A 144179-nucleotide genomic window follows, 5' to 3' on the forward strand; every position below is an offset into this window, starting at 1 on the left:
AAGTGCTACCTATCAATTTCTCTCTCCTGAAGGATTCAACGGTTTCCTCTGTGCAGTTTCCAGTCAGTCAGACCCCAGCTCGGACAAATATAGTTTTCAACCCCCTTTTACTGGCAATGAACCCATCAGTGGACTTAGCTCCCGCTCCTTACTGTTTGCGCATTTAACATGTTAAAAGTATGTGTCTTCAGTCCGTCTGGCTGGGCAGTTCTGGACAATCTAGTAGTGTTCTGCATCAACACTGCTATGGGTCACCATAAAATTAGCCTGACCAAAAGTATGTCTCGTTAGAAAAGTAAACAATTGTAATTGGTTGTAAATGAAGGAGAAAGGTTGACAGGAACTCCTGTGTTCTCCCCCGGGCCCCTTAAATTTAAAAATGTTGGTAGGAATAAGCAAATTAAAAATCAGGAAGGGTACATCATTTAGGGATTTTTTTAGATGTTTTTTTCCTAACGGTGTGATTATGTTTTTCCCACCAACTCAATGGCACAGAGTTTTGGGAAGGTGATGACATTGCTAAAACCGATTCCAACAAGAAGTCAAATCAAACACACTGTTAATATATTTTTTGGAGAGAAAACAAAGCCTATTTATTTCCAAAGGTTGTTCATTGTAACTGTTCATTAGATTTTGCAGAGCAGCCTCAAGCTGTTTCAAATTCGGCCTCCTACCACATTACAATAGCCTGACTGGACACATTTTACAAGTATTGGAGAACCACGGCGAGATCAACTCACATCCCACTGTTTGGCCTGATGTCCTCACACCATGGACTGAGCTTGCTGTTGAATTTATTTATTAAACATAGTAATGCATACAGAACCTGTAAAAGGCAGAGACTTACCTTATTGATAAGAAGCAGCCAGGCAAATTCTATTCTCACTCTTCCATTGGCTTGTTTTTCCCTTCACTCTGTTGTAACAGATCCTGCCCTGCAGTAACCCCTGTGTTTTCCCACTTCCCCATCACTTGACCTCCCCCGACCTGCCTGCACCTGTTCCCACTTCCATCAGCCCAACAGCATATATATATATATATATATATATATATGCTATATATATATATATATATATATATATATTGTCCCTCCTCCATTAAAGGCATTACTCAGTATTTGAATTCCAACTCACTTTTTGTCAGAATCAGTGACTATCTAATCACCGTCCGCTACTATGCGTACCGCCTGTTCGCTGAAAAAAGTGTTTATACACAGACTGCTCCGTATATGGATATGTTAACAAAGGGAGTTGGACTGAGTGATAGCAAGCAACATTTCTCTAGGCAGATTGTGGCATTAGTTACTAAATTATAGGAATATTTAACCTCAAATTGCTTTGAGCAGGGCACAATGTTCCTGTAATGTGTATTCAGGGATTGTCGAGGGATGTTAAGGAATGTAGAAACATAAGCTTTGTGCATTCATTGACCCAAACTTGTTTGTCAATTTCTGATTTGATGGGAGGTTAAGCTTTTAACATCTGTGTCAATATTAACTTCATATGTATTAAATTGCCTGTTCCTACTCCACACACACTATTGCCTCAACCCATGTACTTCTCTGGAAACTGTCTGTATCACCCCTTGCCCATTCACTGCATGCACAGACAACACACACACACACGCCCACCCACACACACACACACACACACACAGACACACTCCCCAACACACATTTGCATGCAGACAGGCAAAGAGGCAGGCAGGCCATTCCAAGGAACAGAGCTAAGTGCACGGTGCTGGGAAAGTCTAGTGGCCTGCATGCCAGTGGCATCCTGGTGAGAGAGCAGGAAAACATGCTGCTGTTTCAGAGGCTGCTGTTTGTCATCTTTTCCTAGGTAACCAGAGACTGCAGGAGATTAACCCAGTGGAAAATACTCGCAGAGATAATGATGGAAAAAGTCAACAAAGCAAAAATCTACAACTCAAGTGGAAACCCCGTTGTCAAGTCTTGATAATGTCATTTTTAGAATGAGCATTAGATTTAAAATAATGAGGAGATAGTAGGTCTGAGATAGCAAGAGGAAAAACGTACCAGAGAAAGAAAAAAGACTTTGAGTAGTGCCAACCTTCCATCTTCAAATCAGGTAATTATTGCTTATTGAAACTAAAGAAAGTTACACAATTAGACATGAAAATTAAATGGCATTTATTATGTTTTCAAACTATTTTTGTTGATTATGTCATAGTATGATAGATCACCCTGCATGGCCCGACAAATTGCAGTTGTACTGTGATTGTATCAACGTTCAAGAACTACTGAGGGTGCAACAAAACAATAAATACACCATTCTAATGATTCCTACAGCCTGTTACATTTGTGACTTGGCCCAAGTTTTTCCCGCCAAACACAATTTTGTGTAGTTCATTTTTTTGGGGGGGGTGCGGGGGGGCAATGTTAGCAGCACGGCTCTATGTATGACAATACTGTATGTGTCTGTCTTTCAGATTTGGTCCATGTCTCTGGTCCAGACTGAAATATCTTAACAATTTAGGTGGATTGACAAATAAATGTCCTTCACAAAATGCACTGTATGTAATGATTTTTATGATCCCCCGATCTATTATCTACAAGTTCAAAATGTCCAAGTGCCCAAAACTCAAAACCCAAAAATTTCATTACATCAGCCTATAGCTTATCATGAAATATCATCAAGCTAATGGGCAAAAATAATAATGATCATAGTAAATGTTATACCTGCAAAACGTTAGCACGTTAGCAATGTACTTGTGAGGATGAAAGCATTCTGAAATACTACCATTAGACTCAAAGCACCTCTGTGCCTAAGTACAGCCTCCCAGAACCTCTAGCATGGCTGTAGACTATTAGGGCTTTATTTCTGTGAAGGCGCAGAGCACGGAAGGCAGTGGTGCACTGGCCAACTGGCATTTCCCTGGGGTTGCGGTAATGCCAGTTCAGCAGTGTGCTGTAATCTTGGTGCCAGGAAGGAGCTGTTGACAGCTCTTTGACTTGTGTTCCATAATATTTATCTATGAAATTAAATAATATTTATTTATTTATTTAAAAAAGTTGAATTCCAATTCAGTGCCAGCAAGGCAGAATAAAGATTAATGGCTGATATTTACCAGCTCGGTATTCCTCCATGACAGTTTGTCAGGTAGCCTACTCTACTGATGTCATTCCCTTCACTCTGGTGATTCTCTTGCAACATTTAAACACAGTAAGTATGTGTTTCGTCTGCAGTCTCTATTTGGGGGGAGATTGCTGGTTAAATTATTTTTCACAGCACCTGAAAAATAACCACATCAACCTCAAATTCATGTGCAAATCAAACGTGTCTTCGAAATTCATTGTCTTCCAGCTCCTACTACAATGTAAATCAGCTGGTCAGTTGGAGACAAATACCTTCAAAACGGTCAGTCCAGTTAAAAATCTTAGATCATTTGGAGTCTCTTAATAACTTCCTCAAACCCATCTGTTCCTGCCAGTCCAGTCCCGATGTCTCCAGCCAAAACAACAGATAACCAGTGGCAGTGAGGGACAACTGTTCGCATCATCTACATTTTTATGAGTCTGTAGGTCGCCAGTGCCTCCTGGAGCTCAGCCTTCTTTAATACAATACAGGCAGAGGTGTGGCTGTGATGAGTAAATATGATGTGAGGGAAAATGTTGTGGTTACGTTATATACTGGTGTTCCCAGAAACAATGGGCTGTTATTTTTAAAACCCCAACCATTAACAGGATCCCATTTATGTAGCAATAACCAGATTAAGCAGGCAATTATTTAGAATTAGCTCCCAAATTTCCTCTAAGGGAAACTCTCTACACAAGATTCCCAAACCCTCAGGTGGGAAACGGCTATGTTTAAGGAGGAGAAAAGTAGTGAATGTCATTCATGTTGGTTGTTTTCAATGTGTATTGATTAGCATTTATTAGCTGCAAATAAACATTTAATAAATGGTTTATTGTACACCAGTATGTCGATGTAAGTAACTTCTTCATAAAGACACATTGTATACAATAACTTACTTTATTTTACTTTATTGTCATTCAGTATCTGAATTTATGCACCTGCATCCAAGACAGTAATATTATATAAGCGTTAATAAACACTTCAAATTTTCAACTCCATGATAGTGCATTAAAAACACTTAGGCTGTTGAATGTTTATATGCTGCTTATAAATGCTTATTATGGCTTTCCCTGGTCAAGCTCATTCTTACCTTGTTAAGAGTTGTGCTATTTCATCTTCTCGCCAAACAATTTACATCGAAGTAGTAAAACGACTGACAGTTTATCACAGCACAAAGAACTCCTAAAAAAATCCTATACATGCATAGTCATTCTAACTGCCCTTGGGAATTTCTGGTTTGGCTCTGGGAAGTATTCAATATTTTTCTAATGAAACAGAAATATTCCAAAATGATGTGTCGGATTAGAGGCCTGCAGCCAAAATCTACTTCCTCTTTCTGAATGGTATGTGTATTATATTTAAAGAGGTGTAACTGAGGTCAACAGGGGTCAGACCTTGAAGCTTATACACTGTAAGTACAGTAGTTGCACAGTAGGGCCATCTTTACTTTGGGCGCGTGCCACTGCAGATTGTGGCCGGTGAGTAAGAACTTTTTTGCCACGCGCTCGTTTAGGACAGTAAACACTAAAGCACAGACACACACATTCAGCGTTCCCCTCATGAAACGAATGAGACAAACAGGCTGCCGCTTCTGTCTGTTGACTTTCCCTGACCGTTACTTTCCCCCCACTGGCGGCAAAATAATTCAAGCACTGTAAAATACGTACCTGTAAATCAACTGTTTATTTGAGAGGCATTTTACCATATCTGACAGTTTCCCAGCAATGAATTGTCTGTAAGGACGTGCAGACGATCTTAAAAATGTAATACACTATAGACCTCTATCTTCTTGGACCTGCAACGCTACACTGCACCTGACTTTATGGACCTCATAAATAACGCTGTTTTTAACAAGAATCTGAATTCCTATTGGTGCATAGTCCACGGTCTAGTTCTCAGCAAAGCTTATAATGGCCAGGAGATGGAATATCACATTTCCTTTTCAAAACAATACATGTGTTGTCCCAGCAACATCCGCTTCAATCTCCTCGAATTACACAACGCTTTTTCTCTCCGTATCTGTATTTTGCCTGAGAGGCCAGACTTGATTCTGAAACCAGAAATATCTTCTTAGCTAATTAAATAGTGGCATGAATGTGAAATATATCTTAATTTGTACATTACTTCACTGACACGGTGCATGCCAGGGAATGTCAAGGTCAAGTGGAGACGGGAGAAACATTTAACTGAAGTCCATTCATCTGTATCTACAGTAGGCATGCAACATTTAGTGGGAAGCCACGGTTTAAGAGTGGGCGTGTTCTCAACTCGAAAATAACAGTAAACAGTAGTGAACAGTTATAGTTGCTTCTGTGGGAGTTTTCCTGGTAGCAGTTATGTCAGTGTGCTGCCGAATGACATAAATAGCCTCTATGTTTCTGGTTACAAAGGCCTGTGATTTGTGAATGAAGGAATGCTAATTAATTAATAGAAGTAATTCATTTCTTATCTAGTTTAAGGTTATATTGCCAGCAAATGTATGGCCTTTACATTGGCTATAGGGATCACATTATAACTCTAATAAATCTCACATCTGAATAAAATAAATGAATAAAAAAAGGTTTGTGCTCCGCTTTCCAGTGTTCAGTTTATAGCCGTGTAATGCTGGGTTGAAGAACAAACCCCCATTACTTTTTTAATGTGACCCATGGCTTGCTCTCAAAGTGACACTGCTCCGTCAGACCGGCATCTTAACATCTCCTGAGAAAGGGAGCCGCGTTTGAATGCGTCACTCCCGACACCACGCAGAAGAGTTTCCCCTAAATCATTTCAGAAAAACCTCACCAGAGAAAACAAGGAGACCACATCAGCTGCAGTGGAAGTCCAGGGATCCCTCTGCTGTTATTTCTTCTCTCAAGGTCACTTGTGACTCACTGCTTTTGACTTCAAACGCCGGGTATATGGTCTGGTGGAGCCCTCATCCGTTTTTTGTGCCCCCCCCCCTCTCTCTCTCTCTTTTTCACCCTGCTACCGCTTCCCATTTCGCTCTATTCAGGCTCTCCCAATATTTATCTCATGGGCCTTCATCAGATACACCACTGGATCATTCTCACTCTCCTTTCTTTCCCTATTCATTCTAATCTGCCGTCCCCCCTCGCTTCATGCGTCCAGATTTTCCCTAGGTATCTCTGCCCCAAATTGATCAGTTCAGTATCCTGTTGAGGCTTTTTCATCAGTTAGTAAAATAAAGAATTGTCCACTGTGATTTCCATCTGAGGGGCCCAGGCAGCAAAGAGATATAAAATATCCTGAAACAAGAACTCTGAGGTGGACCGCAGGAAGGCGGAGAGGAGAATATGAGAAGGTCAAGAACCTTAACATGGCAACATGCTTCTCCTCTGTCTGTGCAACAACACAGATTAAAGTGGTGTGGCCTGGGTTTCCGCAGAACCTTTTGTACTAAGGTTACTGTACCCCACTGACTTACAACAGAACAAAACTGACCATAAATCAAAAAAACGCACTCAAGTGTCTGAAGTTTATTCAAATGACGTCCGTTGCATGTCTAAACGCCGCTGTTTCATAGTTGCCACAGACCTCATCTAAAAAACCAAATTGCATCTTCAAATGGGCAACCACAACTTTCTCTTAGGGTAGTAGAATTTAAAAAAATGCAGTTTGGGATTGTGCATGCAGAATTAAATATTGTTCATCTTTAAAAAGAAAAAATAACTGGGTGGATTTAGGGTCTTTGTTAAATAGTGCCAGTGGATAGATGACAAGAAATGGGTAGAGACAGCTGCAATTGTTATGACTAATTGGGGGCATTTATGTATTTATGTATCAAATATACAAATGGAATTCAATGAGTAGCAGAAAATTAGCACATGATTATCACATTATCGACCACTTTTAGGTCTAAAATTATGCAAATGCACTACATCAGGGCTAAAGACTTCAGTGATCAAGCAGCACTGTATCTACTTTAGCCAGACATCTGTCTCAACAAGCCCTTGACAGTTGGTGAATGGCTACTAACATTATGCTTGGGGTACCTGAAAATGACTTGGTCCATTTTAATGACATGTGTCTGACAAACAAATTGTCAGACTATTCAATCCAAAACCATTTTTAGTTGGGTTAGGAAAAACTTCACGCACAAGACCTTAAAGCCACTGTAAAACCAAATCCAAGTGTAACCATTAACTGTAAAAGTTACTACCACAGGCATTTCAGGTATGTACAGTTCAACAAGGACCTAGTGAAAGTCATTGGTCTCGGCCGCACCATCACTTGGAGACACACGGAGGGCAAAACTATTTCAGATCCTAATATTTTACTTTGGCGTTGCTACCGTAATACAATCGCCCTAATAAAGTGCTTTGTATAATGTTAGTGAGTGATATTTTCTCCGCTGATAATTCTAGGGTCTTTGTGGTCCAGTCAAGAGGATGATTGTCCCGTTTTATCTGTTTCTCACTCTGAAGTTTACCCACAAATATGCTTCACTTGCACGCATGGATCAAAGCCTTTGTTGCAAAAGTTTAAAAAAGTTCCTTCACCTTTCGCTGTCTCAGGTCACCATCAACACAGCAGTTATCACTTCCCTTTTCTATTCATTCGTTTATGGAATCTGTTATGGAAATGAGTGGGCCTCGGATAGGTACGGTACGGGTTAAGGCACACACACACACACACAGAAGTAATAAGTGCATGCAAACACAAACTTGGCTAGCACGCAACGGGACAATACTACACATACATGTCCAGAGAGGTTACCATGGATCTGAACAATAACAGGCTAAGGCAGCGAGAGATCTGCTATCTGCCTGTAGTATGCAAACAACATGGCCAAAGCACTACGAATAACTAATCTCAACATCTTTGCGTTTTGAATTTGAATTTGGAGTTATTTAATTATTACTGTGGAGTCACTTGGCTGAGATCAGTTTTCTGCATGATGGGCCGATAGCCTTTCCCCATCAAACTCTCCCCAGAGGGCAGTTTATGATGTTATGATGTTTCACACAACATAGTGTGTGTATTTTTCATGCCTCAGGATCAGAAATACTTGCATGTGCAGTAGATATAGTATTCAAATATGTGTAAGTCAAGATTCATGTGATCAGTGTGGTTTTTCTTATATATTGAGTGGATATTCAAATGTATCAAAATGTTGGATTATATATATCACCAACAATGGGCATGTGGAAAGTCGGAGAGTAGCGATCATTTATTTATTTTTAAAATGTGGACGAGTGCGTCTGTGTGGAAAAGGCATGGCGTAGTAGCAGCTGGTTGACATCGTAACACCCACCTTTTCCTAGCCTGTTGGCAACAGGCATCACGGCCAACTGTTTGTTTTTATGAGAGTTTGATGCCCAACGTCCTTTTCCACCATTGTTGCGGTGTATCCCGACCTCTGAGCTGACATACAGTATGTGTGTGTGTGTGTGTGTGTTTTCTTCTGCGTATGATCCGTCATCCTGTGGTGAGCTGTGACCTCACCACCAAGACTTCCCTCACACGCTTTCGGAGACTCGTAGATGGGCCAATGTGTATTTTCTCTGATTACGTGGAGACCGTGTGCTTCTACGTCAGCGGGCTGTGACATTTTGTCCAGCCTCTGCATTGACCTGACAGTGAATAGCTACAAAAGGACAAACTTTAAAAAGCACATCTTTTTTAACTCAGGACATTGATTCAAGACCTCTGATGTCAAAAGGTCCTTAAAGTCACAGTGTGGGCGTGCACTTTTGGCCTTCCTACGTGAGTTGTTGGTACCCATTGTGCATTTTTGACCTCGACTATATGTGGGAGTTGTACTTTTGGTTGAAACCTTGATGTAACGGAGGAACTATTGTATTGTTCTACCGTACAGTCATTCTTTAAGGATCTTTTTGGAACACTTTGCTAACGATATTCAATAGACCACTGGAGAGAAAGAAAACCAACATTTCTCACTGGAAAATGTGACTTTATCATTATATACTTTATATCTATCATTGGACTTTAGAATATATAAACAAATAGCCTATGTTTTTAATTTCAGAAATGGACAAAGTTATTTTGATGGTGTTGTTTATACCCAGAGTGCACCATGGGTATAAACATTTCTGAAATTAATTATTATCTAATCTAGTTCTCTCAGTTAAAGGCATACTAAGCGATCTGCAGCGCACGCTTGGCGAACATTTGTATATGTTCATATAGTAACCGCGGCAATCCGTGACATGGCCACTGTTAGTATAAACATAAATGGCTTGCCCTGACCAAGGCTTTTTAGATCACCGTTAGCGAAGCCGGCGCTGTGTGTAAACGTCCAACTTTTTTTCAGCGTGAACACACAACGGACAGGTAGCGGATGATGAGGAGATATTAGCTGATTTTGACAACATTGCGTCTAGATTACCATCGCTTAGAATGCCTTTAAAGGTGGAGTCAGTGATTCTGGAGAATTCTTGCTGTGATTTTGACAAAAAATCATTTCACTCCACCTTTAATGTGACAATCCATTCACAACAATAAGAACTTTGAGTGTGTAAGTTCATTACTGACCTGGGGCAAAACAAGATCTTAACCTCAGAACCACTTATTAGCTTATTCAGGGGCTTTCAACTGCATGTCAGGCATGGTGATCAGCAGATGAGTTTGCTCAGCTGTCATGATCAGCTACACCATGGCCCTTCCATCATGTGATGACAGGTGGTTGTTTAAAGTTTAGGAAGAATTACTACTACTAGGTGAACCTTTTTTTCAGATAACAAGAGACTTTCTTTGCATCATTCACCTAAAGCACTTTAAGTTTTTTTGTGTCAGGAATGAGGTTGCTCAATCATTCTGAAATTAGTAATATGAATGATTTCTAGAGCTAATGTTTCACATAGTTTGTTGTATATGTGAATTAACCATATACAGCTATGGTTGGGGAAACTGAAGGAGGGCCGGGCCAGGTTAATTGTAACTTTGTAATTACTGGGTTCCTGCAACAACAACACAAATAGCATGTCTCTGTGTGAAATGTACCCAAAATAAATAAAGGGATAAATAAACAAATCCAGTGAAATTAAATTTGGGATGTGTTACAATAAATCATACATTAGAGGCCTTTGTTAAATGTTGTTGAAACTGTAAGGAGTTTATATACGCAAACCCCCATGAATACAGGGTATGGAAAATGTTCTAACATGTTGGCCGCACAGTCCTAAGACTAAATAAACTCCAGAATGCGAGTTCCTTGAAGCTGAGGGGGTAAACACTTTTAAGCGAGACAGCACTTTGGATTGATATTTAGATCTTTTGGTTCAGGTTCATAAAACTGTTTTCTCAGCACATAGGCTACATGTACAGTGTTGTCCATCCTCACTGAAACAACATTACCAAGTTGCACCGGCGGATTTTCAAATAATCATAAACGCTCTTCGCTAATGATTTTTGGCTGGTCCGAATATACAGCTGTCATTCACTGTGTTTGCATGCTGTCAAAGCAGGACTCCAAACATTTATCCTGGAAAATATTTCTTTATTCCCACCGATACTAAAGCTGGTTGCTTTGACACATTGGGTGTGTCATACACTGGTTACAAACCACTTCTTCACATAGTAGAATTTACACATATGGAAATAGTTAATTTTGAGTTTCTCTTCTTCTGTGTATTATTTTACAGTAGTCAGGAAAAGCTGAAGCTTATTGGCTTAATTTCGCTCTAAATAAGGAAAACTCCCATCACCATCAAAGAAAGGCCCTTTTGTAGTTTATGCTGAATTTATACTTGTCATAAGATTTGTATTACTATCCTGCTGTTGTCTACAATTTAGTCATTATTGTGCATGATTGAATTCATGAATGAATTAGCATCATCTGACATCATCGTCTACATTGGACGATGCTTAATTGACCCCACTTTGTGTCCATTATAATGGCGACGCCTCCCCAGAGGATGCAACAATTTATTTTTAGGACTGAATGAGAAAGAGAAACACAAAGATAGACAGAGAGAGGGTTGTGCACTGGATCTGGATAACGAGGTGGGTGGGCACATGCTCGCTCTCTCTCTCCCTCTCTCTCTCTCTCTCTCTCTCTCTCTCTCTCTCTCTCTCTCTCTCTCTCTCTCTCTCTCTCTCTCTCTCTCTCTCTCTCTCTCTCTGTACTGTATAAGTACCGATCTGTGATGGAGACCCCAACAGAACGCAGTCCACTTTTACGCAGAGGAGATGAACGCTCGGTTAGCAAGATCGAACCCGGCCATGAAACTGGTATTGGTGAGTAACCAGAGTCGTTTCTGCAGCTCTTCTCCGTGGTCCGCTTCCACGGTGTGATCCGCCGGAGCAAAGGGAACAATTCTTACTGAAGGAATAATATTTTTTGATAGTTATTTTATTATTTCTTTCGGCGGGATTATTGCGAGGCATGGATTATTATTGCGCTATATGCGTTTTCAAATATATGGATCAGATGGGTATGTGCACTCGCCTTGGTCAGAAAGTAATTTACTTATCATGTGTTATATGTTCCTTATACCCAGCATGCGTATGCGCAGGTATTGTGATGATGTTGAATTTATTACAGGTGCCAATAATTATTCTGTGTCCTTCGGGCACCTGAAATGTGTTTTGGTGGCAATTGATGTAAGCGTCGTTTCCAACTACCTTTATACAGTATACTCAACTGTATATACCTTCATTATGTTTAGCTCCAGTATTTATTCAGTATATTTGCATGGTATTTCCATTAGGAAAGGGAATTTTCATCTAACTGGGATGGATTTGCTGCTGTGAAAATATACCAGCAATGAACGGCAGACACACCTTTGTTAAGTTTGACATTATTATGAGGTAATGGTTGTAGTCAAAACAGTGCCAGACAACATAAACTTGTACAGGTAGTAGTTAGTGTGTGGTTCATACTGTGACTTGAAAACTGAAAATAGTGTTGTTGTTTTTTGGTAGTGGGTTATATCATGTTGTATGATGTGTATGGTGCACATTGTCAACATGTACCACTTCACTGTTTGTTTTAGGATTATATGATGATGATGATGATGATGATGATGATGATGATGATGATGATGATATATTTTTAGGATAGAAAACTATTCAACTATTCAGTTTGTGAAAATAGAATTAAACTATGTTTCTATAGGTTGTTTGCCTTTGATGAGTGTTGGAGCTCTTGTTTTTGCCCACCTTTTTGTTCACTGCTGTATATACTCACAACTCAAAAAATTGACCTATACAGACAAGATTGGCATCAATGACTGGAAGTTCACTTTGGATCACATTTTACATACAACGCGTTTGAAATAAGTGTAGCTTCACAGTCTCAGACTAGATACGTGGCTTGTTGCAAACAGATGGTTTTAAATGTATATGTCTGTTGTTACACCAATATCTTCTACAACACTTCTGAAAGGGTTTTTAATGCCTACAATCAGTTATTTTTCTTTGGTGCGTTTTGCATACTGCGTTGGTTGGGGCCTTTTGAAGGCTTTGCATATGTTCATTAACAGATGTGTACCAGGACAGAAACAGATCATACCCTGTGGCTACATAACACTGAAACCACTATCTGTGCTAATGGCATGTGTGAATGTATGTTTTATTTTGTGAAAAAGGGATCATTTTTTACGGAGTGCACGGCCCGTCAGTTATTTGTTTATAAAATGTGTTGCTTCAGTGGAATACAAATGAATGTGTGTGTGTGTGTGTGTGTGTGTGTGTGTGTGTGTGTGTGTGTGTGTGTGTGTGTGTGTGTTCTTTCTGCCACCATCCATGTGATGGTATCTTCCATACAGACTGTTTCCTCCTCCAGGACTCTGGAGTCTGAACTCCACAATTATTGTATTGACCAAAAATAGGCAAATAGTTCTTAGTTCTGAACATTTCTGATGTAGTGCTTTCAGGCATATTTTAAGCCAACAACTGAGTCAGCCATCCAACCACTCTGTCAGTCTCGATATTCATTATCACGTCAATAACTCAATCTGCACCCCTCTGATCTTCACCCGTCTGCCTGTTTACCAAACAGCCAGCCATTCCGCCTGTCTGTAATAATATGCTAAAGGGCAATTGTGTGTCCAAAACATTGTCATGGCTTAGATGTCCAGCAATAAAGAACACCTGTGTTCTTCCTGTTGTCCTGCATGCTCCTGAACCGTGTGGTTGTGTCGTGTTTGCTGAAAACACACAATTGTTGTGGTCTAATGGCGGTTGCAAAGAGGCGCGTTTCAGAATGTAAACAATGATTGTTGGTGAACGAGTGACGTTCTGGAGAGCACAATAATGCAACTGAGGAGTATTTCTATCTTATCTTTTCTGTTTATCTGTGTGGTCAGCAGGTAGTCAACCAGCCAGCCAATCAGAGAGCTAGCTTTAGCCTGCATGTCATCCATCCATCCATATTAACCAGCCCCTCATCCACATGTGGGAACATAGTGTACTGTATCTCTTTGTATCATCTATTATCTGTGCTCTCTTTATCTCTTCTAACTCATTCGCTGTTGTGGCCGTTGGCGTTACCTGAACCAACTTCCCTAAACCTAGCAGCAGGTTTTGTAATCACACAGGAGAAGTTGCAGAGAAGTCACTTGGCCAAAAGGGCACAACAGACATACAGTGGGTGTGTGTTTGAAGGTACAGGACTTACATGTTTTAAACAAACAAACACGAACGTTCATCCAGAAAGCAACGTTTACCCCCGAAAGTTGCTTCGGCACACCTTACTTCCCCTTTTTCCTTAACTGTAGTGCTAAAAGCAGAAGTGTCTGTGTGTGTGTGTGTGTGTGTGTGTGTGTGTGTGTGTGTGTGTGTGTGTGTGTGTGTGTGTGTGTGTGTGTGTGTGTGTGTGTGTGTGTGTGTGTGTGTGTGTGTGCTTGTGTGTGTTGTGATGAACTCATTGATCTAATGTGTGCGTGTAGGACTGAGGGATTATCGGACACAAAGAGCAGAGGGAGAGTAGACAAAAGAGATGCAGCTGAGATAGCAGTGTCACACACTGGGCTTCATCTATCTTTTTATCTGACTTCTGTGTGAGCCATATTTAAAACAGCAGGACATGATCCCATGCAAATGTAGTTAAAAGAATGAAAGTTTATCTGACGCAAGATATTTTAAGAACATGGGGAAAGTTAAATTTTTTTAAATGTATATATTTATCTATTTGTTTATATTAATAAATATAAAGCATAGTAGATTGTTAAAATTATGCATAGGATAAGATATAAGATGTTGATGATTATCGAGATAACATTGTGAATTCCAATCATTTTGGCCCGAATATTCGTGACATGAGATTTTCATATCGGATCAAGCCTACTGATACATTATTGTCTATCTAAGCAGCATTTTACTGTGGCAGTCGGTTGAGACATATGCCTCGTTTCCACCGAGTAGAGCGGGTCGGATCGGAGCGGCTCAGAGCGGGACAGCTCACTTTTAAGAATCTCGGTGTTGTTTCCACCGCCGACCCTACCCTTACTGGTAGGGCGGGGTTTAGGCTGGACTGCGATAGCCGACGCCAGAATGTGGGTCAAACTATCGGGCTGTGGGAACAACTGTGGTCAAGCCAGCGGTCTCTTGTTTTTGCTTGGTCAAACCAGCCGCTTCTTTATTTATTCCCCCCGTGTTGTGAGCACAGAGACGGCTCGGTGCAACTGATAGAGACAGTGAGCGAACAGCACTGGCTGCGGCAGCTACGTGACATCGTAGCAGTGGGACACAGTGTAGCCAACTGATTAATTTAATGACGAGGAAAAACACCACACAATAAACAGTGCCGCGCTCACATTTTCGCCAAAACTCTCTTCACTCTAGCCGAGGTGACTACAAACGGCGGAGATGATTCAAACCAGCCGCTTCTTTATGTATTCCCCCCGTGTTGTTGTGAGCGTGTATTTTACTACTATCTATGGCGTAAACACACAGAGACCGCTCGGCGCAACTCATAGAGACAGTGAGCGAACAGTGCTGGCTGCAGCAGCTACGTGACTATGGGACACAGTGTAACCAACTGATTAATTTATTGACGAGGAAAAACACCACACAATAAACAGAGCTGTGCTCACATTTTCGCCAAAACACAAGACTCTCTTCACTCTTGCCGAGATCTACACATGGCGGAAATGATTCTTTCGACCAATCAAATGACGGCAGTGTGTAGCTCCGCCTTCTCATGCATTTTCGGCCCGCTTTCAGGCCGCTAGTACCCCTACGGAGGAGTACTGAGATCGGGAGCGGCTCAGAGCGGTTAGGTGCGCTTAAACCGTACCCTACCCAACTTTTGGCAAATGAAAAGCCAAACTACCCGGACCGAACCGCTCCGACCCGACCCGCTCTACTCGGTGGAAACGAGGCAATAGTTTCCTTATACACAGTAGTAGGTAATTCAGTCCAGTTGGTCCCAACTGACGGGTTTGGCCCCCTCTCAGGGGAGGTCATAACTTCATTGATGGGGTAACAAAGATGGAGTATATAAAACAACACACATTGAATTCATTTGTTGGACTTTAATCTGTAGACTCTTCTTTTTTGTGAAATATTGCATAAAATTACCTCTTTAGGAATTGTATTCATTCATAGACAGCTGAAATGTTAGTAGAATGGGGATCATTGATTTATTAGCAATGCATCATATTTGATGGTGTTTTTTTATTTCATTAAAACATTTACATTTGTAAAGTAAATGGCAGATATATACGTGTCAGAAAATGTGCATAAAGTACAACATTTTCCTCTGAAATATAATGTAGTAGAAGTATAAATAAGCATAAAATATGCTGAAGTGCAGAGTCCACCACAGGCTGTATGTATGTGACACTGAACACTTTTCAGATTTTTTTTCAAATTAGTAATTGGTCTGAAATAAAAGTCTGTCCGCCTCCACTGATCGATATTAGTGCAGGACATAGTGATAATTTTTAGTACTGATAAATCTTCTCATGGTTAGCAGTTGTTTCAGAAGAATGAAGATAATTACCAGCTAAACCAGCAAGTATCACAATTGAGACATTCAATACATTTAGCTAAACAAAGCACTTGATCAACATTTGTTTCAGCTTCAATCAACATGACATTGATAATGTAAAAGTACAGTGGAATTGAAAACTGTTTTTACAGTACAGCAGACTGGGTTCAATGAATACAGCATTAAAATCTTGACAGATTTGCAAATGTTAAACATGTTTCCACAAAAGCCCTTCGTTCTTTTGGCATCAAAGTCTAAATTAGAAGCAGTCTTTGTTCATGAAGATGTGAACATTGCTTGCATTATTGAAAGTCAACATTGAATTTGATCAAAGATCATCTATTAATGTGAGATGATAGACGTCCTGTGATTTGGCATGTCTTTGTATGAGTTAAAGAAGACTACACAGACAGACGCACGCGTATGCACACATATGCACAAGGGCAGATACACACACACACACACACACACACACACACACACACACACTTCCAAGAGCCGGAATCCCCCCTCAGACCACCTGCGTTCTACAGTTAACTGAAGCCATGTGCCTGCTGGATAAGCTGGTGTAGTGTGGTTTTGGTCCCCTTTGTGCCATGGCTCTTCTCCTCATGCCATGATTTTAAAAACTGACCTCAGGCCGCCCAAACTGATTTTTTTGAATTTCAATACGCTCCAAGTTGATTCCAACTCTAAGCCTCTACCCTTTCTGTTCGAATTTGTTAGATACTGCGACTAATTTGTTCTGGAAGCATTTGGATATTTCTATTCCTAATCCCTAACAACACAAGGATGGTCCTTATTTACTGTTTTTAAATGTAGTTGTGATTATTAAATTAGATTTACTCGTTGTGTGCTTGCAGATATTTTCTTTTTCACTAACTCCTAAATTATTATTATTTGACATTAACTTGCCTTTGATATCAAAGTAAACGATTTAAAAATAACATCCCTCTACCAATCTGTCATTTTTTATTGCTCTGGAGCATTTGTTGTATCTTTGGTCCAATGCTTCTAGCGAGGAGCGTTTTGGCTCCAGTTAATATTTATTCATTTATTCAGTTGGTTTTTATTATTTTGTCAAATGAATATGCCCGATACTCGCCCCTTTATATGTTAATGTTGCTGTCTTTACAAGCTCATATGGAAAGCATGTGTGATCATTTGAAAGGCTATTTCTGTCAGGTGGACTCTGATGCTGCCGCTACAGGCCATCGCTCTTGCACTGCTCAAAGTGTAGTTCATCCAGTTCCAGCGGAGCACTCTGTCATCATCATGCCTCGCTATGGATTCACCAAACCAGTCATAGAGAAAAAAAACAAAAGCTCACAACAAGTCTTATAAACCCAGTCTTGACAAAGGTCTGGCATTATTTCAGGAATTATTTCACTGAATGTCAGAAATATTACATGTGCATAGTATCAACAATGGCGATAGACGGACACACAACAGAACCACTGTAACTCATTGCCAGGAAACAACGGACAGGATTTATGCCTCGCTTATGTTTTGGCCTGTTGGAGAAATCCTGCTCCATCTCCTTGATCCAGCATCTCTGCACTGTATTGACTGGAATAGACTTGTGCTGTTGTTTGTTGCATCTTAGAGGATAACATCTGTTAAAAGAGCACATGTTCTCTGTTAAGGAAACGGTTAAAGGTCGTCTTTGCTCTGCGTAAACACAAGGTTTTCTCTATACTCACTTCAAATGGCATTTACTGGATTAGATTACATAAGCAAACTCTGTCACATGAAGCCAATTTAAATAAATATATAGTTTTTTTTTTTTTATTTGAAACGTTTTTCATCCAGCGGAAGGTAGGGGCCTGCTTTTTCCAAAAAGCAGCTTGACGTACAGTTCTCTTCGCTTACAATCATTTTAAATGGCAGCTGCCCTGCCTTGTTCAAGGGTGTCTTGTTTAAGGAAATAAGAACATTATCATTACCTTCATACCTTCATCCATCCTTTCCTGTCAGCTGGATGTGCTCCATGGAGGATCTGCCTTTCTCTGAGCTTCACTCTGATGATGTTAACGGTATAATTATGGCTGTCAGTGGCCCCTAGCTGCTGTGTAATTTGGGTATCCAGTGGCCGTCCATGATGTCTTCAGATGGCAGCTTCTCAGGGAGATGAGAGGGGTGAAAAGTTCAATATCTCTTTTAGCCGCTGATAGACGGACTCCCAAAAACACCACAGGACATCTTCCCAATGAATTTCTCATAAAGTTGACAGTTTTTTTTCTTTTTCCTTAGTGGCAGAAAGCTACTGTACTGGCTGGTGTGGAAAACTGTGGTTCTGCCTGAAGTGGATCATAGCGGAATAAAAAAAAATAGCTTCTACTTCAGACATTGATCAAGTTTTTCATCTAAAACGTTACATATGTACGCCAAACAATCTTAGTTTCAAGAGGTAGTGAAGTGTAAGACGCTTGCGCAGTCTTGTATAAAATAAGTGTTACATATATGCAATTGTCTGTTGTCTGTGAAAGATCCAACACCTCAAGGCTTGGTGTACAAGTCAAATTAACTGATTGATTCCAGACTACACTGGTATTCAGCGTGAGCTCATATGCTTCACCAGTGATGATCTCCTTTTTTCTAGTATTGTAATATCATAAATTTGCTTTCCAATTTCATGCACCGTTAAACCTGTGAAAGAAATTGGGAAAGACGGGCGAAAGCACAGAATGTAAGCTGAACACATGATGTGTGATGATGTATGAGGGTGCATTGAACCACTGACAAACGTATTTCTTATTCTTTACGAAGGGATTCCTTTATACATCTGATCATGAAGATGGGATATTTTAAAGCAACATCTCTGATCATGCATGTGCTGTCTACTTACCGAACATTGCTGTGCTATAATTTTGCTGGCGTCTAGCCAAACTACTGTGCTGTATGAGGGATATGAAAAACAATACGGACCCGACCACTTCCAAATGTGCTTGCGGGCTTTCATGACTGCACCCAGTCAAGTACTGCCAGTAAACTCATCTTGACTTGAAACCAAAGATTAAAGTCCAAGAAGCGGTAACTGTACCCAGATTTGCAAACACCCAGATGACCCTCCGTCAGTCCCCTCGGCACACTCCACCCTTCTGATGTTTTTCAAATTGATTGGATGTGGTCTTACGGCCTAATAAGTGTGTGTATACACTTCTTAATTTGTAGAGCAAGACTATGATTATCGGTTTGATTCCCGCTGGGGCCACCCATGCTACAAACAAAACACATGCAGCCATAGTACCGCTCAGCAAGTCGCTGTGGATGAAAGCCTTCCACCAAATGTTGTGCTCGGAGGTCGATAGGTTTTTGCCGGGAAAACCACTGCGCTCGCCGCACTGTTTGAAGCCTTCTATTATGGTGTGTAAAAAACCCATTCATCTATTTTTACTATCTTTTTCAATGGCCTCAAATGCACAAGAAAAGAGAAATAGAAGGAGAAGAAGTTAACCGAAACAGTTTTCTGTGTAGTGCATACTGTACTTTCAGGTTGATAGCTCTTATAATCAGAAATTCAGCTCTGGGGGAAATAAAGAGACCACATTGGTATATCTACATAAATGAATGGAAATGCTCTAAATTACAATACTCTTGTTTGGAATGTAGGATATATCTTGTCAGTAGTCTATAGAATAAAAATTAAAATAAATGTCTCACTCATATACATATAAATAGTCAAACTAGAGACACTGATCTTTTTGAGCGGTCTCTTAATTTTTTTCCCAGAGCTGTACGTTAACAGTTTTATAAATGATTACTGTGCAAATACAGTAACACATATTCACAAAGAGATGAATGATCAATGTGGTTTGTAGCATACATTCAGTAACATGTGGCAGATGGAAAAGAAACAGTTGTAATGCACACCGTCTCTTTGACACAGAAACCCAAACATAAACACACATACATTTCTGATAAAAAGGTTTCTGTGGACAAATATTGTGTAATATAATAGTGATTGAGAGATGCAATAGCACACACGTTTTCATTTTGTTTCACACACGCATACGCATTGTATATTGTGTTACAAGTTTTAAAGTAAATGGTATATAAGTACAAATACACACACGCAGGAAGGAGAGCAACGCTGTGTTGTGGGTGAACTGTAGAATGAGTGGATGGGTGTTTTGTATTCTGGTGGTGAATGGGGAAAGCCCAGTAACCTCCAACAGTTCTCTTTATGAACAGCAGCCAGGAGAGGAGACCACAGAGCGTACAGACCAACACTGAGGGGGACTGTAATTGGACATGAAAACCGACAAACATGCACACACGCACACACACACACGCAGCAACGCACACACACACGCGCAGCAACGCACACACACACACGCGCGCAGCAACGCACACATTCCTGCATGTGTGCTCTCCTGTACGCACATGCATGGATGTTTTGTTTTTGTTCCTTCTATGAAATTCATTCACTTCTAAGGGTACGCACACAAACATGGTACAAGGCAGAAAACCACATACGAGCATACAAACACACACACACACACACACACACACACACACACACACACACACACACACACACACACACACACACACAATGTGAGGATGGCCTATTGTTAGTTTGTCCAGGCAGCGAGGATGTATCCCGGCCAACGGGAAAGTCCACAGAGCCAATGGCTGAGGGTTTTCAGGGTGGAAGGAGACAGATGTGTGACATCTGGTCCACATGTGTCTTCGAGCAGCTGCATGGCTGCATGTCATACATACTCACCGTCTGATATCTTCAAATTTTGTTCTGGCCAAAACCGTTCACTTTTCTGCTCAGGCGATGATACATTGATTTTGATGCAACAGTTACATTACATACTGTACGTCTCGGAGGCTCGCTAACAGCCAACCATCTTTACTGTTTGTCCATATGGATGGGTAACTTTCAGGATGGGGAAAAAGGATACATGGGTGTGGTGTGTTCTTGCTCCAGGGCAGTATTAAACTCCTGTAGATCAGGGTTGAATCACATCAGATGCTTTCCAGCTACAAGGCATCTTTATCTTGCAGAGCTGCTGACATAAGTAGGAGACTTCTGGTGAGTTCACAGAGCACACAGGGCTGCAAAGTTATTTCCCTATAATCCTGTGACACACACTTTGTTTTAATTTAATATGTGCAGAATACTGGCATGACTGAAACATCTGCATTCATTTAAACAATTGGGAAAACAGTTAAGTAAAGCTGTATACATTGCCAAACGTGCAATATAATACATATGATCTCTTCGTCAAGACTAACATTCAGGATAACATCTTGCTCACTCACAGCACTTATAGCATCATGATTTTGAGCAATACAAAGGGGGGCGACATAAAGCTGTTCTGTTGTTGTTCTTTGAATGGTTGTCCATGTGCAGTAATCCATATGCATGAAACTGCTGTTTCTCAAGCAAGTCCCTCAACATCCTTCTATAAAGCAAATGAAATCACTTCAGGACTGCGTGTCCGCCGTAATCTTCATCGTTACTGGCCTGACCTCTCTGTCAACCATCTCTTACTGGAAGCTTTGGGTTGGCGAGTGCTCCAAATTTTTAAAAAATATTTGAAACTTTAGCCAGAGAGGAGCTGCGCACGAGATGAGAGATTTTTTGTCACCGCTGTTGACTCAGTGCTGAAAGCCACTCTCTTTCTCCTCATGCAGCTCTTCACAGCTTCTCTTTCCTGGGCCTTCCAGCAGCAGGCCGTACCGGCAAAGTACCAGCACCGCGACCCTGTGACATCTGCCCTCCTACTGTGCGACCAGTGCCCTCCTGGCACAGCCGTCAAACAGCACTGCACCGCTGACACACCCACAGAGTGCCAGGCGTGTCCCGAGAGGCATTTTGCAGAAAACTGGCACTGGGGGGATACATGCCAATACTGCACCTCGGTATGTATGATGTTTGACTTTTAATTCTTTTTCATCAGGCGTGTTTCTGTTCTCTGTGCGTTAAGGATTCATTTCATTTTTTTGTTTGTAAGAAGCACCTTATATATGAGTCTACTCACACTTGAAGGTGGAGTCAGTTATTCTGGAGAATGTTTTTTTCAAAATAACTTTTTAGTCAAATTCAGTAACTATCTCCTCACGGGCATGATGTTAAGAAAGGGGCTCGGGCCGACCCACAGTAGTTAGCAACATGCCCGTCTACTGCGCTATGAATAAACACCAGATTTTTTTTCAGCACAGACAGTTCGGACAGGTAACGGTCATGAGGAGATATCCCCTGATTTTGACAAAAAGTGATTTTGACAAGACAACAAGTATTCTCCAGAATCGCTGACTCCACCTTTAGGCAAATCCAATAAATCGGAACTCATATCAAAGTCAGTAATTCTGCTAAACTTTTTATCCTCCGGTTTGTTCTTCCTTATGCCTTTTCCTTAGCCTGGCACCGCCCGCCTACCTACTTCCGCTCAATTTTCATTTCACTTCAGTAGTCAGTCTGGGGTTCATGGGTTCCTGCTCAGGCAGATTTCTGCCGGTCCAATCAGCGAACAAAGCCAGTGGCTGAGAACGTTGACGTCGAAGTCGCGCTCCAGTTTCAGTTGAAGTCAAACTTTATGCGATTGGTTGGCTGATCCAGAGTGGCACTGGGCAGATCCAATAGTTTTAAACTTCAACAGACACCCGCCTCCAAGTGTATGAACGTTTGTCAATAGAGCAGTTCCAGACCTTCTGTACAAATGAAAGGAAGTGCGAAGGTCTGGTAGGACCAGGCTACCTTTTCCTCAGATGCATGACTAAATTGACTATAATTTAGTGAGAAATGGGAATTTCAATGTGCTCATTGTAGAAAAGTGATCTCCCCCTACGGTTTAGATCCTCGGCCCACTCTTTGTATTGTTAACAGGTCCTAATATACTGTTTATATAATTTCTCAAGATACTATTTTGAACCTTTTGAAGCTTCCATAACACTCACCATGACCTGTTTTATGTTCCAAATCAGGACTGTAAATTACAAAACCCCGTTTTTTTGTGTTCAGGTGTGCAAAGAAAAGCAGCTAGTTCAGCAAGAGTGTAACAGCACTCACGACCAGCTGTGTGAGTGTGCTCCGGGTTTCCATCTAGTAGTGGAGTTCTGCATCATGCACAGTACCTGTCCACCTGGCCATGGAGTGACAGCTTTAGGTAAGACTGTGATTCTCATTAAAGCTATTTTTATTTTTATTCGTTATTATTATTATGTGATTCTACTGGCAGGCTGCATTTGTTGTAACATAAGACAAGACAGTGGGATATTTGTGTGGGATTTCTGACTATCAGGTCAGCATCTAAGTTAGATCTAAAATCAGAGATAGATGATTAAAAGTAGGGATCCATACAACAGAGAAAAGGAGGAATTCACTCAGCACACACCCATGAGAGAAAGCATTGGATGAGGTGATTCAATTAAGGCCTTTTTGCCAAATGTTATCACTCAAAAAAAAGGTGTGTGTGTGTGTGTGTGTGTGTGTGTGTGTGTGTGTGTGTGTTGTGTGTGGTGTGTGTGTATTCATAGGATACGCTGCATGTGCTACTGTGTGTGCAAAATGGTATACAGTGCAGTATTCTTCTCATGTCATGCTTTCAACTCCTCTCATCTCAAATCACTTTAGTTCCAGAAATTCTTGATTGGCATTTAAGGAGGGAACACTTATGCTGCCAAAACCTCTCTCTCTCTCTATCTCTCTATCTCTCTATCTATCTATCTATCTATCTATCTATCTATCTATCTATCTATCTATCTATCTATCTATCTATCTATCTATCTATCTATCTATCTATCTATCTATCTATCTATCTATCTATCTATCTATCTATCTATCTATCTATCTATCTATCTATCTATCTATCTATCTATCTATCTATCTATCTATCTATCTATCTATCTATCTATCTATCTATCTATCTATCTATCTATCTATCTATCTATCTATCTATCTATCTATCTATCTATCTATCTCTCTCTCTGACTTTGTCTTCCTTGGATTATGTGAACAAGATCTGTCCCAGGTGCAGCCGGCTCTTTTTCGCAGAACCAACTTTTTCTTTACAGTAACTAGACTTTCTCAGAAGAGGTCTCTCCCACTCTCTCTTGTAGAGTTGGTTTGAAGCTACAAAGGTCTTTGGTTATAAATACAGAAGAAGAGAAATATGTCATGGCCAATTTGTAATTTGATTTGGTTTTGGTCTGTCGTTTTAGCAGAGAAATTCTATTAGAGTATTATCAGGGATTGTGTGACTGTGTGTGTGTGTGTGTGTGTGTGTGTGTGTGTGTGTGTGTGTGTGTGTGTGTGTGCACGCGTGCTCTGTGTGCATGTGTGTGATCATGAAATACAAGTTTATGCATACTTTCCCTGCACCTCAACACCTGCTCCGGGTTGTGGCAGTGTTGCCTGTAACTGAAGGGTGTGACTATTATAAGCTTGCCAGTTTCAGACTGAACAGTCTGAGTCAGCTACACACCCGGTGTTATTGTAGCTTTGTTTCACTGCACGGATAAATCATGTCTTAACTATTTTTAGTGAGTGATTTAACTCTCTCTCTCTCTCTGATCATCCTTAACCAAAAGTTCTCCCAATTCAGCTCTTCTTCATGTTTCTCCGTATATATTTTTTAGTAATCAGACACTGGTAGCGACCAATTTTCACATGAAATCCTTGTAAATGATAGAAATGAAGAATTTCGAGAACACTGGGATATGATTTACTGAGAGGTTTTAATATTGAAACACAATGCTGAACATTTCTAAAGCAAAGAAAAGTGACAGAAATAGTCATTGTCACATTATGTTTAGCTGTTGATTTGTCAACTGAATCATTATGATTCCACTGAGGGACTTTTTCTGTCTTTGTAAGCATCATGTGTTTTTCATCTGTGCGTAATGAATGAGTCTTCGCACTTCCACAAAACACTGTATGTACGCAGGTTTTACTGTCAGTTGTGTTTATTTTAAGCAGTTTGATCAGAGTGAGGGAGGCTGGCCAATACATTTTTTTATTTTATGGGAGGTTTAAATTATTTGTATTACCTGAATACCTGCTTATAAGAGTACTTTGAGGGCTCCACCAGAAATAATAATACATTGTTGACATGCTCTGTCACTTGTTCTGCTAGACAAATGAAATTAATTCTAAAATGGTTAATCTTCTGGGAAAGCTAAAGTCATCCAAAACATGCAAGGTCATTTCCCTTGAATTCTCAGCTTTCTGTTTGCAGAAGTGAAATAAGGGTGACTAACCATCCAATCATCTCTGAATGTTAACTGTTGTGATAATGCTAATAGAGAATGACACTTCTATCTGCAAAGTGCTTTACGACTTCTTCCTCTCAATACATAATAGTATCTTAACCTTGCATGCCTGAAGCTCTGCTTTCTCTTATCATTTGCGGCTTGACCGGAACAAATTTACAGTTTTTCTCAGTCGCTTTGGTGCTTTTCTCACATCACTATTAACATTTGCACAGCAGTTAGTGCATTTCTCAAAACAATTAGTGCAAACTGCAAAACCTAGGATAACCTGCAAAAGTACGTCACTTGCTCGAAATGGATAGTCTATTCCTCAAAAGCAAGTATTCATGTTAATAAAACTGCCAGTGTCATCAAAATGAGAAGTCTTGACACCGTTCATTGTTTATGAACAAGATAGTCAAATGGCTTTGTCATGTTTTCATTATGACAGTTTATTCTCTCAGTGTTTTCCAATGCAAAAAAAAGGTCAGAACTCGGTGACACTACCTGAAAATGCTCAAGACAGCACTATACACTACTTGTACAGCCATTTGAAAACTACAGTAAAGTTACACATTGCTGTAGTTAGGGGAGTAAGTGAGTACAAGACACTGAATACGTAAAAAACACCCTTTTGGCAGAGCTGTGCACAAATGTGAACAATATAACAGGACATATTGTAACTGAACATATATAGGTAAATCATTCTGGCACATCCATACGTTCCTGTCTGTCTGGCCACATATTTTCATCTACATCACAACGGATATTATCCCTTGCAATGCAGCGAGGAAAGTCATTGGTTACAACTAATACTTCACACACCTCCTCGTGAGTGAAAGCTGAAGTCCACCTGAGAGCAATTATTCAATTTAGGAGACATTTCCAGGAAAAAAATATAAAGAAAGGTATAAAATTTGCTTGACAGAATTTGATAACTAGTTCAACAATTTTGTATGTAATGACTCAAGCAATGAAAGGAAGAATATTAGTTTTATTGGGAACGACTATTCAGCATCCATAAGTATAGTTCATTTTGACTGACATGACATAAGCAAATGACAATGATATAAAACAGCAGAGAATTGTATGAAGGCAACTGATACATGTCCAAAAGCATTTGCAATTTGTTCAGAGGAAGGAGAAATTGCTACTATGATGTGCTCAAATGACTAAATGTTGCGGAGGTTGAACTAATAGTTATGAGAATTTCCATTCTGATCTGAGAAAAGCACCAAAGCAACTGAGAAAAACTGTAAATATATTGCATGATATTAAGTTTCCTGTGTTGATACAGTGTAGGCTTACTGAGTCATTGTGTGAAAATACATTACCTAACTATTGCAAGAATGGGAAGGCAATTTGGATATTTAATCCAGTGTTAAGCTCGTAGATACTTACAGATGTGGGAAGTTGAGCACAAATCTATGCACATGTTCTCTATAGCAAATCTACTATCTACTGTATGTAGCAAATGCTTTCTTTTCTCTGAAGAATGAGAAACAATTGAACAATCGTTAAGATCATTCCTGTCTGTCCATGGACAAAGACTTTCTCTAAAACGGATCACAAATAGTTGGGTAATGTTTTGTCAATTGTTGCATGTACATCAGATGATTACATTCCCTTTGGAGAAGAGTCCAAGCCTTTTTCCTCATTATACGCTCACCAAACAGTCAGTTATTTGTCCATATACAACCGAGGGTGTCATTATCGCAATGGATATCTGACCTTATATCCATCACAGATTCCCTCCTTGGTGCGTCAGTAGCTATTGTGGGCAACTTAAAGAGAGGTTGATGCTGAAAGACATTCCAGTGAACAGAATCTGATATTTTCTTGTGGAACCGCAGTCGAAACTGGCTCTACACTTCACATGACTTCATCTTAGAACCTGGGACCACAATCCAGCCGCTGCACAGATGAAACACATTTTTCCATTGATTCCAGTTATTATCCGACCCCTGTAGCTCCGCTCAAAGATGAGACACAATTTTCCGTAAATTCCTCTAACATGGATGCACAATGGGACTTGAAAGCCTAATGAAGCTCTGCAGATATGAGACAGCATTTCAGGGGATTCCCCTTCTGAAGCTGAACGACTCATTATGTAATGCCTAGAACAATGGTTCCGTCTCCCAACAAAACACGCTTTATGTTTGCTGCTTGATCTACTGATTTGTCTGCTTTTCTTTATTTGGATTTTTTTTCTCTAAAAGACAAGATTTGGAGTCTTCGTAAGAACATAAGAAGGAGCCAAAGAATGAACGAATGAAACAATACAAGTAACGCTTCATTGTAAATGAGGATAGCTGGCAAATATTGTTATTCTCAGTATATCAATTCATCTCTTGATTTATCAATTATTCATTTGGTCTATAAAATGTTAAAAAAAAATTAAAGCTTGAATTGATGACAATAAATAAATTCTCCGAGGAATTTTGTATAATTTTAGCAAGAAAAACACACTATTCTTAAAATATTAAACAATAATCAAAATAGATGCTTTTTAATGTTTTTTACTATTCAACTAATTAATACAATGTACAGCTCTTCTCTGCTTTGAATGACATCTTAAGCTTTTTTTTCTATGATAGTAAAGTGCTGAAAATCCAATTTGCCACAGACAGAGGCAACGATGAGAAAAAAGATTGAGCGTATATAACCCACTGTACATGCTTTGTCATCCGGGGTGCAGGAAACATTAGCACTTTTTTGTATGCATATCAGTGGTTTCGTGTTTTCATGCTAAATGGTGAAACGATTTCAAGAAAGAACACACTTTGCCACGATAGCGGGAAACTAATCTAAAGGTTAAATCTGACCTAAGCACGGCACGTCCTCCCACACATTTTCACTTCTACGCTATAGCTGTATAGCCTACCAATTAAATGAGGATGTAATAACAAAACTAGTTCCACTACTGTGCCGCGTGTCATATCGTCATACGTGCTGCAGGTCATATACCCAAAGTTGTTTTAGTTTAATGTAATCATGGTCACTGCCAAATAATGTTATAAATGGTCTAAAATATGCCCTGTTGCTGGGTGACAGATTACATCAGTACATTAAACATCATTAATTAATCATTAGGGCACTGATGACAACTCCTGCAGTGATTATGAAACAATCACACAAACTAATAAGATTAATAAAAAACTAAAACGATAATTTTTTTAATTTTTACACTTGTATTCTGATACTTTAGTTCATATTTGACATGTGAATGAAGATCATAGTTTAACTGATGGTCTAGGAAGCATTTCAGCCATGTTGTTGCACTTCATTAGACATTACAACCATAAACCTTACTGAAACCAATTTTTCAGTAATATTTCCAGTCAATCAAGCTGAAAAATCAGCTGACAATTCACATTACATTGTGATTTAATTCACTTCCTGCCATGTTAAATAGTACCAAATATCATTTTCTACATCAACCAGGTGATGTGATGCTTTGTCCCATTAGAAACTACGCATGAGTCATTCCCAGAAAGACACAGTCATCTGTCGTCTTGATGACTTGTCACATGTTGTTCTGGTCGTGGTTCCTGGAATCACATCGTCTCGATGTCTGATCAGGTTTTGTGTAAGCTGCAGGTCCTGTTCATGCGCTGAAAGTTGGTTGAGATGTGTGCAAGACTGTGAGAAAAATCACTGTTTTATTTCCAACATTTTTAAAGCTGTAGAAATGTTCCCAAAAATCCTGATTTCATTCATAAAATTCATACATCGTCCTCTGTTTATCCCTTCCAGGTACACCGGTGAGCGACACCCAGTGTGAGAGTTGTCCCACTGGTCACTTCTCCAGCGGCGGCTCCTCCACAGAGCCCTGTCAGCCCCACAGAAACTGCTCAGATATGGGCTTGAAGACACTGAGATGGGGCACCTCCACTTCGGACAGCTTCTGTGGCACTCAGGACAAGACAGCAATACTGGATTGCTCTCAGCAACACACTCTGTGCCATACTGGTAAGGCCTGCACACTTTACAATGAGGGTTGAATCACTAATAGTTTTAGGACTTATGCAGGGTGGAATCAGAGTGTAGATTTTTGGGTCAATACAGAATCAATACACAGCAGCACACACACACACACACACACACACACACACACACACACACACACACACACACACACACACACACATGGGGTGATGCTTTGCAAACCTCAATTGTCAATGCTTTACAATCCGTCAGAATTGAATTATTTCAGACGTGGTCATTTTCATTCCTGAAGGCAGGGATTTTCCTCGGTCAGGTTCGTTGTCCAGATTTCATTCTTTTCTAAATCCTTGCGTGTCTGAAACAACTGAAACATGAGAGAAAAGCCAGAGCAAAGGGTTGAATGGGATGTTTACGGCACTACTGTCATAATGACCCACGATGGATCAATTACTCCTTGAACTGTCACATCCTCAGACTACAATAACAGAGGAAACTGAGTCACAAGACAATGAGACACAAGACAAGCTGGTAAAGTGTTCTAACTCAGGCAATGACAGATGATGACAATTAATTTGAGAAGGAGAAACCTCACATATGACACTTAATTCCCAGATCTTGAGAACCCACACTCATTGAAGAACACACACATGCAAATTTGCAGACTGTGGCACACTCATTCATACTGTACACCACACATAAAAGAGCTGTTTTCCCTCAGGGAGGGTGATGCTCTCCTCAAACATTCATTCACAAATTATCTGTCTGCAGACTACACAACCACAGATTGTCCGCAGCAGATCCTGGAACAGTTTAGCAGTTGTTTTTTTCTGAACAAAAAAAAAATGTGAAATTGAAAGCAGTTCAGATTCCCAAAGTTTCCTCATGATTCTGAGAAAAAACCACCAGGATGTCAATGCTAATTATAAGAAAGCTACGCTTACATCATCCAGACATTGGACAAGCAAGCTTAATATCCTCTTCACGTTAAACTCAATCTTACTACACCGACATTGATTTTTCTAAAAAAAAAATGTGTTTACTGGCGGACCTCATGTTCTGCAAGTCAATCATGAAACATTTTCACACAAACACAAATACAGAAACGATTTGTAATTGTGAATGAAACTTGCAATGTCATGTCGACAGTTTCACATCATCTTCAGCTCTGACTGTTCAGGGTATGAAGAATACTGTGTGTGGTGTGGTGTCAGGTTGGGATTGCCAGTAACGCGTGACGCTACATGTACTATAAGGTTTCCCTTCCGTAATGCGTCTACCTGATAAAGAAGGCGCAGCACACAAGTGGTAATAAGATATTGTGCCCGTATGTGTAGGCACAGTACGACTTAGCAGAAAAAGCACAGCACATTTCACAAACAGCTCACCTCAATCTGCTTCAGCTCAGCACTCAGCTCTGGCTGCTTCGCTACGGAGCAGCACAGATGGGCCCGGTGTGGTTTGGCCATTCATACTGATGTCACTGGCGGTTCTGTGCTGTCAATGGGGAACAGAAAGAGAGGAAATCCTTATTACGGCTGTGGTCAAATTACAAGCCAACGGTCTTAACACACACACATAAACAAGTATAAACAAATCCAGACATATTATGGACTGATGGACTGATGTGAACAAACCATGTTTTCAGAATCTAATCCAAGCATCACCTCTTTTCCATGTTTGAAAGCTCTATGAGAAATACTGTACATTTGTATAGATTTGATTATTGCACCATTTGTAACATTATTAGAAATACACATAACAGACCAAGTATGACTGTGGCATTGAAACTCCAGAGTGTTCATTCAACCAAGGAAAATCTTTATTTTACTTATACATTAAATTTTTTATTTGTAAGGGAGAGAATAAGTAATCTTTCCTTGGTTTAAGCTTCCCAGAACAACCAGTTTGTTTCAGCCCCCCCTCACCCCGCCCCTCGGAAGATCTGCCTTGACAATCGTTTCTAAGCCCGCTCTCCTTGTCCGTCTCTCTTGACTTTCTCTTACCAATCCCTTCCAGATGTGACGCTGTGTGAGGAGGCCGTGTTTCAGTCGCTGTCCTCGCTGCGACTGTCCTCTCTGCCCCTGGATCGGCTGTTGGAGAGTCTTCCCGGGCGGAGGGTGGATCGTAAGAGCCTGGAGAGGCTGAAGAAGGCCTGCTCTCCCCAGCAGCAGGTCCTACAGCTGCTGCGTCTGTGGCGGGAGCAGAACAAAGACCAGGACAAGCTGTACGGCATCATACAAGGTGCCGACAAAATCTGTACTTTTTTTTACTTTAAAGCTACAGCGTGTAACTTTTTTCATATGACTGAATGCTGGCTACATTCAAGCCATTGCAGAATTAGTTGACACAAAGAAGTTGAGTTAAGCCTATCAGCTCCACAAGACTGGCGGGAGCTCAGAACAATTCCCATGAAATGTTTCAGTTGTTGATTCTACTTCCAAGAAAAACAACCGGGGCGAACAGCAGAAGGTATAAAATCCATTCGCGACCACCGAAAGGCTTACTTCATGATGCGCTGACAGTGTTGTTGTTTTAATAACTCAGTTAATTATTCAGTGGGGCGACATAAGTTACGCACTATAGCTTTAAGACAATTCTTATTCAACTGCTACTTCTTTTGTATTAATGCTTGTGCTTATGTCCCGCAAGGTGTGAACCACTGTGAGAGGAAAGTGTCCCGCTGCCATGGCCTAAAGAACCTGACCCTAGACGACCTCCTGAAGGTCACCAACAGCCTCCCGGGGGTCAAAGTAAAACATGAGGACATCCGGGCCATGGTCTCCACCTGCATGCCCAGGCAGTACCTTCTGCAGCTTCTCCACCTCTGGAAGACAGCCAACTATGACCTGGACCTGGCCAAAGGTCTGTCTCACAGCCTGAGGGTGATGCGCAGCCAGGGGGCGCCGCGCAATCTGCTGAAAGCCCTCAAGAAGATCAGCCGCATCATAGGAACCACCTCTGTGCACAAGATGTACGAGAAGATGTTTGTTAGTATGCTTCAGGACGAGTCGTGTTTCAAGGCACTTAAGCCATTGAATGAATAGGGAATCGGGAAGATATGCCACCGAAAAGCATAAACAGACACTGATGCTTCGTCAGACAGTGGGTGCACAAACCTAAACACACTTAGTGAGCAGGGGGATACGTGTATGTGAAAAGTGTAACAGACATGGGTTCCATGATCCCGTCAGGTCTTTAAGATGTCACCAAATGATATCAAGCTATAGTGCCTCGAGGTATTTTGTCCCACTGTCACACTAAGTCAACATGTAAAGGTAAATTTGTCTCTGCCTTTTTGATTTAAGCCCCAAACCAAAATAATGATGTTATGACTGTATGAGGTAAAAAGGGCCACAGTGACAGTCTAACAGAAATACATTAAAGAAACTTTCACACATCTGTACACTCCGGGCAAACCTGAAACACAAAAAAAAGAAAAAAAAATGTTTCCTGGGAACTTTTTGACCTGAGTCTGTGAACATTTCTGAAATTATTTAAGATGTAAATAGCAGACTATTTTATGGAAGATAGCTAGCAGTTTTTGTGTTTTTATTGTTATGGCTTTCTCGCTGACTGAGAGGAAGGATTTGGTTTCATAATGAAATACATGTATTTTCTACAGTTTTCCTCTGTCTGTTGGTTTGTTCTGGACTGCTGGCAAGTAAAGCTCATTAGAATTTTCGAAAATTGTCAGCTTTATGAATGTACAAAGGAGTGCAATGTGTTTTTTTCCTATTTAAAAGATCATATGACTTTCTGAATATGTAAAGGCTTTTTTTTTTACTTTATCAGAAATACTGGATTCCAAATGCTGCAAGTTTATGAAGATCTGTGTTTTATATTTTGTTCTATCACTTTTATATTATTATTATTATTATGTATGATCTTTATTGTATATATGCCTAACAGGTCCTCTTTAAGCTCGTGTAAAACACTAATGCCAAATGATCTAATTAAAATCAGTTTGTAAAAATGCAATGTTTCTTCATAAATGAAAAACTGGCACAAATATAAGATTAATGGTTTAGTCATTATGTATTGGTGGACTGTTACTACATTTATTAACTACTTAACTTAAGTATAAGTTGATCTGGATCCGAGGATACGCCACAACATGTCGTGTATCATTTTATAATATACGTAGATGCAGATGTTGATCTAAATCTTGATATGCAGTAAGTTTCTGAAACATAGACTGACAAACTGTTCATCAGACAGTGATCTAAATACCCAAGAAACTATGACTCTCGATAACTTATTCAAGTTTGTATTTTATGACTATAAGAAACCACTTTTTTGCAGTGCTTTACTACTTTCGAATGCCTATTAATTGCATACAATGCCGTAAGAGGAAGTAGAGGCTATTATCTCTATTTCCGGTTATCAAGAAGAAAACTGAAATTAATTCTAATAAACTTCTAACGGGGCACCACCCAGTTAAAGTGAGAAAGTGATAGCCAATTAGTTTAAATCAGTCTCATAAATGTACTAACTTTTCATTTGGAAGACTGATTCATCATTCAATTAATCCCTATAACCAAATCACCATAGTAGGTCAAATAAAGTTCTACAAGGAAGAGGTTGGCAAGATTCACTTTGTACAACATGAAGGAAACCAACATAATTGAACTAAAAACTTAATTTATCAATGATTAAGAGAAGGAACCATACATTATTAATGAAAATGTGTGGGCAAAGAGGGGATTGTTCTGGGTTAACCAGTCTCGGACAATTGTGGGGTGTTAAAGATAAAACCAAAGCAGATACAATATGTCAGCTAAAGCATTATATCAGAGGAGGGAGTGACTGAAAATCAATTGGAGGTCAGCATGCACTGGTCCCTCGTTTTTTCATATAAGGTGTCCATTTTTTATTTTTCCTCCCTGCCCCTTAAAGAGTCTGTGCATGCCACTCCATCAGATAGTCTGCCTAGAATCAGAGAGGAGGAGGAAGGCACAAATGAATAAGGAGCTAGTAGTAGCAATATTTTTTGAAGCGGAAAAATCTTGTGATTTATTGTGGATAGAGGAATTGAAAATGAAAAAAATTATGAATACCAGGTACATTTTGAAAGGGCGGAGGAACTTATGTATGGATCCTCTTTAAAGGTGAGAGAGGGAAGAACTTTTTTTGGCAATCTATTTGGTGGGTCAACAAAGGGAAGTATCATAGGTCCTTTGTTGTTTTCATTACTGATTGACAATGTCTATTTTGAGCAGACAACTGTATTTATACAGGAAGGAGATAAAAAGGAAATACTAATTTGGAATTTTAGATAGTGATTTGATTCTAATTGATAGAATTGTAAATAAGTGTAAAAAGGTTTTAAATGTGACAAGATGTTTGGGACCAGAGTGGGGAGCTGACAGCTATAATTATAGGCTTCATAAGATCAGTTCTTGATTAAGAGTATGTGGCATGTTGTTCAGCATCTAACACTTTGTTGGGAAAATTGGATGTAATACAGACGCGCAGCACCACACCACTCCTATACTGTAAACAATGTGCATTCCTGCACATTGATGAGGTATCCAGCCTCCTGTCTGGATTGATGAGTGTCTTTCTGAGCCATTTCACCTCACAGTGGCACAACTTTTCCACAAGTCAATGTGTCTTCTATTCAGAGAAAAAACATATGGATCCCACCAGGGTAATGAGCAGAAGCACAGTTATTTAGGTTGGATTAAAGTGCGCCTTTGTATATGTTAAAACCTTGAACTATAGTCTAGAGATTTAGCTATGAATTGAAAAAGCTTTTGGTTACAATTCAACAGACAAGAGGTTAATGGAAGGTTCTACAATATTCCATCCCCATATGTTAGATCCAATAAATAAATACAAATCTAAGGAGGATAAAAGAGTATGCTCAAAAGCCAACTTTATGTCAGGATTCGATTTTAGTGCTGGCAAAGCTTAAACTCCTCCTCAGGGGGAGCTTAACATCTTGGATCATCAACATTGTCTTCTGGCTCTGAAATGTCTTCTTCCACATCACTTATTTCCAAACAACAGAGTGTCTGAGCCTGGGTGGTGAGTCGCATATGACTTGAGTTTAACCTACCACACATGTAGCACTTCACATCAGTATTATCTTTACATCTCCTGTACCTATCCCTGCAGTCAGCAGCAGCACCTTAGAAAACATCAAACACCAAATGTTTGAAGAAAAATGTACCCATATAGGGCTATTTCAACTTCAGCAATGACAGGAATGTATTTCTGGCACCAAATTCCCAAAACTGCCAATGCCATTGGCAGATGGCTCCAAAAGCTTGATCGGATTCTTGTTTACTTGAAATATTCTTTGACTAGACATTTCTTTATTGAAAATAATAATTATCTTCATTTTCTTACAGTATTTTATTTAGGAAAAGTGCTAGTCCAGTTGCGTAGCATTAAGACACAACATAAGACTGTTGAGAGAAGCCTTATTTTCATAGATGGGTTAAAGGGAAACCAGAATCAGCAAGCGCATTTCACATTACATCATTGTATCCAAGTTTTACAGGAAAAATAACGACCATTAAAGAAAACGTCACAAAATATAAAGTACAATGGAATTATGTGTGTTTTTCTTTAACATAAACTGACCCACTGTGTGTACGTTGTGTATTATACTCATTCATATTCTTTAATAACACACTCTATCATAATGGTAGTATCACATTCTGTTGAAATGGAGGAGATGAGTGTCACGCATACTGTATATGCGTTTGACTCATATCCGTAGTATTAATTAATCACAATTTGCTTTATCAGCACATTATCAAACTGTACAAACCGTTCGGTGACTCATCACTAACCCGCTGACACATTTTCAAAGGAAAAACTTGACCTATTGGCAGATATAGTATGCTGTTATTACTTAACCTTTGTAAAATGATGATGACTTGCATGCTTATGCAAATGACAGAAAAGAGCAGTTCCAAATACATTTTAGAGTTAACTCTGAAATTAATCCATTTCAATGTTTTAAAACCTCTAAATCATGAGCTCTCGTATATTACTGTAGCATGGTTGGTTTATTTAAATACAGTATGTGTTCATTTAATGTAGCTGAATCACAATTAAACAAAAGTTGTAAATGTTTTTAATTTGTAAAAGCTTAAAGGCATGGAGATATTACTTTGACATTTGAATTTAGTGGCAATACAGAGCTATATTTACTTTGACATTTACGACCTCACATTATTCAAATATCCTGATACTGTGGATATATCTTATATCATAAAATGTATTTATTTATTTTAAATGGTTTGAGATTTCATGGTTGCTCATAAAGTGTTAAAATCTCTTGTATTTTTTATGTAAACCTTTGGAATAAACAATAAGTTTGAAGATTATTTTTTTTAAACACAGTTTTTGTTATTACATGTTAAATTAAGAAGAAATATTTAAGATTATACACCATTTATAAGCACAACAATCAATTTCAAGCAAATGTGTGGCTTTGAGCAACTTATCGTCTTTGTACAATAAAACACTTCTCAGGAGGGGAAACAAGGCCAAAAACGTTGGGTGGGCTTGTGTCCTCTGAAGTCGGTCACCAAAAAAATAAGAATCTTGACTATATTGCTCTCAGGCTTTTATTGGGTTAAAAAAAATAACTTGATGCAGTGTCTAAAATTCCTTTTAACTCTATAGGTGGAAATAGATTGACCTTCAATGGAGCTATTACAATGCAGTATTTACAACCAGTCAACCACACAAACGCCCCCGCAGAAGTACAGTTCCCTGAACACTATAAATGAACCGGATTCCTCTGTCAAACCGTCTTCAAAAGAAGCGTCAACGTTAACATCAGCATGGTGAGTTTTATGAGTAAAAAAATGTTTTGGATGATAGTTGTAATGATTGGTGATGCTTGAGAAGATGTTTGATCAAAATAATATGTAAATTAGTCCAATTACAATGCAAATATTATATATATATTTAACGGTACTACTGGACTATAATAATAATAATTATATTAATTAAAACATTTAAAATACAAACAATATATACATATATATCAAAAATAAACTCATCTTAAAAAAATACTACAATGATCTGCTGAGTTGAAGGATATCATGACTTTGGTCGTCAACAGTATCCCTCAATTAGCACTGTGTCATGCTGTTATTTATTAGTGTATAGTCTTATTATATCCTTTTAGTAAAGAGGAACCCCAGCAGCCTGCAGGTGGTAGAAGTCCTAGTCTATTCATAGGCTACAACTATAGCCTGTCCAATAAGCTTCAGTAAAGGCAAATAGTAGAGTAACAATACTTACAAACAGCCATCATGCTCCTCTCCTCAGCTCCTCTTACCGGTCCTTTTCCTGCTCTCTGGCGTCCATCGCTGTGTCTCTGCGGTGGATTCTGCCCCCACCTATGAGCGCCAAGACCCGTCCACCGGGGAGACTCTCGCCTGTGAGAAGTGTAAGCCCGGCATGCACCTGGTGGCGCACTGCACCGCCACCGAGACAACGCAGTGTGCGCCGTGCAGAGAAGATCACTACACCGAGTTTTATAACTACCTGCACAGGTGTCTGTACTGCAGCAACTTGTGCTTCGGTGACCTGGAGGTGGAGGCGGAGTGCACAGCGGTCAGCAACCGGGTGTGTCGGTGCAAAGAGGGCTTCTTCATGACAGACGACTTTTGCATCAGACACGAAGTGTGCAGGCCCGGACACGGTGTTCACACGAAAGGTATGCGTATGCCAACCTATGCAGGTGGTTTACTTGGATATTTTTGGCATCGGTTTTCTTCCATCACAGATTTAGATACCAAATAGACGATGTTATATCTTAAAATTTTAGTTTGAAAAAAAAATTCTCACTAAGAAAATTCTATATTATTTAGATTTCGTATGATTTATTTAAATTGTTCAGGTTGACACTTTCGCACATCTACATTAAATTAAACACAACTGTTATTGTTGTTTAAAACATGGAATACTATGATACATTAACACATGATTCAATCAGTCAATGTGTTAAATCAGCTCTATTGGATTTGAATAGAAATGGATGGAAACTGCTGAAATAGCGCACTATCACCTGGGCTCTGCAAGCCACAGCGCCGGTATTTTCAAACACTGTAATGACCCCATAGTTATTGTCGTTTTCTTAAGGTACGTCCCAGAGTAACACTGTTTGTGAAAAGTGTTCCAATGGCTCCTTCTCCGGCTCGTCTTCTGCGCTGGAGCCGTGCGTAAATCACCAGACGTGCGCAAACGGACAGATTGAGCTGCTCCCCGGGTCAATATTCCACGATACAGTGTGTGGATCCTGCGAAGATTTTTCCAATGGAGGTTTGAAACCTACTTGTACTTTAACGTTGTGCAATTTACGATTGGATGACAAAGTTTGTATTTCAAAGTCACATTGTACAACTTTCTTTCTCAGGTGAGGCGTTCAGGAGCTTCCTTACTGGGTTGGTCAGTAATCACAGGATGCGTCTGCCAAAAATGAAGAAGTTTGTCTCCAGGTCAGCCTATACACTCTTTTTTCACATCTCATTTCAACTACACCCTGCACCTCTTAATTAAATCAATGAATAGATGTATGCTAAAAGTCCATCATCTCCCCCCAACAGGTACGTTAATAAGTCAGGTGAGGGAAGCCGTATTAGCCGCATGGCTGCTGCCCCCAGACAGAGAGGTCCTCTCCTGGATCAAATCAGAGCGTGGCTGGCCCAGGCTCCAGAGGAGGAGCTGAAAAGACTTCCACAGATGCTGAAGGCTACAAAGCTCCACTCAATGGAAGAGAAACTCGTGAAAAGGCTCCTTGAGATTAAGCAGCAGAACCCAACCTGCAGTTTACTACTTTGATGTAGAGACTGACAGATTCCATGGTCCATACAGCACTGAATAACATATACCTCTTTCTTATGTGTCATTGTGCCTACTTGAGAACAAGTGTTTTCTTTTTATTATTGTTTTTTTAAACATATTTTACATTATATGTTTGTTTACTTTTTTATTGCAACTGCACAGTGGCATGGTGACATATGACCTGGATTATGTCATTGCCAAAATGTAGCCTGTTGATCTGGATAGTGAATGAAGGATGTGATGATCAAGATACTTATAAACTGCATACGAATTGCCTTCATTGTTGTTAGTACATCTTAAACCTCATTGTTGTTTGCACATCCTCATAAGTGACCAACGTAGGAGAAACTTAGCTAGTTCATGTGAAATATAATAATATCTAGTTTCATCGCTTAAGTGCATTACATTTTAAAATGGTTATTCAAAGGTAAGCTAAACTTGAATACATGCTATCATAGAAATGTATAACGTTCTGTCAAACCGTGTGAGTTTGTATCTGTCACGTGCTGCAGCTAAATAAAGTGCATGTGGTGATCTAAAGAGGTTGTAACGATTCAAAGCCAGTAAACCCCCTGTGGCTGCCTGTAGAAAAATCAATCCAGGCTGTGATTTAACCAAATAGCCACAAGGTGTCGCCGTCTCCCTTCTTTGACTCTTTGGTCACAGGAGACCTACATATTTTACTAGTGCAATTTTATTCATTTTTATATATAGATATTTTCACGTAATTTAAGGACAAAACCATTGAGCCTTTCTTCCAAAACGGGGTCTATGATGTTATATATATATTATTATTGTAGCCTAATAATAATATTATTATTATTTCTGGTTAGGCATATGGTTCGGTGTAAAGGTCTGACTTAACATCACAATCACACTGATTCCAAACATTATGCGTTTTAAAATAGTCTCAGACTCTTGGAAGTCTTCATTCAAACACTAGCTTTTTTACAATCATATTAATCCCATACATTATATATATATATATATATATATATATATATATATATATATATATATATATATATATATATATATATATATATATATATATATATATATATGCAACATGCTCGTTATATTCCCACCGAGATTTAGAGCGTATTTAAATTTGCAGTCCTGATTTTTTACAGTGACCTTTTTATAGACTACTTATAAGAGGCCTATGATAATCTCCTATGTTATGGCTTTATTATCCATTGGGGATAGTGTATGCCCAGTAGGTAGCCTAATGTAGGCCTATTAAGCTTGGGACAGCCCCTTCCTGAACTGCAGTACCATCATTGGATTGGGACCCTGTGGGATTCCTACGAGGACCGCTAGAGGTCCCCGGTTCCCAGCTTGGGAACCACTAGTGCAGCCTTCTCATTAATATCGGGCTGACACCACCACCAACGCCCTCCTCTTGCCACGCCACGCCGCCCCGGCATAGGATCGGCTCCCAGGCTGTCGCATCACCGAGCGGGGAGGGGCCCCGGTTCCCACTGTTGGCTGCTACTGTATTACCGACAGCTTTACGATAGGCCAGCGGACGGAGAGGATGTGCGTGAGCGCTGCCTGGATCTTTTCATCTTCCCTGAAGCGCACAATCTGCTGGGTTCCAACATGATTCTAAGGAAACTCTAGCGGTGTTTTTTTTCTATGCTTTCATGCAACATCTGAAGCCCCGCGCTGTTTGACTCGGAAATATATGCGCTAAGAGAAACGTGGATCCTACATTGTCCGGGCACCGCGAGAAGAGGAGAGGAGCATGTAACCGGGAGAAACGCACCGGCGGCGGCGTTAGCACCACCTGACACCTCTCTCTTTCTATCCGGCGCTCCTTGTTTCCTCGTTATTTGAGGCTTTTCGATGCGTTGACTGAACACTTGTCATTGTTTTGGATATTACCGGACAGCAAAAATGAGCGAAGAAGTGTCAGAGGTTCCCAAAGAGCTCCTGGGTAAGAACACACCACTCCACTGTAGCCCATGTGTCCAGACTGGATGGAACAATCACTGATACCGCCTCTGATCGTACCCCTAATTCAAAGCGTGCATGTGCTCTTCAAAGTCCTTTATTGACCTCTTTAAACTAATACAATGAAATGTAGCCTATCAGACACAGGCTGTAGCCTATACAGCCATGCATATTGTGAATGAGACACAATAGTAATGCTATGATCCCTCCCACAGTGTTGATAGTAGACCCATCCCTACAGCTGTATTGTGAAATTATCGTTGTGTTAAATTGTGTTCTCTTCCAAATAACATAGTAGCATTACTATAATTCATTCCTATGATGAAACAGTCAAATACCATACTTGACTTTACAGTATAAACAGGCTGGTTATAATTTCTCAGTGAGACTGTAAATGCTGCAGTACACATGGAGAATTGCTACTGTTGATCCAGTTGCCAGTACTATTATTTTAATATGCCAGCCCTGAAGCCCGTATTTGGAAGTTTAGCAAAATAGTTTAAGTATGAGTGGCAATGCAGCATGTCAATCCTGCATGTTTATTTCCCCCACTGGAACCTTGTTCCACTCTCCCCATGAGTTTTAATATATAGCTGGTTTAGCCTCAATCTGTCTGTCCTATAGGCATGCAGTCTTCCATGTTCCTTATTTCTTATTGTACTGATTTGTGGACATACCTTGAAGTCCTGTGGTCGGTTTGGTTCAAGCTCGGGGTCTCTTTGTTTGGCAAAGTAGCTAGGTTTTTGACACCTCAGTGCAATGTGGGACAAGCAAAAGTGCTTGTGGACACACATGAGCCCACAATGTTGTTTTTACTCCGCCCCATTTGAAGAGATTCAACAGTGTATTCTGTAGATGTGGCTTAAAGGAAAACTACCAGGTCATCATGTAGTCACTCGGTCAGGCGTGTGCATTCATTCACTGAGTCACAGATTTATTTTTGTTCTGCCAGTCCGCTGCTCAGAAAGATAGAGACAGGACACTAAAGTATGCTCGCCTTTTTCAGTTTGATGTGGGGATTTCAGCCCCTTACTGTCAGTATGTAGCCATATTAATCTGTTAACATCAACTAAACTACTACTGTTTCTCTTGAAGTATTATTTATGGCTGCACCTTTCCATTTATATGGGATGTATCTTTCATCATGTTATACACATTTCCAAAAAATAATAATAATGGATAGGATTTATATAGCGCTTTATTCCCTTAGGACCCAAAGCGCTTACAGGGTTCCAAGTTCCATTCATTCACACACAGTCATACCGGTGGAGGTAAACTACAATAGTAGCCACAGCTGCCCTGGGGCAGACTGACGGAAGCGTGGCTGCCATTCCGCGCTAACAGCCCCTCCGACCACCACCTCAAACATACAGCAGTCATACACATTCACGCCAGGCAAGGTGGGTGAAGTGTCTTGCTCAGGGAAACAACAACCATGACACAGGTGGCCATGCGGGGATCGAACCGCCAACCCTTGGATCATTGGCCAACCCGCTCTACCAACTGAGCCACGGTCGCCCCAAAGAAAGATATCTGCCTAATATTTCTGTCATTGGACATGTTGGGATCCCTTGTACATGCAATCTGCAAGCTTGTAGTCAAATTCCCTTTTTGTCGAAATCAGTGAATATCTCCTCCTAACGATACCTGTCCGTGCTGTGTGTGCGCTGAAAAAAAAAATCCAGTGTTAACCCACAGCCAAGGCTCTGTAAAATGGTTTACATACCCTTTGTTTACATGCCTGTTTACAGAGCCTAGTCTGTGTATTAACACCAGATTTATTTTCAGTGCACATCATACAGGTATCGTGAGGAGATATTCACTGATTTTGACAACAAGCGTTCTTTAAGTTTTCCTAACGCAATTCAAACAAAAGAATTAGCCTTCCAGATTTCTCAATGTCAAACTTCCATTCAATCTTAGATTAACAGGATCTCTACCACTTCACTCTCCTTGATAAGGATCTGATTCCTGCTAACTCATTTGCCCAACATTGAGCGCCCAACAATTGATGCAAGGAATTTGTTTTGTCATGATCCCGTGTCTTGATGAGTGCATATTAAGTAGCCATTGTATGGAACAGCCACTGGTGAGGGTGATTCATCATCATCATTATGCCTCAGATAGACACAGCATAGACAACATATGGCTTTTCACAAGTCACTGATACTATTACATTGTGCTCTTGCCACTATATATTGAAACAAATTATTGTATCATCTGCCTGGTCATGCAGTAAACAGTCAGCACAAGATTAGCTGAGGATGCCAAAACTAAAGAAAAATCACATGTTTGTGCGGCATGTACTCGAACACTTTATCCAATGAGATGAAATAGGAGAGAAAAAGGCGCAAACCTTTTGAACGATGTCTCAAATGATGTCTGGGAAATATTTAATTTGAGGGGATAAGGGAAGTAAAACTAACTACCAATCAATCACAGTCCAACAGGCAGCTGAAGTGCTATCTTCATCGGTGTAAAAAACAACAGGTCTTATCGGGGTCATCGTCAAAACACCAATCTGGATTGGCTGAGGCTCAATTAATGGGAGAGTGACATTATTGGCTTGTGAATTGTTAGTTTGAGCATTTACAAGGCCATAGGTCTCCCGTTTCCCCACCTTCCACACAAGTCCCTGCTGATGTTCATCCTAGTGTGACCAAGTCACCCTGTCACAGTTTAAATAAATGAACAGAAAAATTTAATAAGCAGAATAAGAGTGATAAATGAGTCTGTCAGGAGCTTTTTCTGTCCCAACTGCCCAGACTCATTAAAAACTTAATATGATTAACTTCGTGGAGAAACTCCTTCCAGACATCAATGGGTTGTTGGGTGTCTGAGGCTTTTGTTGTTGCCAGGTTGGCCGATGTGCCACTTTCTATTTAGCCTAATTTATAAGTTTCACTTTGATCTGATGATGGTTTGAGGAAAAGGGGCCTGTAGGCGAGGATGTGTGTGTGTGCCAGCGAGGACAGATGTACACACACACACACACAGTATCCCTCTCTGTCTCAGACCATATCACAAGCTGTGTGGTGGGTGAATGAGGAGCGTGGAGAGGCGGCTGACCCAGTTCTGCTCTGGGAGCCAGTTCCCTGGCAGCTGGGAACACTACTGAGTGTGAACAATCAATCTGAACACTGGAAAACTGAACCCTCAGCATATTAATGGTAGATTATTTTCAGTATTTCTTAATTGTTTGATTATTTTTTAATTTATTGTCTTAATTCATAGAAAGAAAGTCTTTAATATCCTTGTTTTTCAACCAACCATCGCTGCAAAATTATTAATGCATTGAATTTCCGATTATGAAAAACAAGGGGAGAAAAAAAGGGGAATTCTTACTTTGAATAAGGTTGAACCGAGAAATATTTGGCAATTTTAGTCAGGCTGAAAATCTGTTTTTCAGTCGGCCACTTTAAACTAGGCTTAATAATAACAGCTATATAATTGAAATGTTGACATTAATGGACATTGGTAATCCCATGTCCTTTGTTCTTTTTCATTTGCATCAGCACTTGTGCTAAAGATTGAAATGCTTGGAACTGTTAGATGGATCTAACAGTTCCAAACAAATTTAGGCTACTGTATTTATGTCCAGCTCAAGATGAATCAAATAATATTTGATTTCTCTCATGCCACCATCAGGTCAAACCTTTCAATAATTTAGTTTATGACCAAATACCTGCATGCTAATGCAATAAGCTTAGATAGTGAACGTGGTATACATTGTAGGGCCTACTTGCTAAACATATGCAAGTTATCATTGTTGTTGTGAGCATATGAGCATGCTAAGGTTAGGATTTAGTTTGAAGTTCCCACAAGTGCAGCCATGGCTCTGTCGACACTTAAATAGATTTAGATTTACTGGCAAGATATTTTCCAAATATTTGTGTGTGAGTCTCCTTTTCTTCTGTCCTGTTTTGTGTGCAGAGAGTGTGAGGGATGCAGTGGGGAGAAAGGTGAAGCTGTCGCTGAGGAAAAGAGTCAAACTGGAGATCAAAGGAGACAAGACGGAGAACAGAGTGTTGGTGAGTCAACTCGTGCCGCTTTCAAGTTACTTCTTCATTACTGGGTAGTACAATCTTTGTCCGTCTTCTTTATACCACGTGTTTGTCTCTGCTTTTGAAATCTACACATTTCGTTGGATAACGTCAAAATCTCCCTGCCTTTTTCTCTTTCATCCTAAGCACTTGAAAGACATTCCTAATTTCAACCTGTACTGTGAGCTTTTGCTTCATTGCATTGTTGCTAATTTAATCGAAGAAAATGACAGTAACTGAAAATCTGGGTAACTGGGATTTTTCTCTGGCTCTGAATTTTGTGTGTGTGTGTGTGTGTGTGTGTGTGTGTGTGTGTGTGTGTGTGTGTGTGTGTGTGTGTGTGTGTGTGTGTGTTACTGTCCCTGTCCCTGCCCCAATAATGTAATCCATTCATCCAGTCACACCTCCGACTCTGAATCCACATCTCGTTGTGTCTATTGGCCAGGTGGAAAAGGCAGCTCAGACCATTAACCGCTGACAGCGGGGCAGTAATTGTCAACTGAACGCTAAATAATTAATTCCTGGTAGATCATTAAAAATGCATATTGGCTGTTCCTGGGCATCAATTTGATAAGAAGCCATAAGATAGTAATGAACAGAACAGTTCCATCAGTAAGTCAGGGTCCGAGCAGGGTTCATAAGGTTTTTCCTGGTTCTTTTAGGATGCTCTCACTTGCTGTGAAGGATTCAGCGCAGTGTTTAATACGTGTGGCCTCGGGTGGAGCCTTTTATTCGTACAACTCTCAGCGGAGAGTGAAGTGCTTTTAGTTATACGGCTCTGAGTGGGATAGACAAAAGAAAAGTCTTTAAAAGCTTTGTGAACACGCCTGCACACGGCCAATTCATCTGCATTTTGGATGTGATATTGTGTGACATTAACAAGAATGAACAAGAAGCCAGACCCATGGGTGTGTTTAACTTTAACAATATCAGGACAATTGTATTTACTGTAGAAACTTTGATTTGTATCACCTCATAAGCAGAGAGAGAGGTGAGAGAAAGAAAAAATATTAGTTTCCCCTTCACATTTACCATACACGCTAAATGATCTGGGAGCACGCTGAGGTGAGCCGCAGCAGGAGAAAGTCTATGTAAGAAAATTGGACTCGTCAGTAAATGTAATGTAATCGTTAACCAGAGACACTTAATTTCTTCTAAAAGCTCTATGTGAGGATTTTACCAGGGAAATATCAATGTCTAGTATATTTACCAGTGTTGTAGTTTCCCCCACAATTCAACAAGGTATTAATCGTGTTGCACTACAGGATGTACTTCTGGGCATTCTGCCCATATGAAAGTGCTAAAAATTGTAGTGGAAATGCCTTTGAGAGGGAAGTCTGTGAAAAATTTGAGAATTAACCAAATGGATCTGTCACGTCCTTGAATTTTCACTTACAGTATGCATGTGTTACACAGGCCTGTGTTTCCTGTTCTCAAGTGCAAATGCAAGGCAGAAAAAACACTTTAGTTGCTTCATGTCACCAAAAGTAAAAAATAAATCTAATAAATCTAATCCCCGGGCGCTGCTATCACTAAGAAACAAATTAATGTCTGTCAAAAACGTTAGCGTCCTTAACATAACTTTTTAATTTACCTAACTTTAACTCAATTTAACTTTTTATAAAATGTATTTTTGTTGTGCTTGGTTTGGGTCAAACCCTATTGACGTGGTTATGACAACAATGTGATCACGTGGGAGGCTGGAGACAGAGGCTAGTAGTGAGCACACACAGTACCACCAAACAATGCAAAGAAGTGGGAGTTAGTACTGGGAAGTGAGGAATTCCAGTGGAGTGGTTCTGGTATTTCATCCAGACGCAGAGCATGAGAATGACTCGGTGAGTTTGCATCGACGCTCTGCTTGAGCACACTGAACAAATAAAGCACTGTTTGTTGTTCTGCAGAAAAACCCAGTTTGAGAAACCGATTATGCAGGAAATGGCTCACAGGGAACACAAACACATCGCAGACTGGTAGCCCTATGAGCAGTATCTAATGTTAGACATTGTTTTGAGATCAGATGTTGTAATAAAATAAATGTTGGTTCTGTAAAGTGAAAAACAAAGTCTCAAGTTAAAGGTCAGAGGGCCGCTCTGTTGATTTAACACACGAGGATCACTTTACTGTGAAAACAGTTGTATAATCTCTCCAGTGGCTCTGGGTGAGCTTTTCGTTTTTCTGGAGTTTGACTCAAAACGGACTTAAAGTCAGGATATCTCCGCCTCTGCTTCAAAGCTGTGTGTCGAAAGTCCTTATTTTCACACACTATAAACTTTAACCATGTGACACATTAAATCCTCCACACTGCAATTCATACATTTTTCAACATGTATATGATCATTCATAAAAAAGCATGTCATCAAAATGGTTCTTAACCTTATCTGCACTTTCACAGATGGGTTAACTGCTCAAGAACATGCTTTATACAGATTATATTTGTACACCTTTTAAGATTTGAGATTCACTTTATTTTCCTTTCAATTGACTTGGCTATGCCTCTTTACACTAATTAAAAAATAACTTTAACAAAGTTTGACAATGAGTCAGATGGTGTTATACAGTAAGTCTGTGCTTGTACATGTTTGACAAGGGCAAAATGTGTCAAATCTGTATTAACAAATGATATGAGCATATGCAGCACTGCTGCCGTCTGTTAAAGAGTAATCAAGTTCATCTGGGTGGCTAAGATATGAAGAGACAAAGTTAATGGACTGACTAATGCTGCTGCCTGCACCCTCGGGTGTGACATAGTTTGATTTCTTCAGACAATGTTACTCTATTCACACAGCAGTGATGTTCATACCAAAACAATCACTGTTTCCTCTCAACTTGTTTAGGATGTTTTATCAAGTTACACCTACAAAATATTATATTTGAGATTTTAAACCATTATAAATTATAATTTAGCACCTGTATACTATTATTATTACCCATGTGTATTAGTGGCCTGATGCATGTAATGCATGAGCTGTATGTTCTAGTGTGGTACTTCCAACAGACCACCTCAAATGTCAAACACACAACCCATCAATCTCCCACTGTGATTTACAATCCAGATTTTATGTTTTTTCTATTGACACTGATTGAACCTTCCGTTGACATGAAGTAGAGAGTTTGATTTACTTTATACCATGCAGGGAATCTGCCTACAGCACAGATAATAAGGGTAGGCTACCAATATGGTTATTTCCACTATCAATTTGCTTGTCTCTGAAATACACACAAAGCCCTCCCCCCTTTTCCCCCACCAAGCTGGGCTCAGACTGAGAGTGGAGCACTACTGCCCGAGGCCTCTCTTAAGCACACTAAAGCCTGATAGATACAGTCATCTCCCTCCTTTGAAGACACTGGGATGAAGGAGGTAGAGATAATAACATCAGTCCATCAAACACACCCCGGGAAAGGGCAGAGGAGGGTGGACGGGAGACGGAAAGAGAGGAGAAAAAAGGGCAATGACATGTACTGTAAGGGATGGAGGGAATCAAGAAGAAAAAAACTGTGGACTATAACTCTGAAAGTTTGACAGGCAGAAATCACCAGGGAGACAGTGTGAAGCTGGAAAAAATGGAGACAACCCAGTAAACATTGCACAGAGCTATAGTTTGGCATTGTTTTAAGAGATAAAGTATTTTTGATATAATACAAATTCTATGGATCTACATTTTTTACTTTGATGCTTGGCTTTGCTGATTTGATGGCAGTGACGATCAGTTGGGTCATCAGCCATGATGATGGTCCAGAATGAAATATCTCGTCAACTACTGAATGGATTGCTCAGAGGATGAATCTCAATGATTTAATCATCCCTTGACTTGACGTTTTGAGTGAAATGTTTGACAACTTTTGGAGTTGGATTGTAGCTATTGTAGAATGTGCGAATTTATGCTGCTATGTTTCACTCTTGTTGTCTAAATGTTACTCGTGTAGCGTTACTTCTCTGGCTACTTCTTTGGCTTCTTTGGATCTTTTGGCTACCATTCTAAAGAATTACACTACATGGGTTGGCATAGTGTCCAACCTTCTCATGATCCCTTAGTGTGCAAAGGAAGTTCATGTGTTTGTGTATGTGCACTATCCAGAGACTGTCACCAATGGTTAACTGCTTTATTGCATCTCATTGTTTGCTTTGTATGTGGGACTGGCACTAACACAGCACAGATGACACAGTGTAAAACAAAGCTGCTGCTACTCATATAAGACATGATCTCAATCCGCAGGTTTTTAAGGACAGCATGGACCACACATATTAACCCTCCTAATTTCACATACTTGACTCTTGAAGACTATTATACCATGTCGGTTGAAAAAAAAATCTGCTGTGTCAATCAAAATTTGTTACATATTTTTCCAGTGTGGATTTTTCCAAACTGTGCTTACCCTTGGGTATATTTCCCTGTCAGATCCCTCAAACTTGCAGCGTGTCCTCACATGACCCTGCCAATTAAAGCCTCGAAGACTATTCTAAAAAAAGTTTTACTTCAGCGATATGCCAACAGAAAGTTTAGCCATTTCTGAGTCCGTCATGGACGGAAACCAGGCTGTTGTGAAATAACAAGCCACTGAGGCATTTGCATAAATATTGTGTGTTTGGGAAAAAAGTTTGAGAACCGCATGCTAACGCCTATGAACAGGCCGAGGCTTAAAATATAGTACGAATCTTTTTGCTTGATATCCTTCTCTCCTTTTTCTGCTGTACCTCGTGGTTTGTCATTAGGGACAGTGAGAAAAAAAGGAAGTGACCCAGTTCTGTACTCCCTGATGATCACCTGTGATGTCTACCCATGGGAACCAGCAGTAGTAGTATCTTGTGTTAGTGTTGGTACTAAAATCTCTTTCTTGAAGGCTGCAGAGCAAATATCTGTCACATTTTAAATTCCCTTTGATAATATACTCTGGTGGCCAGTCTTTGCTTCAGGCTGTTGGAATTGTTTCATCATGTGGCTACTTCCTTTACAGAAATAACTGAAAAGATTATAACATAAATCTGAATAAGTTGCTATTTTTACATTTACAAGTATTGTTAGCTCTGGTTGGTTGGTTGGTTGCTAAATATGTTCCTGTTATTACAGAATGAGAGAAAAATATTATTAAAGTTAAGGGTGTTATATAAGATATTATTGTGCAATATTTTTAAATAGGAAAATTGCAAAGTGCACCTTTCTGTGAAGAACAATCATTTTGGCATGCTGATGAGACATACTCTTTTTGTCTTTTCTTTCTTTTTCTCAACAAGAGATTCAGTGGTTGTATGTAATGTGAGATTCATGGTCAAAGCAGTCTGACTAAATCCACAGTGACCTCACAGGATACCTCTCTGCCCATTTAAATCTATTTTTAGTTTTTGCTTTTATTTTTGAGGTTGGGAATCATTTTGTATATACAGTACATTATGCATTTGAATATCTTGCTCAGTTGAGTGAACATGAACATAGAAATACTATTCTTTGTTCTTTAACTGAGGTTCAGCCTGAGTTCAAACGATAATAATGCTGTTTGGCACATGGTCATTGAGTCTATTAAATAGTTAACTCTGCTTCAAAGTCCTCTGTGTTTTCAGCCATCATGCTGTGGTGATTATTAACATAATTGAGGTGGACATTCAGAGCTAACCAGGCGGAACCAAAGTGTCTAACCCGTCACCGTTTCCTGTGTTTTGTCAGAACATTTTGCGATTCACGCAATCACACTCACAATTGCAATTTTCTAGCAATGTTTTCAATTCGATTCTGAGGATTAACTTAACTTGATTGTAGATCAAAAAACAAGATACAAAATGTGCCAAAATGATTCATCTGGTTCAAGTGCACAAAGTGTTATGTTCAGGGATGCATTAGTTTTCCGACCAACGGTCCAAAACACTTGTTGTTAAATTAATCAACTAATTGTTGCAGTCCTACTTTTTATATTGAAAATGGACAAAATTGCCTCTCAAAACAAACAATCCAATATGCAGCATTTTGTTTTGGCGTGTTTTGATGGTATTTTTGGATCACTCGTTAATTAACCCAGTTTTTCTTTCAAATGCAATCATGCCTATGATCAATTTAGAGTTATCAATCCCCTTTACTTGCAACTTGTGAGGGGAAATGTAAAAACAGCAGCAATACAGAAAGGTCCCAGCTGGCCCTGGTGAGGATTAAATTCACCTTGATGCTGCTCGACATGGTTCGTTAACTCACACAGATCAAAATACGGATATATTAAAACATTTAAACAACAGTCAGAGATAATCTCATTTGATACACTTCTCAAACAGAGCAATGTATAGAATGAATTAACCCTTAAAAGCACTTCACTGTGAGTCGCTGGTTTGCTGTGTCATCCCGTGACCAATTCAGCTAAAGCTGTCTTTCAGAACAGACTGAATGCAGATGCTAATTAAGGTTAGTCAGGGAGTTTAATTTTAGCATCCACACCATGCTACCAGATGTTAAAATTTCTGGCTCTCTCTGAGTGGATTGGTTTCTGTAAAGTGGTAGGACGTACTCAGCTGAATGAGCCGGTTAATAAGGAGGAAATGCTTGTGTGTGTTTGTGTGTTTAAGTGAGTGTTCGTGTGTGTTAAGTCCAACTCTACCTTGTGGACAAGGACCACATGTCCCAGGATTGTCTCTCAGCACTTTGCACACCGAAATGGAAAACATCAATCCACTTTACACTTGTTTAAAAATGTAAGAAATGTTGGGGAAGGAATTTAAATTATATTAAATTTAAGTAAATTAAGTACTATATCACTGAAAGTGTAACTTTCAAAATAAAAGTCTCAGCGAAATCCACATAGGATTTTACAAAAACTTTTGCCTTGTCATTGTGTAGTGCAACAATATTAGTACATTAGTACTCAACAGAGTTTATTTTTATTTCTGTTGTGTATTCATTTGAAATGCTGACGCAGCTTACATTGGTGTGTATGAATCACATGAATGGATCACATTTTCAGGATACAGTTGAACATGCTCATTATGTCCTATAGTCTGTTTCCTCACTGTCACACTTTAAATGCTGAGTATCTATAATCGACCTCCCTCCATGTTGTATTACGCTCCATCAAGCTGAATATTTTTTTTATATAGCAAGGCTTAGCATGTTTGCATCCCACAATGCCCTACAAACGCCTCCCTGGGGGGATATTAACTGGCCACACAGCCTGGCATTATGCAAGCCCCTCCCACAGTCATTCATCTTCGTTATCTCATAGGTCAGGGTCATTGTCACTCAGTCAGTCTGAGTATTATAATTGTCTCTGCTTGAGGGTCATTGGATTGGTTGACTTTGGTTTTATCTTTCATATACAGTAACTGATTTACAAAATGTCTGGTTTCAAGCGGGATGGAATTTGTTCATAGTTTGAGTTTTATAATAACATACAATGCATATTTTTTGCAACGTCTGCTGGACTGGCCTCATCGGCCCTGTCTCTTGTGAGTCCTGTTTGGTCTTAATGTAAAGAGTTGGCCTGGTTGCCTAGTGTGTACAGTGTCAGCCTGCTCTCATTGAATGTCATTGAATTGGGTTAGTACTTTTGTAGGTCACAGCAACTGTCTGCATTGATTGGATGATAATGACATTTGTGCACAATGTCATAGTTAACAGCAACAAAAACAAGTGGGTCTAATCAATGTGATGTTTTCTGCCAAAACACTGAAGCCTGAGTGACAGTATGTCTCTTCCACAGAGGCTTGCCTATCAGGTTGGCGCCTGTATGATGGGAATTTGTCTTTAGACCAATATTTTAACCTTGGGGATTATTCAGAGAGTGTCTTTTTAAACCAGATCGATACAGATTAGAGGAGGGTGGATGCAGCTCTTGTTGCAATATGCTTTAATATCGCAATGTAGCATCGGAAATACCCTCCCTGGTCAGTGTGCTGTGTTGTCCTTGTGCGCAGTCATGTGTGCTAATGTTTCCATGTGAGGGTGTACTCATCATGAGAATGGATTTTGACGGATCAGCAGAATAATGGAACAGCGATATTGGGGTTTTATGACCCTCCCGCTATTAAATATAATATTTCCTCAACACTGTTCGGCTGAAATAGGTGTAACATTTATTTATTTTAAATATAGCTTTGATGATTGTTACAGTACTAAGATATGTTGCTCTCTATCCCTAAAATGGTCTGTTTTTCCTGTCAAACGATGACGATCCAACCAATTAAAGTTACTTTCCCAATTCTCGGGTTTTCTGATTCCTCTCTAGTTTTTTTTAATTATGGTCCTCACAGAAAGCCCAGTATTAGTTCCAAATATTATCTCCATCCTCTTTTTTTGATTATTTTTTTCATGTGATTCTAATCAGGATCAAGATCTAAACCACTCAAACTGTTTTTAACATTAAGTGTGTATGTGTGCACGTGTGTGTCTCTGTTGAATGCTGCCTGCCTGATGTTATCTACATACTCCAGAGGGAAACCATGGGTAATGCCAACTCCAGCCCAGAATGAAATCCCCCCTTCCTCCCTCCTCCCCTCTCCCCGATCTGCCTTTGTCTCTGCCATTCCCTTCTTCTTCTCTTTCTCTCTCTAGCTTTCTCTCCGTTATACTCGTGAATGTCTCTCTCTCCCTGACAAAGCACTGTACTCCAGTTAGAGGAGGATTTCCACAAAAAATAACAATGGCTCCACCTCTGTTCTCTTATTTTTTTGCTCTGCTTTATTACTGTCTTGCGCTTTCGTCCCTGTGGTCGGCAGCGATATCATATTTATCCAGAAACCTTGGCTCAACATCACATAGTCACACACCCATGCACACCAGCACAATAACACACACAAACACACACACAGGCATACACAGTCCCCTCCCCATTGTGTCTGGCTGGCATGCTGATGAATGAACCCTTGTGATTATTCTTATCTCAGTTACCTAAACACACACAGGGTTCTTTGAGGATGCCCTGCAGGCTGACATACATTGTACCATGCGGGAGCAAGCTAACTATTGGCACCAATTTGGGGTTCAGTATATTGCCTATGGAACACTTTGACATTTGGCAGGAGGCGGGGATAGAACCGCCAACCTTGCGATCAGTGGACGACCACTCACTCTACCTGCTAAACTCCTGAAATATAATCTTGAGCTGAAAGGACAATCATTTAATCCTTCTGCTTGCCTCTGAACCCTTGTTCAGCCTTAGCTTCATTGTGTACTAAGACTTGGTTGCCTGGTATAGGGTTGTTAGAGAGGCAGCATGCAGAGATAACAGTCCCTACAGTAAATTACTGTTATTGATTGTACTCTAATAAAAAAATAAAATTGTTGTCACTCTGAAGACGAATTGTCAGCCGCATGAAGGCACATTTTATTGTCTGGAAAGTCTCTCCATCTATTTCAATTATCAAGCTCATACTTTGTGCGTGTCATTTATTATTGAACACAGTGCATATTCCCTGACACTTGGTATTCTGCTGAACAAAACGGTGGCAATTAAATAAAGAAAATGGACCGCAATGGGAAATGTAACATACACATTCATCCCTAAGCATCGCCGCAGCTGTGGTCTGACGAGACCAGCCAATCAAATCTGTTCAGGAACTACCACAGTGTGCCGCCTTTTGTCCCCGGCAGCATGTTCATCTCCTCAGCAGTGAAACACATAATGATGAGTAGGGCGGTGATAAAAAGAAAATTTATGTATCTCTCCGTATGCTGCTAGTGCAGTTTGGGGGATATTCACACCGCAAAGAATGATTTTTGCTTCAGAATGGCAGATCCATAATTTGAAGTGGCATGTATCCTGACAAAGGGATTAAATGCTTTTCTATCTGGGGACTCTTCCCTAAAAAATATTATTATACCGTTAAGTGTTTGTGCTGCCCAAGGAATAAATTATATTTTCCAAATGTTTTTTTATATTGTGTTTTTGTGGTTGTTTGTAATTATGCTATACAGTATACCTTTCTTTAAGTATTTGAGGTCTTGTTTGAGGCTGCAGAAAAAGACCAGGCTGTGTGTATCATGTTAGCTGTTCTACCACTGAACACTGCTGTACTATGAAAGTGTACTACATATACACACGTTTTGCGGTGGTTTTGGTGCAGTTTGAGTGAGACCTCAGAAATGTGCAGGATTGGACCTCAGCTGCAACTTCGGCAGCTTGTCTTGGCAGCGGCTAATCAATGTATTGGGAAACAATTGACTTTCCTGTTTTGGTTTAGAGGGGTAAGGAAGGAAGCCTTTTTTTGCTAGAACCAGATAAAGTTCAAGTTGGCTGTAGAGCTGGTCCCACCACAGTGATCTCTCCCCAGTGTCCGCTTGACTGAGATTGTCTCTCCGTTTTCTCACTTTATCATCACAGATAGATAAGTAGTTATCTTTGGCTTTTGGAGCAAATTCCCACTGCAGGCAAACATAGCAGGCAAACAAAATAGTGTGCTTCCTCTGTTGCTGAGGGGTTTAACAGTTTTAAATTGTGTTCAGGGTCATTCTCAGGATGTTTGGACATATCGATGCTTGAGGTCAAGTTATGAGACTGCTGGAGGTTATAAAACTGTCCGAATATAAATGTATTGATTCAGGAGTTGTGATATCGTCAACAAAAAAAAACCAAGAGACCACCTTACATACCTGCTACTGTATACATAAACTTTAAACGTTCAGTACAAGGTTTCTTAGGAACTGTCACTACTTCTATCGCTGCATTGCTGTAGAGGTCTCCTCTCAGCTGGAAATGGACCCCAGAAAACTCGGACTTGTCTCGGACTTGGCCATTGGTCTCGATCGAGTCCAGCAATTTGTTCTTTTTTTTTGTACAGTAACTTCCTCCTTTAAAAATAAAAACATTGAAGTGCGCTTGATCAGAAAACGGGTAATGTTTTTGGTTTAACCCTCCTGGAGCTCAAACTTGTCGTATATATGACCTATGTATACAACTCTTCGGATGCTGGCATCCAATTTGAGATAAGGAAAATGGAGAGCGCAAGAATGTAGGTGAAGAGGAAAAAACATGAAGTTCTTTTCTTCTCAAGTCTCACGAATGCAGTTTTTCCTGGTGGGAAATTGGCATCATGGTAATTTTTTTTTTACCATTTGGAATCATCTGTAATATTATAGTGTAACTTTAAGTAGGCTATGATATTAGGCAGTGAGAGGATGGGGCTGAAAGAGTACAAGGACATAAAGATATCAGGGAAGAAAAGAGTGGGAGGGTAAAGCAGGGAAGTGCAGAATGAGAGGATGAAAGAAATGCTCTGGAATTGTATCTATTGAGCTGATTCCAGCGTATTGAAAGCTAACATGGGGTCATCCCAGCAGCATTAGTTCAACAGGGATGAAACGGCTTTGAAACGCTCTCCTTCATTACATTTCCTTGCCCTTTTATTGGGTTTCATTCTGGGGTCTCTTTCAGCAAAACGGCTTTTAGAATCTATTATGTCATTTCAATATGTTTTCCCCTTTTCTTTTCTTCACTCCGTCTCACTCTCTGTCTCTAACGATGTCCTCTGAACTTAGTGGCTGATATCTCTCTCTCTCCTTCCCTCTCTTTCTCTTGTTCTGTTTATATCTCTCTTTTCATACATTGCCCTTAAAATACTCTCTGTGCTGCGTTGACATTTTCGCAGCCGGGACCTCATGACTCATTATTAATGTTGCACACAGACATATGTGCACATGCAGGACATAAGTTATGCAATAAAGAGTCTGTGTCAGCAGCGGTGTGGGATAAATGTAATAGTGCCATTTCTCTTCATTTTTATGAACATGGGATAGAGCCAGGCTACATGTTTCCATTATTTATGCTAAGCTAAGCTAACCAACTGCTGGCTGCAGCGTCATATTCGACTGACTGACAGATATTAGAGTAGTTGTATAAACATTCTCGTCTGAAAATCTGCAAGAAAAGCAAACGAGTATGCTGTATACGTATCCCATATTATAAAATTATTTATTCAAGGACGGAGTAAAGACGTTTAAGAAAGTTGCAAGTACACGATATGATGGAACAAGTACCGGACTTATCTGGCAACAAACTTGTTAATAATGGTTACATTTCCACTAAGATGAATCAAGCATTCCCTAGACACTTGAGACATTTTCAGATCTAATTTTGATTGTTTGTTTTTTGGGCCACCAGAGTTTTCAAACTGAACAAAACTACAGTAATGGATGGGAAATAATGTGATGGATGCAATCGAGTGGGAATGCACCCCAAGACATGATGGGTGAATGAAATCATTTTTGTTGGGGGGTAGATTTCCTGTGGCTGAGCTCTGCCACAGCTGAATGACTGCAGATGAAACACTGCTTTGTGTTGCCTGGGATCTTACAGAGATCCAGCATAACTGTAAGCCAGCGTGAGTGTCGTTTAGGAGGGGGGGGGGGGGGGTGAAACTCATTGACATTCTTAAGCAAGACTTGGCACTGTAGCGTGATACTTTCATGTGTGAGGGGAGTGTGTGGGTGTATTTGTGTTGTGGATATGTATTTGTGTATGTTTGTGTGTGTGTGTGTGTGGGGGGGGGGGGGGGGGGGGGTATGGGCTAGTTACCATATAGTAACACATTGTGTGTGTGAATTTTCACATGTTGGGTTGGGTCATTAGGAGGGGGAAGGTGGGGTTGACAGTTTGACAGATAAAAAAATATATTTAGGAATGGTAATACTGTGAATGGAAACACACACACACACACACACACACACACACACACACACACACACACACTTTACCGATCAGTGCGTCTGTTGCTGACCCTATAATAGGATTTGAGACCGTCGACTTTTTCTCATGGTGTGTGTGGTGCAGAAATTGTAAATGGTGAGGTATATTTTTTTAAATATATATATATTTATAATTGATTTGTAATGTATAAAATAAATAACAGAAAATTGTAGCATTGTGTGTGTGTTTGCTTGTGGGTGAGAGAGAGTACTAGCAGATGCTCTTGGGTCTTGTAGACATGCTCCAATGCTGCTGCCATCTGGTTGGCTGAGTGGAGCGGAAGGCGGGATGGTGGTCGCTGTGAAATCATTGGCTCGTGGGAAGGCTCAAGGCTTTAAGTCCACTAAAGACAGAGAAAGAGGGAGGAGGGCAGTTTAGAGAGAGGAGGGGTCATATAACATGAGAGGGTTAAGGCCTCGTCCACTCAAAAGGGCAGATGGGCAGTCATGCATTGACGGGAGGAGGGTGGGAGGATAGAAAACTAAAGAGGAAATCCAAGAGGCTGTGGCAACATGAATCAGAGTGGGTTTCAAACGGTTTGAACACGTTATAATGTGCACTGAATTCATTTTGGCAGGGAGTCATAAAAGTGTCCTATTGTCCTTTAATAGATTGTTCTAATGATTTACCCTCTGTAGTAAGACTGAATAGCTGAACAGCAGATCAAGCCTCAGTGGTCAGAACAAGCAAGGTCTTGGTCACTACTGGGGGCCACTGCAGCTGTAGCTATTCCTACTGGTGTGCATCATTCATTTTATTAAACCTGGTGTTTTTTATTTGTCATGAACTCCAACCATTTAAAAAAATAAAAATTTTTAAAAATCTGTGCAGAATAGGTCAAGAGATTGTGACTTTTAGTCTCTAGTATGGGTGCTCCAATAATTGCGCAAATCTTAAAAATAGCTTTCTTGCCTAGTATGACTAGGTTCTATGATGCTGCGTGTTACAAAATCCCAGAAGTGACTTGGCCAGACCTATCACATTTCTCCTTCGCCAACATATCTGCACAAGCACTTTATGCAAAGGAGGGCTATGCTGAGAGAGAGAGAGAGAGAGAGAGAGAGAGAGAGAGAGAGAGAGAGAGGTGAGTAGTGCTCTTTAGAAGAGGTTATCTTTGGCCACGCTGGCCTGCCTGTCACCATCCATCACATCAAAACACACAGAGACCGAGCCTGTGGAGCTGAGCCACAGCGGGCTGGAACACACTGTCATCCTTTTTAACCCTGCATCTTATCCCACTGTTCCTAATGTCTTCTTTCATAAGATAGTCACACAGTCTATTGATCTTTATCAATGTGTTCTTTCTTCACTTCTTTCAGTGCTTTCTTTCCCTCCGTGCTTTTACATTCCAGTCATTGTTTACCTGGGACTTGTTAGTAATGCTGTTCTCTCTCTCTTTCTTTATCTCTTTCTCCTTTGAACTAATTTTATTTTCTAAACTTTTATTTTTTTAAACTCTCTGGATTAGTCTCTGCTCTGATCGGTCCTTCTCCATCTTCTTTTTCAACTCTATCCTTGTGTTAAGTAGATTCCAACTACACTGATGGAGGGACTTACTGTATGCCTTTTTCTTACCAACCAGGGTGTTAAGACTTTGGGTGCTTGTGTGCCTTGTTGTTTTATAGGTCATCCTTGCTTGTGTTGTGATATTATTTGACATAGCAATCCAGTGTTTCGGAACATAAAGGTAAAAGCAGCACTCGGCCATTTGTTGTCAGTGCGGCTAAAGTAAAACCCTCGGGTGTCTGTGTTACAAATTGAGCTTTCAAAAGGGGAATTAATGTGTAGAAGATGTTGAACCGAGTTAGTTTTAAAGGTCACTTTTTTTTTATTGTGTTGATATCTGTTCCTGTGTTGGATTGTTTTATGGTGCACTAATATAATCCTCGTTGGTACATCGAAATAGTCACCAAATAATTAGATGTTTGTAAGGTTAATGTGCAACCTTGTAATATAAAGAACAAAACAGACTCCTTGTTTAGATTGCTCAAGCTATGCAGCACCGATGATGCCTTTTTCTGTGCACATTATCCCCTGCAGTATACAGGTATATCGTATTCTGTTTCAGCCATCTCAAACCAGCCGTTCCTTTCCAAGCTGGTCCTCTGGACAGGAATGTCAAGTTTATGCATTCCAGTTATTCCATCTCAAGCCTTGACGTCTCTTTCGAAGAGCAGCAACAGAGGCAAGCTTGCTCCACATGCATGTGCTAATAAACAGTGACAGTTGGGGGTCCAGTTTGCTCACCACGCAGCGATGTCATGAAAAGAAATCACACAAAAAACAGACTGAAAAGAACAGATCTAGGATGACCTCACTCAGACAGGGGGCAGTTCAATAAAAAATGAAGGCAGATATCATTGACAGTGTAAATGTCACCGTCTGTGTGTATGTGTGTTGTCAAGTAGAGGGGAATCTTTCTCCTCATTGACATTCTTCACTTTTTCCTCTGTATTCACACAACGTTTCATGGTCACGAGCAGGGGCGTAGCACCAAATTCTGGGCCCCTATACAAAAAGTCCTGATGGGCCCCCTGAAAAGCGGTCTTACAATACACATGTCTCTCTGAGCCAGACAACTCCACAATATTTCATCTGATGAATGACCAAATCATTACTTTTACCGGTGTTTCCCCCATAATATGTCTTAGTCAAGGTGGTCACAGGCCAGGGTCACAGGAGGCGCGGCGCAAATTTTGGGGGTATTTTGCTCAAAGATGCCAATGCGCACTATAGAAATAAACAACTGTTTATTTGAATACAGATGTGCAATTTTGTTTGCTATGTGCAAGTATAATTTTACAGACAGTACAAAACACAATTAAAGAAAACTTCTACTGTTTTTGTGCAATACTATGCAGACACACTAAATACAAATAATAGACCATACACTTGTGTAGGCACATCAAGTGCAAATTAAACTTTTTAAAGTTCCTTTATGGATGGGGGGCTGTGATTATTGTGGACAATAGGCCTACTGTGATGCGATAGCCTATAATTAATTAATGGTTATTATTAGCCTACTTGCTTGATTTCTTTTTAAATACAGGTTGTTTTGGAACATGTCTTTCCCAATTTAAAACATAAAAAGAAAGCAGCATTGAAAATTCAGAAAATCAATCTTGTTGGCCTACACTAGCATGCTGTTCTACAAATAACTCAATAGTTGAAATAATAAATACAATGTGTTTTCCCCTTAAAATGTCGAAATGCATTTCAAAGGCAGTAACAGTGTGGCACTTCTTTAAACTTACTGAAACTTGCAGGGGCCATCACTCTCATGTATTCATCAGACTTTTCTTTGCGCTGTCTGAGCTGATAGATAGGTTGTGTTGCCACAGTGATGTGGAGTCTTAAACTGTCCTAGCTTTGCCAGCACTTATTTCTGTACAGCTAAATATCCCCATAGAAACATCGCTGCGTTTATTTTCGCCACCAGTTCAATTCAATGTTGGCTTGCTCCTGCTTACTCTCCCGCATACATGGCTTAGTCATGCGCAGGCCCCTGATCTCCTTGCAAGGGTCAGGGGCCTATCACGAGCCAGTCAATTATTTCTTTTTTTGGAATGGCATTGTTCAGGGCCTTCAAAGATCGGGGCCACACATTTAGCTTGTTTAAAAAAAAAAAAAAAAAAAAAAAAATGTTATTGGCCCCCCTCTGCCTTGGGCCCCCCCACGACTGTATACCTTGTCTACCCAGTCCGTCGGCCCTGGTCACGAGTCTTTTGATCTTGATGAGTCAACAGGCGAGCACTTGGTGTTCTTTGTAATTTCCCTGGACTGGTTGTTCAGACTGTATTTTATTTACAGCTGCTCACTCATTATTCTCTGTGTTCTCTCTCAGGTCCTGGCGACTCACAGAGCCTACCTCTTGACGGCACGCATTCCCGCCAAGGTAAGCAAATCACTGGAATTCAAGATTATTTTCCAGGAACTACAATAAAAAAACACTTTAATTGGGTTTTGGATAGAAAATGTTGTGAGATAATTTGCTTTGAGGTCAGCTGTCTGATTCCATCACAATTGACATGTTCAGGCAATACTTCCGAACAGTTTGGGGAACACAATCTTTGAAAGACACCACATTAGATTTTTCTCAACATTTTTTGAATGTCACACTGAAAACATGAAAAACATGTAAGATCCTATTGTTTAGCTGCTACAAGGTGTCACTGAGTACAAGCACCATACATTTTTGGACCCTCTCCTAGACATTTCCCCCAAAGTAGCACCTCTGCTCTCCTGTTTGTGGGAATGTCTGTATTAAGATATAAAGAGCCAATTAAGGTTGTGTGTGTGTGTGTGTGTGTGTGTGTGTGTGTGTGTGTGTGTGTGTGTGTGTGTGTGTGTGTGTGTGTGTGTGTGTGTGTGTGTGTGTGTGTGTGTGTGTGTGTGTGTGTGTGTGTGTGTGTGTGTGTGTGTGTGTGTGTGTGTGTGTGTGTGTGTGTGTGTGTGTGTGTGTGTGTGTGTGTGTGTGTGTGTGTGTGTGTGTGTGTGTGTGTGTGTGTGTGTGTGTGTGTGTGTGTGTGTGTGTGTGTGTGTGTGTGTGTGTGTGTGTGCGTGCGATGTTACAACTATACAGCTGGTTGACATACCTGTTTTTTCCCTTCTTAACATGGAACAGCGATGCCATAATGCGGTGCAGTCAGATGGTAACAGTTAGCACCATCACCAGCAATAAAACATCTGTCATCATCTTTACCAGTATCATTGTCACCACGACCTCATAAAAGCAGCAGTGCAGTTAATACAATGCAGATGTTCACTAAAACGTCCAGCAGCACCAGTTCTACAAGAATAACTGTCTCTTCTTGTATGAAGAAGATGATCTCACGAGTATAAATAAAGATTGAATGAAGATATACTGCACAGAGAATTAACCTCAAGTCCAATATAAATCCCAGTGTGGTTGGTGCACAACTCACTCTGCATTAACATTTTCAAAGTAAATCTTTGTACTTTCAAACTGCAGTTAATAAAACAGTCTCACCCCATTTACCATTTCGTAGCTTGATTAGAGCTTCTGTTTATATTGCATACAGATATTTCCGAGTTGCCATGGGGGGGGGGGGAATCTGAGGATTTAGAGGTTTAGTTTCAGAACTAAGTTCATTCTTGTCCTTGAAAACAGCTGTTGACAAAACAATCTCACCTCAAGGCCCATTTAGTAGTTGTGCTGGAGCTTTCAATCATATCGCATTATCATCATCTGCAGATGCAACTTTATAGCAGCAACTTTTTGTGTCGAATCTGGTCTGCGGTTCCACACTGGGCTACCACCTTGCACTAATACCATGCAGGTTTATTTGACTTAAATCTGTGGTAACTATTCAGTTCCACCATCTGCCTAGTAGGAAAGAGTAGCACTTCACAGTATTCACTCCAAGTCGGGAGATAACATGAGTATTTCCTGGATGTGGTACATGATATGAGGTAAACAGTTTCCTTTAAAGTAGCTGTATGCTTTTCAGTCAATACGATGCCTCCAGGGACAGTTTAGGGGATTGATCATTGACTTGAAAACTGATTTATTGGCTTACTGGGGGTAGAAGAGCCCTTAAAAAATATTTAAGAGCTGACCCCTGTCTCAAATGATGTCATATGTTTTCCAGTGTTTTCGAGCCGCAGGTTCCGGATCTGTTTATTTAGCTGGCTCTGGGTCTGTTTTCCATCTGTGTGCTCTCATCCGACCTGGGGGGATTAGGCACCTGCTTTATGAAGAACTAAACCTCCCTCGAAAGCCCTCCTCCCCTCTACTGTGTCCTGTGTGTCTCTACTCTGTCCTTTTCTAATCCTTGTTTTCTTAACTCTCTTTGCTCCTCTCTGTTTTCATCCCTGTTTTTTGAAAGTTGCTCATGTCAGAGTCATTTTCTGAGGGTTCATTTTGGGAATTTGATTTTGTGGGAGCAAGGCATCTATTATTTTAGACATGAGTTGATGAGTCATGAAGTGGATCTGTCTGTCCGTCTGTTTCTGTCTGTTGCAGAATACCTCTATCCCCTTCTCCTAGATAACAGCCACAGATCACCTTTGCTCTCCTCTCCCTCTTTCCTTTTAAGCCATTCGTTCACAGCTTTCTCATCCTCTTTCCCTTTTTCAGCAATCCAGATTACCTCCTTCTCTCTTCATCCCTGTCTCTACCACCACTTTCCCCTCTATCTATCCGTCTTGGGGCTGCCCCACTCTTCACTGTACCAAAGGTCAGCAGCGACAACCTGCATTGTCTTGAAACCTTAAACATCTTTGTGGTATGGTCTTCCAAGGAGCTAGCTGCGACTTAAAAATCTCTCACACATTATCAGTTTGCCTGTTCAGTCACTTCAGTGTCAGAAAATAGTGGAGAATGCCCACCACAAATCCCCAGAGCCAACATTTTTTATTTCAAATGGCTTGTTCCATGCATGATCCAAATATCCTAAAACCTATAGATTTTAATTTACAATGATAACATCACATATGAGAGGCTGGAACTAGCATATCATTTAAATGTTTTTGTTTTAGGTGATGAGTTGGTTATTACAATCATTGTTGCTTCCTTTATCCATTAATGGAATAGTATTAAGTCAATAGATCTCTCAATCTTTAAAAAATAATAATAATATGCCTTCTGCTTACTTTATTGAAACTCTCTATATATCTTGAGGATCTCTTTGTTGAGCAGTAGTGCATGCTGGTGGTTTCTTGCTGAATACATACTGTGACGCTCACCAACATGTCTAAAAAGAGCTGACACTTACAGTATTTCTCCTTGCATTGATTTTTTTGAACGTTAAATCAATATTACAGTGTAGACATGTCAACTGCAAATCAAGATTTGCCTTTGCTCACTGATCCAGCATATGAGCTATTGACTCTTTCCATCCTCTGTATCCGTTTTTCTAGTTTACTGCTCAAATCTGTTTACATTCATAAAAACGGTGCTGGTGGGAGTTTAATAATGCTTCTGGTCATCTGAATGTATTGTTTGATCGATCAGATGGTACATGCATTGCAGTGTAGAATCCCACAGATGCATCTGCAACACACAATAGAACAATCAGTAGCTTAGTAGGTGGGGATTTTGTCAGTAATGCTTTTCAGAGGGGGAGCTCAAGGCCTTAGTATTAAAGTAACAGTATTTTGCAGTAGTAGTAAACCCTCAATTTAATATGTTCGGTTGTAGCTGAAAGTGTTTTTTTTTTGTGTGTGTCTCTCAGGTTGATGGTTTGGCTCTTCTTGAGAAGCTGCAGGGCCTTACAGTATTTCAGCTTATCTCTCTCACACACACAAACACACACACACACACACACACACACTCACACTCACAAACACACTTTGATTCATTGCTTTTCCCTTCTACTCTTTTTTTTCTGTAGTGCATTGGTTCTATCCACATACAGTGTAAACTCATTCTTTATTCCCTCTTTAGTCCCTGCTTTAGGTCAGACTGTATAAGAGTTTATGTTAGAGAAGATTACACTGTGCATACCTTTCATAACTAGGAAACCCAGACATGACGTGATGTGATCAAGTGTCTGTCTTACGATCTTAACTGTCTCACTAACAGACGCACATCATCCCAAACCCTAAATTTACTATTGTATCTTGCTGTAACCCCATTACAGTGTTCACAATTAAAACCAATCCCTGCAGGCTAAGTCAAAGAAAAAGAGGAGAAGAGTGGTTAAAGTGACAGACGGACAGTGAACGAATGAATGAACGATGCAATTACTCAGGCATTTGGCTCCTCCCCACACCTCCCAGCATGACGTCTTGCCATTGGCTAGGGCTCATATTCCTCACACATTATTGGTCAGCCCTCAATTCACTGGCTGGCTGCATGAAATTAACTGATTTACCTCATTCAGGCTATGTTTGGACAGTCTATACTGCACATGGGAATATACCTCAAATAGTTGCAATACACGTAGGCCCTAAAGCCAACTGTAGAATGATGAAGCCTAACACATGAACTTGTTCTCTACCAGTCTGTCTGTCAGACCTAGGGGTTTGCACATTGAGTTTCCCATCATACCTGGGGGAGTGTGTGATTAGACCATGACCATGTACCAATTAGTAAGACAAAGGTACTACTAAACTGTATTATAATTATCAGCCCAATAGGCCTATTCTCTACTAAAGGACAAATTGTTATGCAATTATATTGTTCCACATTGAACAAAAAAGAAACAACTCTATAGCACCAATTGGAATGCAATGAAATGTACTGTATAATTAACTCTTACATATTTCAAAACATGGGAACATTTAGCCAGTTTTCATTCTTGAGGGTACTCCAACCCTTAGTTTTCATTGCAAGGTGGTGGTCAACTTTTCCTTTCTGTTAAAAATGTCTAGGTTGTCTCGCATTAAAACAACATCTTAGTTTGTTCTGCAATTGCCTTGCTAACAGCTAATTGTGTCTTTTTCTTGCTTTATCCGAGGGACGATTAACTGGGCTTTTTTTGCTTCTAACCTCATAGTCCTTTTGAATAATAATCAGGCTAGTCCACAGAGTTACATGATTTAAAGGAAATGAGGATGTGTGAGTGTGTTTAGATTGAATCAGAAGTAGAGAAATTGTTATTGTTGAGTTATTTCTAGCTTGTCGACTGAACATGAGTGAGTAACCGCAGGCCTTGCTGAAGTAAACACACAAACCCGCTGCATACTGTAGTCAGACAGCAGACAGACAGTCTACTTATCCCCTTTCTCCTCTCATCTCTGAGCCAAGCCTCAGGAACACAGAACCCACCTGGAATAGTCTGGCCTCGCTTCCTGGCCTGCCCTCGGGCATCGTAGCCAATGTGTTTGCGTTTGAGAGCGAAGAGGAAAGAGAGATGGAGAAACTACGTGCTTCGTATAAAATAGTAGGCATTTGTATTCGCAGGTCCCCCCCCCCCTCCTCTCTCACACAAACGGATACTTGTCCTTTTTAGGTATGGAAAGGCTTCTTTGTCCTGAAATGCTCTTTTGAAACAGAATTACATTGGAATGCAGGTCTTCTCTGGTTGTCTTTGGCCTGACATGTTTTGAAAAGCCTGTATTTTGTATGTGCAAGGAGGAATGAGAAGGCAGCCTTTTTTTAGATATGTTTACCATTTTTCTGTCAAAGCTGAAATCGACTATTTCTCAATTCATACTATTTAGGAAGCAAATTGTAAACACTGAAAAGGTAAAATTAAATGCTCAAGAGGTCTTTTGTCTCCTACATGTGTAACTAGAGCCAATTTAGAACAAAGGCAGCCTTGCCGATGAGCAAAAAATGAACAGTACATCCTAGAGGGGTTGCCTTTTTAGATTAATTCAGTTGGTAGAGATTACATTGGGGGATTAGTAGGATAAAAGAGCTGATTTGGTTCAACAGCTAAGTGACTGTACATCTGCTTTGAAATAGCATGTGCATTTGTGGATGAGTGATGACGTAGTCTGCACAGGATCTGAGAAAGAAAAAAAATGACTGCGTCCCGGCTCCCTACCTATTAATTATGGAACAGACATATGTTTACATTTCTCCCACAGTCTGTACTGGATACACATTTATTCATATAGGCCTACTCAGAGTGTGGTAACATAGTTTATGTTCCGCAATAAACAGTTGTTCAGATAATTCTCTATATCCCTTTAATTCTCCCTCCTCTGTCCTTCAGGAATGTTCGAGGCCATGTCTATGTATTACACTGCCAGTATTTTAATGGTGATTTCTGTCGTCTTTTCATTTAGGTGGAACACTGCTTTAATTATCTGGAGATCCAGGGGATTGCTTGTAACAAGCCTACACAGGTACAGAAGCTAGTAACAACATTAACACTGTGTCAAGCACACTCGGATAGCATAAAATGCTTAAGGCATGCTAAAAGTTGGAAGTATGGAGCTAAAGCCAGGACTTGATGAGCTTAGTTTAGCATTAGGGCTAAACATGGGGTAATGGCCAGCCTCCCTCCATCCAAAGTCTCTGTTCAGGATTGACACACCTGCACTTTCTTTTCTCATTTGAAATTTCATTTTGCTGTCAGTGAAGCAGTGACATTTGCTTTGTGGTAACTGCCAGCTTATTATTTACAATGACAGAACAGCCATGAACAAAACCAGGACGCTTAACAAGTATTGCTGGCTGTTCGTCAGTCAGCTGGATCTACCTACAAATTATGATAATCCGTCACTAACCACACTGTTCCTGCAGCGAAAAACCTCTGTCCCACTCATCTCAAGAGATGTCAGTCCTCTTAAATCTCCTTGCTGATGGTCTCCCATGTTTAATAAGTATCAGTTAGGATTATGTAAATGTTGGCCTATAGAGGAAGCGTGTATCACTGTACGTCAGCATTTGCATAATTGCGGTAAAATGATTAGCCAGTCTTGGTAAATGTCATTTATCTTTACTTTCATGTACATGTCGTCGGTTGATATAGATGGATTTGTTTCTTATTTTCAATTAAATCACAGATGGGCGGATTCAGTGGATGGATAAATAGTGTAATAAGAAATGGAAAGGAACCTAGAAAACTGAGCTATATGGACATATAATGCATTCATGGTGTATCCTTTCACTGCCAATACGTTGTTCTTATGCAGCAGATTTTATTTATCAGGAACAGATTGACTCAGTGGAAGGAATGGATTAAATAAATAATTTGTTTATTTATATTAGCGTTACACTGGTTGAGGTGAAACCATGCATGGCAGTGTGGATCACTAATGGTTGAGGTTTGCCTTTAGCTGTCCATAGAGTACGAGCGTGGCTCATTCTCTCTGAAGCTGCTCTCTACGGAGGAGGTCAACGATGTGGTCGCACACATAGGAAACTGTCTGCAGAGGATATGTCCCGGTCTACCACCGAGGTGAGTTCCTCTGTATGCGTGTGTGTGATACTGTGTGACGATATGTTTGTGCATAACATGTGTCATGTTGACATAATGGAATCAACCCTGATAATGATGTCTAATAATAATAATGATAATTTAGGCCTGGAGTGACTTGACAATGCCATGTTATAATTGTCAAAGTAATTGTGATTTACAATATTATCTTGATAATCATCAACAAATTAGTAAAGCTCTAAAAGATACTGGAATCACTTCACCCTACATTTTGATAAGAAACTAAATTGTATTCCATTACAGATAGGACATATGATTTTAAGTAAAATCTATCAAACAGTCTTTAAAGGTAAAACTTTCTTATGGGGATACATCTGTCAAGCCGAGTCTTAGATATAACTGGAGAGATGCTGACCCTAATATTTTACTCTGTCTGTATTAACTGAATTATTTTCTTAAGAAATAAAGACTTCCAGAGTTTAACTTGGTGCAAAAGAATGCTACTGTTGACCTGATCACTTTCTCATTTAATATGTTGGGTTGAGAACAGGAAGCATGAATATAAATGCAGAAATGATTGCAGATGTAAAACCATAAACGTTTATAATCTCATTTTATAAACAGCGCACAGTCTTTGACCTGACAGACAGACAGACAGACAGACAGACAGACAGACAGAGAGGTTGATTTAGTATTGTAGTGCTTCAGTCCATCTCATACTGTGCTGGTTTTGGTTTTGAACTGTGTTGCTTAGTTAAATTAAGGAGCTCAGCAACTTCCTGCTTGAAAACCTTCAATTTGACAAGTAAAAGCAGTAAGAAAGTAGACTGGAGGTGGTTGTTAAGCTTAATTACACTATTTGGTAAATGTAGAAACGGGATGACTGAATTTTGTTTTTTTCTTCTCAGTAAAGTGATGAAGAAGCTGTGCATGGAGCCTCCTGACCGGCTGACGTCTCTGCAGACACTGTGGGAGAACAACAAGCCTGCTGAACCCGGACCCTGTGGTAAGAAACTGTGACCCTACAATAATTACTGTGTGCCTCATTCAAGACATTTAAATGTCAGGTCAATTAAAGTAATATTTTGAATACATTAGTTTGTTAGTAATTCATACCTGCATTCCACTCTTTAGTAAGATAGACGGACACAGTCTTATTTTGTTGGTCGTGTTCACTTTTTATCTCTCTGCCTAGGTGGGTTTTCGCAGATTTACAGGTGTGTTTGTGACTGGTTGGGGCTTCCCCACAGAGAAGAGGTGCAGTGGGTCAGTATTATTTACATTACTTTGTGTGATTCTCAACATCTTTTCTTCAGGCTTTTCTCGCTCTTGTCCAAAAAAGAATGACTCATTCTCTGTGCAATTGCCTGTTTTTATGAGACTCATCAAGGGCTAGCAGATGTAGATAGCAGAGTTGTTGTTTATGTATTTATTTTGTTTCCTTTCCAGGATGTGGACACAATTTATTTGACACAGGATACCAGAGAACTCAACCTGCAGGACTTTAGCCATCTCGAGAACAGGTGAGTCTGCAGTCTGAAAGTTAACAGAGATAAAAAAAAACACAACCATAGCGCAGAAACATAAGGTGGAAAATGTTGCACACAGATGTGGCCTTGTGTCTGAAAACATTTACTGGGATAAGAGATAACTCAAAAGATAAGAGAGGTGTTGAAGTTGTAACATGATTTATTATTTCAATGTTAAATTTGCTCAACCACTAACTTGGGTGGTGCTGATACAGCAGCCTAAAATATATAGCTGCAGCTATGACCTGTTTTTCCTTCCCTGTCTGCTCTTCCTCAGGGATCTGGTGGCTATAATAGCTGTCCTGGAGTTTAACCAGTGGTTCAACAAGCTCTCCACCAAGGACTACAAACTAGTAAGTACCCATTTGACCTATACTCAAAATCTTCCTCTCATATTGGCATTAGTCATGCCTTTTTTTAAGATAATTTTTTGGGGATTTTTGCTTTATTAGACAGATTGGGGAGACAGTGTTGAAATGGGGCAAAGAGGAGAGGACATGCAAATAACTGACCCGGGAAGGATTTGAACCCGGGTTCGCTGCGGGACCTTGGCCCGGGTGGGGACGCCCTACCAACTGAGCTGGGCGCCACCCGGCATTAGTCATGTCCGTTCAGTTTTGGAAACTCAAAAAAACAATTATTATTTGATGGTTTGTTTCTAGCTAGCCATTAAGGACCATGAACAGTGATGAACGACCTGTAAACACCTTACACTAATGGTGTTACGCTTTGCAAAAAATAGCATCCAAAAAAGGAGTTGGTGTGGGCCATTTTCTGGTCTCAAGCTCTTTCCAGTTACACTAGAATAATTGACGATGAGATGATCAGTTAAGAGTATTAGTTCAGGTAGGCCTACTACAAGTCATGCGGTGTAATTCTTTTTTTTTGTGAAATATAGAGTTGCAGATTCAATCCCATTTCAGCACTGATAGTGTGGACAATTACTATCTCTCCGTGTCGGCCTTCCTCAGCTTGTTCTCTATTCCTCTCCTTTTCGTGAAGGTCCTGCTTCTGACTTCCTCACTTTACTACTACTGAAGTGGTCTAGGGGTTTCTGCTTTTTTAATTGCAAAAATTGTTCATGGTTTTATTTTCCCATGCAATTTTAAAAAGTAGGTTGTTGACTGTGACACTCACAGTCAGTCCATCTGTCATACAGTAGGCTATCTCCAGTGACAGCCGATCACAGACACCATCTGGTTTTGGCCAAATGGAGAATTATTGTGCTAACAAGACAAAGACTCTTAGAGATATGCTAGCGGTGTTGTGAGCATGGACTTTAGACACAGCAGGGCATTGAGCTGAATGCTAATGTCAGCACGCTTACAAGCTCCCAATGACAATGCTAGCATGCTTGTGTTTAGAAAGTAGCTTTGCCTACTGCCTAGGCCAGGGGTGTCAAACTCATTTTGGTTCGAGGGCCACATACAGCCTCTCTGATCTCAAGTGGGCCGGACCAGTAAAATAATGGCAACATAACGTACATATGTCAACTCCAAATCTCTAGCTTTGTTTTTCAGTAATATGCTTTATCACTCAGCCTACATTTGTAACCTACATTATCATGGATCACAAGGGATCTCTGTACCCCCCAGGAAATGTCTTAGTAAAGGTTGCTGCTGGCCATGGGAATAGGAGGTGCGGCGCGAAGCGCCGCAGCAAAAATTTTGGGGGTATTTTGCTCAAAGATGCCAATATACGCACTAATGAAATAAACAACTGTTTATTTGAATACACAAATACAACAGGCACTGACCTTACAGTTGTCCAATTTTGTTTACTATATGTACAGGGACACATTTTGTGCAAACATGCAGACAGTACAAAATACAATTAAATAAAAGGGCAACTTCTACTGTTTTGATTTATTTTTAAATACAGAAGTTATTTGTTGTTTTGGAATTCGTTTGTCCCAATTTAAAACATAAAAATAAAGCAGCATGGAAAATTAGGAAATAAATCTTGTAGGCCTACACTAGTATGCTCCTGCTCGTTTCGCGTGTGCAGAGCCGCGGACACATCGCGCTTGCTAGTACATTAATTGTTCAGCACTAAAAATATATATATATATATTTTTTTTTGGTTTTTACTTTGCCATAAAGCACTGGAGGAAACATTAATAGCGGTGAAGCAAGATTGCCATTTACCATTTCCCACGTTGCTAAAATGTGCTTTTTAAAATTTTGGCTGCCCCCTAGCGGCTGGAGTGAGCATTTTGGTTATTTCTTTAAAAATTCATATCTCCTCACAGGAATGGGCTAGAGACTTACTTTTTTTTTTGAAATGCTCATAAATGTGTGCTCTACAAGTCGCGGGCCGGATTAAATCATCTCGCGGGCCGGATCCGGCCCGCGGGCCGTATGTTTGACACCACTGGCCTAGGCTTTTGCTCAGTGCTCACCTGGTTTGTCACCCGAGTTTAGCGTATTAGCATGCTAACATTTTCTCATTAGAACTAAACACAACATAGGTCTACAGTTTAGGCTGATAAGAATGTCATTAGTTTTGCTGTTTTTTTATTAAGTTATTAAATTAAGTTTTGTGCCTGGACTGCTAGCATAGCATGGCTATATGTTGTTTTGATAGTTGAATGAGAGGGCTACTGCAGCACAACTTTGTAAAGTTGGTGCTGTATTGTTTGTTTATATGTTTTTTTTTGTAACTGTTAGGGCATTTAATTATGTGTGCAGCGGCTTGAGTCCAAGACAAATGTACTTAAGGGGCTGATAAATATCGTATTGTATCATATCACTTGGCATACGATAGGCCTACTACACTACCAAATCTGATGAAAAGCAGAAGTTTGAATGTGTCGTGGCAGTTAATAAATGGTCTGCAGTTAAAGGTCAACATCTAAAAGGCCACAGTTGTTGTAACGCTGGTCGAGTTTTTGGGAACCTCGGTTGGATGATGAAACGTGTTACAAGTTGGTGAAAAGGCTGCTCACATTATTTGAGGGGGCTCCAGAATTTAAGTAGTTTGTGCTTGCCATCCTCCCTGTTTTTTTCTTTATTCTCCTATACGATTGTACTATCAACAAGTTCAACACATATCTTCTATCTGTCTGGTCCACAACATTACGTGTCCCTGACTCTACCATTGCCTAACTATGTGTGTTGCTGTTTGTTTCTCCATGCACATCATTTTCCCCTCTGTGTTTCCTCCATCTTTCTCTCCTGTCTGTTGACTGAGGATCAGTCCACTGTTCTCGTGTGATAAGACTGTTAATCCTAACCAGACAAAGGGGGCTCAATGTCTCGGGCTGTTGGACCCCTGCAGCACTCCATTACTAACTCTCCGTCTCAAGGCTTCGCTCAGTCTCATCAATTATCAGACGCAGCTTCCTCAGTCCGACCAATTATCTCACGCCTCCGTCACAGACTATTCCTTTTGTATTGAGTTTTAAAATCCTCTCCCTCACCCTGCCATGTGCATGGTTATGCTCAAATGCTCACACGGGCACATGGGCACCTTGTGTCTAACGTGTGTCCCTTCCATCCCAGATTACTGGGTATTATAATGGACCCCCAAGGCTTTTGGGTTGGTCAGGTTTAAGCAATGTTTTATAGTCTATTTCATTTCTGTTCTTTGATTCGAGAGGGGGCGGGGGGTTTAGCCATAGATACCACTTCTTGTGTTTTAGACAGTGGTTATGTTTAATCTACTGGGTGTTTATAAGGAAACTTTAGTATTTTTCCCCCTTTCCCTTCTCTGGGTGTATGTTTATCCAGTGATAACGAAGAGAGTGCGGTGCAAGGATGTGCTCTGGCGCGTGATTATTGAATAGTTTTTGATCCCGTGCCAATGGAAATGATAACATGTTAGAAAAAGAATAAGAGGTGGACGGAGTGCCCAACAGAGAAAGTGATTGTGGCAAAACAGAGCAGCGAGACTGAAGCTTGAAGGCCAGTGGAGAGGTCAGTGGACAGAGAGTGTGTGGGAGCCATGCCAGATCAAATGAATTAGGAAATGAGTCAGAAGGTTTCAGGAAAGACAGACCAGATTAAAAGAATGGAAGCCAGTGGAACTAGACATTTCCAGCACGGGAAACTAGTTTGAGCACCAGGTCAGCTGACTTTCCTGCCAAAATCTATTGACATGCAAAGGTTCAACTCAAGGGCATCAATGCCCTTGAGTCTGAACTATTGTATTTGTGCAATTGTGAATATGAATATGTATTACAAAAATTACTTTGGATCATAAAGCGAAACGAAAAACAAACAGTGAGTGAGGGGGAGACGGGAAGTGAAGTGCTAAAGCTGCAGGCTTAAATGACAGCCAAACAGATAAAGAATCTCAGTGTAGTGGACTGGATAGTACAACTTGCACACTAACAAACAAAGACACACACACACACACACACACACACACACACACACACACACACACACACACACACACACACACACACACACACACACACACACACACACACACACACACACACACACACACACACACACACACACACACACACACACACACACACACACACACACACACACACACACACACAAAGCCGGCTATCAAAGCGAGGGATTATGCTGCTCATCCTCAGTTCAATCAGGCTGTTTGTCTTGTGGTCTAATCAAGATGCTGAGCTGAACATTAGAAAGCAGGAGAAGAAGAGGAGGGGACAGCAGTGATAAGTGTACCTTCCTTCTGATTACCCCATGATAACGGTGTGTGTGTGTGTGTGTGTGTGTGTTTGTGTGTGTGTGTGTGATACTTCAGCAGGACATAGGGTCAGAATATCACAGCATGACAAGGCTCTTATTTAATGAGCGTTAAATGGTACAGTGTCGCTGCGCTGTCCCCAACAGATTAATTGTGACTCTTGCGGAAAATACAGACTCCCTTTTGTGTGCTCGCCCTGTCTCACTCTTCGCTACGCTCGGACCCGCTCCTTTCTCCCCTCTCTTTCTCCATTTCATCCCTCACTACCCTCGCATCTCCTCCTTTCTGTATTATGTGTCACCTCTCGCTGCCCTCCATCATTCTTATTCCTCATCTGTAATACCCAGAGTTTCACAGAGTAAACACGTTAACAACAGTCCCCTTTCTTCTATCTCCCGTTGTGTCTTTCTCTCTCTATCATCCTTCTCTCCCTTTTCCTCCCCCTGTCTCTCTCTCCCACTCACTGTAGATAATGGTGCGGGACAATGCCACCAGTGTTTTGGCCACAGTTGTGGCTGTTGGCTGAGAAAAACAGGAATGTCAATAACCAAGAATAACAATAAAACAGTTGTTTAGTAAAGTTGTATTTGTATGATGGGAAATAATGTTGTTATGATTCAGTGCAGATAATTGGTGTAGAAAAATTGGAATTAATGTAGTAAGGGTTAACAGGATGTGTGTGCGCATGTGCGTGAGTACATGTTGGAGTGTGACGCAGCACACAGTGAACTGGGTCAGTGAACATCTAGGTAGGGCATGGAAGTCCAACTGTTGAATTTTTAATTTCACCTAAATATGAGTGCTTTTGCTCCCTCAACTCTCTTCTAAAGTGTCTAAAGTCTGCTCTCCCCAGATGTTCCTTGTCACGCACAAATGGTCTTTAAGCGAAAGAGACAACATTTGCTTGTTTGCTTGGTGTTTTCTTTATTTTTTTCCTTTTTTTTAATGTTCTGCAGTGCAGCGTTAATTAGCATGAATGAGGAGTTGGTTTCACCGCATTATGCGCAAGAGCCCTTGCGGGAAACATGAATCCCAAAAGTAAATGTCTGTGTTACTACTATGACCTTGAATGTTTCACTCCAAGCTTGGCTGTTCTAGATAAAAGTGCGTTACAGGCCTCGGAGCCGGTTCAGTTCATTTCAGTATATTGTTTTGCATTTGTTGTGAATTTGATTAACAGATCAGCGAGCTAAGAGCCCCTTGTGCTGCTTTGAGTGTGTGAGACTCATAACATAAAATATCTCTTTCTCACCTTTCATCAACTCACTCTATTATTTAATACTGCACTAACACTAATATATTTACAGAAGGTATTGTCTTTATTCATGTTTGAGAAATGCTACATGCAAGATCATGTGTAGCAAATATTTTTATTTACATGTGTTGTGTCCGTGTCTTCAGTCTGCAGATGTGTGCGAGCAGATTCTTCGGGTAGTGTCTCGCTCCAGTCGATTGGAGGAGTTGGTTCTGGACAACGCAGGACTCAAAACGTGAGAATATGGAAATAACTAAAAGGGCAAGGTCAATGAACATGTAATAACATGCGCTACTGAGCACGGGAAAAGGGGTATATAATGTATCTGTAGTGTTAGAAAAGGATTCAAGTGCAATCACTTGAGTAATCTCAGCTTGAACTAGACCCTGCTCTGTGTTTAAAACTTGGGGTGTGGAATTTAATGATACAGAGGCTACCTTGCACTATTACCAATTTTAATATTTTTTTATATATTCGGTCAAAATATCATCAGAAGTCCGCTTTCTTTATGAAAATGATAAATCACAGTAGGCTACTTTAAAACACAATGTCAAACAAAGCATGTGGCAGACCTTTGGAATTAGTGGGATTTGATACCCTTTCACTGATTATGATATTAATTGAATAAATTAATTGAGTATCAGAGCAAAATCAAACAGTTTAATGTGACTGCAGACCACACTGGATTGCTTCCTTTACAATAAAAGGGAGAAAATCCTTTTTTGCTACATTAATAAAGGGAAAGTCTTTGTGACAGCAGACACTGTGAAGTGTCATAGCAGGTTGAACACAGTTTTTTACTAATAACATAAATTATAATTTGATTTTATTATGTTATTCTTTTACAACTGTGCTTTACCTACTGTGACATGTCAAAATGTCTTCTGTGAATAAAAAAGGTCTTTTCACTCTTCATGGCAAGAAAAGCATATTGAAGTGGCCAAAGCTTTTTGAAAGGTAGCACACGTATAGTCCATTGGTCATAGCACACATAATGGATAACCCTACTTTCACCCTCTACAGTGATTTTGCCCAGAAGCTAGCCTCTGCCCTGGCCCATAACACCAGCTCAGGACTCACCACCATCAATCTTGCCAACAACCCACTGGAGGACAGAGGTATAAATATAAATCTATTCTAATCCAGCCCTAATGTGCTCATCTCTGCTCTGTTACACTCTTCAACTGTTCTCAGTCGGCCGTGAAAGGTATCTCTCCCACCAAAGTGAAATATGGAATTCATTGAACATTAAATTATCATGTAGCAGAGAGATTCCGCTTTCCAACTCTAAAAGTGTTCAACAGTCATTTATTGTATACTACATACTGTATATCGCTGCCTGTCAGGGTTGTAGAGTATTTTAATGTTATGGGGAGTGACACAAGTTTAATATTTTAATACATCTATCTTCAGACCTATCCAAGATACATTCCACCGAAAAAATACAAAGATTTCTGAGGCTTACCAATCTTGTGACTTTTTTGTTTCCATGTAAAATGTATGACAATTATGTGTTAAATGTTCTCTTATCATTGACCATTTCTGCTCCCCCATCTCTCTTGCTGCAGGCATCTCCTCCCTCGGTGGCCAGTTTGCCAAACTCCGAATGGGGCTCAAGCATTTAAACTTCTCCAAGACCTCACTCTCACCCAAAGGTATGTACTGTTTCCTCTTTTCTTTTGTTATACATTTCCTAAAACAAGTGAATGATGGACAATAACCTTTGCTATTTTGAAATGGAGCATGGTTGATATGATTTAAAGTAAAAAAATCATAAATAATGTGTTGGTTAGCGATTAGCTATAGTTTTAATTCACCTATGATCAGATGCAACGGACATCTTCCACTTATCTGATCTCCTCTACCGCTGGGATGCTAATGACACTTAATTATTTTACTGTTAACACTGTGAGGGAGAGAATGCAAAAGACGTATGTGCAATGTGTGAGTGTGCAAAGATAATCTCTCCCCAACATGTTGTTATAATTTGCATAAATACTGCTCACCGCACCACTTTTCCTTGAGCCTGTATAGAGCCTTTACCTCTTGGCTTGATGGTTTGAAAACCTTCTGCAGTAATAGCCTTTAATGAAATGCAATGAAGGGGCCAACTGTGCAGAAACTTTAAATTTCTTGAATGAATGTGGCCCCCTGGTGTCAATCACTTGCTGGTAAAATGTCTTCTTGGTCCACGAACAAGAGTCAACGCTCTCCGGCATGAAGGAGCAGTCTTTTGGGACCCACTGTACACATGCTCTGCTCTCAGGCAATCAATAAAGAGCTATCATATTTCACAATGTAGGGTGAGGGAGAGGGCTGCGCTGCTTAAACTGTGCCCTGCTTGTTGTCTAGCTACAGACCCAATCCATTTCAAAGCCCCAAAAGACCTGACGCTTTGAGCAAAAGTCAAGCTGTTTCAGCATTGATTTTGTTTGAAGCTTGGAATTCATAAGTCACATCATCCCTGTTATTTCTCTTTGTTTCTTTGTTTTTTCCTATTTAAGCCTCCTTTACGCCTCCATCTTCTCCGTCTAGCTCTGTAAAATCAGTCACTTGACAGGCACAGCTTGGGTTTACTGAAAGACAGAGTCAGGTCTTTATGAAAGTGCTAGTTCAGCCATGTGATAGTTTTGACACGGGTCAGTGGTTGCACACAGTTTGTCAATGTCACGCACACACAGTAATAGAAATGCATGCAAAGGCACCATACACGCACAATTTTTATATATTTTCTTATGACATTAATAAAAAAAGAGTGCTTCACCCTTCAATTTTGCATGACCGACACAAGTGTAGCATTACATTCACACAACCCTGAGAAGGCATACACTTTTCACTTTCCATGCATTCACTCTACATTCTGATTCTGTCCTGTCTTCTCCCATTGCTCATTTCCTCCTTCAATATGCTGTCAAAACATCAAGTGGATATATGAGGGTTGTGACAATGCTGACACTGCGTGTGTGTGTGTGTGTGTGTGTGTCTTAGGGGTGAACAGCCTTTGCCAGTCACTGAGTGCCAATCCGTCCATTCCCAGCAGCCTAGTCCATCTGGACCTCTCAGGGAATGTCCTCCGAGGAGACGACATGCAGGTACACACTCCCACACACACACACACACTCTTTCACACACACACACACTCTTTCACACACACACACACACACACACACACACACACACACACACACACACACACACACACACACACACAAACACACGGTTTCAAAGCCGTCGTAGAGCTAGTGTCAATCTCACTTCACTGATTGTAACTGTTCGGTGCATCAGTTGTGTTCCTTTCCAGGTCGTTAGAAATCAGTAAGCATGTGACTGAAGGAGTGCATCCACTTGGTACATTTGACATCTGTTCAGAGCACAGATACAGATATGTTTGGGGGACTTTACTGTGGGGGTTACGTCATAATTTAGTTAAAAAGACACAATCACAGTCCCCCATTACTACCATGAACTGTATTTGTAGTCGGGCAAAAAAGCATGTGCAACAATGGACAACAAAGTGCTGCAGTGACAGAAAAAACAAGATTGTTTTTAAGGAAGAATCTGACATTTTGGAAAATATGCTCATTCCTTCTCTTGACAAGATTTAGATGGTAAGATGGATACCACTCTCTCATGTATGTACAGTTCATTCAATAATATACATATACATAACTACAGGATGTGGTTAGATAGATTACCCTAACAACACATGCAAAAACATATCCTCCAGAAAATCGGTCGCTATGTTGAAAAGTGCCTAATCTCCTCCTTTGTATAACAATGTGTAATGTTTCGCCCTACTTTTAGCATTTCTACAACTTCCTCGGTCAACCCAACAGCCTGGTAACCCTTGACCTCTCCAACACTGACTGCTCATTGGACCAGGTGAGTCACTGATATGACATCATCCTGCCTGTTGCTCATAGAAAAAAAACAAGTAGGTAAATCAAAAGGTAATTGGACCATACAATCATATTGGATACACAATTCTTGTTAACAAAACAGGTCCTGCAAAATCAAACAGTTACTTTCTATAGACTATAGCGACATTAGACTTGTACCTCCTATTTCTGTCATGTAACATGGAGCGCCGGCCGTTGATATATTTGTTGCAGGGAATGTAATCCAATTTTATACACCCACTCAATCTGTGTGGCCGTCATGCTGCTTGTCAAGTGCTCTGAATACAGTATGTGATGTATTGATGTGGGTCCGAGAGCCAAATACGGCTTATTGATCGGTCTGAGATGTAGCCAGCTGCCAGTCTGTCACTGAAAGATATTGATTAGCTCTTAAATCATATTTTGCCTGTCTCACGTCACGTATAGATTGGCTACTTTCACGCACTTCCAAACATAAACACAACGTTTTCTTCTCTCTTTCGCTGTCTGTGAAAGTAACACACATTGACACCAAGGGTAGGATAAGAGTTAGGATTGGGATGTGCAAAGAAGAACATCATTTTGGATTCAAAACTCAAGCATTGTCTCAATTATAGTTTCAAAAACAAAAAAATGATTGACACAGTTTACGCAGCTCTGATGTTAAATTGACATATTCTGTGTTTTTATTCCAGGTGTGCTCAGCTCTGCTGCGAGGCTCAATCCAGCACCTCTCTGTTCTTAACGTGTCAAAGAGTGTCTTCCCTCATAGGTAAGAAACCGGTTGCACTACCAGTTTGTTACCTGAACTGCTAGCTCATTTCTAAACTGCAAAATTGTTTATTTTTATTTTAACCAAGAAAAAGTACCTTTGTTTGCTCACAATCAGTGTCAAGTTTGATCAAGTTTAAAAATAAGCATTATTTATGTATTTTAACACGTATTTTTGCCTTGAATAGGCACAAGATAAAATTAAATAATCATAAAAAGTAAAAATAAATCTGTCTGCATGTTTGTGTGTGACACCTGCTGGTGGAAAAGTGTCTTTACAGATAACGTACAGGAGTGTAAGTTGAGTTTGCAAATGTGCAACCACAATTGGGTCGGTTTAAATTGAGGGTCCCTTTGTGCATGTGTGTGGGCAGATTTAGTGTGTAACAGATGGGTGGTGGTGGGTGGAGTTTTGTTCCCATTATTATCTCTCTTTCCAGTGTGTCTCTTGGGAGTTGATCACTTCATCAAGGGAGGAGAGGAGCAGAGGATGGGAAGGGGAGAAGGAGATGGAGAAGGAAGGGATGATTAGTGGATTAGGGCTATACCTGGGACTTTGAGCAACTCTCCTTTGTGAATTATTATTTTTTTAAATGGATCACAGGGTTCTAGGACATGCAAAGAGTACTAAAAGCTTAACGTTGACGTCAATCCCAGTTCGGTGCTTAGATCAAAAGAGCTTTTAAAAAATCTGAGAAGTTGGTAACATTTTACATGATTGATGTATCTCTCTGGCATTGTTTCATTTCCTGTTCTCCCTTTTTTAGGAAAGGCAAAGAGGTGCCTCCGTCATTTAAGCACTTCTTCAGCAGTGCTATGTCTCTCAGCTCCATCAACGTATCAGGAACCAAGCTTCCGCCAGAGGCCCTCAAGTGAGAGAACCGTTCATCCACACTTAATCTTTCTCTGTGACTGACTATGCATGTTTTTTATCATCTTCTTTTATTACCAGTGTCCCCATTTAAAGCAAAATAAACTTTTACTGCCAGCCTATATATCACAGTGAGGAACTCTTTCTGCACTAATCAGACTACCACAGTTTAATCTTTTTTACTAAAAGTATAATGGGTGTCATTTTAAGTTTGGAGGTTGATAGTGGCATATAATAAATGCTCACAAATATAGACAATTTTAAGAAAAAGGAACAATTTATAACCTACCTTGGGACACCTTGGATTTGACAAATTGTCTACTTAGTTGTATGGTTACCTGATTCTTCTTTCCCTTTAAACCTTGAAAATGATTGACCTCTATGTGTCTTTAATTCTATATCTTAAAAGTGTGTGTAATAATGTTTTCCTTTTTTAGGGCTCTCCTGCTTGGCCTGGCCAGTAACATCAATCTGAAGGACGTGTCCCTAGACCTCAGCTGCTGTGAGGTAAGAGCCACAGAGACACAATAACTTCCTCTCGTTAATGGTTTTATTTAAGTCACAATATCTTTAACACTTTGTGTTTTTTTTTACTCGGCTCGTGAGTTTCGTTCCCTCAGAGCTGCACTTTTTGTCTTTTCATAGTTATGCAGGATGCATATTAAGGATGTGAGGGGGACTCGTGGGATAAGGGGAGCATCTAAATGCATACTCAAAATTCAGATTGGAGCGTTTCCAGTTGTGCATTGTGGTGATTTCAGTGTAGGTGTGTGCCAGGCGTGTCAGACGAGGAGAATTATTGGGAACTGTTTCATATTTTGTACTATATCTTGTGAATATTTACTCAATAAAAACACTTGCAAAGTCAAGTCTTAATGTAACAACTCTAACCCAGCACTGTAACCCACCACAGTTACCCTGATGGTGACACAGGTAAATTGGGGTAGCACAGTTAAAGCAAAACGCCTCCAAATACAGTGAAAGCTAACTTGAGTTATCAAAAGGCTACAACCGGTGGATTTTTAGGAGGGCATTGTTTTCTTTAGTTTTTTTATTTATTACTTGTATTCTTCCTTTTATTAGTATTTGTATAAGTGCCCCTGTCAGCTAAAGTTTGGTGGGTGTGGTTTTTATGAGTTTGGCGATACCACTGGTCCAATGCAATCAGCCTTTTTTAGGATCCACTCCAAACCCATTTGACATGGCAGTGACACTATTAGGAGGCTGTATAATGGAATACTTGGCAGGCAGCAGCTTGGGGTGGAGGGAGAGAGATGAACGGGGGTGGGGGTGTACGAGGGCTTCAGTTTCCGTTTATAATTGTTTCATCAAAACTCACACACACACACACACACACACACACACACACACACACACACACACACACACACACACACCTCGCCTTCATCTCTTCCCCCTGCAGAAAAAGGCAGTTTGCTGCAAATTCAATGGGATAGCTAAAGATAACTCATGAATACAAATTACACAGGAAATCCAATTCCAGAGTGCCATAGAAATCTTCCGAAACCGAAGCTGCGAGGGGAAACGAGGCGTTCCGTACGTTTTTGAAGTCTTAATGAACCGTTTGGTGGAGGGAGGCAGCCCAAAACTGTGCCATGAGTGGGCTGGCTGACGGTGTGCAAAGTAGGCAGGATATGACTCTGTGTGGATTGGGTTTTTGTGCCGATGTGTGTCTCATTGGCGCGTGTGTGTGGGTTTGAATAGAACAATATTCATTTAAGCATCTGTGTTTTTTTGTTGCTGGTAATTGTTGGCATGGCTCTGACATGCTGTTCTCTCCCCCTAATGCTTCTGTAAGCTTGGCCATTGTGTAAGTACCAATGTGCTCTTAATACTTAACATCTCATCCCTCCTCATTTGTATTTGCATGTCTGTTCTGGCAGATGCTTTTGTTTTTTTTCTGCTGCTCCTATTCTTCCCTGGGTTTCTTAATTCTGTCAACATTTCACTTTAAATGAAACTAGTTGTTCTGGATGATCTGTGTTGTTTAAGCCATGTTCTATTAGGAAGCTGGTCATTTAAATGAGCAAGTTGCTTTTCAAAAGTATATCCTCCATGTGTCCATCATAAGTTGTCTTTATGGCACAGCACAGCACCCTATGTGTGTGGAGCTGGATTTTCAAAATGTTTGGCGTCCTGTCTTTCCCAGTTGCGGTCAGGAGGATCTCAGATCCTTGAAGGCTGTATCGCCGAGATCCCAAACATCTCCAGCCTGGACATCTCTGACAATGGTGAGATGGCAGCTTCCATGCTTATTGTCCCATATATTTACTAAACTGTTCAACCCTATAACCTCATGATAAGTAAGTCCTTGGCACTTGGCACACAACTTACAAAATCAGTTCAGATCCCATCCAACCTTATTATGCTTTCTTACCTATTTCTGTACCTCCAGGCCTGGACTCGGACCTGTCCACTCTGCTGGTGTGGTTGGCCAAGAACCGTTCCATTAGACACCTGTCTCTGGGCAAGAACTTCAACAACATCAAGTCCAAGTAAGAATACAGCACGGGAGGAGGGGTCGCACAGCTGACGTCTACAGTTTAGGGTTGCCTGGGTTGGGTTGGGTTTGGTTGTGGAATTGGTCTGTTGTGGATGGGTATGGGTTTGGTTTTACACATGCTTCATTGCACTTATGCCTCTGATGTCCAGAGATAAACCAAGTGTTCAAGATTTTCTCCATTGCAATTGTCTTTTAAATTCTGTGTATTTTCTTCAGTCCTTCTTCATGTCTTTTTCTTGCTAGAAACCTTGCTCCGGTGTTGGACGGCCTGGTCCATATGATTCAGGAAGAGGAGTCGGTGAGTGTTTTTAATTTCCTCCTCTGTCTGGCTTTTTGTGTTGGAGGGGGGAAGGGGGGGGGGGGGCAGGCGGGGAGGACAGCAAATCACTGACTCTCCTCCAGCTGCTTCACAACCGACCTCTGACCTCTCCATCAGATGGTGGTGTGAATGTTATTACCCCATGATCAACGATGTATCCATTTCAACTGAAACCATGTGGTAATGAGAGCTGTAGTCAAACAGTTATTTCACTGGTATAGGTCCTCTAGATCAAGCACTATACCTTTGTATTACCTTACGGACTGGCACTGCTGTCTGCTGCCTGCTGATGATCGCCATCTCTAGTGAGAATTGATCGCTTAGCCTCTTCCCTCACTTCCTCCCATGTCTGCAGGTGAAATTATTCAGGTATTACAAGATGCAGGGGTTAAGAATAATGTTCTTCAGAAAATCTCCGGTGAAATAAAGAGATTTAAACCAGCTTCTAGCTATCATCACCTCTCCTTCCCTATCTCTCTATCCATCGCACTCATTTTATCTCTCTCTCCATTACTGGAGCTGGAACACATTTTCCCCCGGTGCCTGCCCTTTGATTGATGGTCGTATTGAGCTCCTCCATGCTGGATTGGTTTTGTGGAGCTTGGTGTGTGTTCCTGGGGGGGAGGGGGGGTGCACGCGTAGTTATCTGCCTGAGGAGATAGCATATGCATATAAGGTGCTTATCTGGATGTGCAGGAGGGATACAAAAAGAGATGAAAAAGGAGGTAGTAACTTAATGGATGGTTATTGCAAAGTGATAGAAAGCAGTTAAAGGTGCTAGGTCAAAGGATGCTCAGTAGGTGTGTGTGTGGATACTGGATAGTTAGGAAATAAAGAAAAAAATAGTTTGTCAACTAAAGAAGCTGTGGTGCATGGATTTGTTTTAGACCCAGTGGAGGCTAAGCTAGTTGCCTGGAAACCTTAAGGGAAGGAATAATTTGTAATTTTTACGCTTTTGATTTAAAAAAAAAAGAAGATAAACAGAGGATCATTGAGCATAGGAGATGCTGAGAGGCTGGTTACATTACCGCTGGATATAGCCAAACTGTTCCCATCGGTTTATTTATTTTTAAATGCTTAGTTAAGCAAACTGGCTGCTGTATAAAGCTTCATAAACACACTGCACAGACTCACTCACTCAATTTAAAAAAAAGTTACTTCGTAGCACAAAACAAAACATCCGATACATTCAACCGTACATTTCTGGAGAGAAATTAAACAGGAATTTGAAGAAATATCCTACATTGCTCAGCCTGTAATTTCACTAGTATGTGCTCAATAATAAAAATAAAAATTATTCCCATCTGCCAAGATGTTCCAGACTGTAATGGTGAGTTGCCATGTTATAATGCTGGACACACACACTGATTGCAGGATAAATGAGTCTCATCAGAATATTAAACACGGATCATCCTTTTATGGACGTACATGAAATTGATTAATTTGTCTCTGGTCATTTTTCTTTGCGTGTCTTGGGTTACAATTTCTCATTCCCTTGGTTTTATTAAACAGGACGTGTGGGCATATCTAGAGCCATTATCCATAATTTTAGTGATTAATAAAAAGTGAGAATATAAGCTGCTGTAGCTGCTTAAAATCATTTCAGCCATGTGGGACATAGATACACATACAGTTGTTGCCCATGTTGACTTCCCTTCGTCTGCATTTATTGCTACAAACAGATGGTATTGGTGTACTGGTTTAAGTGTTCGTAGGATGTTTTTGGCCCAGATATACATTTTTTCTTTCTGGTTCAGCTGTTAGAAAATGTGATCGGGATATTGTTTTTCGCTTCACATCTCTGGTGAAGAGCTAGGGTACCATAGCTACTGGTTCATAAACGTGTAGCTATTTAAATTAGCATGTTAAATGCCTGCTCTGTGCCCCACAGGAGCACATGCAGGCAGTAAATAATTCTCTCTTTATCTTCAGACAAGACATAAAAAAGTAATTATCTGCCTTTATAACCATGTTGATGTGATTCCTCCACACACTCATAACTACACGTACATTTCTTCCCAACATTATCTCTCTTTGTTACACTCCGTCAAAGACAAAAGCTTCATAAGGGAGGAACATACTTGTTAGTGTCATAACTCACACACCATGTGTCACTCTGTTGCATCCCCTTTTCTTACAGACACACTGGGTGTGATTTTTGCTTTTCTGGTGCTCTTGTATGCATATTGTGTACTGTTAGAGCATTACATTCTCTGCTTAATCCATATGGAGGCGAGAGTCTCCTACTCAGAATCATATTCAGATTTAGCATGTTCGCCAGATATTAGTACATTTCAAAGGGTAACTATATACTGTAAGTACTAAGTGATTGAAAAATGTAAAAATGCAGTTTAAATGTTACTGCATCAATAATAATTACCCAGTAGTAGAATAATCTTACATTGACCAAGCCCATTTTGGCTAAACTGTGTGGAATTATTCTGTATATTGAATATCAAATTACTTTATGGTGAAAAATAAAACAAGCAATAACATGTAATCACAGTGTAATTTTTTTTAAATAAATAATTTAAGATGTGTCAGAATGTATTACATTTACAATTAATGTAAATTATATATAAAAAAGTTAATTAATCATTAATTTTTTTATTTTATTAAATCATTTAGACCAAAAAATTAGCAACTCTAGAATAAGGATCAACATGCCCCTTCTTTTCCTCCTAACACAATCAGTTTTGATCTATGTTTATCCTCAGCATGTGTAGTGTAGAGTCTGCAGTGTAGACTGTGACCAGGAGTCTCCAGCTGTGTAAATGGCATGCATCATAGAGCAGCTCAACTCTGATGAACAGACGGCCGCTGTTGGACATTTGTAAACCCTTTGTGTCAATCTAACATCACAAAGAATTCCACTTGATCTGCTGCTGACGTATTTTAAATTCTGCCCCCCTGCAGTTTTTCAATGATAATACTTCTGACATTTTGGAGAAGTCTCCTGCCGGTCGACTTGATCCTCTGATAAATGTGTAATTGAAGTTTTGCCCTTTTTGAGGCACCAGCCTCTGCAGGAACATGGAGTTATAAGTACTGCTGGATCTGCAAAAGGATGAAGTTAGAGGATGACAGCCCACTTGGAAAATGCTTACGACCAGTGTATCTGAAACCAGCAGCTATGCTTAGCTCTAAAGACTTTTGTAATTGCGCCAAAGTTGCTGTGAGCTCGGACTGTCACGCCCGACCAACTGCATGCTCACACTTTCTCTTGTGCCGTAGGTCAGAGTAGAAGGAAAATAAAAAGAAGACTAAGGGAAACCAAGGATGATAAATTTTGAGAGAAAAACAAGTTGTCTAAATGGATTTGAATGCTCTCGTTGACATACACTTACAATAGCCTCTTTTAAATGTGACAGTGATATACAACAAACGACCAAGAATACTCCTTTCAAAACAGTTGCTGACGCCAAAACTGAATGAACAAGAAGAACCGGTGGTGCAGCTCATTAATCCAGTCTCTATTGGACAAACCTGCGTGTGGCCGATGAAAACCGAACACTGTCCTGCTTTCTTATAACAGAAAAAGCATACATAGTAGGATTGTAATTCACTCCTTAAAGTTCCCATTATATAAACCTTCTCTCAACACTTTTTTCTCCACTTCCCTCCCTCCCTCTCTCCCTCCCTCCTTCCAGCCCCTGACCTCTCTGTCTCTAGCAGACTCCAGATTAAAGACTGATCTGACCATCGTGCTAAACGCCCTGGGCAGCAACTCCTCTCTGACCAGGCTGGACATTGGTGGAAACGCCATGGGGGATATGGGAGCCAAGATGCTGGCCAAGGCCCTACAGATTAACTCCAAACTCAGGTGAGTCCATACGTCCAGGGGTCAATATATGAACAACAATCAAATTCAAATATACAATAAAAAGCGTAATTCATCAAAATAAAATATAATAGAACCAGTTTAAATTAAATTGATGACACTTTTGTTATCTTGTCTAACACTTGATAACGCAATGAATAAGCATTCAAACATTAAATAAATCGTTTATAAAACCTAAATTAGATTATGAGGTAAAATAATCTAGAAATGTAACTTTCACTATGGATACATATTGTATAGTTGCTTTGTGTTGTATGGTGAATTAGCTTACCAGCATATGGAAAAAACTCTTTGAAGAAGAAAATTCTAAGATGTTAAATTAAAAGGAAAACTATATATTTAAAGTAAGTGATTTGGTCCTTTTAGCTAACTTCCTGTCAGTGACTGCAGTTAGCAGTCCCCTCCCTCATCCCTGCATCACCACCAGATGAACATGCAGTTGTCTTCATCAGATAGTGCCACAATGGAGAGCAGCGAGTCATCGTTCACGGGCACAGAGACCCGCCTCTTTATAGCGCTCTGTCTCCTGATTGGAAAAAACGAGCGGGATACTAGAAATTTTATCTGGCAATTACTGCAAAGCTGAATAACTGGGAGACCTTTGTTATCAACTGCGCATACTATTTAAGTGATTGCTGTATGAATATAGAGTGATTTAACACATATATTCAATACAACACAAAAATAAGGCTTACCTCTCCTTTAACAACACAGTTCCACATTGCCTCTTGGTTTGTCAGTACATGGCAGCTAAAATCTTGATCTTTCTGTAAGAATTATTGCTCCATGTGTCACATTGTGTTTCTCTGCAGGACTGTGATGTGGGATAGGAACAACACCAGCCCTCAGGGTCTACAGGATGTGGCTGCCGCTCTGGAGAAGTAAGTAGCTTTGTCTCTATCTGTTTAGACTGTGTGTGTGTGTGTGTGTGTGTGTGTGTGTGTGTGTGTGTGTGTGTGTGTGTGTGTGTGTGTGTGTGTGTGTGTGTGTGTGTGTGTGTGTGTGTGTGTGTGTGTGTGTGTGTGTGTGTGTGTGTGTGTGTGTGTGTGCACTGCTTAAGTGGTGGATGTGTGTTTAGCTGCTGCAGCACGTATGTCATTTGGCTCTGTACTGCAGCAGGAGGAAACCTTGAGGTGTGTTCATACAGGCAGAGAAGGATAGAGGAAGACACATTAAGAACCAAGTAACATTGTCATAAGAATAGATGCCGAGCAAGGGACATTGAAGAGATTAATAGAGACAAACAGTGCAAGTTGAGACAGAATAAATCAGACTTTAGTATGTGGATCTGAATGTTCAATATTTGGTGTGAGCAGGAAATGACATGTGCATCTCACTTAGTCTGCTCCCGGGACACATCTGTACATCCACTTCTCTCATCTTCCCTCTCTGTTTATCATATTCTCCCGAGCAGCACATCTACCCAAATCCCCTCTGAGTGTCTGAATTGCATTATTGAGATCACTATTTTTCTTCATTTTCCTTTCTCCTCTATTCTGTTCAGCAGTGCAGTTGGTGTGTGTCTGTGTGTACTTGTGTACATGTGTACTTTTGTTCCCTTCGGGCAATTTCCTCAAGTCTTCTTTTTTTTTGTCAAAGAAGATTTCATAATGCTTGATGTTACATTAACTCAGAGACCAGTATGCAATAATAGTGAAAGCAGTGTAAATAAGCATGTGTGTAGAATATGATGTGACAGGAAAACATTTTTTACGGTTGTAGGGAACAGGGTTCATATAATATTCCTCAAGCTGAAATGATTAGTCGACTAAATTGATTAATAGAACGACAACAGATTAACTATTCTTCACGTCTATCTATGTAACAGTAAACTGATTAGCTTTGGATAACTATTCATTGGACAAAAAAAAAGGATTTCCTTGGGGAATTTTTTTGTTGTTGTTTAAGGTTATTTATTTATTTATATATATATATATATATATATATATATATATATATACACACACACACACACACACACACACACACACACACACACACACATACATACTTTTAATATATAAATACGTACAGTATATAAATGAAAGAAACGCACACATCAGACCCTGTAGCTGTCCTTTTTCTTATTCTGTCTCAAAATGTCTATAATCTCTTCTCACTCTGAAACAGCATTTATGTAGTGGTTGCAATTCTAAAGGAAGCTTGTTTAAAGGTGTTGATGAAGTGGAGAGAGTCGGTAGGATTGGAACTCTGAAGATTGGTTCACAGCAGGTCTGTGGGTTCAGAAGAAAAGGGAAAGAGAGCAGCCGGTTCATACTGAAGTCAAACCTTCATTAGTAGTGGCATCGTGTTGCCTGTGTGGTGCCTTGCTCTGTGTGTGTTCGATTCAAAGCCAGGCATGTCTGAGTAAAGATTAATCAGTTTGCCTTTTGAGGTTTGAAAACCACCATCATCTGGCTCATCCTATTGCGGTTATTTTGCATTCATTTTCATCTCTCTGGTTCTTCCGCTTTATAATCTATTGCGTTTTCATTTTCTTTTCTAATTATGCTTGGTTTCTCCTTTCATTCCTTCCTCTCCTCCATCATGAATATTAATACTGTGTGGTGACCTCCATTTCCAGATCACTAACCTCTGTAATGCTGGCAGTTCATTGCTCTGTAATAGACCAATGTGAGAGGCGACATCTAAAACTGTCTCTCAACACACATGCACGCACGCACCCACATGCCTACACACACACACACACACACACACACACACACACACACACACACACACACACACACACACACACACACCCAAACACAACGCATAATGGGTTCATTAAGGTGCTTTTCCTCAAAATTTTATTTTTTTCACACCCACAGCTAACAATATAGAAAGTTATTGAACATTACATATAATTAATGTTTTGGCCATTTTCCAATGAGAATATGCAGTTATCAACTTCTTTAATAAAAAAAAATGAATCTATCAATACATAACACAAGTTAGGGCATTTCACTCTGTTGTCACTATTTTAATGCAGTAAGTAACTTTACAAATCGGTGAATTGTGCATCATATTGCATTATACTATACTGTATGTGTGTGTTCAGATACATCACTTTCCTTAAAATGATCGAAAGAATGTGATTTTCCATATGTCTGTATGTCCCTGTGCACATCGTTGTCTCTTTCCCTTCCTCCATAAGGAACTGTATGTAATAATGCCCTGTGGCTGTGTGTCCATTAGGAACTTCACCATTCGTTTCATGCCCATCCCCATCATCGATGCCTCTCAGGCTCTGAAGGCCAGCCCTGAAAAAACAGAGGACGCCTTGTTAAAGGTATTATAAGATATCTAATTTTGTTCCTTCAGCATCCAGCTGTTTCTTCTATTATTTTGTGTAGAAATCTATGCTGTGTGCAACTACTGCAGGGGAACACGGGACAAAATTATCAACTTTTATTTACATCCTTATCACTTTGCTTTATCACAGTGATTTTGTGTTTGCCTCTCCCAAGATTGAGAATTACCTGTACAGGAACCACGAAACCAGAAAATACCTGCAGGAACAGGCCTATCGGCTGCAGCAGGGCATTGTGACCACGACAACGCAACAGGTAGGAATACAAACACAAACACACACACGCACACACACACACACACACACACTGAATATTACATTTGTATGCGCTATAATATATATGTGTTCGACCAAACTTAATCAATCATTGTTTATATAGTAGATAGAACTGTTTTTGAACTGATATACTATTTAGAGTGAATGTACTGTATATCCATATATGCTTATTTTAGTCAGAAAAAACTATATACATGTCAATCTTTTTACATTTCAAACTCTCACGTCTTGTCTTTTGTCTTCCAGATGATTGACAGGATTTGTGTGAAGGTGCAGGACCATCTGAACTCTCTGAGGAACTCTGAGACAGACGCCATCTTGGAGGACGTCAGGTCAGCAGAGAACCTCATCAAAGACGCCAGGAACTCTAAAACGGTGAGGAGAGACGCATGAGCCTTACTGGTGCACATAAATTAAAGGTTATCATGCAAGCTCATTTGGACATCCATTTCTTGTAGTTTCCTACATCCTCCTATGTTAAATTTGTTCTCTGTGCCCCCCCCCCCAGCTGCTGCCTAACCTCTACCACCTAGGATCAGCTGCCAGAGAGGAGGTGAACAGCTCAGCATCGGGACCCATCCAGGAGAAACTGGAGTCTATGGCTGGGGAGGTGACTACTGTCATGGACCAACAACTGCAGGTAGAATCATAATGCACTTCAATCTAATATTAACAAGAAAGCTGAAGGAAAATAAATGCTCATTTTACATGATTCATAATTTTAGTAATATGGTAATAATAATATTTATTTATAGAGCACTTTTCAAAATCTCAACTACAAAGTTCTTCAAAAAAAGAAGTTACTACGTAATTAAAAAATATTAAAAGACTATTACATTTTCACATTAAAAAAGGTCAAACAATTTTTCAGAACTAGCTATAAGATTTCTTTAATATAAATAGATAAAGAAACATTTGTAAAAGTGATTTAAAAGCATAAATATCAGAGCAAATTAGCTTTTGACATCAAAGATGCCAACAAGCTAAAGAAAGAATATTTGATTTATTACCACATTCAGTGTGTGACTGTCATATGTTATTAATGTAGGTGTTAACCAAGATGTTCACTCACTTGGACGGCCAGGAGTTGCTTTAATCAAACCCCATCATCATATATACATCAACACACATCCACGTTCATCCCTCCTTTTTCTCCTCTCCCTCCAGACTCTGTTGGAGTCCATGGTGGCTGCAGCTGAGTCTCTGTGTCCGCATGTGATGAAGAGGAGTAATCTAGGTCCAGAGCTGATGAAGACCAGCTCATCTAAAATGGTGGTACCAAGAAGCTTTGTGACCAAAACCCTGCTGGAGCAGTCTGGGGTGGACATTATCAATAAGATGAGGTGTGTGGATTGAGTACTAGTGTAGGTATGTAAAGCCCCTATCTCACTGGGCTGCGACTGTTTGCGACAAGTTGGAGATTGGAAATTGTAACAAAATATGCCAATTTGCGACAATTTTCACTTGCAGTCTCACTGAGTTGCTACTTACGACACGTTTGCGAATGTCCTTGCCGGGAGGTCGCATTTATGTCTCACGAACGTCTGGCGAGTGTCGCACGAACGGAATGTCAGTCTCATTTTTGTCTCAAAGCAGTCGCAATTTAGTTTCATATGTCGCCAAACACTCGCCAAACACTCGCAAAGTTGTCTCGTTTGCGAATGCAGTCTCCAACTTGTCGCAAACAGTCGCAGCCCAGTGAGATAGGGGCTTTACTAAGGGGTTTGTACGCCAATCTTTCTGTGGTTATATGTTTAGGTCTAGTGTGTACAGTCTTGCTTTGCCACCTGACTCTCCCTCTCTCTCTCTCTTTCTCCCTCTGTGTCAGTGAGGTGAAGCTGAGTCTAGCGTCCTTCCTGTCCGATCGAATTGTTGATGAGATTTTGGAGTCTCTTTCGGCTTCCCAACACACTCTGGTAAGATTAAAGTTAACAGAAAATTTCAACCGATTAATTCACAGTGGTTGTTCATTTAAGCCCTCCAAATTGATCCAACTTGTTTTTGTGAAAGGTGGGGTCAGCGATTCTGGAGAATGTTGCATGTCTTCCCCTCTCTGCCCCATTTCACCTCTGTCTCTACAAAACTGTCAATAAAACAGGAAAACTGCCAAAAAATATCTTTAAAAAAAAACAATGAATATCTCGTCACGATCTGCTACATGTCCATACTGCGTGTGCACTGAAAGGATATCCAGTTTTAATACGAAGCTTCTTCAAGCAGGCATGTAGCTAGCTACGGTGGGCCCCCTTTGTTAACATACCCTTTGTTTACTTACCAGTTTACAGAGCCTAGGCAGTTTATTAATAACATATTTTATTTTCGAGAAGCACGGATAGGTAGCTGATTGTGAGGAGATATTCACTGATTTTGACCACAAGCATTCTGCAGAATCGCTGACTCAACCTTTAAATCAATTATCATTTAACCTAAACCACTATTGATCCTTTTTTTCGATTCTGCCCTTTCTTTGTCTACCTTTCCCTCTCCGTCCTGTGCTCCCAGGCAGACCATCTAGTGCGGCGCGGTCGTCCCCTGGTGCAGCAGGGGTCTGTGGATCTAGACGTGCCCGAGGAGAAGATTCCAAAACGGGCGTCGACCGAGATACTAGAGGCCGAAAGGCTGGAGGATCTAGAGACATGCATGGTAGGTTTTTTTGGTGGATAATAGATCTATGTCTGGTAGCTCAGTAGGTTAGCTTGAGCTGTCCAAGCTTCAGCTTCAAAACAAGTCGTCTTAACAGAGAAATAAATCCAGTTAGACACTCAGTTTATAGTTAAACCAATGCATTCAAATCTTAGATATATTTATTGAAAATATTACAATATAACATTTGGTTGTATTTCACAAATACAAGCTATTACACCTGGCTTAATATAACCCTTTTTTTATTTTTTTTTTAAAGTACACTAGAGACAATCGAGTATTGAATTTAAGTAATAATTCAAAGAACAGTCCTGATGTTCAATAGGCTGAACATTTAGCAAAATGCTTAAAGTAGCATGTTTTGTTGGCTGTTTGTTTTCACAAAAAACATTGTCCGATTTTAAGGAATCTGTGATGAAAGAATAGCAATTTGTAATTGTTCAATGCCTCATTGAACATTGTCATGATTCATGTGTAGGAGTGACAGTGTGTAGATTATGTAGATCTCTTGAGGGAAAGCACCAATTAGACTGTCTTGTGATGCAGAGTGACTGCAGGCTTCATGTTGGTTTGTCTCGTCCTCTCTGTGCTTCTGGTTTCTTCCCCCTTTTCCATCTTATATCCCTCTCTGTTCTGTTGACCTCTACTTTCTCCTGTTCTACATACACAGGACACCTTCTTTAGAGTTCATTACTGTCCCATCTATCTCTTTCATTTGTGTCTTCACTTACTGTGTGTTGTCTTTCTTCCTCTTCAATCTTCTTCTCCTTCCTTTGTTCTTCCTTCTCTTCTTCTATCTGCTCCATGGAGACTCTGTGCTGCACCAGTGTAAGTTATTCTGTACTGTCTCTCTACACTCTTCTCTCGGTTCCACTTTATTTTCATCTCAACGTTCTATCCCTTTCTTGCCTCTGCTCTCTGCGTCTGCCGCCTGCTCGCTTTTTCTATTGCACAAAGACACCTGTATTTGCATATTTTGCTAACAGTGTTTTATATGAAAAGATTGTGTAGAAAAAAATGCAGTGTGTGCATAAAAGAATGCAGATGTTTATCACTTTGTCAATCACGCACCAAATTATATGCTAGTCATTGAAAATGTAGTTTTTCTTCATGCATCCTGCTACATTACACCATAGACTACATTGCACTAGCCTGGCGCGACCAGCCTGATCTCGCAAGCTTCACATTTGTTTCTCTCCCTCAGATTAGTCTGAACTTTCTCTAATCTCTGTGGGGAGGAGTCCTGTCAAAAATTGACCGGGCCAATTCAGGACATGTGTTCAGACCTAACCTTCGTTCTTTAGCGGAAGCCAGCCCCTGATTGGTTCATGTAGTCATCAATCTAACCTTCTGAGACCAGCCGTCAACAACTACATGTACCAATCAGGGGTTGCCTTCCACGGACGGAAGGAAACCCAGACCGATCTGTGGGAGAGAAACAAGTGTGAAGCCTGCGAGATTAGACTGGTCTGACAACATTGCACCGCTTCTTCACTTAATGCAATATTTGTGTCGTCACCACATTGCAATTTCGCACACATGTTTAGGTGCTTGTGAGTTTCCTATCCACCAGTGTATGCAGGGAAATAAGATGCCCAAATGATCTCACTTTACCTTAAAGCTGCAGTTGAGAGTTTCAGCCGTTGGGATCCCAACGGCTGTTTTCCCAACGCTCTACCTGCTGTAGCTCCTCCCTCTGAACGACAGCTATGCGCGTTCATGTGAATTCAGTTACATTGACAGGAGACAAACACCATGTCCGATTCCGAGGTGATTAAACATTAGTAATGATAACTACATACGTACATATTGAGCATACATTTTAATCACAGACAGACCATGTATGTTAGCTTAAAATCATTGTAAGTGTGCTGGTAGGCCTAACAAAAGTAGCTGTAACAGCCAGGCAAGATAGCAAACTAATTGTAACAGAGCGGAGAGGTGTGTGTGTATCTCCTACTATCTATGCTCCTGCTCTGACCGCAGCTGGGAGGGGCTGCTCGGGGCTGCTGCGCGAGGAGCGGGCTGCGTGTCAGTGCTCCCGCTGCTCGTTGAGAAGAGGTGATACTTGCTTTGGCGAGAAAAGTCACCAATAACACCAGAAAAAAAGCTAGATTTGTCGCTTGTCGCTGTTTTGAAAAAAAAAGTCGCCAGGGGTGCTGAAAAGTCACTAAATATAGCGACAAAATCGCTTTGAGTTGGCAACACTGAGCACAGGACGAGGGCTATATAGGGCCAGCGGACGTCCTGCTGCTAGCGGCAGGCAGCCTAGGGGCAGAGGAAGGGGACGAGGTCGGAGAGGTCTTGATGTGATAGGGCAAGAAGACATGGCCGGTGTACTTTTTTTCGAGCTCTCTCCGTCTCCCTTTCAGCAGTTAACTTTTCAACTTTCGTCTTTCCTCGTTTTTTTGCTGTCTTAGCGGTGTTAGTTGTTGGTATCCTGGGAATGGTAAATTGAGGGTTCGTTTGTGAAGACATTGCTACTCGCTGTCCGCCGTAGTAGCCTAGTACCAAACAGTAGGCTAGTGTCAGACTGCTAGGGTCGTGAACGCTCACGCAACTGACGCATCAACGTCGTTGCCAAGGTCCCACAGCCAATAAGAACGGAGAATCTGACCTCACTCTGATTGGTCAAAATTAACATGAGCGGTGGCAATTTTGGGGGGCAGCACACAGAGGCAGGGGGGAGCAAAGTGATAAAAAAATATTTTCAGACCACTTCACCTACATATAGCTGAATGGCTATTATGACAGTTTTGGGAAAACCAATACAATTAATTATGATAAGACTGTTTTGATTCAATAGGGCTATGCTTGGTGTTTGCTGACTATGAACAGGGAAGTGCATAGCAAAAGTGTAATAAAAAGTAAACTGTGGACAGAATCCCCAATAGTAAACTAGAATCCCATTGCCCCAGAGTAAGCTTGTTGCAGATGAATTGTTAGATTTTTGATGATATCATCCTAATTCAAGTTGAACCAGTCTTAAAACAATGTAGTAGAAATTACGAGTTTGATATTTTGTCAAAAATTATCTTGAATGTGATCCTATGATCTGCTCGTCTCTCAGATGACTCCTAAATCCAAGAGGAAGAGCATCCACAGCAGAATGCTTCGGCCAGTGTCTCGTGCCTTCGGTAAGCACTTTATAACGTCTTTTGTGTTCATATTTTTATGAAACTGAGCCGCATCACAACTTACTTGATGGGTTAGTGTGCCAGGTTTGAATCATTCTGTATTTGGTGTTCTATAAAATAATTTGTCAATATGGATGATAGATAATAGTTCACTACTCATTTACTGTCAATTTAATTTTACAAACCTCCGAATGACCTTCCAACCTATTTACAGAGATGGAGTTTGACCTAGACAAGGCCCTGGAGGACGTTCCTGTTCATGTAGAGGAAACTTCATCTAGAACTCCACCTACTCCATCTCAGAGCCAGACCAAACTGGACCAACGTCAGCCAGGCTCTATGGTAGAGCTGCCTTCTGAGGAGGAAAAGAAGCTGCAGCACTTCACCAAACTGAGACCCCGCAGGAACAAGAAAAAACATTCTAGCAAAATACCTGTGAGTAAACTACATTTATTTATTTATTTATTTATTTATTTATTTATTTATTTATTTATTTATTTATTTATTTATTTATTTATTTATTTATTTATTTATTTATTTATTTATTTATTTATTTATTATTACCTGTGACTTACATGCAAGTGGACAAGAACCTTCCTCTTATTCGCTTTCGAGATAGGAAATTACCTAAAAGATTTCCATCATGCATGAAGTGGAGGATACAGTATATACCACATACGGCTGGAAATGGTTTCAGATTATTCAACTTCCTTTCAGCAACTCAACAGTGCTCCGTCTCAGGATGGGGAGCAGAACGGCCTCATGGGAAGGGTGGATGAGGGTGTGGACGAGTTTTTCTCTACAAAAGTCACCAAGATGGATTCAAAGTAGGGATTTCTTCTCATTAAGGGCTGTTTTTCGTTTCCCTTTTAAGTTTCATATACAGTATGTTTGTCATGTTAAGTTTTTTCTCCTTCTGTCTCTTTGTCTCCCGTTTTGTCTCCTCTTAGACGTTCCCAGGATGGTGAGAAGAAGAAGAGTAAAGGAGGATTCCTCAACCTCATCAAACGTTCCACCAAATCTGATAAATCGGACAAATCGGAAAAGTCTGAGAAAAACCAGGCGACCCCAGCAGCCACGGGTACATCTTCAGCCTCTGTAGCATCGATGCCAGCTTCCACTCTCCCTGAGGAGCCCTCCTCGCCAAAAACTGCAGTAAAGAGCCCAGCAACTGAGCCAAAGTCCAGGTATAGAGGAACAAAAACGCTATTATTTATTTTGTTATCCATCTTTAAACCTAAGTCAATGGACCCTCGGATTGACTGTTGATTCCTATATGTGCAGAGACGCGTCGAGCCGTTCGCAGCCCACTGACTACAGCAGCAGCTCGGACCGGTCGGAGGAGTTGAGGACCCCAGACTCCATGGATGAGCCCTGGGAGAGTTCAGACGGCAGGGGCAGTCCTCAAGGGGGACGCAGGTACCAGGGCCTCCAGATGATGGGAGGAGGCCTACTGGCAGAGATGAAGGCCAAGCAGGAGAGGAGAGCATACAAGGTGAGCTGGTGGTGTGTTTGAAAAAAAAGATAAGCACCGTGGTTAAGAGGAAGAAATTAAAGGATATATGAGACAAATTGTGGCAAAAGACTGGTGCCTGATTTTAAGCCTGGACCTTGAAGACTCTCACATCAAATGCAGTATTTTATGCACCAGCAACATTTGAGTTGGGTCGTAATTCACAAGTCTTTTTTCCAATGTCAAAATAAGATGGCCAACATAAAATCAGGCCATATAGTTTTACAGTATGGCAGTCAGAAATAGAGAGGTGCTTGTCTGAATAAGGTAACAGTTGGTTTTGTCTGAAGACTTTTTTGTTTCCATTTTAACCTGCAATTTTCATTTTATTTGCTTCGTTTATTTGCTTCTAAATGTTTTTAAATCGAGTTTTCATTTTTTGTTATTTTCTTCTTTTATTCGCTTTTAAATGTTTTATAATGTTTTTTATGTATTCTAATCTTGCCCCTGTAAAGCACTTTGAGTGGCCTTGTGTCTGAATTGTGCTATATAAATTGCCTTGCCGTGTGTGTGTGTGTGTGTGTGTGTGTGTGTGTGTGTGTGTGTGTGTGTGTGTGTGTGTGTGTGTGTGTGTGTGTGTGTGTGTGTGTGTGTGTGTGTGTGTGTGTGTGTGTGTGTGTGTGTGTGTGTGTGTGTGTGTGTGTGTGTGTGTGTGTGTGTGTGTGTGTGTGTGTGTGTGTGTGTGTGTGTGTGTGTGTGTGTGTGGTTCCTCTATAACTGATCCTTTAATGAGGACGCTATCAGTGTAACTGTTTTAAGGCAGTGACTTACTGTTGGTCTAATTGCCTCTATCTATCTATCTATCTATCTATCTACATTTACAAGGCAAATAGAGTGTAATAGTTGTAGGGAGGGGACTGCTAACTGCACTCACTATCAGGAAATTAGCTAAAAGAACCATTTCGCTTACTTAAAGGCCTACTTCACCGGTTTGAATATGAAGGTGTATTGAATTCTGAGATCCTATATATAAATGTGCAAAAAAAATTAAAATCGGTTCATCCTAGCCTGAGAAAAGGCAGAAAGAGTGTTTTTTTAACCCTATATTTCTCTTTCTCGTGACATCACAGAAAGAGAAATATAGGGTTAAAAAAAAACGTACTTTGTAAATATTACTGTGATGTCTTTTACTGTGACACCACCGGATGTAGTAGGACATCTGGGTATTTTTTCAGCATGCTGCATCTGACATCATGTACTGGGACAAACTAAATCTGTTTCTACCAGACTAAATAGCAGGGAAGGATGGGGACTGGAACACACACAAACACACTCACACACACACACACACACACACACACACACACTGCTGCATATTCAACCACTGGAGCTGCAGCGTCACAGAGGAAACAGAAAAATGTCATCTGTAACCTTACCTACAGTTAAAGTTGAAAAGTTAGTTAAGTTAAAGTTGTGTGTGTGTGTGTGTGTGTGTGTGTGTGTGTGTGTGTGTGTGTGTGTGTGTGTGTGTGTGTGTGTGTGTGTGTGTGTGTGTGTGTGTGTGTGTGTGTGTGTGTGTGTGTGTGTGTGTGTGTGTGTGTGTGTGTGTGTGTGTGTGTGTGTGTGTGTGTGTGTGTGTGTGTGTGTGTGTGTGTGTGTGTGTGTGTGTGTGTGTGTGTGTGTGTGTGTGTGTGTGTGTGTGTGTGTACACTAAGAGGTTTATGGTGTTTGCAGCATTAGGGTTTTTTCTGCCCTTGTATCAATGGCGCTAGGGCTTCCCTGGCCATCTGGCTGGATTCCGTGTGTGCGTGTTTGTGCGCATGTATGTTGATGCAGGTAAAATGGAATGAGCTATTCAAGAGGCAGGTCAATAATACACAGCTTGGGTGTGGCCTATATCCTTAGCATTTTACAACACAAAGGCGCCCCCTTGTGTTCAAATGTAGCTTGGCAGCGTTATAAGGACAGTCGGTAGAAAAGCACTGCACTTTCAAATCACAGTTAAAATAAAAGCTTGACATTACCAATATACTGCATATAAAATGTACTAAAATGTGTTGAATATACTAAACTCAAAAAGGTTGTGTTATATTTAGTATACCGTTTGTGCATACAAGGTTTCATGTCATAAAACTCGGCTCTCAAGCCTATCATTTTGTCCTTGTGTTTTCTACAGTCTTCCAGCCCCGACAGGCCTGAAGGCAATTCAACAGGTAAGCAGTTTCATCTTTTGAGATAAACATGGAAAGTGTTAACAATCTTTCGAAGGCAGCAGGTGTTTCACAGCCTACAACTGCAGGGAGAGAAGTTTGGTTATGAATTGCTGCTGTGGCTGTTAATTTCTTATGGTCTGGGTTCTTACCCACACAGTACATGACAAATAATTGAGTGCATTATTATTTAATTTTTTTGCAAGTGTCAGCAGCAAAGCCACAGCCCACCGTTTCAGAGAGCAGGGCTCCCAGTGGCTCCATTAATAAATCCGACCCTCCGAGCGGTTCTCCAGAGAAGAGCCCTCCTCGTGGTGAGCCCAAGCCTGACAAGGTCCCTCGTGTCAGGGCTACGTCCTCTTCCAGCTCCTCTGGAGGAACCATCAGTCCCAAACCCCCGGTGCCACAGGGAGCTAAGCCAGCCCTGGCTGCTAGACCAACCATCGCACTGAAACCCAGGACTGCCAGCACCAGCAGCAAGAGCATAGGTAGGTACAGTCAGGGCACTCACCTCATGTATTGGATTTTAGATTATACAGTTAGAAATTCTAAAAAAAAAAATAATAATAATTCTCTGCAATTCGTGCTGATAGATAGACACCGAATGTAGAATGCTGTACACCATATGTAAGATTGTTGATATTTCTTTATTAGTATTCGTCTCCTGATCATTTTCCTGACAGATGAGAGCTCAGATTCCCAGAGCAGTGGCAGAGTGTCGCCTAAGGTCTCAACCCTCCCTCCCTCGCTGAAGAGGAGGCTGTCAGACAAAGACAAAGAGGGCCCGTCCGGTCTGGAGTCGGGAGGCTCTGCCAACAAAACCACTCAGGACGGTAGGTCACTAAATGTATCCACTGATTAGAAAAAGTGCTTTAAACTTTGCTGTTGCCCTTTCTCTTTTTCACCCAAAACCCTTGGCAGCTGCAGATCTCTGCAACAAAGACTGGTGGACGTTTGATGTCACTGTCAGGATCTCACACAGTGTTGGTTTCCCCCTTGTGGTCTCATATATTGTTTGTTGTTTCCACGGAGCAGAGGATGACTGAAGTCTTTGTACAATATGACAGACAGACTGATAGATTCAGGTCACAACTCTCACTGAAGTGCCACTGCCTTTCATTTGTTATCTAATATGCAACAGACAGACAGGCAGCTACGCCATTTCTCTCTCTCTCTCTCTCTCTCTCTCTCTCTCTCTTTCTCTCTCTGTGTATATATTTGTATATGTATGTATACATATATATACACATATATATATAATCACTCTCTGTCTTTGCTCCCTTCTCTCTGATGTTTTTATTTATTTTTTCTCGTGTGTCCACTCTTTTGGTCCTGCTTTTATTATTGTGTTTTATTTGACAGTATACAGTTTTTCAGGGCCCCCTTTCAGTTGCTTTTCGGAGGTTCACCAATCAGGTTACTTGCTCTCATGCTAAATTATTTTGAAACCATTGAAAGAAATTGTGTTGTTTTATTTGGTTCTTTGTTCTGTCGATCTTCAATATCCTCTTCCTTTTTCTGCTGTCAGTATATTCTCACAAGCTCTGTGCCTTTTTAGAGGGATACCTGGTTTTGGATCACCTTTTTTACCTTGAGGAGCATCTTTATTGCACATGAATTAATATATTGATAAATATTGATCCTGTAAGAATAAACTCCAAAATCACATATCACAACAAGTGTCAGGTGCAAATGTATGCAGAGTAACCATCTTTGGTTCATCTGCTTATTCATTCAGTCATTTTGACTTTCTCTCCCTCTGGTTTCAGTGAGGGCGGGGCCTGTTTCGGACCCTGTTCAGCGACCGGGCCTTCTCTGTACCAACTCCGAGGATCATGGCTCCCTCAAAACTAAGGACAAATCTCAAAACCCCAACAAGGACAAGGCAGCGCGCAAGAAGTCCACAGACTCTGCAGAGGAGGCGGACAAAGACTTAATTTTAATATGAGTTTGACTAATTTACTGCAAACGCCTCCTTTTTGACAAGCCTCAAGTGTTCTCCATTCGAAAAAGCAACTAAGGAGAACAATAATCCATATGTTTTCATCAGAGGTTTTACTTGTAGGTCCAGTCTGACCGAAAGTGGTATCAGGTAATACACAGTTTCAAAGTTAATATGGTTGTCTATGATTAAAAAAAAATCATTGATATTACAGTTTGGGGGATATCCTAATTAGATTTTTCTATCACATCACGTCACCAAGTAAACCAAACCTAAGAGCTTCCTACTCACAAACGGCCGTCTCTCCGTTTTTTCTTCCTACTTTCTGCTGTCAAGTGAAAATGTCATGTCTCTAAAGGAATAAACTTGAATTTAAGTATGAATTTGTAAACAAAATATTTAAAAATAGAGACATTTATTTCACAGAACAGCAGAAAGTGTGCGAAAGAGTGTGAGAGAGACTGAGCGTGTACATCTAAAATCTTTCTTTCAATAACAATCTAACGTCCTGTTGCTCTTTGTCGCCGTAGCCTGTTTCCCAGGGACCAACAATAATACCAGGATCACTGTACTCTACTTGAAACATAAAACCAGACCAGGACCCAATGACATTTTTTTGGCTCAATATATTTGTATAGATGTTTTCTTTGTGCTATTTTCAGCACGTTCAAGTTACTTTGCTCTGGACTTTCAGAGGTGACTGAATCCATTATGCAATTAATCTTTTTATTTTCAGGACAATACAGGTTTAGCTGAGAGTCTCAGCCCACCATAAAACAGAAAAAAACACCTTTAATGTAGCTTGCCTTACAGATAAATGACTTGGAGTTGGAGTTGGACCGTATGGACCGTATGAAGTGTTGCTTTGGGAGGACTCCCTATCATCACTGATAACCAATCTATAAGGCTTCAGCACTGTTAACTAACACTGTTCTCTGTGTTCAGACAATATGTTTAAAAAAATCATTTAACTTCTGATACCTTTAAGCAGCAGACTGTCCATGGGGGAAAAAGGTGTGTTTCATTTAAGTGCAATACAGAATGCCATCATAAATATTATGTATTTCCAAATACAAAAAACTTGAAACAAACAGGTTAATTTCTAGCTGACACTCCTCGGAACAAATGAGACTGTTGCACTTTAAATAAACTGTGTTATCCCAGTGTTGGTCTCAGTCATAACCACTCTGAATTGCTCTTGAAGGCCGATGCAGCCTCGGTACTGATTGCAGATGCTTCAAAGAAAGGCAAAACACTTTTCAAGACACAAATGTTATAGATAATCTTTTAACATTGGAGCCGCTGTCTTTGCTTCCCATCTAAGTATCTATTTTGATCCAGATTTTTACACAATCTTTGTATACAAGTGGAACATTGAGATAACTCCAGCCTTCAAACACTCAGCATCTCCTACATACTTGACATTCAGGGCTTTTAAATTCAGCTCACTTTCACTTTTCAAAGACAAGAAATGTCTTTGAAATTCAACATACTGCAATCATTGTTGCAGAAGAATAAATGAAAATGCATTGCATGATGTGAAAGTGAACTGGAGGTAGCTATATTTTGGCCCTGAATGCTAAACAACTACATCAACACTCTTTTCTCTTTTAAGGGCAATAAATGCACTTTTCACACTGCTACACAGTTAGCTAATTTGTTTTCCATATCATTCCTTTTAATATTTGATAAAGAAAAGTTTAAGAGCAACTCAAACCTCTATCTACAATATGCAGCATACTGATTGATGATGATTTTCTACTTTTTTTTCTATTTAAAATAAATATGGATATGAATGCCCATTTTTTCAAGGAAAATAAACCCACATTTAATGCATACTGTATACAACAATTAATATGGTGCTACATTATGAACAGTGCTCACACTGTGTATTAGATAAACCCTTTTACAACCAACCTTGCAATCGTACAACCACAGGAATCATTAACATCCTAAATGACAGTGAACCCAGCATTATACCCCATAAACATGCGTATGTGCGAATACACCAGTATTTTGTCATATCAACATTAACCACTGTGAAATGACTTTAACTTTTGAATGTCTAGTTTTTGTTTGCCAAGCTGTGCTCCGACATGCATTTACATGTTTTGTTTGGGTGCTGTTTGAAAGGGGCAAAACTTGTATTTGAATGCACTTTTAAAGAGTCCAATTCAAGTCGGGCCAAAGGTCTTACTGTTGCACCTTTTCCTAGGGTGTCTATCGATGTCTTTTTGTAGCATTATGGTAAGAGGTCGCTTCTTGGTCACTAAAATTGCTTAATAACACTCTCTGCTGTGTATAGTATAATCTGTCTGATGTCAACAACTGCTTTGAATTTACAATCTCAGTCCCAATATTCAAACTTCACTTTTTGGTGAAATCATTCCAGGACACTAAAAAAACAACACTAAACAATACTTTTCAATATTTTTGAAGTAAACTGATGGGCTGTGTGCTTTATTCTGTTTACATTTAAGCCAATTTCCAGACACAGAAATGACACTGTACGGACCCCGTCTTCTTGTTTTGCTTTTCTGTGTGGGATTTCAAAAGCAGCTGGCTGTGTCTCTGTCGAGACTGATGAGTTCAAGTAAATCCTGAACATCTGTGCGTCCCCTTCTTTTCTGTTGGTCAAGGAGAGTGAAGTGAAAAAATAACCAGTAGCATTGAGTTTAGACTCCTGAGTCGACATGTGTGTGTGACTGCATGACGTGGATGTGAATTCTACTGTATGTATATATATGTGCTTTCGTTAGGAGTGTGTGTGTGTGTATATATGTATGTGTGATATACGCACACTGTGACATATTCACACGCCTACGTGAACACAGCAAATCCTCTATTGTTTTGGTACTAAGTACACTACTATACTAGGGGTTTGTTTGTAACTTATTTGGAATAAAAACAGAGCCTGTGATGTCTTGATTATTTTGCTGTTTTTCCACATGTACATTGTGTTCATAAATGTAGAAAATGTATTATTTGTCTGTATTAATTTGTTAAAACGTGTAATCAATTAAATGTTACTTTCATCATGATTCAAAAAAGAACAAAAAAAAGAAATGATGCAAAATAATGACTTTTCCCTGAACTGAGGGGGAGAAAGCATGAATACAAATGACTTGTTTTCTGGTTATCAGTCTTGATAAATTATTTGTTCCATTTTGTCATGGATCAATACATTTCACTAAGTCGTTCTGCTGGTGTTGGACATTTTCTTCATGCTAATATTAATATTGATTAAAATAATTTCACAGGCTTTAAAATGCCTCCTTTCTTTCTTTGTAAGACCATTGCATCAGTATTCCATGGAGCAGGACTAAGCAAAGCCTTATCTTATTTCGATAAGTCAGGCCTAATTAAGTAAGAGTTAAATCCTAGCCTTGCTAAATTATGCTTCTGAACTAGCGAGGTCCGGGGCAGGCTAAAAGTCAAGCTTAGTTAAACTGTGTCAAAGAATGTCACGAAGGCAGAAACTGACTGCCAAACGACAGTTCCAACATGGTTAAATGATGTGCTCTCATCACGTTATGAAAATTTTTAAAAATAATTTCTCACCTTAGGCTTACATTGTCTGATAATTTAATTAATCTGTAAAATATCATTTAGGCTATATAGCACTTAAGTTACACATCAAATACAACTCCAAGTGCTGTCAACAAGCATGAGTGATATTAGTAGGCTAAGTAATGGACTGTCACAAGTAGGCTTGCGCAGAGCCAACAATAGGGGCAAATTGTACTTCAACTCTTTGTAAAATGTATTGCTTTTGACGTGAGGTTTATTCAGCGTGCTTCGGCATTTTGCGTTAACAACATGGCTGACAACTTTATAGACAACTTCCTTTGTTAACAAGCAGAGTCAGTATAGAGTAACAGCGCCCTCTATTGGTGAAATTACTATATAACAACAAAATGTTTTAGATGGAATACCCCCCTGCTTTGCAGTTTAACAAGACAACCACCAGATGGCCAATACAATGCTACAGTGTGCTGTGTGTCTCTCTCTTTCTCTCTCTCTCTCTCTCTCTCTCTCTCTCTCTCTCTCTCTCTCTCTCTCTCTCTCTAATTTTTGTACACACACACACACACACACACACACACACACACACACACAGAAGAGGTGTGGTCTTCACAGAATCAAAAAAGACCATATGTCAACCAAGCAGGCACAGAACTGTACAGGGCAACTCAGTTAAACATTTCAGTTCTCATATTTCTTATTTGTTAAAGTTGACAACTGAGTTTGTCTTATCTTCTCTGACATGGACACTTCTTTAGATAAACTGGATGCAGCAGGTTTCCTGGAAATCTGGCAACACTTTGATGCAGATGGTAAGGATGGTTAATTTTTTCCCTATGTTACTATACTTTATCATTGATAGTCTGCTGTTACAAGACATTAGAGAGAGAGAAAGACAGACCTTCTTTGTGGTGACAAATGTGTCCTCTTGTAGGAAGTATTTTGAGTATTAATGCGGAATATTCTTCTCATTGCAAAATAACTGTTTACTATGTTTGTGTCTGAAGACAGCAACGTTCCTATGTAAAAAAAATTAATTTGTTCTGAAAATGATAAGCCATTCATTAATTCTCACATTTTGAAATTTGACCACAAATTAATACTTGCTTTGCTGGATTTTCAACCGAACAACTTGTTTTTGTTTTCTGACAGATAATGGCTACATTGAGGGCAAAGAGCTTGATGAGTTTTTCCGTCACATGCTGAAGAAACTGCGTCCACAGGTTAGTCGGTTTTTGTTTGATAAAATGCTGAACCTGAATTTGAGGTTTGGCATTCAATACTAATCCGTTTTTCATGTGGAAGCTAATTATATTACGTAAGACACAATTTGTCAAAATTACTCTTGAATCAGCTTCTGGGAAAATAACATCTCACCTTGCAGACTTTGCAGCACTTGAGATCTCTGCTGTGTGGGCAGCTGGGTGGGGTGTGGTGACTGTAAGGATGTTAGACCCAACTAAATTAAAGAGCTCTGGTCACTGTCAATGGAAGAGGTCTTTCCCTGAACAGTTATAATGTACAGGTCCTTCTCATATAATTAGCATATTGTGATAAAGTTGATTATTTTCCATAATGTAATGATAATAATTGAACTTTCATATATTTTAGATTCATTGCACACCAACTGAAATATTTCAGGTCTTTTGTTGTTTTAATACTGATGATTTTGGCATACAGCTCATGAAAACCCCAAATTCCTATCTCAAAAAATTAGCATATCATGAAAAGGTACTCTAAACAAGCTCTTAACCTAATCATCTGAATCAACTAATTAACTCTAAACACCTGCAAAAGATTCCTGAGGCTTTTAAAAACTCCCAGCCTGGTTCATTACTCAAAACCGCAATCATGGGTAAGACTGCTGACCTGACTGCTGTCCAGAAGGCCATCATTGACACCCTCAAGCAAGAGGGTAAGACACAGAAAGAAATAGGCTGTTCCCAGAGTGCTGTATCAAGGCACCTCAGTGGGAAGTCTGTGGGAAGGAAAAAGTGTGGCAGAAAACGCTGCACAACCAGAAGAGGTGACCGGACCCTGAGGAGGATTGTGGAGAAGGGCCGATTCCAGACCTTGGGGGACCTGCGGAAGCAGTGGACTGAGTCTGGAGTAGAAACATCCAGAGCCACCGTGCACAGGCGTGTGCCGCATTCCCCATGTGCCGCATTCCCCAGGTCAAGCCACTTTTGAACCAGAAACAGCGGCAGAAGCGCCTGACCTGGGCTACAGAGAAGCAGCACTGGACTGTTGCTCAGTGGTCCAAAGTACTTTTTTCGGATGAAAGCAAATTTTGCATGTCATTCGGAAATCAAGGTGCCAGAGTCTGGGGGAAGACTGGGGAGAAGGAAATGCCAAAATGCCTGAAGTCCAGTGTCAAGTACCCACAGTCAGTGATGGTCTGGGGTGCCATGTCAGCTGCTGGTGTTGGTCCACTGTGTTTTATCAAAGGCAGGGTCAATGCAGCTAGCTATCAGGAGATTTTGGAGCACGTCATGCTTCCATCTGCTGAAAAGCTTTATGGAGATGAAGATTTCATTTTTCAACAAGACCTGGCACCTGCTCACAGTGTCAAAACCACTGGTAAATGGTTTACTGACCATGGTATTACTGTGCTCAATTGGCCTGCCAACTCTCCTGACCTGAACCCCATAGAGAATCTGTGGGATATTGTGAAGAGGAAGTTGAGAGACACCAGACCCAACACTGTGGATGAGCTTAAGGCCGCTATTGAAGCATCCTGGGCCTCCATAACACCTCAGCAGTGCCACAGGCTGATTGCCTCCATGCCACGCCGCATTGAAGCAGTCATTTCTGCGAAAGGATTCCCGACCAAGTATTGAGTGCATAACTGAACATAATTATTTGAAGGTTGACTTTTTTTGTATTAAAAACACTTTTCTTTTATTGGTCGGATGAAATATGCTAATTTTTTGAGATAGGTATTTTTGGTTTTTCTTTACTTTTTTGCCAAAATCATCAATATTAAAACAATAAAAGGCTTGAACTACTTCAGTTGTGTGTAATGAATCTAAAATATATGAAAGTCTAATGTTTATCAGTACATTACAGAAAATATTGAACTTTATCACAATATGCTAATTATATGAGAAGGACCTGTATATGTGAGGACACAGAAGATTTCAGCCCTGTGAGGGCACAAAATCTTTCACCTCCATGAGATGGGTGACTGATTCTCTCACTGCAATCAGGTGTGTGTGGCACTGATTGGCTAATTGAGCCCAGGTGTGAAGAGGTTATATATGCCCTGAGACCCCAGTGCTCTCTGCTGCTCATTGTCTCACCTTCAGAGGTAGTGAGAGGTTGTCTCCGAGTGCTCTCTGTGTGCGCTCAGTGTTAAGTGTCGCAAAGTCAACTCTTTTACTTGTGTATCCTATCAGCTGCATGGCAGCGGTGGTTTTGTTGTTGCTTTAGTTTGTATTATTAAAAGGTAGCCTGTGTGGCCCTTTACAGCTTTTTGCATTTTTGTTTTCTCCCCTTCCCTGTAGTCGCTTTTGCGATTTAGTGGTTATCCCTCAGGGGATAACTTTCAGACACCCCTTGGTCCGCACCTGTGTCCCAACCCCCTCCACCCCCCCCCCCCCCCCGACCCCCCAGTCATTACAGTATAAAAAAGAAGGGAAAAAGTAAAGAGAAACAAAAAGCATAGTCATTAGCTCATCTTCTTATGTGTCGGTTTGTGTGTGTGTGATTGGGCTCCCTTGCCTTGGTTCTTGCTCAGACCTAACCACTAACCACGATTCACTTTGCGTCTCTCTGATTTCCGTCATTTATGCCCTGAGGAGGTTTTGTGCATTTCGCTCAAGCTCTACCAGCACGGCACATCATTCCATTAGTTTCTACTCAGCTGTAGAAAAAGCTTTTATTTCCTCTTGTGCAACATATCCAGTAATTTTGAGGATTTCCCTTTTCATAAGCTCACACATTTTCAATCAATTGCTCCCAGGAACTAAATCAATTAGCATGTGATGTGTAATGGAACAGAGAATACATTAGTATGTTATGCAGTGCGCATTGTGTCAATAGGGTTAAAAGCTTCTGCTTAGCAACAGGAGATTGCCCGCGCCAAACATCAGTGTCTGGTAGGAAGGTGATGCTGAGGACAAATGATTGTCTTTCTATAATGAGTGTGGGCCTGGCACCTTACAGTCTTCAGTCCTGTGTGCTCTGGACCGCATTAAACAATAACTCAGGCTTCATCCACATAGATTACCAGGTTTCTATAGTTACAGTACAGAGTGTTCGAGGGTATGCAAAGAGATACTGGGAAATAAGCTGCTAAGTACATTTAAAAAATAATACAAAATGTTTTCGCCTTCAGTTGCTTAAATTTTTTTTTAAGCTCTGGTTGAGAAAAGGAACTGATCTGCACGGGAAATGAAGATGTGATTCTTAACTCAGATAATGAATCATACTTTTTCGCCTGCATATCAGAAAAACCCGATAGGCCGAGGACATGTAGAGTGAGCTGCATAAACTGACTTACGAACAGAGAAAACTGGAACCGCCAAGGTGTATCCATGGTGACATGGCTTAAAATAACTGTGACTCAGTGAAGATTTTTTGAAATTCAAAAACACCTGTCTTGTATTAAAGAAATCTGTGTAAGAAAAGTTGTTTCAATTGCCCTAGCATACTTTATCATCATGAACATTTTTAAAATGTACATTACATTGTTTGCATCTGCACAGGAGAAAGTGACCAAAGAGAATGTCCAGAGGCTGAAGCAACGGTTTATGTCCGCCTATGATGCCACTGCTGATGGGAGACTACAGATACAGGAGGTACTACCCCATATCTGTTCCTAAAATTTCTCTTGGACTAACATTTCATACTGAAGGTTGGATATTTTGAGGAAAGGCTAAGCGCTGATTTATACAATTGTCTTGTAAAATGTGACGTCGACAGCAAATGTGGGACATGTGTCATGCTGGTCAAAGAAAAGATAAAACACCCTTTTAAATAAAACCTCAATGTGTCCTCTGCAAAAACAAACCTTCTCCCACAAACATCCAATTTGTTCTAAAAAAAAATGGTAACTAAGGCTGCTGGTGCAATACTTAAATCACACTTGACTGACACTTGAACAGGCTGCGGCTGCAGCCAAGACATTTAAAGCTATAGAGTTTGATTGCATGGCTCCAGTTGCCACTCTGCGTAATTACTGCGGTTCTTGGCACTGCAGCAGCAGCATCATGCTTTTATTACTCATAAAGCTTTAGGGGAAAAATCAATAGCCTGCATGTCTGCCATTTGTGTCCTGTTGAAGACACTGATTTACTGTTGCTAATGCAGGAACACTGTGCTCAAACCACACCCAGCAGATGCACCAATCTGGCTTTTTCTTTCCAGATCCTTTTTTCCAAATTTAAATTCCTTATCCTTCACAGTCTGGAACTCATTGGGATAATCATGTTTTTATCTGACTAAATTAATGTAGCTGATATTTCCTTTGTTGTCATTCTGAATTATATTGACAATGAAACTGTACACACATTTCTCTGTAAACAGTACTTTATGTATTGGTCTGTTCAATACTTGAACCACTTGCTGAGGTCATTATCAGTCCAGCCCAGGTATAGCAGTCCAATGACTTGGATCAGAGATGTAGGCTCATGTAGTGAACAAACATGCTGAACTTGTACTGGCTTGTTATTTGTAATGCTATCATGCATGCTATGCACAGTTTCCTCTGCTCTACCATTGGCATTAGGAAGGAAGTTAGCAACCCTATCAGAACGCCTTCATATCCTGTGTGATAGCTGCATGAAATACTGTGACTGCTCTAGATCATTATCATATTACTGGTCTGTTAAACACAGTGTTCACTTACTATCAAAATAGAAAAATATACCACTTGAAATCGTACTCACTGCTGCACCATTAGGCTACGGCACCATTACGCTATAGCAACAACATGCATTTCTTGAGTTGTAGCATGTTTATCACAAATCAAGAAAACTTTCTCTCTTTAGGCTTTTTATTACAGTTCAGTCCTTGGTCTTGCAGGAACTCTGTTTTACAGAAGGAGACCGTGTGTGAGGGTCCTTGAAATAAACCTGACATCCAATATATTAACTGTCTATACAGTCTGAAGAGATACAGTCAGCTGGTGTACTCTCTTCATTCAGGATAGACTACATGAAGATGTATTGATTTTAATTTCATTATTGTAACATGCATAAACAATATGCTGCCCAGCCCAAAAAGGCATACAAGCCATCCATTATTAACACAAAAAAAACAGAAACCAGTAACTTTCTTCTGTATTTGTATACTGTTGACTTGCAAGCTTTATTATTTGTTGCCATATTGGTAAGCTGATAATTAGTAGAGGTCTGGAGTCCATCATGATTCGTGGAAACCTGGAAGCCATTCATTCGACTCCATCTACTTCATTGGTTGAAACAACTATCACACAAACACAAAACAACAATCATTCAAAGGATTTCTTCAATTACATATTATTACATACTATCGTGGTGCTTTTTTCATTCTAAATTTATATGTTTTGGGGGTTTGCTCTTTTGGTGTGACAAAGAGCAATTTTCAGACATCAGATTCTAAATAATTGGAAATATACAAATGTCCTATAGGCCAATTTTGTTTATTTCCTGAATCCCTATACTTTTTATTTTTAAACATGAAATCCTGAATGTCTGGCTCCTCTTCAGTTGGCATCGCTGCTGGTGCAGTGCGCTTGCTGTTCCTGTAAGTCATCTGCAGCTTCTTGTTCCAAATGGCCGCAGTATCATTTAGGGTTTTTTTGTAATTAGATTGATAGTGGGGGCCAGTTTAATCTGCTAATGGAGGGCTGATACTGTTGAAGAAGGACTGACAAGAGAAGAAAAACATGATCTGGAGAGGAGCCAGGAGCTGGTTTGGAACCTAATGTATCTAGCCATGCAGGCATTTTCAGATTGCAGAGGTTTTGTTTTAAAAGACTCAACCGCAAAGTCTCTTTCCATATATCTATCGCAGTTTATCTGGATCATCCACAGACCTTCATTGAATGAATTTACTTTGAAAAGGAAATGATTAAAAGAAAATTAAATAAAAACCTATCCAAGATTTGATCAGGACTGAACTACCAGACTAGACGTATATGTTCAAAGAGCTGTTTGACGGCTGCACACGTGACGTTAGAATACGTCACGTGTAATAAAAAGAATAAAATGGTCAACTTTCTATTAAGCTGCCAAGCCAGAACGTCATTTGTTTTAATGGTCCAATCACTGCTTTATGCTCTGTCCTGTTTTCCAGCTGGCCAATATGATCCTCCCTGCGGATGAGAACTTCCTGTTGATATTCCACAGAGAAGCTCCTCTGGACAACAGTGTTGATTTCATGAAGGTAAGATTCACCGATTAAAACCTGACAGTATCATGAGATGAGATGAGACATGGCAGCCTGAGACCAGCAACTGTAGGAACTACAATGAGTCAATTAAAAAAGTTACAAAGTAAATTTCACAAAAACTACAAAGGGCAATTTGGTGCACAGATCAGGGATTTGCAAGTGTGTGTGCAGGATGGGGCAGAGGGGCCAACCGTTGATATTATGTGGTGTTCATTGTTTGACTGACGACCATGATTCATACATCTGTACATATCGCCTATACATATTTTTTATTATATTTAACATTATTCTATTACACATACAGTATCCTATGTCACTATAGTTATTGTTGTTATTGTTATTTCCATATACAATTTATCAATGTGATTCAACACTCACTGCAGTTCTTAACTAGATAAAACTATCTTAATTACAATTTGACTTATCTACGATGAATATTTAGCATCTAATCTAGCGTTATATTTCAACAGTGAATGTGGCACTATAAAACCATGAAAGAAGAGCAGCACTTACTTTATTGTTGTTACATTAAGTGATATTTCTCATTATAATAATGCATCGATACCCTTTGTAGATATGGAGGAAGTACGATGTAGACAGCAGTGGCTACATATCGGCTCAGGAGCTCAAGGTAAGGCTGTCAACACAGACAAAACGCACTTCCATTATCACAACAGAGCTTGTAAAAAATCACTTTTTCTGTCCAAGGAACAACCTTCAGCTGTGGCATTGGCAGAGGACGACTGTAACCATGGCCTCAGCCAATTTGTCCTGTTCTGTCACACACTGACATGCTTGTACTTTTTCTGCTTCTTTCCATTAGAGCGTCTTGGTAGATTCTTAGACTGTTGAAAGACATTAACTTATTTGAACTATTTGAATTGCGTTTTCATATCCTCCGCACCGTGCTCTAATGAAGTATTCTTTTTGTTGTCGAGTTTATCAGAGAATGTCTGCGTTTCCCATTTGGATTTGATTGGTTTGATCTCTGATTTAAGGGGCAAACGTTTTTCTCTTAGGCTTTCCTGAAAGACCTCTTCCAACAACATCAGAAGGAAGTGTCATCTGACAAGCTCGAGGAGTACACAGACACAATGGTAGTAATACAATTAACTCACACACACAAACACCTACTCCGTGGTATTAAGTAGTCAATTATATATAGTGTTAGTGTATGTATGCTGTGCAAATTCAAACACAGCTGCTACTCTGTCTTGCTTTAAAACAGGGGCAGCCTCAGTCTCAGTCAGATGTCATGGTGATCTGACTTGTAATGTTGGGTCACCGCATCTTAGTGTTTTTCTAAGGGCTGGGATCAAACAGCCACATCATGCAATTTTGAGGTTTCTTGCACGTGCTAGCTTGGTTACTGTGCATTGATTAAACATGTGCAACAGTTGTCCTCGAAACATTATTTAATTTTATCTGCCAAACAGAAAAACCAACAGGTGAATCAGGGCTGCTGTAGAAGGACAGAGTGACACAGAAGGCAGGTTTTTATTTATTTATTAACAGTCTCCTTCTGTGGAAACCCAGAGTGTCGGATTCTTTATAGAAAATAGCTTTCAATTTGGAATAGACTGGTTTGAATTGAATGGGGAAATGGCTCAGGAGGTGGTAAATTACATTACAATTCATTTCGCCTGTGCTTTTATCCAAAGCTATTGCCAATAAGTGCATTTAAGGTACAAACTCAGCAATAACAGCAATAATCACGAGGAAATGACCAGCAACAGGACGCACAAACGAGATTTGCAGTGGCTGAGGTTATTTTCATGCTTCTTAGTGATTCCTTATTTTCTTACAGATGACAATCTTTGACAAAAACAAGGACGGCTGTTTGGATTTGAACGACTTGGCCAGGTACTTTTCAAAGAGCAGCTTCTAAGGTCTACTCTTAGAAATGCCTGCAATGTTAAGATAACTGTTACGATACACATGTCATAGGCTAGCTAGCTTAGCTGAATGTAAAGTATTGTGGTGAATTTTAAAAGAGATGTTTTCCCCTGCAAAAAGGATAGGTGGCAACTCCATCACAGCCATCACTCCATTTTTCTGTTGAATATCTCAGTTACTTGTAAAAACCTGGTTTTCTTTCTCAATCAGGATATTGGCTTTGGATGAAAATTTCATGCTCCAGTTCCAGATGGATGTAAGTGAATTCTTTATCTTTTCCTTTAACGTTTGACAGATGAAAGCGTTGATGAGTCACGTTGCAACAGTTAAAATAGGGTTCTCCTCCCAAATATTCTCACATACTGTACATTTAACAACTTCTCTCCTTCTCCCAAGGCCTGCAGTAAAGAAGACAGAAAGAGAGACTTTGACAAGATCTTTGCTCACTATGACGTCGTAAGTGCGATAATGCACCGAGTGGGACACACTGACATCAAAGCTCGTTACTGGCATGTCCTGCAGGAATCTATCTGAGACTGTATGTGGACCGCAGCTGTTTGGTTATTGAAGTCATCATAGAACTCATTATCATCCCTTCCATTTCTGAGAGCCTGTTGCACTACTGAGATATTAAGAGCACTTTGTAGTGTTTCGGTAATATGGGGCGATAAAAAAGCAGCATGACAATTAACACAAAAGGCGTCTGAGCTAATGTTTTCAGGTTTGAATTGTCAGCAACAATCCCAAAACCAGCACTATGGCACCAACAACCCTTCCCAACGTGTTAAGTGTGTGTTATCAAGCGCCATTACTTTCAAAGACTCCCTTTGATTTGTTTTTCAAAATGTCTTATCAATGAGCAGTAGCTACTCCAACAGGCGAATAAATACTTTATATTTTACCAAAGATGGCAGCTTTTCACTCATGCCAGATTTATTGCAGCGACTAAATATTTTCCTTTCCCACTCTTACCATTTGCATAACTCAGTGTACGGGTGACGACTTGGCATGGCAACAGTGAATCCAACTCACTCCATTACCTCTGTAATGGATCCTAATAAAACACCTATTATGATTTCAAGTCACTCGCTGGGATGATGAGTTAATTCTGTCAGACTCTTTCAACATACAGTTCCAGATAGGAGCCAGCAGTTGGTGATAAGCCTCCCCCATTCTGTGAAAACATATTTTATAATTTTGTCAATATTGTCAAGTGGAGTAGTAACTAATGTGTTCTCCGTGCACATAACTTGTACACATAATAATGTTTTGAGAAGCTCTGTGGTCACTTTCAGATGTCTCTCAAACTATTACTTCTCCACATTATGAATTACCATGTAAATGTTTGAAGGAATACGCTCATCATTTTGATAATTTTTTAAAGGAGTGGTGCTGTGCTTTTACTGTGACTGGAGAGGCAGCCCTATTGAAATATTTGAATCAGTTTGATACAAATAGACTGTGCTTGAAAAAAGAGCCATTGGTACTGCTTTGGTCAGGGACAGGTTTCACACAATGGCTGCATTTTCAAGCACCACTTACCAGCACAGAAAGTGGCACCTTTTTTCAGATTTTGCACAAAAGAAAATCTCAGTGAAAATAATAGAGAATGTTAGAGATTTTTCGAGAGTTTTGAGTGTCTGCAGTAATTTGCTCTACACGGCCGAGAAGCAGTGCTGTACTTCTGTTTTGAGTCATAATACTGTATTCAGTTTGTTGAAATAACAAATACATCTTATGTAAGCAGATATATGATTAACAGGCAAGCACTCCATGGTGCTTCCCATGGATTGATCAGGTCTGCCAATAAACCTATAAGCAATAGGCCCAGAGTAGGAAAGGCTGATGAATGACTGGTTTAATAATATGAGTGGGATGTTAATTAGATTAAGTATCCCACACTCCTTCTTTTTTTCATTCTTTGGCTTATTTCTGTCCTATTCAGAGTAAGACAGGAGCGCTGGAGGGTCCTGAGGTGGACGGCTTTGTCAAAGACATGATGGGGCTGGTCAGGGTAAGTAACTGTCTAACTGGTTTTTTGTGAATATGTTTTTTCATCCAATCAAATATAACTACAAGAGAGGATGGGGAAACAATTAGCGTTGTCTTGATCAGCAGAAATATAATCGGCAATAAAGTGAAAATGCCCCCTCTGATCACCTTATCAAATGTGAGGATTGCTTTTAGGTTAGTTTAAGTTAAGTTTATTTTATTAGTTAATTTACACAGGGCACATTGAAATTAGTTTTCATTCACATAAACTTATATTACAGTTAACTGAATTATGGATTTGTGGTAATACAAAACTAATGAGTCCAACTGTCATCTCAAACAGATGATGCTCATAGGAACATATGGTGATTGAGTTCAGAGGGTGTGGACCCGTAGAAACGCTGGCATTGTGTTGATATCAACCACTGGTGATGCACACTCATTTAAAAACGTACAAACTTTGCATTTAGATTGTGATGTGTATATCCACTCTCCCTTCTTCTCTCTTCAGCCCAATCTCACCGGTGCTGAGCTGGACAAACTGCGAGTGGTTCTGCTGCGTCACTGTGATGTCAACAAAGACGGAAAGCTTCAGAAAAATGAGCTTTCCCTGTGTCTGGGAGTCAAACCTAAGCCTTAGTTAGAGAGCTGTGTAATGATATTGTAGTATGAAACACTGAATCTGTATTTGTCATATAGTCAATAATGGTAGAGTGTCGTGTTACTGGGGTTATTCAATGTCAATATTCATAACAAGTTGATTTGATCCTGATCATGATGGAAAAACACAGTTTAAAGCTGGGTGATAAAAAGCTAAATTGAATGGGTGTATATATAACTCAATAAAACATAACATAAAAGGACCGTATTTCTTGTGCATGTTGTAGGCAAACAGAAAAATGTGACCTGTGAATGATGGTTTGGCCATGATTGCTGTCTGGGCTGTAGAATTTGTGGTATTTTATTCAGTCTGTGAGTTGGTGAACATGATAGTGGCAATTTTGAAAACCAAAACATGATAAGCAAAGTTTTCTTCTTTGAGTTGGGCGCTGGAGTACATTGACCATTTGCATGTTTCTCTGCCAAAGAACACTGAAGTACAGTATGTTGTAATTTTAATATAATGTGCTGTTCAGGAAATAAAACTAAAAAGTGATGAGCAAATACATTTTTCTTGTCTACTTTCTTCGATACTGTAAAATTATGCCAAAGCTCTTTAATATATACAAATTCAAATGTTAAATATAACATTCAAAATGTAAAATGGGACCTCTTTCTTTGTTAGGGAAGTAACAGTTTGATTAAAATATACTGTACATATAACAGATGTGGGTATAAAAATGTCATTTTGTATTACAAATCATAGTAAAATCGCATTTTGATTACGATCTACTATTAAGTCTACAAGTGTTGACAAACAAACTGTTGCATTATAATATTTATAATATAACCCATTTCTATTGATCAGGCGTGTGAAATGTAGAAGCTTGCAATAATTATTAAGTGTTTCTGAACTAAAAGCTTCGTAGCCTTCATTAATTAATCATTGCCAGCCTTATGAGAGTGTTGTCAAAAAGCATTGGTTGGTTCATTTGCTTCACACTATACTTTATATGATGTTGAGTCAAATGAAAGTTATGCAAAGAAATTAATTGCAATAGAACTGTTAGATTTATTTTACTATCTGCTCACAATGACTAATTCTGAGTCACCAGCAAAAGATTTTACAGACCGAAAATAAATGACCTTAGATTGATCACAAAGTATCACTTTAACATTTCATGAGCTTGAAATTCTGTAATATGTAAACCCATACAAACTTAGAAACATAGAGGTCAGCTTTGGTCACACAATTGAACTGATCAGCTCCGTGTCTACCCAGGTTGGTCTACCAGATGCAATGCATCGCATGATGTCACCGTCACTTTTCTCCTGTGAGATGCAAAGAGATGACAGGGCAAGTCTCTGTGTGCATAAGAAGAAGCCAGAGAATGAAAACAAACAGGGGATAAGTAGATGGAATCCCCTCCGGCCGCTAAAAGGGAGCTAATGGTGTGGACCTAAAAGCTTTGCTCCGTTTCAGACCGACTCATTGCTCTTTGAGTCGCCACAAAGCTGTAATGTGTTGTTGGATATCGTGTCTATCTCCGTCTACGTCTGTGTGCTCATCAAACATTGAGGCACAAGTACGAGCATAAAAAAACAGACATTACATTGTGTTTGTATACAGTAGAAAAGGTACACTCGTGTGAGTGTTTGCATGTGTGTACTAGGCTCTACTTTTGGTTGTGTGTGAGTTTGTGTGGGCAGAGAAGCTACACAGCTGCTGCAAAACAAACAGTTTCCCATTTAGACAGAAAGCTTCACTCCTTACCACATCAAAGGCCTCAATAACACTGTGGTGCAGTAGCCTCCCAGGACATTTCAACAAAAGACCAAATGGTTCTCATCAAAGGCAAAGCAACCTAATAAATGAGGTATCAATAAAAAATAAATCTTAATTATATGATTCTAATATCCAAGTTTGAAAAGTGACAGCAAGATATAATGAGCTGCTTTTGAATTATTGTTGAATTAGGCTCAATTTTAATGTAAAAGTGCTTCAGACTGAGGGTGTATTCACACATGCCGTGTTTAGTTCGGTTGAAACGAACTCAGATGCACTTCTGCCTTCGGTGCGCATCTTTCAGGCAGGTGTGAATACAGCAATCGCACTCGGGTGCGGACCAAACAAACGCTCGAGACCCAGCTGAAGAGGTAGTCTCGATGCGTTTCCAAACGCACTCTGCTGCAGTTCGTTTGTGGTGTGAATTTGTTCGGACTCGATCCGACCCAAATGCAGGAGGCACTGTGCCTTTTCTTTCTTTTCTTTTTTAATAAATAGCCGTCAGCTTCACATTATGGGAAAGTGTTGTTGTCGCCATTGTTAGGAAGATTAGTTGTGGTTTGACCGGGAGCCCAGAACAATATAAATGCTGAATGTGTTCAGCGATCAGATGAAGGAGAGGGGAGCGTCTCACGCACAGTGCCAACAGGTTCACGCTGCGCAAGAAGTGTGTGTTTTTATTTTGCTTCCCATGTACGGGACCGTCAATATCCCCGTGTCAGTTTGGAGCTGAACTGCGCCGACCCAGCTGATACGCAGCTTAATCAGCTGAGTGTCAGCTTGAGCCTATTCTTCTCGCGTGACGCGCATCCAGCACCAAAAATACAGTAAAAATGATGTTTCACATCGTAGGCTACAAGCCACATAACGTGGCATTGACATAAGGCTACACATTATGACCATATGAAACAACAATAATTTGATGTTTTTCCTCTTTATTTATAGGCTAGATGTAGGCCCTTTTATTATTTTTAGCCCCATATTATATCAATGATATATATTTCGCAGTTTAAACTTCGTGCTTCCTGTTTCTCTCCACCCCAGAATGTCTGTCCAATGAATGAATGACCTCAGATCACGTGTGGTTTTGCTTCGTAATGCTGGTTCACTTGCAAAAGGGGCAATATGAAAGTGGACCACACCAAAAAAAAAAAAATCAAAACTCTATTTGGTCTGGACCAAAGCAAGTGCACTAGCGGACTTTCCCAGTGTGAATACACCCTGAACCTTTGGGTGAACATTTTTGGTTAAAACTTTCTTACATAAGTTTATTTTCTTTCCATCCGATGTTATCATCTTGATGGGCTGACCATCAAGAAACTATTATCTTAAGCCATGATGCACCGGAAGCCTGGTCTTCGAGTCTTCTCATCCCCGCTGTAAGCGAATCAGCAGCCCATTGTGATAATATTATATGAACAGGAGCTTATATACATTGGAAGATTAATTTCTAAAAATGACAGTTTTATCTACAAACTAAATTCCATTCTACAAAACTGTTTCAATTGATTCAGCAGTGATGTGGGCCCACAGCCCTGAAGGAGTATTGATCAAGCAGTTAAGGGTCTAAATTGTTAAATAATGATTTATTTATTTAGTGGTGTTCCTTTGCTGTCACATTAACAAGGGTTTCACCCGCGGCTTTATAGCTCTAATGCAACGAGCCAGGAACAGAACATCAAAGATGCCAAATCAAGAAAAAAGTAAGGAGGAGGCAATGGTCAAACAAATGATGATGATGATGTATGAGCCTTTTACCTGAACTATCCTCAGAGGAAAGAGAAAAGGTTTGAGAATGTACACCTGAACTCTATATAATAGACATATTGGTATAATGTTATTAACCGCTGAAGGGACACTACATCAATAATCAACATGTGATCTGAACAGACAGTAATCTACACTGCTAGAGCACCTGTTGATCTAATACTGGTGTGTTTGCTGGAGGCCCTTTTTAATAATAACAGGTACATCTGTTAAACTAATAGTGTGGGTGTGTGTGGGTGGGAGAGAGAGAGAGAGAGAGAGAGAGAGAGAGAGAGAGAAAGATCAAATGCAGAGCCAAAAAACCCTCCCTCCCTCACTGAGCATCATTAAAGTTCCACATTGTTTTTTGCTGCTCTCAAGTGGTCATGCTGGAGTGTTGCAGTCCTTCAATTGGAGTTGATCCTGTTTATATCCTGCCTTACATATTTAAAGATGACTGTGAAACTATCAAAAGCCTGTTTCCTAGAACTCATTGCTCCAAAGAAGCATTAAATAAATACAGGAGAATCAATCAAATAAAGGACTTGTGCTCGTAGCTCGTAGTAATTCAAATATTGCTGCTTTCACCTTTACACTAGCAGGATGTGAGGATGGTTCCATAACTAATGAGAAACCATATGGTGGAGAGCCATCCACAACATGTTCAATGTTTCTGAAACTGTTGTGTATCAACAACCACTTTTCTACTCATACTGACACAGAATATGTGTAGGCCTGTGTCACCACAATTCAATTTGTCATGCTGCTTCAATGCTGCACGGTAAACAGTTTACAGCCATTGTGAAAGACTACCTGGCTTGCTGCAGGAAGCTGGTATGTGCGTGTCTGTGCTTAGATGAGAACAATGAGCGGTGACATTTATTAAGGCCATGGCACCAGGCTCCGCACAGGGACAGACGACTGAACCCCTAGTACGTTTTTCAAGCCTTTTCTTTTTTCTTCATCTTCTCCTCCTTTTCTTCACTAAGCAAACAGCAAATAAGAGAGGCGCTGTAAATTGTAACCTTATAGGTCTCCCTCTGCCTTTCTTTGAGGTTGCGTTTCTCTCCCTCTCCTAGGTGAAACCTAACATTCCCATTCCCAAAATGCCAGCGCTAAATGTAGTTCACGGGTCTTGTACGCCGAATTGTAAACCATAATTCACAATGTATGGATCTGCCAGGTCACTGGTTGCCATGGTTTCAGCTGAGCACCTCAACAGCCTTTTACAGCAGAAGGTCAGTCGGAGGAAAAATGTAGGCCTATGTTTAGGCACAAGAACCCGTTCAGATTAGTGCCAACCAGTAGAAATGACACAAAAATGGTGAGAGTGTCTTCAACAAACCTTATTCCAGCAACTGTCACTTTTAAATCTACTCATGTTTTAGAGAGATTTGTGATTTTCTGATGAATGCATGAGTAAAACCAACTAAAGAGAGTAAGGGCCAATGTGTATTTTAACACCAACAGCCATAAAGTGCAAATACGTCACACAGCACTTTGACACTTGCAAAGTGTAAACTGCTCACAAGAGACCTGTACTTAAAATGGTATTGGGTAAATAACCCCAAAATGTGTTTTTTTGGCAACTGTGATGCATGTCTCTTGACTTGCGTCACTTTCTATACAAATTACACTGTCACATGTGGTTGAAAAACAAGACAGGTAGTTCAGCCCTGGAGTTTCCTGGAATGGAAACTGTAGCACAGCCACCGACTCAAACTATTATATGAAATATTTAGTTTTTATGCAAAAGTTTTAGAAAAAATTCAAAGTATTTCAAATAAGTATTACTTTTATTTGAAACCAGCATTTAGCAATCAATTTTTAAATGTGACATTTACAGGAAAGTAACTCTATTAATGAGTGATTATCATTCATCTAAATACAAATATAAGACTCAAGCTTTCATCTGATCCTCCTTCCAGGATGAATCATTTGTGTTTGATATTTCCTGACCGGCCTCCCTGGACTTATTCTGTTTTCAGTGCTAACTCTCTCTGCACTGCTAAAAATAACAAATGTAAAAATGTGGCCATAAATCTGAATATTTCTTTTGTCTATTTTCATATGAGATCAACACTAAAGTGGCAGCCATGTGATCAGTTCTTGGACCAAGAAGAAGTTAAAACAAACATCATAGTGGAACAGATGCAGATCAGTGCATGGCTGCAGACTGTGACAAACTGTGAACACTCAACAGGGAGTCCTAGTAGGAGAAGTATAGAGGAACATATGTGGCGGTAAATGGGAGATAATGGTTTGTTTGTTAACTTGTCGAGCAGCAAGCTCCAATAAGTATGTAATTAAGAAGATTTCCCAATTTGACCTTGTTAGATGTTGCCACATAAAAAAAGCGCAATGTCCTATGCAAACTGGCCAGCTTAATATTTTATCTACATACTGAGACTAAGCCTGGAGACACATCTTACAAAGTATCAATGCACAGAGCTGGCCGCCTGTGACAAAAATACACTAGTGGTTTTGAAGAGGAGTAATATTATTCAAAAGACATCATCATGAGAACATCTGCCACATGGGTGAAACATTTTAGTCCAGTACTAACTCACAGCAGGAGTTCAATGTTTTAAAATAGAAAGATTGAATTTGTCTATTTCAGACAAAAAAAATCCAGCACAGAAATGCCACACTGGGCTTGAGGTCATTTATAAAGAGTGTCTCCATCACAAAGTTTTGTCCACCAGAGAGTGACAAGTTTATTTGTACACAGTCAAATATCTCTAAAGTATGGAAGAGTAATAGGGCCATGGTAGAGATAAAAAATTAGAGAAGGATTTTTTTTTATTATTATCATGCACTTCGAGAATAAAGTCAAAATATCAAGAATAAGATGGAAACACAATGTCAAGAATAAACTTACCAGGACTGCGGTAAAGTTGGAAAGATGTTTACAGATTTGAACTTGCAGGATCAATAACTCATTAGAAAAACGTTATAAATAACAAGCGATGCATCTTTGCTACAACCTCATTTTTAGCGAAACCAGACGTCCTCTTAGCTCAACTTAAAACTGCACTGCGCTGTATCATAGTGAAAAATCATAACCATCTTAACAGAGGCAAAACTGCAATCCAACAGTGATATATTTCAATAGCGATACAACAGCGTCACAACTTATACTGTTAAAGCGACAAACCTCTGAGAATGGCATGACTCTAATAATTTTTTTTTTTTTGAGTACACAGGATGCCATCAGGTCTTTTCTGCCTGCTCCGACACGAACATAAAGCCTTTGACATCCTCTTGCATGTTTCCATAGTGCCAGTTTTATTACTGGAAAGCTCCATATTGCGCGCATCCACTGCCACCCACCATAAGCCACATCTGCACCTTGTGCTGGTGTCTCAGCTCATGTATTGAGGCGTACAGTAAACAAACCCTGGAGTGAGAGATTTGCAGGGGCCTCCCAAGCTGTTAAACCCAATGCCCCAACTGCCACATGGCAAGCAAATTAAAAATTATGAAAGGCACTAATTTTCCTCTGTGAATTTACAGAGGAACTAATGTAAACAGAGACAATAAGTAAGCAGGCTAATGAGATAGGTAAGAGGGAACAGGGAAGGAATTGTTTGAAAAAGAAGGGCTTGACAGATTTTGAAAATTAAATATTCCACACGCATCTACTCTTTCTTGTATTTTCAGTAAGTGGGCCTGATGTTGACAACCAGCCATTTTGTCAGGAACTATCAGCTTTTGATTGGCAAGTCACAAAACACTCCCAACAATATTTGACAGAGCAGTACTCAGGAAGGCTAATGCCATAACCACAGACCCCTCACATCCACATTCAGCCACCTTTGAGCTGCTCCCATCTGGACGGAGATGCAGGGTCCCTAGAGCCAGCTGCAACATTTTTAAGAAGCCTTTCGTTCCCTCTGCCGTTCAGGCATTGAACACAGTCTTATTTTACCACTTTTTTAATGAGATCTGCTTTTTACACTATTTATTTAACTTATTTGCTACTAACTGTCATTTGTACTATTCTGTCTTGTTTGTGATTAGTTTGTGTATGTTCCATTGTTATGTTGTTCAACATGTTATTTGTGTACATGTGTTCAATTGGAAGCCAAAGACAAATTTGGACAATAAAGTTCTAAAAGTTCTAAATTCTTATCTTATCTTATCTTCCCTGAGCCTAACCAAAGCCTGAGATGAACTCAAATGAAAACGGTCAGGAATCCCTGCAGCCACATCTGCAATGCTTTAACTCTCTGGTCGTATGGGCCATTAGCCTGACATTTCCATTTTGCGTGGAACAACACAGAGGGATCAACAGTGGTAAAAATTCCTTTCAGAAGATGTCACATGCACTGCGAGTTTGGAATAGTGTGCTGTGGATATTAAAATGCCTAAAGACGGGAAGCCAATGTTTAATGATCTGAATAAAAAAATATTTGGACTCAAGGAATTGCTGTTTTCGCTATGTGGAATTATTCCAGTTATTTGTCTGGGTTTCCTTTGGAAGAACACTCATCAGATACACCGCGATCCCTGGTGCTCAAACTCTTTGATTTACTTCACGCGTGACTCTGCAGTGCACACTGTGCAGGGGATGAAGGAGCACATAAAAAGTAATACAGTAATATGAGAAGCAATTAAATGGTCTGTAGCAAGCATAAAAACACATACCAGATAGACAGTACATCCAAACTCAACTGTTCAGAATCATTATTTCTGTGAACACATAAAGAAAAATATGACATCATTCGGAAAAATTGCTTTTCTGCCATGTTGTTTATGTGCCTGTGATTACATCATTCTCCTACAGACAGTTCCTAATTTGCATAACTGTTTGGTTCCAAATATAACTCATCCCAGATGGTCTTCAGGTGTTTAATTAGATACTTCATCCAAATTAATTAATATGAATGCTACTGCCTTTGAACACATCAGCAAATAACCCACAACCCAAACCATAACATCAAGAAAGCAGAATACTGACTATAAACTTCAAAGACACCTTTAATAACTGCTCTGACAACAGAGTATAACGTAATGTTTTGGGTGTTTTCTCTCATTAAGTTCCTCTATGTAGGAAAAGGACAAAGGAAATGCTGAATTCTCCAGCCGTGCCACACAGGATGTTGACCACACACACGTTACTGTATGATTTTTTAAATGATGTTGGACTGTCTCAGTATAATCCAAACGAATCGTGGCGAACTCTCCGTGGTGACATCGAATGTGTGGCCCGACCACTTGGCAAAAAAGCTTGCTGCTCTAGAGCAGTGGCCAACGCACCAGCAGCTAGCAGGCCGACAGAAGAATGTTTGTAAAAGGCTTCCACTCTGTGATCTGTCTTTGTTTGGAAAAGACTGTGTCAAACCTCAATTTAAAGTGTTACTGAAACCTTTCCTGCCACTGAAGGATGGAGTGCGTCCAAGCAATAAACAAAAGATGAAAGTGAGAATAACAAACCTCAACAGTCGCTGGTATGACATGATATCCCCCCTCTGGACAAAGGAAAACCAAGAAATATCCTTCTGCATCCAACAGTTTGTCCATCCTTCCTCCTCTGCCCTCTCCATCTCTTTCTGTTTTTAGGCCTGACTTGCCCTGTCTGTTTGTCTTCTTCCATCTGTCACTCTCTTCTCTCTGTTGTAGAGAGGAAATATTTCACAGATACCATGAATGTGCGTACGCAGATTTCCCACCTCATTCCTGGGGGAAATCACACTTTTACCATGACCAAGTTTTCACGTATTAAATACGCCTAAAGCTTTCCAGGACTTATATTTGCATTTTTCAGATACTGTTCAAAATGGAATCAAAATTGGTTGTGAGAAAAACAGAGGTGGAAAGAAAATGGGTCAAGATTGAAAACAGCCATTTTAAGTCACACTTTCTGATGCCATTGAGTCGAGAAGTAAGGCCTGGTCAAGTCCTTTCAGAGAGAAGGAGGCGCAAAATCTAAAGATTGAAGAAAGTACAAAAAAGCTGAAGAGAGACTTCTTGTCAGCATTGTTCGGAAGGATTACAGTGAAATGACTAAAATACATTAAGAATGAAAATAAAAACATGGGAGGATAGGTCTGAATTGACTGTGGAGATACACAAATCAACAAAAAGAGCCAAATCTATATGTGAATTGTCTTGAAAGGGACCAAAGTGGAAGTGGTTAAGGAACAGAGTCCGCACAGAGACGGCAAACACAACCCTCCTGTGAAATGTGACATTCTTCAACTTCCACTGGTGAATTGTTTGGAGAGCACTGAATCAAGTCTTTGGCGGAGCTTTCCAACACTCGCTGGAATCCCAAGTCGTTTAGGAAGCGCTTCTTAACCTGATATTTCTTTCTTAGTTTCACCACTTGATGACGGAGTCAATAGATAGACTGTAACATCAGATAGTCCTGACTGAGACGTGGAGAGTTGTGAGGGGAGACCCTGCTGCCTTCACTGATGAAGGAAAAAAGTTGGAAAGAATACAATTTGGTGTTGATAAATAATAAATACTGTAATAAACAAGATGGTGTAAACACAACTTGCCCTCAATACTGTTAGCCTAAATACAAATGTACGCAGTCTGCCAAACTGCAAACAACATGGTCATATCAATGTAAATGTTCACCCACTAACTTATGTGTCTTTACATTGTGCTGTTTATTCCATCTAAATCCATCTGTCTGCGACCCCCTTTTGAACCTGGTTCAAAGTAGCCAATGTATCTAACCCCTGTTGGTCAGTCTCTTAACCAAGTGATTTAGAACAAACACAACTCTTGTTGCACTGCTCATGAACCTAACGTGGACCAGGTGTGTTCTTTGCCGCTGGTCTTTACATTGAAACATGTGTTACACTAAACTCCAAGGCGATAGATAAAACTGGTCTGACCAGTCCTCCTCATTCTTCTCTTCTTTTTCTCTATCTTTTCTTCTGACAAATAGTTGTCCATTCTGTTGCCCATTTCCACCAACATAGGATTCATACATTCCTGATTCAGTTAGCCCATCATCTAAAATACAGGTCCTTCTCATATAATTAGCATATTGTGATAAAGTTCAATATTTTCTGTAATGTACTGATACACATTATACTTTCATATATTTTAGATTCATTACACACAACTGAAGTAGTTCAAGCCTTTTATTGTTTTAATATTGATGATTTTGGCAAAAAAATAAAGAAAAACCAAAAATCCCTATCTCAAAAAATTTGCATATTTCATCCGACCAATAAAAGAAAAGTGTTTTTAATACAAAAAAGTCAACCTTCAAATAATTATGTTCAGTTATGCACTCAATACTTGGTCGGAAATTCTTTCGCAGAAATGAATGCTTCAATGCGGCGTGGCATGGAGGCAATCAGCCTGTGGCACTGCTGAGGTGTTATGGAGGCCCAGGATGCTTCGATAGCGGCCTTAAGCTCATCCACAGTGTTGGGTCTGGTGTCTCTCAACTTCCTCTTCACAATATCCCACAGATTCTCTATGGGGTTCAGGTCAGGAGAGTTGGCAGGCCAATTGAGCACAGTAATACCATGGTCAGTAAACCATTTACCAGTGGTTTTGGCACTGTGAGCAGGTGCCAGGTCTTGTTGAAAAATTAAGTCTTCATCTCCATAAAGCTTTTCAGCAGATGGAAGCATGAAGTGCTCCAAAATCTCCTGATAGCTAGCTGCATTGACCCTGCCTTTGATAAAACACAGTGGACCAACACCAGCAGCTGACATGGCACCCCAGACCATCACTGACTGTGGGTACTTGACACTGGACTTCAGGCATTTTGGCATTTCCTTCTCCCCAGTCTTCCTCCAGACTCTGGCACCTTGATTTCCGAATGACATGCAACATTTGCTTTCATCCGAAAAAAGTACTTTGGACCACTGAGCAACAGTCCAGTGCTGCTTCTCTGTAGCCCAGGTCAGGCGCTTCTGCCGCTGTTTCTGGTTCAAAAGTGGCTTGACCTGGGGAATGCGGCACCTGTAGCCCATATCCTGCACACGCCTGTGCACGGTGGCTCTGGATGTTTCTACTCCAGACTCAGTCCACTGCTTCCGCAGGTCCCCCAAGGTCTGGAATCGGCCCTTCTCCACAATCCTCCTCAGGGTCCGGTCACCTCTTCTGGTTGTGCAGCGTTTTCTGCCACACTTTTTCCTTCCCACAGACTTCCCACTGAGGTGCCTTGATACAGCACTCTGGGAACAGCCTATTCGCTCAGAAATTTCTTTCTGTGTCTTACCCTCTTGCTTGAGGGTGTCAATGATGGCCTTCTGGACAACAGTCAGGTCGGCAGTCTTACCCATGATTGCGGTTTTGAGTAATGAACCAGGCTGGGAGTTTTTAAAAGCCTCAGGAATCTTTTGCAGGTGTTTAGAGTTAATTAGTTGATTCAGATGATTAGGTTAAGAGCTCGTTTAGAGTACCTTTTCATGATATGCTAATTTTTTGGATACACTCACACAAAAACATATTCACCCTTTTCACATTCCTTTATCTTACTTACACTCACTCACATACACCCCTCTCCAAACGTATGTTCTTACACGTTTAGGATACCGTCTGCTTCAATCCCAAATCCATCCACATGCCTCTGCTCTGAAGAAACCATAACACATCTCTTACCAGATGTGTCAGCCCCCCACTGATCTGAGCAACAAATGAACCCCTAAGTTTCCACTGTCTGGCTATTTTAGGAAGCAGTAACAATTCTCCTGGGAATAAGACTGTTTTCCACTGTGACCTCCAAGGTAGAGTTCAGAGGCTCACCACCCACTGTCAGGGAACCCACAGGAAACTGGAAACTGGACTGTGAAGGGAATCCTCAACTTGCATACTTCCATTGAAGAAGATTAAAATGTGTACACATACTGTATATATTTACACTGACTCATTCTAAATTGAATACCATGTAAATCAGAGTAATACTATATTGTATATTTCTTGCAGAATGTTCAATTGTAAAGGTTGAAACCTCTCTCTGCATTCTTATGAAACCCTCTGTGACAGGATCTCACAATAAAACGTGATACCCGTCTTCCTCCAACACTCTGGGCGATCTCTCCAACATTCCTTCCTGTTTGTCGTCATGGTGCCAGGAGGACAGCTCCGCTATATAAGGGCCTCCTCTCCTCAGTCCTGAGACACAACGACAAAGAGATCACAACCTTCTGCTACGCCACGGACTGAGAGAGGAGGCAAGACTCAACCCTTCCTAACCAAAGGACTCAAATCGGCTCCAGGAAAAAGACAACTTTTTAGACTGCAGATATTTTTTGATTCTGCTCGACTCAACAAGGAAGATGACTTATCCATCAGAGAGAGCGCTTTTTGTTTTCTTCCTGACTGCACAGGTAGGCATTGCAACACACTTGTATTGTGTTTAATAGTGCAACATCATACTTTGGCTACTCTTTGTTTGAAGAGGTGCACAATGGACAATATACAAAAAATATCTATTCACTGTGGAAGCTTTTTGATTTTTTTTTTTACAGCTAATGATTTCAAGACTAGAACACAATGATGAAGACAATGTTACTTTTATGATTAAACTAAGAGTAATGACAAATTCTTAAATGTTTTTTTTAATGATCTTTAATTGATAAAGTGTAAAAACAATGTTTAGAAACTTTTTAGCCAGTGTTCACTTTTACTGAGTACTAACTAAGGTAATTATTTGCTTTTCTGCAAATGCCCAAAAATAATTTAACATTGCTTACCAGCTTTTGTATCCTTTAAATTTTAGGATGAGTGTGTTTTTTTCTTTTCTTTATATATACACCTCCTTGTCATGAACAAGTGATATTGATTGGTTTAGAGAGAACAAGACTTTCAGCGACATCTAAAATACCAATTTCCTTTCTCATCCAGGTATTGACACTAGCCTGGTCCCAGGTGTGTCCTCGGAGGTGCCCGTGCCCTAAGGAGCCCCCCATGTGTCTCCCCGGTGTGCCCCTGATCCTGGACGACTGTGCCTGCTGCCTGGTTTGTGCCCGTCAGAAAGGGCAGGTCTGCTCTGACATGAACCCCTGTGACACGCGCAAAGGCCTGCAGTGTGAATACTCTGCCGACATCCACAAGAGGACCGGCATCTGTGCTGGTGAGTTGGCAACACTGTACCCATGATGTGTCCAATAACTGGTGAATGCTTGTTAGTGCAAAGGTGGACCCTGACGATTCAAAGGCTTGTATTCGTCACATGCTCATAGAGGATGTGCAGGGAAATGTTGGCGTACTGGCATACTCTTTATTACCTTGCTCATATAAGAAGATATTTTTTTTTAAATAAAATACAATAGAATAAAATAAAAATTAAGTTTTAACAGAATATACTGTATATATACAGTCAACAAACTGTATAATAACGCCACCTTTCCCTATTTTGTTGTCTTCTCTCTATAGCTCATGCAGGACAAGTGTGTGTTTTGGATGGTTCTGTCTACCAAAATGGCCAGACCTTCTTCCCCAGCTGTAAGTACCAGTGTGTGTGCCGCGACGGGCAGATCGCCTGTATGCCGCGCTGCAACCTGGACGTGATGCTGCCGGGGCCGGACTGTCCTGTGCCACGCAGGGTCCAGGTGCCCGGTGAGTGCTGCGAGAAGTGGATCTGTGAACCCCAAGCAGAGGCCAGTGCCCTGGGAGGCTTTGCCATGGCGGGTGAGTGGAGACTGGATGTACTGTAGGCTGAGATGGGATGAGATAGACCATACATACTCTCTTTGACGTCAGTGTCAGTGCAGTGCGAGACAGAAAGTTGAAAGGTTATGTCCCTTTTTTTGACCTGGCTGAAGTTAGGGAGCAGGAGCCAAGGAGGGAAGGATAAAGGAATAGGGGTTGAGAGGGGAGAAGGAAAGAAACAGTGTTGTCACTTTGGTCTAGAATGTATAGCGGTAATGTGATACATCACTCTCCTGTCAGATTAATCCTATCAAGCAATCGTGTTGCCTAAATGGTTTTCCCAGACTATGCTTTTTAGTTTTATTTTGAAAGTGCCCCCTGAAATAAATGAAAGGCAGTTCACAACCGGAGTCTCATACAGCATCTTTATAATACAAGTGTGTTCATTTTCACTAAACATTGTATTATCATACTTTGCAGCATGTGTTCCTTTCGAGTGTTGGACTAAACAGCTTAATGTACTTTTACAAATGTGCAACATTTTTACTAGAGTATGTGATGATTTGTTTTCTCCACTCTAACCCACTGTCCCCTCTCCATTTGTGCGCTCCTTCAGCCTATCGTCAGCCAGACACGGTGAGCTATGATGGTTGGGACTCCAGCCAGAACTGCATTGAGCAGACCACAGAGTGGGGCGCCTGCTCTCAGACCTGCGGCATGGGTCTGTCCAGCAGGGTAACCAATAAGAACCGCCGCTGTGAGATGGTGAAGCAGAGTCGAATGTGTATGATCAGACCCTGTGACGAGCAGCTGGACCAGATGCAACTGGCGCAGCTCGAGCCCAAGGTACTTTTTGTTGTGGAGAAACCTGGATGTCATCGTCTTCATACTCAGTCTGCACATAGAAATGCACTTATAATGTGCACTTTTAATTTATTCAATTACTGCAAATTGCACATATTGTAAATAATGTTCCTCATATTAAACATTTCAATTTATTTACTTTTTGATACCGTTTTGTTTTGCCTTACCTTTTGCACTATTGCACCGTGGGTCAGAGAGAAACGTCATTTAGATTCCTCTGTATGTCTGGCACATGTTGAAGAAATGGACAATAAAGCTAACATTGACTTTTGACTTATGTACTTAACGTGTCAACAATTGCTTGAGCTCAATTAGACGCAAGTAGCATGAGAATACATAAGCAATTGTGAACAGTTTTTCTTTTAGAACCAGATTTTCCCTATAAACATCTACTCTCTCTCTCTCCCCGCAGAGAGGCAGTAAGTGTCAGCGGATGGTGAGGAGTGACACAGCCGTCCACCTCTCTTATAAGAACTGCACCAGCATCCAGGCCTACAAGCCCCGCTACTGTGGCTCCTGCACTGAGGGCCGCTGCTGCACCCCCCACAGAACCAAGACGGCCATGGTGGAGTTCCAGTGTGCCAACGCTAAAAGCACCAGGAGGCCGGTGATGGTGATCCTGACCTGTGCCTGCCACAGCCACTGTCCCAGTGACAACGCTGTGTGGCAGCCGTCAGATTTGGGATCCAGCGGCATGAGGCTATAGGTCATAAAAAGTCACCCTAAGAAAGTGTTAAGATTGAGCTTAAAATAGACTGGAATTCAAGATTGTGCTTGATGACTGTGTTTGAAGAGAAAGAACAAGAAAAACACGAGTTGCATTAACTCTGATGTTTTGAGTAAAACAAGACTGTCCACATATAAACAGTGCAATAGTCATTACAATTGTACAATCTTTATAGGCCTATCATTTGTGACAAATTCACAGATAAACTAGGGCTGTATCTGCTCAGAATCATACTTGTATTCACAAAATGAGAATCCTCTTTTGTGGTTGAGATGGCAGAGAATTAAATAGCCCTGTATCTCTGAAACGTGTAACATCCTGTGGACAAACAAGTGTCATCGTCACTATTGTTAGGTCAAATCAAAGCACTTAAAACTTGTGATTTATGGATTATCTTCACCCTCTAGAGATTGTCCTAGAGAATACTAACAACGATTTACAATCGACAGTTGTGTGTATGTACTCTTGCGTACTTGGAGGAAATTGTGGAGGTTAACTTAAAGCAGCCTCAATTCAAGAGGTCAAATAGTTTAAAGGTGGCAGGGTAGTGCAGATGTACAGGGGTTTCATAGCTGCTGGTAGAAGGTTTGATTGACAGCTGGGCCAATTGGGGTACACATGTAGACGCATTTAGACAAAGAACATGAAACCTCAGTGTGTTTTGTTCTGCCTAAATTATGGCAATTCTGCAACGCAATGTAGCAAGTAGCTTCAAGTATGTCCTCTTTCAGACTGGAATAATACACCTTCGGTACTGTGACACCTTATTATAGATAATTAGAATAATAATGATTTTATCCTATAATTTCTACATTGATAAAATGGAAGGAGCATCAAGATGACAGAGGGAAATAAAGGACTGTAGGGTGAGCTGTTACCTTTTGCTGGCACTACCATGGCAAATGGTCAGCTCTGGGACACATTTTTGAAATACCTGGATTGTGTAGTTTGACCTTGTCCAAACCAAGGGCTCACCCCATAGAAGAGAAGTCACTGTGATGGCTTGGTGTCATTTCTAACATCTTCCTGAAATCTAAGCCCTGTTGTAGAACGCATAATGTCTTTTTTTTAAAGGTTTAGAAGGGATGTTAAAAGATAAAAGTCCTTGTTAAAAGTAGTGCACATTAACAACTGCTCTTTTTATAATGACAAAAGTTTTGTAAATACTTGCTGTATAGCTTGTTTGACTGAGTGTGTATCAAATACGCAGCTTTAATCTGTAACAATGTAAACATGAGTTGTATATATTGGTACATGGTATCGTTTTGCTTACTACTTGAATTATACTTTCACACTGCTTGTTCCTGTATCCGTCTAAAGAATACTGCAAAACTCAACATTTGAAAAATAAAGTTGTATTTTTTTGTATCAGCTTGAATCTCTGTGTTATACTTGCTAATAAGAAATCACCCTTTTCCTAATGTTGTCAGTGGCAAAGGAGCACCAAAAAGTTTATTGATACTATAAGAGCATGGATGCTGATAAAGGAGAGGAGGATTTGTGTTTAAATGAGAGGTAGCTTTTGCTGTATAAAGAAGGAATTACCTCAAAGACTTTAAACTGAGGGATGGGAAGCATGAAAATATGCATTATGAACGGATAGAACCCAAAAGCTGCAGGTGATGTGGGGAACGGAATGAATAGTTTGCAGACATTCTACTTGTATATAAAATCTTTCATGGTATGGCTCCCCCTCCGCTAAAAGAATTTGTTAAACAAAATGTAAACTCTTCCACCAGAGCATCCACAAGAGGGGATTGTAAAATACCATATAGAAAAAGTTATTTTGGACAGTCAGCCTTTTCCTATCGAGCAGCACATACTTGGAATACCATACCGACAGAACTAAGGAACATTACATCACTCAAATCCTTCTCAAAATCTATAAAAAAATGGTTACTGACTAATCAAATATGCGTCCATAATAATCTGGGATAGTGTGTTTGTCTTTGTGTTTACTAATTGTGGTTGTGCCTGAGTTTATGCTCTTTGTCTGTATGCCCTTGTTTGTGCTTATGTGTTTTTGTCTGCATTCATGCCACTTGTATGCTCCTTGTCTGTGCTTTTTGTCTTTCTTTTAATCGTGCTATATGTTCATGCACTTTTATCTGTGTCTGTATGCTACTGGCTTCATATTTTTCACACATTACTAACCTGTTATGTGCTGGAAAAATTATTGTTTAATTTTACTTGTCTGTGCTTGTGTCATTTTGTTTTGTGCTTATGTGTTATATTTTTGTATTTTTGTATTGTTTTTTTAATGTTTCTTTTAAGCTATCTACCTGCCAGGGACTACAGGTGAAAATGTGCCTGCTAATGGCTAAATCTGGCACATTTACATGTTGAGCTTTGGTGCTCATGTTTATCAATGTGCACTGTCCCTTCTAAATAAAGAAATCTAAAAAAAAAAAAAAAATCAGGAAGAAATCCTCATGACTAAATGATAAATCAACTTTGCGGTTTGTCCTATGAAGTTGCCTCTCGTTGTTTGATGTGAGATCATTGCCCTACATCACACTGTGTTATAAAGGCTATTTTAATGGATGTATTATATCAGTGATTCTTGAGAACCGGGACAAAAGGCCGTCTTCCATATGTAACTGCTGTTATCTTTAAAAATAAAAATATTCAAAATTGTAGATGGTATTAGGAATTAAGAATAGAATGTCTGGAGCACAATTATCCCCTTAAATTAAATTATTATCATTATTATGTCAAATATAATCCATTAAAATTTAATAAAATCTGCCAAAATAAGTGGCAGCTGTCAGGACCTCTTGTCACATTCTACCTCTGCAGAGTCAGACAGACTCTGATAAGTGTTGTAGTTTTAGAATATTTTACATTACAAATCTTGAAAGTCCTGCGTCACAACCATGATACGTCAACACCGGCTTACAATTTCTGAAGAATTTATTTGAAATGTTTCGATCATTTTATTTTACTGTAGTTCATACTAGCACCTATCATCAACAGAAAAACCAAATGGCTACTAGAAAAACTCTATTTGTTCTGTTTAAGAAACGTTAAATATGTCAACACCATCAGATATCAAAAACAATTATAATCATATACATTTTGAAAATATTTGTTGTGGCCTCTATCAGTTTTGGTGAATATTTGTGATCACTATACATCTCATGAGTCTAGCATAAATTGAGAGAAAACAAATTTGTGTTTTTTGGAGTCTGACAGAGTTGACACAAAATAAGGAATGACAAGCTAAAAAGACCTTTTTGATGAGGAATAGCAAGGTTAAAAACCCATTTTGATAAAAAGGACAAAAGCTGGGAGATTGTGTCAAACCTTAGCTCAGTAGCTTAGTATATGTTGGATACATACATGTAATCTAATTTGCCTAAACATAGGGTTTGTATTTTTTCAACATTGCACCCTGTTTTGTCCCACTTCTCAAGAATCACTGATATCTGTGCAGTCAGTTCAATGAATGTCAATTGTTACCTATACTAAGAATATGCCTGTTCTACATTTACCAATATTACAGACTCAACACCTAATAATATGAAATTAAAATCTGGTAAAAAAAAATACTGATTTCCCTTCTCACATAGTTAATACCACAATCCCTTTAACCTAAAAAAAATCTTGAATGTCCTCACATCTGCATTCAGGGTACACCTCTTCCTTTTAACAGTCCAAGATTTATGTATTCATATGGGAGAAGCCAAACCAACCGGGAGCCACTCACAGTGGGTGGTGACCCCTTGATCTCTCTCCATGAACCCTACCAGGGGAGGTCACTGTGGAAACCCCTGTTATATCCCAAAGGACTGCTACTGCTTCCTAAAATAGCTACACTGTGGAAACTTTAGCTCATCAGTAGCTTGAATCAGTGGGGCACTGAAACTGTGGTGGACACATCTGGTTGCAGGTATGTTATTGTTTCAGCTGAGTAGCAGAGGTATGTGGTAATGTAACGTGTTGGTTATGTTCATGGATCTGTGATTTTGTTAAGCTTATTCTAATGTTGCATGCACTGTAAATGCAGTATGTTAAGATTTAAGCACGAGCTAAACAATGACAACATAAAAGGCAAGAGCAAAAAGAGCTGTATGTTGTCTGGCTGTTCTCAGCACACCTGGCATTGCTGTTGTTGGAATGACCAGGTCTTTCCTAAGGTTCACTTTGGCCTAGACTGAAATATCTCAACATGTATTCAATCGATCCTGATGACTTTGCTGATCCTGTCACTTATAATGTATAGCGCCACCAGAAGTTCAAAGGTTTCAAGCATCAAGCTTAAAGGTGAAGTAAGGGGTTTATTTATGTTAATATAAGTGTTAAATCGCTCTTTATTCATACAGTGATCACTTACATAATGTGCGCGTTTCATAAAGCCGATTTCTCAGTCAGCTGCTCTGCATGTAAACGGCAAATACACTTATTGGAGGATCCCGAAAATGTTCTCCAATCACAAGAGAGAACGCTACAAACCGACACCCGTCTCAGTCATGGTCTCACTGACGGTGCACGCCAAAGCGACAGATGGGTGAATGTTTGTGCAGGAGCAGGTTAAAATCCTTCCCAATGTCTGTTTTGATGGTTTTCTATCATATTTTATCACACTTATGGATCTGAGATGATGCTAGATAACTCGCTGCTTGAAGACCACAGTGCATTAATGTGGTGACGTAGGGACGAGCGAGGGGACCGCTAACTGCAGTAACTGACAGGAAGTTAGCTAAAAGAACCATTCCGCTTACAGCACCTTTAATATCTCAACATCTTTTTCATTGTAATGTATTGGCATGCTAAATATTGTAAATACCTCCTTTGTACCAAGATGTCTAGCTATTGGATATATTTCAAATAGATTGGGCTAAAGATGTTATAGTATGTTGTTGGGGATGTTCACAAAGCTGTTTCACAACCATCCACAATTTGTTTTGATATTTTGCAGCTGTGATTAGCTTCTCCACTTCAATTGTACATTGCATTGTGGGAAAATAGTGTCGAGCTAAACAGCACGCTCAGAAATCAGTTCCCTTCTTTTCCTTCCTCCCTTTTTTAGAATGCATGCTACACTCACTTTTTGTGAACACACTTAACACTCAACACATGCTTAGATTTAGTGTATGAATTTGGACAAATCTTGGGATGAGATTAACATGTACTTATTTCACTCGATAAGTGTGTATTTTACTCTAAATGTTAGTTTTTCATGAAATCCTTCAAATGTAAATGTACCAAGATAAGTGAACCTCACACTCATACGTCTTGCCCTCGTTTTGAGCTGAATGATACTTCTCTCAGATGTTATGTGAGTTATCTAACTGTATGACAGACTGCTGACTGAGTGCCTGGATGAATGGTTGACTGATTCCTGGCAGACAGTATACTGACTGGCCACCTGGCTTGAAAAAGTTTAAAAAAGATCAGACCAGCTGAGCAACCACCAAGCTGCAGCTCCAACTTCCTGACCTAGGTGTTTTTAGGCCATGTTTTCTTTAACGCTAACCTGTTTGAGTTATGGGGTGCTGCACATGAGACAAAAGCACCGATCAGACCAGACCTGGCAGGTTTCCTGACATATTTTATAACTCTTAGTCCTTCCTATCTGTTAAATTACTGCAAAACAATGTTTAATCGGATTTTAAGGCATGAGTGTGATCGTGAAATGACCGACATTCTGTATGTATAAGTTTAGTGAGTGGTTGACCTACTCTACTTTGAGAGCTGTTCGAACGGTTTGGGTGTCGACGAATAGCAAACATCACATGCCTGGCTGTGTTTGTAGAAGTTTTTTTTTCTTTTTTACTCTTTCTAAGAAACTCCGGCCTTCTCTCTCTCTCTGCTACGTGCTTCCTGAACAAACCGGACAGTTAAAAGTATTAGACTGACAATAACAAAACTCGAGAACAGAAAATTGTGAGGTTAAACCACAACTAATGTAAATGCAACAGGGTTTTGTTGAGATGGTAGATTCATAAACATATAATGTGATCAGTCTATCAGATATTTTAGAAGTTAAATGTTAATTAAAAAACACATACAGTAATACCTATTTAACCTACAAGAAAGGTCAGGGGATTGCTTAATTTATTACAGACCACTGTGTGTGTACACTGGAGTTTCCTTGGTCAGTTTAAGTTTATATCCAACAAAACTTTTGATTGTTGGCTTAATAAATATATTCCAAGCACTAGAACTTCTACACAACAGTTTCTATGAAATTAAAGAAGTAATTAAAGGATAAGTAGGCGACATGGTCCTTTTAGCTAAATTCCTGTCAGTGACTGCAGTTAGCAGTTCCCTCCCTCGTCCCTACATCACCACCAGATGAACACGCAGTCGTCTTCATCGGATAGTGCCTTGATGGAGTGCAGTGGGTCATCGTTCACGGGCACAGGGACCTGCCTCTTTATAGCGCTCTGTCTCCTGATTGGATAAAAGGAGCGGGATACTTGAAATTTTAACTGGCAATAACTGCAAAGCTGTATGAACTTTGCATACTTTTTAAGTGATTGCTGAATGAATATACTATATATATACTACATCATCTTACTATATTAAACCTGTCTTAACTGGCATGTCCTACCTCTATCTTACATTGACAATCCGAGTTTGTGGACTACTGTTTGTATGAAGGGTGAGGAGATTGCACCCTCCAGTGGTGTATTTGAATAAAGTCTCTGTCACTGTCTCCACTACATGTGACACAAATCCGACTTCACACAATACTTTAGATAAGGCTGCAGAACTGAACTTACTCCAAATATTTAGAGTGGTTGATTCATCTATCTAAATATCTGGGCACGATCAGTGATAATAACCTGAAATTTGATGTAAACACTGACATGCTGTGCAAGAAAGGCCAGCAACACCTTTACTGTCTTAGAAAATTACCAAGATTCAATGTTGACAAAAGCCTGTTGAAATTGTTTTACAGCGCTTACATTCATTCTGTCATCTCCTTCTCTGTCATCTGTTGGTACGGTAACCTCACTACCAAGGATACAAATTATCTTGGGAGAATAGTAAAAACTTCTGATAAAATTACTGGCATCCAGTTAGAAGGCCTTGATCCTTTCTATAGCAAACAGTTGCTCAAAAAATCTAGGTCCATACGACAAGACAGTGCCCACCCCTCTTAATTCAGAATACAGGGTGTTGCCATCTGGCCTTCGCTTGTGTGTCCCTAAGACCACCAAAAATAGATATAAGTATTCCTTTGCCCCTGCCTCGTTTCGAGCAATCAGTGCTGCCAGCAGCAGGTAAATACTGCTACTGTTGACCTTGATTTCGATTTTTGATACTGCTGATGGTGATTCTGGTGCTGTGTTGTTGATCTTGTTGGCGTTGCTGCTAACGGCACTCTGCACTTTATTTTGCTGCTACTGATTGATGCTGTTGATGCTGCTGACCACATAGCACTTTATATCTTGGCACTTTGTGATTCTATGATTTTATGTTATGATTTTATGACTGTAAGACCTGTGACTGCATTGGCACTTTGACTTTGTTGTGTTGTTTTTTTTCCCTGCTTCTTGCACTTTGTGCCCAGGCTTGTGTACATGTTGTGATGTTTTGTCCGCTATTGTATTGTACTGTTGTGTGTTGTTAGTCACTCCTCGCTGTGAACCAATTTGCTCTCTTGGGACACTAATATAAACCTTGAACCTTGAACCTTGATTTCAGAAATTAGTCTGACAAAACCATTGTGTTTTATTGAGAGAAAAAAAACATTGTGTACAATTCCTTTTGTGCAGCAAATGATGACATTTCAAAATCATGAAATGATAAAACAAGCCCACAAAGTCATAAAAATGTCCCCTTTTAGACTTATAAACTTATTTTATATGAGCCTTTATTATTTCGCTACACTTGACTAAATGAGTATGTGACTGGAAGGATATAGTGGTTTTAACCCTCTCTGCCTTTCCAAGTTCACCTACCCCAGTGACAAGAGTCACATCTTTTTTTTTCATTTCACAACTTTTAAAAGGCTTTTGTTTGATGTGTATTATTGGTCTGAGTTCAAATTAAAATACATCAGAAGTCGTTATTTCCAGTTAAACTGATAATCTTTCCAAAATATCCAGGAACTTAGCTTATTGTGGTCGGATTTTCCTCAATTCAGAATCCATCCAAATTTGCCAAATTGAAATCAGAAGAATTAGGAACATACAACAACCGTATGCCAACAACTCTCGACCATCTATATTACGAACTTTGTTTCGTAGCCTCTTTGCCCAGCTTTTCCTCTGTTCGCCCAGCGTTCTAGTTTCCTGACTGGGGAAGAGAAACACCAGTCCCATGTTGTAGACTACGAACCCAATGACTCTCTCATGTTCCTGTATCATGAAGAGAGAGGGGACGGTATGTGGGGCCCTGCATCTGCTGTTATTATTCCTTATGATCCCGTTTCCATTCCTGGGGTTGGGTGTGAATTTGCTCTTTACACGCCTCGGCTCTCCTGAATCCCAACTGGCCCTACCAGTGGTCTGAACCTCATAGTCGGATATCCCTTGAAAGATGTCTACCGGTCCATAGCCATATCTATTGAATTGCTGGGGCTCGTCATTAGGAAACCACTGGGTGTGAAGCCCTTCATTTTTGTCTTCACTCTTTGTCTGTGCTGGCCCTGTCGTCTTTCGACCCTTCTTTCCACGCCTCTGTTTGATTTCCTGTGGGCCTACTTCCGCCTTCTTCTTCCCTATATGAGCCCCCTTGTCAACATATGCTTCCTCCAAGGGGACTGTATCATGAGCGCTGTGCTCTGTACACAGGACACACACGCGTGTCATGTCCTTCCTGCAGAGCTCCATAATCCTGTTGTGCGTCTTGCATATTTTCTCTTCCAGGTTATGCACAGGGTTAGTCAGTTTGTGTCTCTGCAGGGCGGCCACTCTGCGATGAGGCTCTAGGTGTGTCTCACAGTAAGACGTCAGGCACACCAAACACGTTTTAGAGGCCCTGAACTTGTTGCCGAGGCAGCAGTCGCACACCACCTGTCCCGGTTTGACAGGGGAATTATTGTGAGCAATCACAGGACGCTCCTTGAAGTTCTCCACGATCTCCCTGAAGGCGGTGTTGACCCGAAGCTTCAGGCCTCTGTTGAACTTCTCGTTGCACAGAGGACACTGGCACTGCTCTTTGCCTTCCCAGTGCCTGCTGATACAGGCCTTGCAGAAGTTGTGTCCGCATGGAATAGAAACCGGCTCTGTGAAAACCTCCAGACACACGGAGCACAGGAACTGATCTTCGGACAGGTAGCTGCCGTCGGTGGCCATATCTGGAGTGGAGCAGAGGAGGGGATTCAAAGCTAAGAAATAGCAGAATATGTGCAATGATTACTTTTTTACAGTACATCCAGATTAACAGGGAAGTTCATCTTTACCTTCCTGGATGCAAACGCTCAGCTCTGTTGTCTCTCTTTGTATGCAAATGGAATGAAAAACTGAACCGTGTTTACCAGTTGATATTGTTTCATGTAGTGGCACGAAGTTGTTTCATTTCTCTGTAAATGATGCAATGGTGCTCCTCCTCCCCTGACACACACACTCCACCCATCTGCTCTTCCTACAAAACATTAACTCCTCAGCACTTGACTTGAGCGTTCTTGTGTGGCCTGAGGCAGAAGAAAGTCCTTCTCTGAATCAAGTTAGGGAGTGTGAATTGATTTCCAAAAAACTTGAGCCCTAAACGGTTAACTTTAAAGGAGTGATACTTCAGAGTGTGCCAGCCAAATAAAAGTGAATCACCCCACACATATTCTCTCTGCAGCAAAACGGCTCTTTAGGTTTTATGTTTATACCTTAAAGTTACGGTGGAAAGGAGTAATTTGGGTTGTGCATTGCCTAATATGGATTAATAGGCTTTGTTTTTCATTTAATCTACTTCCTACTTTGATAAGATCATTTTGTTTGAGCTTTTAATTTGAAAAGTCACATAACATTTAAGCACCAAAACACAGTATTCAACTCAAAATTTGATTGTTTGTTTTCACTATCTGTTACTGTTAACCACACTGTAATTAATAGTCAAATCTATAGCTTCTCTTTTCTAA

General features: G+C 40.2%; 6 protein-coding genes across 6 annotated transcripts; 5 read left to right on the forward strand and 1 right to left on the reverse strand.

Annotated features, from left to right (window-relative positions):
- Positions 1-11232: 11232 nt before the first annotated feature.
- On the forward strand, positions 11233-33109 carry LOC307259468 (tumor necrosis factor receptor superfamily member 11B-like). The gene is made up of 6 exons (XM_080039326.1): positions 11233-11297; positions 21649-21876; positions 22976-23120; positions 28960-29175; positions 31168-31392; positions 31801-33109. Exons 1-6 carry the CDS (start codon positions 11250-11252, stop codon positions 32193-32195), a joined length of 1257 nt encoding a protein of 418 aa, XP_079895452.1. The 5' UTR covers positions 11233-11249; the 3' UTR covers positions 32196-33109.
- Positions 33110-36946: 3837 nt separating this feature from the next.
- Positions 36947-38994, forward strand: LOC307259083 (tumor necrosis factor receptor superfamily member 11A-like). The gene is made up of 5 exons (XM_080038818.1): positions 36947-36959; positions 37450-37840; positions 38266-38445; positions 38540-38621; positions 38730-38994. Exons 1-5 carry the CDS (start codon positions 36957-36959, stop codon positions 38962-38964), a joined length of 891 nt encoding a protein of 296 aa, XP_079894944.1. The 5' UTR covers positions 36947-36956; the 3' UTR covers positions 38965-38994.
- A 1875-nt stretch (positions 38995-40869) lies between these two features.
- LOC307259390 (F-actin-uncapping protein LRRC16A-like) lies at positions 40870-103275 on the forward strand (the record flags this gene model as incomplete). The annotated part of the gene is made up of 40 exons (XM_080039204.1): positions 40870-40909; positions 44860-44957; positions 61468-61518; positions 67326-67385; positions 68322-68443; positions 69331-69428; positions 69618-69688; positions 69872-69945; positions 70229-70304; positions 76030-76118; positions 76907-77001; positions 77452-77538; positions 78872-78975; positions 79688-79765; positions 80457-80533; positions 81300-81404; positions 81841-81910; positions 83223-83234; positions 83574-83655; positions 83820-83919; positions 84171-84225; positions 87897-88069; positions 88900-88968; positions 91286-91379; positions 91558-91656; positions 91923-92051; positions 92185-92316; positions 92844-93019; positions 93505-93592; positions 94179-94319; positions 95130-95147; positions 97390-97456; positions 97671-97891; positions 98174-98283; positions 98407-98643; positions 98741-98951; positions 101086-101122; positions 101326-101607; positions 101803-101952; positions 102889-103275. The coding sequence occupies 40 exons, from the start codon at positions 40870-40872 to the stop codon at positions 103065-103067; spliced, it is 4257 nt and encodes a 1418-aa protein (XP_079895330.1). The 3' UTR covers positions 103068-103275.
- Positions 103276-107257: 3982 nt separating this feature from the next.
- Positions 107258-118940, forward strand: LOC307260038 (secretagogin-like). The gene is made up of 11 exons (XM_080040160.1): positions 107258-107398; positions 107739-107809; positions 111296-111388; positions 113868-113957; positions 114538-114594; positions 114983-115060; positions 115771-115826; positions 116070-116115; positions 116256-116315; positions 117805-117873; positions 118363-118940. The coding sequence occupies exons 1-11, from the start codon at positions 107329-107331 to the stop codon at positions 118489-118491; spliced, it is 819 nt and encodes a 272-aa protein (XP_079896286.1). The 5' UTR covers positions 107258-107328; the 3' UTR covers positions 118492-118940.
- A 12279-nt stretch (positions 118941-131219) lies between these two features.
- Positions 131220-135451, forward strand: LOC307259369 (CCN family member 3-like). Its single transcript, XM_080039186.1, has 5 exons — positions 131220-131294; positions 131812-132040; positions 132343-132597; positions 133175-133404; positions 133835-135451. Exons 1-5 carry the CDS (start codon positions 131244-131246, stop codon positions 134126-134128), a joined length of 1059 nt encoding a protein of 352 aa, XP_079895312.1. The 5' UTR covers positions 131220-131243; the 3' UTR covers positions 134129-135451.
- A 6369-nt stretch (positions 135452-141820) lies between these two features.
- On the reverse strand, positions 141821-143618 carry LOC307259591 (uncharacterized protein). The gene is made up of 2 exons (XM_080039533.1): positions 143511-143618; positions 141821-143405 (listed from the first exon to the last, which is right to left on the reverse strand). Exon 2 carries the CDS (start codon positions 143401-143403, stop codon positions 142222-142224), a length of 1182 nt encoding a protein of 393 aa, XP_079895659.1. The 5' UTR covers positions 143404-143405; positions 143511-143618; the 3' UTR covers positions 141821-142221.
- Positions 143619-144179: the final 561 nt, after the last annotated feature.

This window comes from Ammodytes marinus (assembly GCF_949987685.1).
Source record: "Ammodytes marinus genome assembly, chromosome: 13".
Lineage (NCBI taxonomy): Eukaryota > Metazoa > Chordata > Actinopteri > Uranoscopiformes > Ammodytidae > Ammodytes > Ammodytes marinus.

What these genes read in the sequence shown, in the direction of transcription:
- LOC307259468 (XM_080039326.1), top strand. Translation starts at nt 11,250, where the DNA reads ATGAACGCTCGGTTAGCAAGATCGAACCCGGCCATGAAACTGGTATTG. An exon ending in ACACACTCTGTGCCATACTG is followed by an intron (nt 29,176 to 31,167) that starts GTAAGGCCTGCA and finishes AATCCCTTCCAG; the next exon opens with ATGTGACGCTGTGTGAGGAG. An exon ending in GCTGTACGGCATCATACAAG is followed by an intron (nt 31,393 to 31,800) that starts GTGCCGACAAAA and finishes ATGTCCCGCAAG; the next exon opens with GTGTGAACCACTGTGAGAGG.
- LOC307259083 (XM_080038818.1), top strand. An exon ending in CGAAGATTTTTCCAATGGAG is followed by an intron (nt 38,446 to 38,539) that starts GTTTGAAACCTA and finishes TTTCTTTCTCAG; the next exon opens with GTGAGGCGTTCAGGAGCTTC. An exon ending in ATGAAGAAGTTTGTCTCCAG is followed by an intron (nt 38,622 to 38,729) that starts GTCAGCCTATAC and finishes TCCCCCCAACAG; the next exon opens with GTACGTTAATAAGTCAGGTG.
- LOC307260038 (XM_080040160.1), top strand. Translation starts at nt 107,329, where the DNA reads ATGGACACTTCTTTAGATAAACTGGATGCAGCAGGTTTCCTGGAAATC. An exon ending in AGGAGTACACAGACACAATG is followed by an intron (nt 115,061 to 115,770) that starts GTAGTAATACAA and finishes ATTTTCTTACAG; the next exon opens with ATGACAATCTTTGACAAAAA. An exon ending in TGCTCCAGTTCCAGATGGAT is followed by an intron (nt 116,116 to 116,255) that starts GTAAGTGAATTC and finishes CCTTCTCCCAAG; the next exon opens with GCCTGCAGTAAAGAAGACAG.
- LOC307259369 (XM_080039186.1), top strand. Translation starts at nt 131,244, where the DNA reads ATGACTTATCCATCAGAGAGAGCGCTTTTTGTTTTCTTCCTGACTGCA. An exon ending in GAGGACCGGCATCTGTGCTG is followed by an intron (nt 132,041 to 132,342) that starts GTGAGTTGGCAA and finishes TTCTCTCTATAG; the next exon opens with CTCATGCAGGACAAGTGTGT. An exon ending in GGGAGGCTTTGCCATGGCGG is followed by an intron (nt 132,598 to 133,174) that starts GTGAGTGGAGAC and finishes GCGCTCCTTCAG; the next exon opens with CCTATCGTCAGCCAGACACG.
- LOC307259591 (XM_080039533.1), bottom strand. Translation starts at nt 143,403, where the DNA reads ATGGCCACCGACGGCAGCTACCTGTCCGAAGATCAGTTCCTGTGCTCC.